At 40.6% G+C, this 125,536-nt stretch overlaps 6 protein-coding genes and 1 pseudogene across 12 annotated transcripts in view; 3 read left to right on the forward strand and 4 right to left on the reverse strand.

Annotated features, from left to right (window-relative positions):
* The window catches only part of tfb1m (transcription factor B1, mitochondrial), a 26,433-nt gene extending 16,410 nt beyond the window's left edge, over positions 1-10,023 (reverse strand). Inside the window, exons 1-6 of the mRNA XM_058398240.1 lie at positions 9,959-10,023; positions 8,972-9,104; positions 8,477-8,628; positions 7,616-7,724; positions 7,252-7,403; positions 4,527-4,646 (exon numbers count right to left, since the gene is read on the reverse strand). Of these exons, the coding sequence (XP_058254223.1) occupies positions 4,527-4,646; positions 7,252-7,403; positions 7,616-7,724; positions 8,477-8,628; positions 8,972-9,086 (648 nt within the window). The 5' untranslated portion in view covers positions 9,087-9,104; positions 9,959-10,023. The remainder of the gene's footprint in view (positions 1-4,526; positions 4,647-7,251; positions 7,404-7,615; positions 7,725-8,476; positions 8,629-8,971; positions 9,105-9,958) is intronic.
* Positions 10,024-10,612: 589 nt separating this feature from the next.
* LOC131358865 (zinc-binding protein A33-like) lies at positions 10,613-23,939 on the reverse strand (annotated as a pseudogene).
* A 5,317-nt stretch (positions 23,940-29,256) lies between these two features.
* LOC131358846 (zinc-binding protein A33-like) lies at positions 29,257-34,272 on the reverse strand. Its single transcript, XM_058398223.1, has 9 exons — positions 34,153-34,272; positions 33,235-33,320; positions 32,076-32,638; positions 31,876-31,971; positions 31,530-31,763; positions 31,300-31,438; positions 31,111-31,146; positions 30,835-31,016; positions 29,257-30,750 (listed from the first exon to the last, which is right to left on the reverse strand). Exons 2-9 carry the CDS (start codon positions 33,293-33,295, stop codon positions 30,478-30,480), a joined length of 1,584 nt encoding a protein of 527 aa, XP_058254206.1. The 5' UTR covers positions 33,296-33,320; positions 34,153-34,272; the 3' UTR covers positions 29,257-30,477.
* A 22,662-nt stretch (positions 34,273-56,934) lies between these two features.
* On the reverse strand, positions 56,935-64,893 carry LOC131358844 (zinc-binding protein A33-like). Of its 2 annotated transcripts, XM_058398219.1 has the most exons (9): positions 64,777-64,813; positions 63,078-63,243; positions 61,071-61,162; positions 60,067-60,623; positions 59,881-59,976; positions 59,543-59,776; positions 59,290-59,452; positions 59,064-59,090; positions 56,935-58,845 (listed from the first exon to the last, which is right to left on the reverse strand). In XM_058398219.1, the coding sequence occupies exons 2-9, from the start codon at positions 63,143-63,145 to the stop codon at positions 58,295-58,297; spliced, it is 1,788 nt and encodes a 595-aa protein (XP_058254202.1). In that variant the 5' UTR covers positions 63,146-63,243; positions 64,777-64,813; the 3' UTR covers positions 56,935-58,294. The 2 variants fall into 2 exon arrangements, with proteins under 2 accessions (XP_058254202.1, XP_058254203.1); XM_058398220.1 differs by lacking the exon at positions 63,078-63,243 and having other exon boundaries at positions 64,777-64,893.
* Positions 64,894-65,862: 969 nt separating this feature from the next.
* On the forward strand, positions 65,863-71,289 carry ptp4a2a (protein tyrosine phosphatase 4A2a). Its single transcript, XM_058398251.1, has 7 exons — positions 65,863-66,133; positions 67,388-67,461; positions 68,317-68,908; positions 69,033-69,125; positions 69,963-70,093; positions 70,316-70,390; positions 70,488-71,289. The coding sequence occupies exons 3-7, from the start codon at positions 68,813-68,815 to the stop codon at positions 70,597-70,599; spliced, it is 507 nt and encodes a 168-aa protein (XP_058254234.1). The 5' UTR covers positions 65,863-66,133; positions 67,388-67,461; positions 68,317-68,812; the 3' UTR covers positions 70,600-71,289.
* A 1,462-nt stretch (positions 71,290-72,751) lies between these two features.
* On the forward strand, positions 72,752-115,578 carry ppp1r13ba (protein phosphatase 1, regulatory subunit 13Ba). Of its 6 annotated transcripts, none has more exons than XM_058398194.1 (19): positions 72,752-73,108; positions 92,875-93,022; positions 93,140-93,250; positions 94,789-94,863; positions 95,919-95,986; positions 100,723-100,824; positions 103,355-103,529; positions 104,037-104,218; positions 105,007-105,147; positions 105,822-106,011; positions 106,591-106,692; positions 109,218-109,309; positions 110,280-110,709; positions 111,916-112,583; positions 112,937-113,074; positions 113,285-113,418; positions 113,502-113,668; positions 114,105-114,304; positions 115,131-115,578. In XM_058398194.1, the coding sequence occupies exons 1-19, from the start codon at positions 73,100-73,102 to the stop codon at positions 115,170-115,172; spliced, it is 3,174 nt and encodes a 1,057-aa protein (XP_058254177.1). In that variant the 5' UTR covers positions 72,752-73,099; the 3' UTR covers positions 115,173-115,578. The 6 variants fall into 6 exon arrangements, with proteins under 6 accessions (XP_058254177.1, XP_058254178.1, XP_058254173.1 ...); XM_058398190.1 differs by lacking the exon at positions 72,752-73,108 and adding an exon at positions 78,333-78,548; XM_058398193.1 differs by lacking the exons at positions 72,752-73,108; positions 106,591-106,692 and adding an exon at positions 78,333-78,548.
* A 1,611-nt stretch (positions 115,579-117,189) lies between these two features.
* sdsl (serine dehydratase-like) lies at positions 117,190-120,681 on the forward strand. Its single transcript, XM_058398241.1, has 8 exons — positions 117,190-117,325; positions 117,552-117,728; positions 118,495-118,534; positions 118,626-118,765; positions 118,866-118,954; positions 119,178-119,405; positions 119,734-119,858; positions 120,088-120,681. Exons 2-8 carry the CDS (start codon positions 117,576-117,578, stop codon positions 120,273-120,275), a joined length of 963 nt encoding a protein of 320 aa, XP_058254224.1. The 5' UTR covers positions 117,190-117,325; positions 117,552-117,575; the 3' UTR covers positions 120,276-120,681.
* Positions 120,682-125,536: the final 4,855 nt, after the last annotated feature.

Here is a 125,536-nt window from a genome sequence, read left to right on the forward strand (position 1 = left end):
AGTCTGGTGTGGATGAACTTGACTGGCCTGCACAGAGTCCTGACCTCAACCCGATAGAACACCTTTGGGATGAATTAGAGCGGAGACTGAGAGCCAGGCCTTCTCGTCCAACATCAGTGTGTGACCTCACAAATGCGCTTCTGGAAGAATGGTCAAAAATTCCCATAAACACACTCCTAAACCTTGTGGACAGCCTTCCCAGAAGAGTTGAAGCTGTTATAGCTGCAAAGGGTGGACCGACGTCATATTGAACCCTATGGATTAGGAATGGGATGTCACTTAAGTTCATATGCGAGTCAAAGCAGGTGAGCGAATACTTCTGGCAATATAGTGTATAAAGCACACAGAGCTCAAGAAGCAGTTTAAAGTGAGTGTCATTTCTACCGCCCTCTGCTGTCTGTGGGTTGAATTACAACCGGAATTAAACACCAGTGGTTCATCTCCTGCCCCCTAAACTAACCCTACTGCACAGACACAGGTTTAAGTCGCTATAATACAGTGGAATACTTCGTAAATCTGCATTTCACGCGCGTGCGCGCACTTTCACCGCCATGAAGGCCAAGCATTCGTCAGGACAAGCATGTGCTGCTGGCTGTCCACGCCTCGCTCTGCTGGCTGTCCACGCCTCACTCTGCTGCCTGATTGATAGCCATCATCATTCCACCATCTCCAGCCACTTTCTGTGTGTGTGTGGACCAGGGACACTGCTGCAGGGTCAAGTCACCAAGCGTATGTCCATCATGGCTCTGAAGCACCGCCGCTTGGACACAAAGCCACTGAAAAGCCTGAAGCTCTTCCAGGATTTGTGTGTGTGTGTGTGTGTGTGTGTGTGTGTGTGTGTGTGTGTGTGTGTGTGTGTGTGTGTGTGTGTGTGTGTGTGTACGACAGACAGGAATCTTTCTCCATACGCTGCAGTGCCCCCGGAGGAAAGACTCAACTCGACTAAACACGGCTTTATTAATATATTAAATTATTAAAACAGAATTACTAGATAATCAGGAATATCTGAGATCGGTGAGGATTAAAGCTGATATCATAATATCAAGATAAATCAGAACAGAAGATCAGAAGAAATAAAGAAAAAAATATGAAAAATATATATTAAATTTTCTGTTGAATAATTAAAATTAACTAATAAAATGTTTTAATAAATTTGTTTTTTACTAACGTTATATATAACTTATTATCCAGATCCGACTTTAACACACTTTATTTACAGCGCTTCTTTATTTCTGTCATCTCACTATATTTATACTTTTTTGATTCACAATTTTATTTTATTGCTGTTTATTTATTATTTTGCATTTTATCATCCATTTGTGTTTTCTCTGCTTTTTATTGTTGCATTTTTATTATTTGCCCATTTTACAGTTGTGCATGTTTTGCTTGAGCTGCACTGTAAACACACACACATTGATTACATCAATAACATTTATTAGATTTATTTTCTTTCAGTTTTCTCATTAATTTCCGTTTTATTTATATTCCCTTGTTTGAAAAAAATTAATCAATATTTATTTATTTAAGAACTGTATTGTTATTCCAATTCTAATATCGTATCATCTAAAACGATGATCAGTGCAGCCATAACGAGCAGCTGTTGTGTAAGCTGTGTGTGTGTGTGTGTGTGTTAAATGTCATGTATGATGATGTGTGTGTCTGTTAAATGTCAGGTAGGAGGGAGTGAGTGTGTGTGTGGGTTGAGTGTGTGGAGGCCTGTGGCGCTCTCTCTCTCTCTCTCTCTCTCTCTGTGTCTGTCTCTCTCTCTCTCTGTCTGTCCCTCCCGATGTGTCTGTCTGTCTCTCCCTTTCTCTCACACACACACACCTCAGCCCATCAGCATGTACAGCAGCCTTCAAGGACGAGCGAAGTCACTCAACGTGACAGAAGAAGGAGCCTCGAAGCAGTGAAAGACGACGGCCAGACTTAAAGCTCGTCACGTTAAAAACACGTCTCGCAGCACGTCTACATCGCTTCATTCCTGCGATTATAAATAAGCCTGCTGTGGAGCGGCTCTCGGATCGCCCGGCTCGTTCCTTCTGACCTTTTAGCACGGCGGTTTATTATTCAGCGTTTATTAACACACCCAAACTCCCAGTCTATTACACAATGCTGTGTTATTGTCTTTAAACAGTAGAGCAGCCTTTAATCCAGGAAGAACACAGGGTGTGTAGAATAAATAATCCACACAGAGAGGAAACACAAACGCTTCACAAATCCTATCACGGCTACACAGCCACCATGATCCGCTCCCGCTCGCTTCCAGCTACAACAATACGGCAGAACAATCGAGCCAGAGCAAGCCGCTGTTAACAAACAAAGAGGGAATTAATCACCTGTTAATGTGAAGCTTAAAAAAAAAAGAAAAAAAAAGGAGGTCACAGAGGTCAGACAGGCGATGCAGAATAAAATATCCATCTAAAATATTAACGATCATTTTAAACTGTTCTGGGACGTAAATAATCAGTGATTACATCAATAACATTTATTAGATTTATTTTCTTTCAGTTTTCTTATTGATTGCTGTTTTATTTATCTTTCCTTGTTTGAAAAAAAAAGATTTAATATTTATTTATTTAAGAACTATCATTATTGCAAATATCGTAATAATAATAATAATTAACAAACAATTATCAGTGTAGCCATAAAGAGTAGCTGTTGTGTAAACAGTGTGTGTGTGTAGGTTGCGTATGTGGGGGCCTGTGGCACTCTCTCTTCCTCTCTCTCTCCGTTTCTCTTTCTCGGCTTAAAACTCGGTTTAATCCGGATTAACATGATGTGTGTAAACATTACACCACAGTGCAGTGTGTTTGAAGAATCACTTTTTTTCTTTCATCACATTGCTCTATTTTCACTTTGGTTCCTCCATCACCCACAACACGATGTAGCGGCGCTTTAGTCCTTCTGTCTATCCAGCTCTCTCTCCCACCTCCTGTTCACTCTACTCAAACACACCAGCTTCTAAAGCTTTAACTGTCACACAAACACCATCATCAACACCATCACCTACATCGGATTGCATTCTGGGATTTTTGAGTCCAGAGTTTGCAGCAACATCTCCGTTACTGGATTTCATTAATATGACGTTGAATGTTGCTGGAAAATGAAGGAGTGAGAAAAGATGCTTTTTACGGTGGCCGAGAAGAGCAGAACAAAATAACAAATCATTAAATACAAAGAGAATTCAGACAGAGCGGAAAGGGTAGGAATAGTTTGCGAATGGAATTCTTCCCTCTGATTGGACGAGGCATCTGTCATTCAGGAAATACAGGAAGTATGAAATTGTGTATCTAATTTTATTTCTTGTACATGTGTGGAGTTCTGTCTTCACTTTAAACCATTTTAAATCTTTTAAAGAAAATAACAAATATATATTTATCTTTGTAAGAGAATGGAGTTCATTCAGCGCTACTGTGAGGAAGGACGTTCATATGGCGTGATGTTGGATATACTGATAGCGTATCATGGCGTAAAGATTAGTTTGCGATCTCTAAAAACACACCAAGAATGTTCGGAAGAGCAAACTATTCCAGATTAAAGGATGTAAGGAGCGCTATAAGAGCAGAGCTGTGTTCATACACACACCAATCCACTTTCTACTGCTGCAGATACTGAGTGACCGATGTCTCGTCCAATCAGAGGTCAGAATTCCATTCGCGAACTATACCTAGCTTTTCCGCTTCGTCTGAATTGTCACTGTGTTTTCTTCTCAGCCACTGTAGTTTTTACTTGTAGGAGCTAGCAGCAAAACCTGAGCATTAAATCTTATTAAACCCAAGCAGCATCGCTCGTGACATCACAGGATCACAAACTTCTCCCAGGAATAATAAATAATTAAACACAGAATTAAACATACATATACATTCACTAAATATTTCGGAATCAACATGTTTACTGTGTTTCAGAGTGAAGTCTCTCTCTAATTGATATTTATAAAAGAATAATTAGTCTCAGACTCTCAGCACCAGATTAAAACGCTGGATCTTGATGATACTAATTCATGAGTGTGAAATATTTTAGCTCTCAAAGCCAAATGAATCCATCCTGAATGGCTTTAGACGTCCAAAAAAATTCCATTACAAAGTGATCCTACTATAATTGGCACGTTACAATTAGAGCACAATTACAATTATGAGTGAAGCACTCCTGAGAGAGTCCGGGAGCAGCCCCGAGGCCACGCTCACAATAAAGTGTCATGAAATAATTATCAGCACCACGTAAGCGGCATTAAAGCTAAAAGAACATAAAAACCTCCGTCTCTCTCGGCTCAGATTAAATATTTACGGATGACAGGGAGAAGACGCTCAGGCGAGATTGAATTGTCGTCCTCTTACCCACAATCCTGCTGGGGCTCGGTATCAAACCGCTGCGGTTATGCAACTACCTGAGAGCCTGCGGGAAACCCGGCCTCTCTGAGTAAACCCTGCAGGAGTTACGCTCTGTGTGTGTGTGTGTGTGTGTGTGTGTGTGTGTGTGTGTGTGTGTGTGTGTAGTGAGGTGTGTTAAAGGACAGCAGAAAGACTCACGTCAGGTTTGGGGACGAACGCTCGGCCCGGGATGGTGAAGCAGTTCTTCACAGTGCTCAGGTACTGCGCCATGATGGACAGACGACTGCGCTGCCTGCTGCCGGTGCTCGCTGTTAATCTCTGGAACAGAAATAACAACAAACTGAAATGATTTCATCAGCAGAAATGGTTACGTTCAACAAATCACAAGACCAAGTGTATAGCGCTTTTAACAACGGACATTTATCTCTAACATTCATCCCTAATGAGAAGCCTGAGGCGAGGGTGGTGAGGAAAAAGTCCCCGAGGTGATCTGAGGAAGAAACCCTGAGAGGAACTTCATCCTCATTTGGGTGACACTGAACAGGAGATAATGTAAATGTTAATAATCATTATATTTCCTGATAGCTAAAGCGTATCATTAATTTAACGTTATTCCTCAGCACTGATGAGATCTGGATTCTGATTGGACAGAAAGTGGTGATTAGTTTTACTAAAACATTTGACAGTAGCGTAGCTGGACACCACAGGTTTATATGAACATGCTCCTTTTTAATACGTTACATTTCTATAGTAACAGCACGAACATTATGGAAGGAGTCTCCAGTGTTAAAACTGTAACCAGGTTTTCTTCTAAACGGGAATTTACGCTTCTTGGTAACATGACAAGCTGCAAATCTTTTCTTATTAATGTCAGGAGAGAGACTAAAGAGATGCTGATGAGGGAATGATACCGTTTACAGCTGCTATAACAAAAGTGATAACAGGAACTGTACCTAAAAACAGGTTAAAAAACACATTTAATTGTAATAACTGGGAATTCGCTGTAATAAAAGGGGAATAAAACACGTATAATCGACCTCAGTGTGGTTAATAACATCAATGAATATTTTCCCATCACAGCACTAAATCTGAAATGGTACGGTATCAGACCGCACTACTGCATTTCCTGGTACATGGATTCATATTTACGGTAAACACAGTATGAATCGGCTAAAGCCGAAACAGTGAACGCTTTGGAAAGAACATGCCTGATGGGTCTTTTGTCGCTTACAAATGGCCGACTCGAATGGCTCAGCACACTACGAAGGAAGTTTTTAGTGGGAACAAAATCAAAATGCTCCTGAATCGTACCGCTCCAGGCTTCTCCAGGAGGGTAAGGATGGGTCGTCAAAAGAAATGGTCATCAGTAAGTCTTGCAGGATTGAAGTTCCACACAAATCTTCAAAAACACCTTGACCGAAAACAAACTAGAACTAAGATTTCCCAGTAAGAAAAAACATGACAGAAACAAACGGTCAGAGGAAGTTAAATGGAGTTTTGGGAGAAAAACTGTCTGGTGATTCTGTTAGATCGAAGGCGATAACACACACCATCACGAGTTTAGAGTTTAAGACATGCGGCTTTATTCCGTGGTGCAAATTGAAGGATTAAAACATCTCTGATCAACCAACATATGAAATTCTAAGTAGGACAATTATGTTATTGTTGAGGTTAATGTTTATCAAGTCGGTTTATTCTAGTTTATTAAAAGTGTCTTAACCGTTTTAAACTTGCACGTTTTTCTTCCCCAATGTCGTAACAAAATAGGGCTTAATGTTGTCTCTCGTTACTGTCACATTATGTGTACCGTACCACGCTGAATCCCTACCACCACTAACCGTACGGTACCATGAGGGTCCGGTACCATCTCACCCTTACAGTACTAACTAGCTGTTTTACTCTTCATGTCACGACTGATAAACTGCCTGAAGATTGATGCAGTGATTTAATGATCCATGTTTCTGCTGGTTAAAATTAGATTCTGTTTTTTTTTTTGTGAGAATCGCTGATTATTTTCCTCGCACTGCACCACACACACGCTGAGTTATTCCTTAGATACAACACACATTTCTTCAGTCTGACAGATTCCTCATATGTATGTGTGTGTGTATGTGTGTGTGTGTGTGTGTGTGTGAGAGAGAGAGAGAGAGTGAAGCGTTTCCATATGGCCGCAGGCGAACAGGATCGAATTAGCTAATTAATTCGAGCAGTCCCGTGTAATTATCCTTAATTAGCTCATCCGATATATGCGACTTATCTGAATGCGAGAAAAAAATCCCTACAGATATTAAACTCCTGAGAGCTTCGGCGCCGATCTGCGTCTGTGCAGCTTCGGTACACAGAGCAGTGCAAAAGTTTGCACGCCCTCAGGACAAAACAAAGACTGTAATTTATAGCAGTTTAGTGTGTTTGGTTTCACAGACGTATTATTTCCACTTCATCACCACAGTAAGTTCACTAAACTCATGTGTTAGATCTGTGTCTTTATAGTAAAAGATATTCTGAGAAAAGATATCCGTTCCTCCTTTTATGAAGCATTTTTTACTTTATGCAGCTTTTAGTATAATCTGAGAATAACAAACAGTTCAGCACCAAATGGAAGGAAATACAATAATCTATTGCCTTTTAATGACATTAAACAAATAAATAAAACAAAGCGCACAGTATTCTGAGTGACATGTGGAGTGATGAAGAGGAGGAACAGAAGAGGTTTTATTCCTCTTATAACACAGCAACTCATTATTCATTACAGAAAGTCAGATCCCATCACCACCAGGCTGTTGCTATAGAAACGATGCTGCATTAATATGAACCTGTGACTCGTTAGAGCTGCTGTTATAGAGAACACCTATAGATACACCCGATGACCAATCCCACTCAAACAGCCCAGAGTTTATAGAGTACCACCAGCAGGAGTCCTCACCTCTGCCACTTCTTTCTGGAAGGTCAGCGTGAGTCTGGTGCGTCCGTACACGAAGGGTCCACTCCTGTCGGCCATCTCCTCCAACCATTTAATAATGAGTGGAGTGGAGACGCTGAAGGGGAGGTTCCCGATGATGTGAAGTTCAGGAGGCTCTAATACACACACACAGCGTCATTAACACATCAGCAATTTGAAGGAAAAGAGCCCGCTGCTTCCACCGACGATCACGTGGTCACTTAATCACTGCGGCTCTTTATGTTCATTCACTCACAAGCAGATCAATCTTTTTTTTCACTCTACTCTTAAACCCTAGCACTAGAAATATCAAACGCTGGACAGAAAAATGTTGATTTAAACGTCTCACCGTCTTCCCACACCTTCGCGATGTGCGCCGGGAACGCAGTGTTCATCCCGTACGCAAGAACATCACCGTGGACGATTCGGACTCGCCCAGGAGCCGCCTCGGATAGGAGCTGCTCAGACACACAACAGACACGACGGTCAGACAAAAAGCTGCACAACTTATGAGATTTCACTGACCATTAAATTAAATCGACTGACCGAACCTACAGCTGATTTAAATAACGTTCACTCGATTAAATCACTGCTTTCTACTGACACGTTAATTCTCTAGTGTGCTTTGCTCGAGTTCATGCTCGATTATAGTTTATTTTATGAACTCATGTTTATCATCAGCAATAGTAGTAGTAATTATTTATTAAAACAGATTTTAGCTTCGGTTTTCTAACAAGACAAATAAACAACTGAATCTAAAATTATGAACAACTCTCTTCAAACTTATTTACAATTTCTATTGTAATTATTTATTATTAATATTTTAGCTTACTTATTCTGACGCAAGCAGGCACCTCATAAAATATGTATTTTTTTTATGATAAGATTATTATGAATAATTTATTAATTTGCAGGATTTCTGTGTTGAAGCCCTGATCACGTCCCCGTTTCACTCAGCTGCATCTGTACATGGAAGGAGTGTGAGGTGACGAGTGATGAGTGTGATTAGTCGAGTAATTTAACCCTCATTAAGCAACAGGAGGAAAAAACAATCACCAAACAGCACATTTGTTGTACATGACATTGTGCCAGTACTTTATCCTTAGTGAAAACAGAACAATGATAAGTGTGAAGTTATTCAGACACTTATCCTAAACAACAAGTATTTCATGTCTAGGATGCAAACGTTTGCGCTCTGTAACACACAGACCTGTAATCCTGGTATAAAGCGAGAGTCCTTCTCCACAATCAGTAGATCGGCTACACCGGCGTTAAGGATGGATCTGGTGAGTCCTCCAGGCCCGGGTCCCACCTCACACACGCACGCGTTCCTCAGGTTCCCCGCCTGCCGGATGATTTTATCTACAACACCACGGTCAACATCAACGTTATGTCCACAACATGATCAGGAATAAAAGCACTGTGTGTGGTGTGGATGTAGTAAAATAATCAACACCTGGTGTGGTGTGATGAAGCAGGATCTTTAGAGCCTTTAACTCCTCTTACACCACGGTTTTTACAGTTTTTATCCATTTGTAGATACATTTAATGTCACTGACTATTTCTACATCTATTTCTTTCCTATCTCTTTCATAAAGTTAAGAAAATAAGAACACCTTCTGACCAATCAGAATCAAGCGTTCAACACTGCTGTGCTATAAACTCCACTAACGCACCGGGAGCAGGTACGCTCACTCCGTCTCACCTGTGAGCCTCAAGTCCAGGAGGAAGTTCTGTGACAGCTGCTTCTGAGCTCTCAGGTTATACAGTTTGATGATTTCACGGATGGTTGGTAGAGGAGGCAGACGAAAGGACGTCATTTTACCGGACGCTGCCAACTGCATGTAAACATAGAACACAGACTGTCATAAAGACTCTCGACGTCACGCCAGGGTTTTCATATAACTCAGAAACAGGAGACTGTACACAATTGACTCGTTAACTGAAGATCAGTTCAGCTTTCATGTTAAATATCGTGCATTTAAGAAACAAGAAATGAGACCAGTGCATCCTACATTCATTGTACTGCATTAAACAAACTGGATTAAAAAGTAATGTAGCTAGTGACAGTTCTAGCTCTAAATATCAGGGCAATTTTAAGGCTTCTTTTTGGCTTAATATGGAATTCTTGAACAATAAGAGCTGGAATAGCTCTTTTTTGTGTCCTTTTTGCCTGTAATCGCAGAAACATACATCTTTACTTTAAATAATCACCCATTCATGTTCTCTGACAATGACTGTAACGTTGACCTGACTGACCACAGCTTTTCTTATCCTTCTATAAATTGCTTTAAACTGCCCTTAATGTTGCCGTGAACACTGTACTAAAACACGGTCAACAGCGACATCTCGTGGTGGAAACAGCACGCTGCACTTTTGCAAAATACCGCTAATGACGCCAATCCGAATTTTCTGAAGAATTTTCAGGTTGTAAACGAATATAGTTAATTCTACTAAGTTAAGAATTAATTATTAATAACATAAAAATTATGAACATTAGCTCAATTAGCAAAACACGCCTAATTTATGTTTTGCTTCATAACTAACCATCACTCGCAGCAGATAAACAAGAGAGCGAGCTAAGCTACAAGGCTAAAGGATAAAATGTAAATAATAAATCGTGCTTAAATGCCATGGAAAAATCACAAAGGTATAAATTTAATTTAATAAACAGTTACAAACTGGAACTGACCTCCTCCAAACAGTCAAACACGTTGTCCTCTTGCTCCTCCCCAGCGAGGTGCTCTAAACTTCCGGTTGAACTTCCGCGTTGAGTACGGAACAGCGTCTTTCCACCAATGAAATACCGCAAATTACGGAATCAGCCAATCAGAGAGCTGACTGGGTGGAACTTCTTTACGCACTTTACTTAAATCCATTATTACTCATTTAACAGCACAACAGCTACATTTCGGTCTAATTTGTGAAATAAAAACAAAGAAATATTCAATCCAAGAAATGCCCGGAAGTGGTGAGATTTCTTGTTCATTTTAGTGAGTCGGATCATTTGACTCAGCTCACCAATAAGAGTCGACTCCCAAACGACTCATTAGCATTCTTTTTTGCGGTAGTAGGAGCAATTATTGATATTTTTGACCTGAAAGTGAACAATAGTTTGAATAAATCAATAAAACTCTCATAATCTAATTTATAAAAGACACTACTGTGCATTGTATTTCAGAAAATACATTTTAACAGTTCATTTTGTGTTAAGGCATAACAATAATGGCATGTAATCTCTGTTATATCTCAATATCTCTGGTTAAGTAAGGAATCAAATTTAGAGTTTTCCAAATATTAGAATTGTTTATTAATTCATCACATGTGATGTGATATGGCTCTGGATGTTCGCAGTCAAATCGCACAAACTCAACTCAAATTCTCCTGAATTTCTGCCACCAAAGGGACAGAGAAGGCAAACAACTTCCTCATTACCTGAGACACAAATGACCTCATTACATCAGTCATAATTTCTTCTAAAAGCAGGCTAGGTTAGTTAGTTAGTTAGTTAGTTAGTTAGTTAGTTAGTTAGTTAGTTAGGCCATACATTAAAAAGGTTGTTAGGATAATGCTGAGGTGTCAAATTGTAAATATAAATCTATTTCTAGAAAATAAAAGCTATTTATGGAATGCTTCTCTACCAAAAGATGAAATCCAGGTTTATTCCAAGCTGTTGTTCCTTCATGTTTTTCCCTGCACACATTTATACTCCAGATGCACTTTATATTCAGACATTAATATTCATGATCATAATGCATTCAGTGTTACAGTATTTACATACACTGATTTGTTGAAGTGAAATGTTCTTCAGTCTTTTTTACCTCCATCATTCAAGCAAGGACTGAAGTATGGATAGAGTTTCTCAGTGAAAGACTGACCAGTGAAAGAGTAGATATGAAACCTGGCCTCAACAACATAAAAGGAGACCAGACCCTCCTCATAATCCACACACTCCCACCTTCTGGGGCTTTTCTCTCAGGGAGAGCGAGACGCAGGCTTCATCACGAGCTGTGTACTGGTTCCCGTTCCTCAGAATCACGGTCCAGAATCCATCCTCAGGCTTAAATGAATCAATCTTTCCCTTCCTGTTAACAGACTCTCTGACCACTCCTAAATCCCACTTGGTCTTCTCACTGACCTGCACCTCATAGTAAAACCTCCCTGAGAAGAAACCCTGCTTTCCCAGGACTATGGTGTAATTAGTGAATCTTTTCGGGTTTTCTGGGAGATTCTGCTCTTTGCTTCTGCATGTGACTTGTTTTCCATCATTACACAGGACGAGATGGGGAGAAGCTGTGTCAGGATCCAGAGTCACATCCACTGAGAGGAAACACAAACAGAATTTAATGATTAATCAGCTAAATAATAATAATAATAATAATAATAATAATAATAATAATAATAATAATAATACATGCACAAATGAATTTTATTTAGCTGGTATTATGAAATTTAAAAATAACTTCTACTAAAGTATTATTAATTTAATATAATACAGGAACCAGAAACTGCAGTTTACCTGCATACTGCTGAATCCTCTTCAGTTCTGTGGAGACTAATCACAACACAACAGGACATTTATTAGACTTGAGGTATAAAGACAAAGGTATCAAATTCATTAAGACAAATATATTTCCACTCATCTACCAATAATCCAACATCAAACTTTCATACAGGTAATTTGTCTCTTTTAATGTTCCAGACTTCTCAGTTTCTCACCTGTTTCTCTCAACTTCTCATTCAGCGTCACACTGAGTTTCTCATTCAGAGTCTCCTGAAGCTGAGACAGAGCCGTCCTCAGAGTGTCCACACTCAGTTCAGTGTTAATGCTGATCTCAGTCCATTTGTCCATTTGACTTTCTATTACAAATGCAGTATTTTAATTCATTTATATTCTTTATAAGAAGAATCAGACACACATGAGCAAAATCTTTACCAAAACTTTTATTCAGGATTATTCTTCCTCAAACCCATGCACAGGAAAGGATAAAGTAAAAAACATCTGTCCAAAAGTCATACACATGATATTCAATATTCACAAACCAACAGCAAATCCAAAGGGCACTCACAAACAAGCATCAAACATGATCAGCAAAACAAAGTGTTAACATTTCATTAAAGCATCAGAAATTGAAAATTTTCCTAGCATGAGATTTCTGGTCAGTAGAATTAAACCCAGCAGTGTCCTGTATGATGTGCTTGGTGTCCATGGTCACTGGGTTCAGTGTAATTTTCTCACTGATTTCACGTTAAACCATTTTCTTTTCATCTGACACACATTCACACATTATTCACAGTTTCTGTATTGAGACTCCAGGTTTGAGGTTTTTTAAAATTTCTGTTATACTTGTAGCGTACTTCGTCTCGCACCACAAAGAAATTCCACAACACCACTGGCTTTGGTGGACTATGTCTGCAATTTATTAAAGACAGGACAAGGATCAACACAAATTGCAACACACCCTCAGTTCTGCAGTCTCTGCCTCGCTCATGACCAAAGTTGTTCTGAGCGGGGGGTGGGGCAATTAGGTAATTATGCAGGTGGAAGTGACATCACTGACACACAAAACTCAATGTATTATTTTAAAACAAAATGCAATTACCCACGATATCATAGCGAATAGAAATATGCACAAAGAAACAAAATAAAATATAATAAAAATAATTAATCAGTTCCTGTGGAGACCTTCTTAAAGTTTACTGGAATGGACACTTAACCCAAAACACTACACTCTCCCCTCTCAAATTTCAGTGAACTTTAAGAATCTCGGTGAGGCACTTTCTTTCTATTGGGAGTACCCAGACTAGAGTCATTCACACGAATAGCAAAGATGCTTTGATTGGCAGAAATATGCCCTCATACATATTCCCATACACTCCCACATCAAGTATTTCTCAACCCTATTAAAGCTCACTTAGTTTGTAATTCTGGTCAGTTATCAAAATCAGTTTGAAATTTGACTTCAAGGATCACTTTAATTCTATATGAAATTTGACAGAATTTTGAGCAACTCCGCAAGAGGATCCTTTTGCCCTGATTCAGTCAATATCATACTCATACACTCAAGCAGATGTCCAACAGGTTTCACTAGCCTTCCTGCCCTGGTTCTCACTGTCCCCTTCTTAGGTCTCAAAGCAGTATCTGCTACAGTAATTGTGCCTGGAGACTTCCTTTGTCGACTTTTACAGCTTGAGGCTTTGTTCTTAGAGCTTCTGAGCGGTCTGCTCATTGAACTAATATCATCTGACATGACTGATTCAACTTCGACACTCTGGTTGCTCGCAGATTCTAGGGGCCCTTCCTCATTGCTGTGGCACGACTGATCTAGATCTAATTCAGATTCACTGTTCTGGCCACCAAACTGCTCACTGTCTGAGTTCATCTGTCCTAATTCCTGTTCACACAAACCCTCGGTGTGTTCACTCCCTTTTCCAGTAGAAAAATCCTTACCCTTCGTCCAAATTGTACAGGCTGAATTTTCCGACTCCATGACAGGTTCTTTGGTCTTTTCCTCTACAGTACACTCTCCAGTATTCTGAGGTGCTTTTAGGTCAACACCTTGTAAAATCCATGCAGCAATTCTGCTGTTCCTTGATCCTCTTCCTGATGCGGAGAGAGATCTTTGACTTTGGTCTTCCCCTTCATATTTTCCCTTTGTTGACACTGTTGATAGGACTGTAGATTCAATTTCCGGCTCTTCTAATGGAGGGAAATTGACCGGGAGTAGCAAGTTACGGTGGACCACCTTACTGTTCTTCGTCGTGGGGTTCTCAACTCTGTAGATGGGCAGTGATGGATCTTTCCACGTTACTACATGAACAGCCGAATTCCATACATCTGCCAACTTTCCCTTTCCTCTTTCCTTTTTGTTCGCCAAGAGAACACGATCTCCAACCTCTAGAAGAGCACCCTTAGCTCTTTTGTTATACTGTTGTGTCTGCTTCCTCTGGGCATCAGTAATGTTGCCATTAGCAATATTCACAGCCTCTCTGAGATCTTTCTGAATAGCTTTTACATATTCGTCATAAGTCTGAACATCCTTATCTCTGAAAGCACTTCCAAACATGACATCTACAGGTAATCTTGGAATTCTCCCAAACATCAGGAAGAATGGTGCAAAGCCTGTTGTTTTATGGGCAGTACAATTGTAAGAAAACGTGAGTGTCTGAATCATTTGTGGCCACCTTTCCTTCGCTCGAGGAGGCAAAGAGCGGATCATATTGCCGAGAGTGTGATTAAATCTCTCAGTCTGCCCATTACCCATAGGATGGTATGGCGTGGTATGGGACTTATCAACACCAGACACCAGAAACTCAGCAATCAATTTGCTCTCGAAATTGGCACCTTTGTCGGAATGTATTGTGGGAAGCCATACACACAGAAAAAGTTATTCCACAATTTCTGAGCCACTACCTTAGCTGTTTGGTTGGGACAGGGGAATGCATGGGCTAATTTTGTGAAATGGTCTGTTATGACAAGCACATCAATACTCTCTCCATGCATTCCTTCCGCAGACCACAAGTCTATACATACAAGCTCAAGTGGTGTGCTTGTTCTGATGGACTCTATTGGAGCTCTGGCCTCAGGTTCCTGAGTCTTCCTGACCACACATCGTTTACAGTGTGCCACATACCTTTTGACATCTGTGTCCATACCAGACCAGAAAAACCTCTGGCGTACAAGATGAAGTGTTCTGCTTTGTCCCTGATGTCCTGCATTATCATGAGTTCCACTGAGAGCAACAGTTCTCAGTGAGCTTGGAAGTACAAGTTGATACCTGACCTTACCAACGCGATCTTTGGACCTGCGGTAGAGAACTCCACCTTTTACTTCCAGCTTTTCCCAGTGTTTCAGAAGTCGCATTACTGGCACAGTCTCATTATCCCTCTCCCTACGTGATGGTCTCCTTTTTCTTTCAACAAAGAACACAACACGGGACACTGTGGGATCCACTTTCTGCTTCAGCTGTATCTCTTCCATAGAGAAAACAGGAAGAGTACTAACACCCCCCTGGACAAAATTATTGTTCTGGGGTAGATGGACACTATGAACTGCGTTACTAGATTCCCAGTTTAGGCAGGACTCAAATACAGCTTTCACCCCTTCACTACATAGCAGATTTGGTTTTTCAACTTGGGAACCCTTCTCGCTTTTGCGCATTTGGTGGTGTACATTCACTGACAAACGGAACGTTTCCTGAATGGCCTGAGAGGTCACATGCTTAGCATCAGTCTCCAGAGCATCACAGACCTCTAATGTCCTGGCAAAGGGTCGACGACTTAAGAGGTCAGCAGGGACATTCTTGGTACCAGGTATGTATCTTAGGTCAAAATCAAAAGGAGACAGCTTAGACACCCATCTTTGCTCGCAAGCGTCCAACTTTGGCTTCGACATTATATATGTTAAAGGATTGTTATCTGTTAACACCGTGAAGTTAGTCCCCACCAGCCAATGGGCAAATTTATCACAGACCGCCCACTTTAGTGCATAAAACTCTAATCTGTGGGCAGGGTAACGGGACTGGGCTTTTGACAGGGTCTTGCTTGCAAAAGCAACTGGTCGAGGTTTCGTCTCACCTTCTGGGATCTGACTCAAGACTGCACCCAAACCATCCATAGATGCATCAGTGGACAAAAGGAAAGATCGCTTGAAGTCCGGGTGGGCAAGAACAATGGTGTGGGAAAGTGCATGCTTTATCCTTTCTACAGCTGTGTCACACTCTGCAGTCCAGTCTTCAGGACTAAGTTTGGAAACAAAGCGTGTTTGTTGTCCACGTTTCTTACTGACTCCCTGTCCAGCTGTCAGTTTAAACAATGGTTTTGCTAAAGTTGAGAGATCTTCAATGAAATGAGAATAGTAATTTGCCATACCAAGAAAAGACTTAACTTTGGTTGGTGACGGAGTTTTTCCATCTGGTTCCATTAAATCTGTGGATCTGATGTCATTGATTGCAGACACTTTCGCTGGGTCAGTTGCTATGCCACTCTCTGTTACAATATGACCCAAAAACTTGACAGTTTTCCTTAGGAAATAGCACTTCTTCTGTGCCAGTTTCAGGTTTTCAAGCCGAGAAAACACCATCTCGAGACGACTGAGCGCTTCCATCTCACTTTTGCCAAAGACAAGTAAATCATCTAGGTAACAGAGAAGTGAAAGGTAGTTCTGGTCTCCGAATATTGATGTCATCATCCGAGAGAATGTTGCTGGGCTGTTACATAACCCCTGGGCCATACGGTTATACTCATAGAGCCCTACCGGTGTTGTGCATGCCGTGTATTTACGATCATCCTCATGAATTGGGATGTTATAGAAGCCCGATGTTAAATCAATTTTCAAATGATACCATGCTCCTCCATCTCATCCAATGTTTGTCTCAATTTCTGGTAATGGGCTAGAGGAACCCTTCTGTAAGGCAAGCGAAAGGGCCTTTCATCTTTGAGTCGTATTCGGTGAACAGTGTTCTTCACTTTACCACAGTCTAATTTATCATGAGAGAAGATACTTTCATACTGTACTATGCGGTCAGCCAGCTCTCCCTTCCAGCAATCACTCACCTCACAGGAGTCAATGTCAATTTCTGTCAGTCCCAATTCTCTCAGTTTGATTCTGTAGTCAGTCTGTTGCCTACTTTCCTTGTTAAACTCATTAGTTTGCACAATATTTTGGGGAACACATATCTGCTGGTACTCTCCTCCCTTTTCTGTGAGATCTAGTTCCTCTAGTGCAAGGCACGGGTGCACATGAGCTATCTTAGTGTTGCGGCGCAAGACAATGGGGCAGTCAATCATGTTGATTACTCTCATAGGGATCCACTTATCGCCCCACAACGGGCAAACGGTATGAGCCACCATGACATTTCTTGGTGCAGAACGGGAAGTGGAGGGTTCCAGCATAACAGTACTTCCAATGGACAGAGGGACTTCTTCCTTTAAACTTCCCCAGACCAAGTGTTCATGTTGTGGCTCCAGTGTGACACACTGTCTCAACACTACAATGCCAACTCTTTGTGGTATCTTGTCTCCATGCCAGCGATCAACATTAGAAAGCATATTCAGAAGGGGCTCTTGACAATTCTCTCGAACTGGTTGAGAAAGGCTTTTCCAGTATCATTCAGTTTTTTTCATCTGCTGAGTCACGTGCCTGATGACATTTGATCCAACTATCATGTCATCCTTTTGGCCCGGAACAACTAGGAAGTTGATTGTCATTTTGCATTCGAGCATATCCACATTCAACTCATATGTGCACTTTGGTTTTGTTTTGTTCCCTCCACAACCGGTGAGTACTTTTTTGGTGGGTTTACTCGAATCTGTTCGGATCAAGCCCCTGTCCTTAAGTGTGCATTCAGCTGATTCACTCAATGTACAAGTAACTGATCCACTATCCACAAGAGCTAAAAGTTTCACTTTCCCTTCAACTAATGCTGGAGCATAGAACAGATCATCTTCATCATTAATTCTTTTGTAAGAGGCTTTTGAAATTGAACATGGAATCTTTTGTTGAATCGCATTTATTTCACTCGCACTCTTTCGACTCAGATGGTCACTAGTAGTTGTGTAAACATCCAATGGGTTTTCTGGGGACCTTGCTTGTCTGGGACCCACACTGTTCCCCTCACAGTGTAGGTTTTCTAGTTTAAATAATGCTCGGGCCCAGTGACTGCACTGGCTCTAGCTTGTTTCACTTGCTTTTTGTCAGGGCATTCGAAACCTCTGTGCCCTGTCTTGAAACACCTAAAACACAGTCCCTCTTTAAAACAGTGAGTCTTTGTTGTATGGTCTTGAGCCCTACATATCTTACACGGGGCTGCAGAGTTTACAGATACGACCTTGCACTCTTCAGCTGCCTGTTCTTGCCCCTTCTGTTTAACAAGGAACTGCTCTAGAAGGGAAGCTACTCGTCCAAGGAGAGCAGGGTCCAAGTTGCTTGCCTGACTACTGGTAGTGGGCTGCTGCTGTGTCATGCACCAGGCATTAGGAGAGGTTTCATCTACCTTTATCCCCCTATTCACTCTGGTGAACTGCTTGTCTCTGTGGTGGCTGTCAATTAATGCTTGGATTTCACGTGCATCCCAACTCTCCAGTGGTTTACTTCGAAGGGCTGTGTACAGACTAGGCTCTGGGCAATGCCTTACAAACATCATCATCGGTTAAAATTTGACAAATCAGGAGTCTGGGGCGTGGGCTGCTGGGCATGATCTACATAATCTCTCTGAGCATTCTGCCCTGCGGGTCTCAGGTTTGCCACAATTTGATTCCCAATTTCACTACCAAGTTGCTTCATTAAATCTGCCATCATTCGCCACTGATTCACTTGCTCGCCCCCTGGGGGGTTGCATGTTCTTTCTCCATTAGGCTCTGTTATGTCACTACTCATGCGAGGCAACGTTGCAGTGTTAGTTAAAGGACGTACAGGAGTGGCTACCATGTTTTGTTCTAGCATAGTGTTTAACTGGATCCCCCTCCCCGTTCCAGGAGAGAACCTCTTGAAACACCACTTCTTACACAAACAGGTGTCACATTTGTAGGATTAACATTTACATCTGACATGTGTTCTTGTGTGTCGTTGCATGTAAAACCATAAGTGTCCATGTTTGTCGCACTGCTTATCTACCCCAAAGTTCTCTGTTCTGGTGATGTTGATGGAGATGACTCTACCCGGCGATCTGCGATGGCTAATCTCTTGATCCGGGTCACGGCACCAATTTGTAGCGTACTTCGTCTCGCACCACAAAGAAATTCCACAACACCACTGGCTTTGGTGGACTATGTCTGCAATTTATTAAAGACAGGACAAGGATCAACACAAATTGCAACACACCCTCAGTTCTGCAGTCTCTGCCTCGCTCATGACCAAAGTTGTTCTGAGCGGGGGGTGGGGCAATTAGGTAATTATGCAGGTGGAAGTGACATCACTGACACACAAAACTCAATGTATTATTTTAAAACAAAATGCAATTACCCACGATATCATAGCGAATAGAAATATGCACAAAGAAACAAAATAAAATATAATAAAAATAATTAATCAATTCCTGTGGAGACCTTCTTAAAGTTTGCTGGAATGGACACTTAACCCAAAACACTACATACTGATCAATAATATATTTTTATTGGTTTTTATTGTTATAAACCTATTTAAAGTCTAAATAACTTCCATTTCTGAAGAAAAGTATTTTTATTCTTTTACAGTTTAGTCGTCATCTCATGCTTTTAGCTCTCTGAGACATTTGTGGAGTTTTGTTGGAGTCACTATATGCTAATGAACTGTGACATGCACACACTTGATTGAGGTGGGAATTTATCCAGTACTGTAGAGATGATCAGTGGTGCTGAGTTTTTACCTCCATCAGTCAAGCAAGGACTGAAGTATGGATAGAGTTTCTCAGTAAAAGAGTGACCAGTGAAAGAGTAGATATGAGACCTGGCCTCATCATCATAAAAGGAAACCAGACCCTCCTCATAATCCACAAACAGTCCCACTTTCGGTGGCTTTTCTCTCAAAAAGAGGGAAATATACGGATCATCATGGGCCTTATACTCATTCCCATTCCTTAAAGCCATGGTCCAGACTCCATCCTGAGGTTTAAATGTTTCAATCTTACTCTTCCTGTTAACAGACTCTCTGGCTACTCCTAAACGTCACTCAATCTTCCCGCTGACCTGCACCTCATAGTAAAACCTTCCTGAGGAGAAACTCTCCTTTCCCAGGACAACCAAATAATTAGTGAATCTTTTCGGGGTGTCTGGGAGATTCTGCTTTGTGTTTCCACATGTAACTTGTTTTCCACCATCAGACAGGATGAGAAAGGGAGAAGCTGTGTCAGGGTCCAGAATCACATCCACTGAGAGAAACACACAGTATGTGATGAGCAGGTAAATAACCGATAACATAGATATTAATAATAACAAATAATACAGTATATCATAAAAGTTATAGTTTAAAGACAGATGGAAATACGCTGTATGTAAATGGCCCTAAAATCATTCAGTGAAAAAAAACAAAAAGTGTGTATAGAGTTTATGGCTTTGAGGGAGAATGTAAAAATGTTATTCCTACTGCATGGAGATAACAGGAAGCTATATTGACAAAGGTTCTTTTTCTAACTTCACTCAGTGTTTCACTATAGGAATCGTTTTGGGCGTGACCAACTGTGGAAGCTCCTATGACACCATGTCTGTCTTCGACAGACAGGTCAACCTGTGACCAGGCTTACAGTATATTAGTCAGGTCGGCCCCTGCCAAGGTCATTCATGTTTTCTTCCCATGGGAGACTGCAGCAAGCTCTCTCAGCACATCCTGATTCGCTGATTTCGCTAAACTGTTCAACAGGCGGACCGTCATTGGAAACCGTCACCGGAAACCGTCACCGAACACAAGGTCATTTAGATCGGATTGTGTTTTAGTGACATCCTTAACAATTAGAATTGTGTCCGCGTCAAGGCAAGCTATTCTAATTGGCCTATTGGGTGTTAAATTACACCGATAGGTGACGTTAAGTCAACTAGAGGCTTTATGCATCAAGGCATGGCTTCAGAAGGTTTAATTACCTTAGACCAGCAGGCTTCATGTTGTGACGAGTCTGAGGTCTACATCGCTTCTCAGACATTATGTCGACGGCCATTACCCCCGCCAAAGGGAATGAGTGGAAAATTAGGGAGGTTGCATCCCGCCTGTGTCATTTCTCATGTGGAGCTATCATCTCAGGCAGGGACCCTCACCCCATGTGCATCATGTGTATGGGTCCTAAGCATGCTCAAACATTGCTGGCAGATCCAGAAAAATGTGCTCACTGTGCATCATTGCCGGTGAAAATATTAGAAAGGAGGCTGAGAGTGGCAGTGGCAAACAAGCCTGTCTGGTGCTGCCACACAACCTGTGGTGACTGACCACCTCCCGCAAGCTAGTATGGGCTGGTTGGACATGGTGGAAGCCAAATCCCCGGATATGCCTCCACTGTTTAAAGGCCTGCTTGGGCAGGAGGGAGGTGAACAGGGGGACGAGGAGGCAGAGAACTCTGATCTCCTCAATTTCAGCATGGACAATGAAGAGAGGAAGACAATTCCCTCTTCCCCATCCAACAGTCTAGGCCACCTAGCACGAACGACTTAGCCTTTCAAGTAGACAGCAACTTGCACGAGGTGTGTAAACGAGCCTTGGCGAAATTGGACCTGAAGATGCTGAAGGGCGGAGAGGGACCTTTATGATGGGAAAAGGTTGCCTTCCACTCAGCCTGCAGCGAGTAAACTCCTGCCTGCAGTGCCTGCTTGCATGAGGGAAATGTCTCGTTACTGGTCTAGCCCCTTTAGGAGCAAGCTCTCTACCAAGGGGAATTCCATGTTGGAGATTCAAGGGAGAGCTGGGGTTGGCCGAACCTCCAGCAGTAGAGCCTTCAGTGGCCTACCACCTCCATCCGAATCGTCGCTCTATTTCTGCCTTCTCTCAGAAGTTGAATTCATTATGTCCAGTACGGGCTCTTCATATGTATGTAGAAAGAACAGCAGGTTTCAGGACTCATGACTAGCTGTTTGTGTCTTGGGCTACTCCTCACAAGGGGAAGCTGTTGTCTCGCAGAGGCCTTCAACCTTCAAGGGCTTGAGAAACCACTCCACAAGGGGTATGGCTACATAATGGGCCTTACTCAGGGGAGTTTCAGTTATAGATATTTGTTCAGCAGCAAGTTGGGCTACTCCAACTTACTTTTGTTTGGTTTTATAGACTGGACGTCTGAACCATCCTTAGTACATGCAGTGCTGGGACCTGGTAGGTCTGTGTCCACTTAATTGTTATAGAGGTTAGAAAAAGAATGATGGGTTACTTAGAGTAAACCAGATAACAGAGTGATAACAGAGTGACCTACACTTCCCTCCTTCACTCTATAATCACTCTATAATGACCTTGGCAGGGGCCGATCTGACTAATATAAGGGGGGCAGAACCTGGTGACAGGTCGATCTGTCTGTTGAAGACAGATGTGGTGTCATAGGAGCTTCCCATAGTGAAACACCTCACTCTGTTGTCAAAGAACCCAGGTTTACATTAAGTAACCCATGATTTTTTAATAACAAGGGTCACTCTAAATCTTCTTTTATTAAATATGACTCTTACTTGGGTATTGATAATATAATGTAAATGTAGAATACAGGAACCAGAAACTGGAGATTACCTGCATGCTGCTGAATCCTCTTCAGGTCTGTGGAGACTAATTACAACAGAATAGGAGATTTATTACAGATAGTTATAATGTAGACCTGAAATCAGATTAAACTATAAAATCCATTCAAGTAAATATGCCTTCAATTATTGATTAATAAACCAATATGTAATGTTCATACAGCCTCTGACAATCTGTTACAGACTTCTCAGTTTCTCACCTGTTTCTCTCAACTTCTCTCAAGTCATTCAGAGTCTCCTGAAGCTGAGACAGGGCCGTCCTCAGAGCGTCCACACTCAGTTCAGTGTTAATGCTGATCTCAGTCCAGTTCTTGGTGTGTGGAGCGATGCGCAGTGACAGGTAACCCTACCTACGGGTAACTCTGATGTTCTGTGATCTTCTGCACTGTGGCTGAGTGATAGAGAGAGGAACACTGACCTGTAGGAGGTGGAGATGATCGTCAGTGAGTGAGAGCTGCTCCAGCTCAGCATCTCTCTTCTTCAGCTCCTCTATTTCCTGTTCCAGCTCTTTAATGAGTCCTTCAGCCTGCTTCTCTGCTGCTTTCTGCTTCTCCTCCACTACCTTCAGCAGCTCAGCCTGACTCCTCTCAATGGAGAGAATCAGAGTGGTGAAGACTTCAACACTGTCTGATTTCTCTTTCTCTGTGTTTCTCTAAAGAAAAGAATAATTTACCAAAAAGTGTATGAAAAAGAAATATGTATGAAAAATGTACAGAATGCAGCAGATATGAACTACATCATGTTTCACCCACTTTTCTGACCTCTACTGAGTGATTAATCTCCTGGATCTTCTTCAGCCGCTCCTGGATCATCTGCAGCAGCTCCAAGCTTTGTTTTTCACAGCTGCGCACAGAAATAGAAAATAAATAAACTAAAATAAAATAAACAAAGTTTGATTTTGATTTCAAATGTAGCATTTAAATATATTTGAATTCTTTCATTTTTAACACTGATGTTGGTGTCTCTCACCTTCCTCTGTCCACTCTCCTCCTCTAATGGAATAACTTTGTGATCTTTGTGTTCTCCTTCAGTGCAGAACTGACACACATACATCTGATCATCTTTACAGAACAACTCCAGAGGTCTCTCGTGCTTCTGGCATATGTAGTTCTCCAGGTTCTTCATTGCGTTTATTAGTTTGTGTTTCTTATATTTTGGAACATAATTATGAGGCTCTAAATGAGATGTGCAGAAAGTCACGCCACAATCCAGACAGGATTTTATGGCTTTTCGTTTTACACCAATGCAAATGTCACAAAGAATCTGAGGCCTTTCTTTTTGAAGTGATCTGCAACCTCTCTCAGTGTTATATTAATCTTGAGTTCAGGTCTCATGGTGAATTTCTCTTTACAGTATGGACAATGACAGTGTTGACTCGTATCCCAGCTTTGTGTAATGGAGCTCTTGCAGAAGTTGTGTCCACATGGAGTGCTGACGGGATCAGTGAACACTTCCAGTTTGAGTAAAGTATGTACAAGCAAAGCTGAGAGCTGAGCTGTTCAGAGCTGGAAGTGGGTGGGAATAATAATCTCTAAAATGTATTTGACAGTAATCAGAAATCTGCTTTATCTAGCTTTCATTAGCATAGTCACTCAAGCATGAACTGTGTAACTTACATTCAACCGCTGTATCCATGCTGTTCCATCTACTTCTTGACAAAGATTCAGCCATATCCTTTTCTTCTTCTTTTTTACCCTTTCAGCCAAAAATTGTTATTCAGTTCACATACTGCAACACATTATATGAATTAAAGTAAAAAGCACAGACTTTCAGACTTTCACTGAGCACTTAGTCAGTAACTATTGTATTATAGTTTCTCACTTCCTGGTGTTAGTAAGAATGCTGGAATGTGGCCCAGTAACATACTTGTAACAGACATAAGAACACAATTAGGTGTTTAAATTTATCTTAGTATATTTTTTCACTGAGCATGAAACTTCATTTCATTTATCTCTATTTTGAAACATTCATCTACAATGTCAGAGTCAGAGTCAGCTTTACTGTCAGTGCTGATGTTTGTACAGGACATACAGAGGATTGAAGTTACGTTTCACTCAGTCCTACATGCAGCTACAAGAAAAGTAATACAACAACTGAAAAATACTAGGAAGAAGGTGGAAACAAATATCTGTCTATCTATCCATTTATACATATCTCAATGTCAATCATCAGAATTATGGATGGTCATGTTTCCCATGGGACAGAACTACATCTTCACCTGGTGCTGTTCACTCAGTTTATTACTCAGAGTAATAAAAAATTAAATGAAGTACATACTTTAGTGTATTCTGTCAAAACAGCTTGTATTTATGCTCTTCTCTGGTCCACTGGATACACAGTAATTAAACACATCATTTGTTTTTAAAAGTCTTTCTGGTTGAGGTGAACATGCAGGCTGCTCTGGTTTGTAACAATTGAAGGCAGCTCCACATATTAACCATCGATTGTGTAATGGTATTGTGATAAACAACGAAAAAAAAGGAATTCACCTCAGCTGTTTTGGTAAATTATTAAATTTATATGTTAAATGTCCTACTATTACAATTACATCTGCTAACCTTGCTCCTACCTGTCAGAGGGAACCTTTGCCTGAATATTGACACTCCTGTTTTAGAGCTGTACACTTCCAGTTCTCTTACGGATATTTATAACCACGCTTAATATTGTTGCGAAGTATCCTCAGCCCACTCCATTACCAAGCCTTTGTATGTTGCTACTTCTTTGTATGTTTACTATTACTGCATTTTTGTGTGTGACCTTGCTTGCCTGTTTTGCTTCTCGTTTTTGCCTACTGCTTTGCCCTTTGAAATTTGTTTGCCTCTCTGTCTGCCTGTTTGGATATTTGAACTTATGCCTGTCTTTGACCCTGCTCTTGTTTTACAATTCCAATCAACCATCGCACCAAATGTGCATTCCTCCTTACACTGCTCACAGGAAAAGCTTTGGACTCGGTTACCACAGTCTAGGACAATGACACTCAGGTGAGAGAATCTTATGGTCACTTTACTCAATCACTCTATGATGTTTTCAAATACCCTGCAGGAGAGTGTGAAATCTCTGAACAAATACTCCAGCTCTGCCAGGGCTCTCTTACTGCTGCTGAATATGCTGTAACTTTCCACACTCTTGCCACTCAGAGTGGGTGGAATAATGTCGAGATATTTCAAGATGGACTAAACCCCTCTCTGCAAGCTGAACTGGCCTGTCACGCCCAGCACATAACTACACTGGTCTGCATCGACAATCTAATAAGGAACCAAGCACTGTGGCCCCTTAACAGAAAACCCCCAGTCACGTGTAGAGAATACTGTCACCATTACTGATTGAGTTTCTAATGTGGCCAAAATGGATACCAATGACTTTTAAAATTTCGGCAGTGGATAAGCAAGCCATTGGGGACGACCTCATCACTCACCTAACACTCCCACTCACCATGTAGATTGGACTCTTCCGCACTGAAAAAAATCACCCTGCTCACCAAACTACCCCCATCATGTCTGGGACTGCTGCATTGATCTGTTACCCAACACCACTCCTCCCAAGTATTTACCCATTGCCAGCCCCTGAAAAAAAAAAACAGATCTTCAGAGACCTCATAAACCAGTACATTATTGTCTACAGCGATGATAATTTCATCTAGACCTACTAAACCCATATATCACATGTGTGCTAAGTATTACAAGCATTACAGAAACAAAGCTTATTTGTTAAAGGAGTTTGAGTATGTGAGGTTCACTGGCACACAACCACATTCCTGGGATATGCCATCAACAAGGGGGTACAAATGGATACCAGCAAAATGAGTGCAGTAATGGACTGGCCCACACCCACCAGGATTAAGGAACTCCAATGATTCCTAGGCTTCACAAACTTTTACTGCCAATTCATTTGGGGCTACAGTGCAGTGGTCGCCCCACTTACAACTCCATTCAAAGGAAAGCCTCAAAAACTCCACTGGTCCAACACTGTACAATGAGCCTTTAAATCACTCAAAGAAAAATTCACAAATGCATCTTGCTCAACTGGAATCAACCAAGGCCTCCAACATTTGAACTGTTTCAACAACTTCCAAATGAGACATTACGATTAGAACAGTATACCTACAACTTAAGAAACAGGGATGATGCTTTTAGAAGAATATGGATGCCTCTTGTGGACCTCTGACCTTTTGGCCATTTTAGAAGTACTTAACAAAACGTATGACCATATTTAAAACTACAGCTCAACATACATGTGTTGTTTTTTTTGTTTTGGTTTTTTTCTTCTGTGTTGTTTTTCTTTCTCTGTCTTTTCTTTCTTTCTTTCTTTTTATTTTTTATTTATTTACTTTATTTATTTTTTCATTCCCATCTCTTTTATTTATGTACTTTTAGGTACTGTAATAAATCAATCAATAAACAAATAATCAATAAACAAATAATTGAAAAAAAAAAGAAGAAAAATTCACCATGGCCCTTGTCCTCCACCACCCTGACCAATCCATCCATTTCATCCTAGAAGTGGACGCTTCCTGCTGTGGGATTGGCACAGTACTGTCACAACATCATGGGGACCTGGGAAAGCTCCACCCCTATGCCTTAAACTATCTCCCTTAAACTTACCCCTGCAGAAACCAACTATGATGTCTGGAACCAGGAACTCTTTCTATAAAGGAGGCACTAGAGCAATGGAGACATTGGCTAAAGGGGGCCCTTCACTTGTTCCAGGTACTTATGGACCACAAAAACCTGGAATATATAAAAGGAGCTAAGATACTGAATACAAGCAAGCAAAATGGACACTTTTTTACCAGGCTTCATTTTACAGTTATGTATCTATCTGGCTCCCAAAATAGCAAGCCTAAAGCACTCTCCTGCCAGCATGACCCTGCCCAAGTGGAACCCAACCCAGAACCCTTACTACCACCCTTGATCATTTGTTGCCACCCCTCTGGTGGGACATTATGGAGGAAATTCAGCTGACTCAGCAGGATGAGGAAGTCCCCCCAGAATGCCCCTCTTCATGCCAATACCTCCCTACAACTCTCCTTCCAACGGACCATGGAATGGGTACATTCCACGCCCACTTCCAGACACCCAGGCATTCAAAGGACAATACAAATGGTTCTGGTGGCCCTCAGTTTTCAAGGATATCAAAACATATGTCAATGCCTGCTGCATCGGTGCCCAAGTCTGTACAGCCCCACAACTGCCATCTGGGCTCCTGGAACCTCTCCCAGTCCCACACAAACCATGGTCTCATGTTTCGGTTGACTTTGTTATCAACCTCCCAAGTGCCCATGGCTTGCAGTGGTCGACTGATTGTCTAAGGCCTGAAAACTTGTGGAAAATGGCCACTGCCCCATTTGAACATTTGTTCCAAAATTTTGGCATCCCTGAAGACATCGTCTCTGACAGAGGAGTGAATTCATCCCATGGGCCGAGTATGCCCAAAATTCCCTTAATCTCAATCACCACTGTTTCCTTGGTCAGGAGAACCGCTGAATGTCCCAATGGTGGAGGACTATTATTGGTAGAGCAGAGAAAGTTGGGAAAATGCCCACGTGCGCTTACAAAAAGCTGTACACAGGCAATGGACCCAGGATGACTGCAGACGGTACCCTCATCCCCTATACTGACTGGGACAAATAGTCTGGTAATTAACCAAAATTCTACGCCTAAGGCGTACATGTCATACATGTCATAAACTAAAAAGTCCCAGGTACGTCGACCTATTCAAGATCGTCCGAAAAATTAACTTACAGATTTGAACTGCCAGCCGACTATTGCATAGCACCGTCCTTCCATGTCTCCCTTCTATAACCCACCCATACAAATGACAACCCAGACAACCCCATCCGATTTACAATACCTAGTCGGCTGGGAAGGGTGCGGTCCTGAAGAGAGATCATTGGTAAGCGCATATGACATCCTTGACCCAGCCCTCACTTCCAAATTTCACTCCACCCACCCTGACTGACTTGGCCCCTAGACCCTGGGGTCAACCCAATAGAATACCTAGATGTGTTCCTAAAGGGAGGGATTCTGTTACAATTACACCTGCTAACCTTGTTCCTGCCCACCAAAGGGAACCTTCGCCCAAATATTGACATTCCGGTTTTACATTGGTACACTTCTGGTTCTCTTGCGGATATTTATATTGCTACCATGCTAAGTATTGTTGCAAAGTATCATTAGCCTGCTGCATTACCAAGCCTTGCATGTTGTTAACATTTTCTGCATTTTTGTGTATGACCTTGCTTGCCTGTTTTGCTTCTAGTTTTTGTCTACTGTTTTGCCCTTTAGATTTGTTTGCCTCTCATGCCTGCCGGTTTGGATATTTGAACTTTGTGCAATTCGGATATTTCATGCCTTGGTTTGTTTAATAAACAGAGTTGTTCCGCACATGGATCCTGCCTCCCAATCCTTACGTCTACTAATTAAACTTCACAGCAGGATTGTGTCACAACTCAAGAAATTCTTGACAAAATTCTGAATTAGTTCATGGAGGGAATAAGAAGACACTGAACATTCTGATTAAATAATGTGAGGAACTATAAAATATTTGTTAATAAAAAATGACTTTTATTAGTATGTGTATACAATTACATAAAAAAACTGCAGTGTACCTGCATACTGCTGAATCTTCTTCAGTTCTTTGGAGACTAATTACAACACAACAACATTTATTAAATGAAATATGGTTTTAAACTTAATTAGAAAGCTACAACAAAGCTACAAAAATTGTTTACACAAATGTGTTTTCACTCATCATCACCAACACTTGTTAAAGATATATTCATGATTAAGTTCTTGTAGTTATTAGTCTATTTGACTGTTAATCAAATTCTCAGTAAAACTGTCAACATTCAAATAATGAGCCTCATACTTGAGTGTTGGAATTATGGTGGGATAGGATCTGTGAAATGTATTTTATACTGAAATTTGTTAATTTCCCCAGCTGGAAATTCACATCTCAGATGGTTTGAAAATCTGCTGTAGAGAATAAATTAATCTGTTTATGCATTTGGCAACACTTTACAAGTAAATGATGTGATACAGTTTTGGCAGTTTATTGGGATAATATTGTTACTGCTACAGTGCTGTAGTTGTTTGTTGTTTATCACATTCTTATGTTGTTTATCTATATTTCTCTTAAAATCATCCTAAATACACTGAGGATTACTTGCTAGCAAAACCCAGTGATTTTAATTAAATTATTGAATAAACAGCAGGAGGGACTTAACACAGTCTGTAGAAGATTTTATTCTTATTTTATAATTTTACATCAATGTGCAAGTAATGTGAATGTGTAAATAATACACATCACACATGACACAGTCACACAGTTAAACAGGATTAATTGCTGCATTATATTGAAAAATCTTAAATGTACAACAGAGGTAACAGAACATTAACATATAAAACCCGGATGAAAAGACTACAGGCCAAATATGTTAACTAGCTATTCTTAAAAGTATTTTCATATAAGATGGTTTGGTTGTCAGAGGTGTCTAAGAAAATCTACCTATTAGCAATGCAAGAAAAATAGATCTAGCTAATTTTGCTTGCTAGTATTTGACTGGTTTTAAGTAGTGTAAGTTTGCTCTTTTTACCTCTAAACAGAAAAGACAAGAATGCTGCATAATAATTACCAACTCAATTTATGCATGAGGAGTGTCAGTGTTGTCTTTTTTTAAGTATGAATACTAAAATAGGCACTTAAGTATACAGTTAACTGGGAGAATTAATCATTTGTTCAAGCTGACAGGTACAGAAAGCTACTATTGTGTCTCTTTTCATGCAAATGAAGCAAACAACATGCAAATATAAATGCTTCCAAGAGAAATTATTGCTTGTTTATGTTTCTCTATTGAAAAGCTGAATTCTAGGTTTATTATACAGGTTTTCCCTTTTAATAGACATTCACATTATATTCCATATAAACTTAAAAGGATATTTAAAAATATGATCATTACTCATGTACTGATAGCTGATTTCCAAGATTACCACCAGAAATAAAAAATCTCATGCATTACTGATTTTGTGAAGTGAAATTTTACACACGAGAGATTATCAGTGGTGCTGAGTTTTGACCTTCATCAACTGAACAAGGATTGAAGCATGGATAGAGTTTCTCAGTAAAAGAGTGACCAGTGAAAGAGTAGATATGAAACCTGGCCTCAACATCATAAAAGGAGACCAGACCCTCCTCATAATCCACAAACACTCCCACTTTCTGGGGCTTTTCTCTCAAGAAGATGGAGACATATGGATCATCACGAGCCTGACACTCATTCCCATTTCTCAGAGCCATGGTCCAGAGTCCATCCTGAGGGTTAAAATTCTCAATCTTAGTCTTCCTGTTAACAGACTCTCTGACCACTCCTAAACGCCAATCAGTCTTCCCACTGACCTGCACCTCATAGTAAAATCTTCCTGAGAAGAAACCCTGCTTTCCCAGGACCATGGTGTAAAATCTGAATCTTTTTGGGTTTTCTGGAAGATACTGCTCTTTTTGTCTAAACATCACTTGTTTTCCTTCATCAGAAAGGATGAGAAAGCGATTAACTGTATCAGGATCCAGAGTCACATCCACTGAGAGAAACACACAGCATGTGATGAGCATGCAGGTGAATAATGAATCATCATCCAATGTACAATACAGATAAGTTATAAAACTGCAGTTTACCTGCATACTGCTGAATCTTCTTCAGTTCTTTAGAGACTAATTACAACAGAACAAGACATTTATTAATTTAAATATGTTTTTAATGTAAACTTGGAATTAGAAAGCTACAACAAAATCACTAATAAATAACATTACAAATTGTCTCTAATACAATATTTCTTTTCTAACAGACTTCACAGTTTCTCTCACCTGTTTCTTTCAGTTTCTCATTCAGAGTCTCCTGAAGCTGAGACAGGGCCGTCCTCAGAGTGTCCACACTCAGTTCAGTGTTAATGCTGATCTCAGGCCAGTTCTTGGTGTGTGGAGCGATGCACAGTGACGGGTAAACCTACAGTAGAACAGGAGAGAGGAGAAATGCCTCAGCTGATGTTCTGTGATCTTCTGCACTGTGGCTGAGTGATAGAGAGAGGAACACTGACCTGGAGGAGGTGGAGATGATCGTCAGTGAGTGAGAGCTGCTCCAGCTCAGCATCTCTCTTCTTCAGCTCCTCTATTTCCTGTTCCAGCTCTTTAATGAGTCCTTCAGCCTGCTTCTCTGCTGCTTTTTGCTTCTCATCCATCACCTTCAGCAGCTCAGCCTGACTCCTCCCAATGGAGCGAATCAGAGCGGTGAAGACTTCAACACTGTTTGATTTCTCTTTCTCTGTGTTTCTCTAAAAAAAGAACTTCTCACATTTACCAAAAAGTATCAAATGCTATGACATGAAATATGTATGAAAAATGTACAGAATGCAGCAGATATGAACTACATCATGTTTCACCCACTTTGCTGAGCTCTACTGAGTGATTAATCTCCTGGATCTTCTTTAATCGTTTCTGGATCATCTGCTGCAGCTCTGACTGTGTTTTTCCCAGATGACTCTGTGAACAAAACATGAATGACGTGATTTTCTATTAAAAACACAGTATCTTAATTAACTTATATTCTTCACAAGAATATTTAACACTCAGTCAGTGTCTCTCACCTTCCTCTGTCCACTCTCCTCCTCTAATGGAATAATGTTGTGACCTTTATGTTCTCCTTCAGTGCAGAACTGACACAGATGCATCTGATCATTTCTACAGAACAGCTCCAGAGGTCTCTCGTGCTTCTGGCATATGTATTTTTCCAGGTTCTTCACTGCATTTATTAGTTTGTGTTTCTTATAATTTGGAACACTATTATGAGGCTCTAAATGAGTCGTACAGAAAGTCACGCCACAATCCAGACAGGATTTTACAGCCTTCTGCTTCACACCAGTGCAGACATCACAGAGAACCTCCAAACTCTCAGGAGGCTCTTTGCTTCTATTCTTGAAGTGATCTGCAACCGCTTTTAGTTTTATATTAATCTTAAGTTCAGGTCGCATGATGAATTTCTCTTTACAATATGGACAATCAGAGTGTTGACTTGTATCCCAGCTTTGTGTAATGCAGCTCTTGCAGAAGTTGTGACCACATGGAGTGGTGACGGGATCAGTGAACACCTCCAGACAGATGGAACACTGTAACTGTTCTTCAGTCAGGAGACTGCTGGATTCATCTGCAACTGGTGGAGGGATTATGAATAAAAATGTATATATACATATATATATATATATATATATATATATATATATATATATATATATATATATATATATATATATATATATATATATATAAAGTTTCATAAAACAAATATTAAATAATATTTTGTATCCAGCTGAAAAGTGGGTTATAATTTAAGAAAAAGTGGACCATCTTTAATTTCTATTCTATATAGTCTGTACTTTAAAGTATAGGAGAGACATGTGTATTAGAGCTGTGTATCAGGACTGCCGTTCTTTTACTTTCTTAGAAGTAGAAGCAGGCAGTCAAATAGAATGGAGTAGGACTAAATGATATGATTGCTCAGCGCTGCATGACACACTTACTGTCTTTATGATCAGAATCTGCTTTATCCTGGTCTGAGTCCATGGGGTTTAAATTACTTATTTGTTTGTATTGTGGAAAACAGAAGTTTAATAAAAATACCACAAGTATGTTCAGACAAAAATAACTGTAGAATAATGATCCCTGAAAAGTATTTGATTTTATAATCAGAAATCTGCTTTATCTAGCTTTCACTAGCATATTCACTCAAGTACAAACTTTGTAACTTACAATGAACAGATCTATACATGGTGCTCCATCTGCTATGTCTTGGTTTCAGAGATTCAGCCATGTCCTTTTTTCTTCTTCGTTTTAACCTTTTATAAATAAATAAATCATTATTCAGTTCACATAGTACAACACATTATATTGTAAAAAGCAAAGACTTTCACTGAGCATTCTGACAGATCTCTATCATTAATTATAATATTATAGTTTCTCACTTCCTGGTGGTGTTAGTAAGACTGCTGGAATGTGGCCCAATTACATACTTGTAACAGACATGAAAACACAATGAAGTCTTTAAATTTATCTTAGTTAGTCTGTTCACTGAGAATGAAATTTAATTTTATTTAATTGAACCCTTTTATGAAACATTTCTCTACAAGGTCAATGTCAATCATCAGAATAATAGATGGTCATGTTTCCCTGGGGACAGAACTACATCATTTACACTTCTGGATTTTGGTAGATGCTCTTATCCAGAGCGACGTAAAAAAGTGCTTTGAAGCCTCTATCAGTAAATAAATTAACACTGGTTCAATAGGTGACAGACTTAGGCTACCATCAGCATAAAAACTGTGTTGGTAGTTTTGTTAATAACAACATATAACAAACAACATACAACAATACATAAAACAAATAAGAGCTAGTTAAAGTGTTTCAGTAAGAGGTAGGTCTTCATCCGTCGATGGCCAGTGACTCAGCTGTACAGACATCTAGGGGACGTTCATTCCACCACCTCGGTGGCAGAACAGAAAAGATTCTAGATGTATACCTACCTCTCTCCCTGAGAGATGGTTGGATCAGTCAAGCAGTGCTAGTAGATCTCCACCTGGTACTATTTAATCAGTTCATGGTAGAAAAAACAGCAAACCAGAACCTCACAGAAATGCTAAACAATCAAACAAGATTAAATGAAGTACATACTTTAGTGTTCTGTCAGAACCGCTCGTGTTTATGCTCTTCTCAGGTCCACTAGATACACAGTAATTAAACACATCATTTGTTTTTCTTTCTGGTTGAGGTGAACATTCAGGCTGCTCTAGTTTGTAACAATTGAAGGCGGCTCCACATATTAACCCTAGATTGTGTAATGGTACAGCGACAAACAGAAAGAAAAACGAATAATAATAAGAGAAACCTCAGATGTTTTGGTAAATTATTAAATTAATATGTTCAGTGAACTACTAACCAAACTTCACACCAGCATTGTGTCACAACTCAAGAAATTCTTGACAAAATTATGAATTATTTCATGGAGATAATAGGGAGATACTGAAGATGCTGAAATAATGTGAAGAACTTTAAAACATTTTGTTATTAAAAATACTTTTACTAGTATAAAATAACATACAGAACCTGCAGTGTACCTGCTTCTGCTGAATCCCCTTGGAATTAGAAAAGCTACATCAAAGCTACAAAATTTACACAAATTTCCTTTCATTCATGTTCATCATCACCAACACTTGTCAAAGATATATTTATGATTAAGGCCCCTGCCATTTAAACCCTTGTGTCATAGTCTCTGCCATGAGTGTTAATTTCTCTGAGAGGTAATTTTCCTTGAGGTATCAGAGTGGCAATTTCTTGGAGAGGTAACTTTTCTCAAGGTATCAGAGCAGTAATTTCTCTGAAAGGTAATTTTCCTAATCCATCTGAATTTCCTCAGTGTAGGATTAAGAGAAGTTTTATTGAGGTTCAGGCCAAGAGTTAGGACTCTTCCCCTTTTTCCTCAAAAATCTATTTTATTACTGGTTCCTCGCTGAACCATTAAACTAGCCCCGACGTGTGGGTCCCTCCCCCTCGTCTTCACAGTGTATTTTTGGCTGGCAATTCTCCTCACCAGGAGATTGTTTTCATCTCACCACCGAGTGTGTGCCAGAGCGGATCTCTGAACCATTTCTGTGCGCTCCTTGAAATATTGCTTCCTGGCCAAGCCACAGCTCTGGGCAAACATGAGCAGGCCCTGGCAGTTCAGGAAATTTCAGAATGACTGGGCAGATTCAGGCCCTGCTGCAGCCACAGGCAGCTTCTGGTACAAGCAATAACACAGAGAATAGCCCCCAATATGGCCTTCCAGAGCCAGGGACTTGCTTAGATGCGCTTGAGACTAGGTCTAGTTGGCTTATGCACTGGGCCTCTCTGAGGAGATAAAGGACAGGTGACCCTTCTGATGATTTGGAGGCCCTGTATAACCATTCTATCTGCCTGTATAACCACCTTCAAGAGCAGCAATTGGAGCGCCAGGCAAATAGGGCAATCTGACACAAGTGTGTCGATACACATGCATGTTTAGCTGCCCGTGGGTGCCCAGAATCAAGCGAGACTCCCCCAGACCCATTGGATTCATTCAGACCCACTGCCGTCGCAGGGCAAATGGGCAGTTGGGCCAGAGCCAGAGCAGCCACCCACACTAACTGTTAAAAGGGAGGTGCCATCCCAGATAGAGGGGCCTGGGTTGGTCCAGAATGCAACCCCTCACAATTCTGGCCTTTTCTGAATTGGCCGTTCTCCTTTTATAGGATGACAGACAGGTAGACAGGTAAACTTCCAGGTTCTTTTGACTCAGGGGCCGCAGGAAATTACATTCAAGAGGGGCTTAGCCCGCAGTCTAGATATTCCCCTGGGGCATCTCCCCCCAGGGGCAGGTTATTTTCTCTTTCTTCACCAAAGCATAAATCTATGGATGAATACATCCAAGAAGCTTTATATTTGGGACATATCCACCCATCCATATCACCAGCTGTTGCAGGCTTCTTTTTGTTAAAAAAAGGATGAGAGCCTGCATCCCTGTATTGATTACCATGGCCTAAATACAGTAACCCCAAATGATCACCCCCCCTGCCTCTGAGGAACTCTGCATTTGACCTCCTGCAGTGGGCCAGGATCATGTCTAAACTAGACCTACACAGTGCCTATAACTTGGTTCTCATCAGTACAATGTATGAGTGGAAGATTGCCTTCATCAGGGAATTATTAGCATATTGTGTTGCCCTTTAGTCTAATGAATGCTCCTGTGGTCTTTAAGTGCTTTATTAATGAGGCCCTACTCGAGACACTGAACCACTATGCATTCTCATATCTTGGTGACATTTTAATTTTTAGCAGCTCCCTAAAGGGGTCCTTCAGCTTCTTCTTTATAATAGCCGATAAATCAAGCTAGAGAAGTCGCAGTTTTATGTCAGCACTACCTCCTGCTTGGTGTTAGTTGTATCACATGACAGACTGAGTATGGACCCAGTTAAGACCAGGGCAGTCAGGGAATGGCCTCAGCCCATCTTGGTCCAGGCAGTCCAGTGAGGCACAGGGTGGCATTCGAGGCCCTAAAAGAGAAGCTTACTTCAGCCTCTGTGTTTCAGATGCATGACCCTGAAGCCCAGTTCATAGTGGAGGTTGACACTTCCAACATGTCCTATCCCAATTGTCAGGGCTTAAAAGGAGCTGCACCAGTGTGCATATTTCTCCCACCGATTGACTGCACCAGAGAGAAATTATGATGCAGGGGATCATGAGCTCCTGTCCATCAAATTGGCCTTGGAGGAGTGGAGGCATTGGCTTGGAGGGTCAAGCATCCCTACCTCATTCTCACAGACCACAATAACCTGACCTAAATCCAGTATGCCAAGCGGCTGTATCTGTGGCAGGCCAGGTGGTCCTTGTTCTTTACCTGGTTTGATTTCATCTTGTCCTTCTGGGTCAAAAAACATTAAGCCAGATGCCCTTTCTTGACAGTGGGACCTGCCAGCTGAGCACCCCAACCCATAATTCCATCTCCCAAAATAGTTGCACCTCTATGTTGGGGTTTGGAAGAAGTGGTCCACCAGGTACTCCAGCAGGTACCAAATCCAGGTGGTGGCCCACCAAGTAGACTCTATATCCCAAGGTCGGTTCAACCACAGGTTCTCTCCTGAGGCCACACCTCACCATTTTCTGGGCACCCTGGTGTCATCAGAACTTTGGAGTTTTTGTAGCATCAGTTCTGGTGGCCCACCATGGATCAAGATGTTTGGACCTATGTCGCAGCCTGCCAGACTTGTGGCTGAAAAAAGGACCCTTGAACATGTCCGCATGGCTTACTTTGACCCCTTCCTATACCATCTCGCCATGGTCACACCTTTCCTTGGAGTTTGTCATTGGCCTACCAGTGTCTCAGGGGATGGGTGTGATACTTGTGGTGGATTGGTTTTTTGAAGGACTGTAAATTTATTTCACTGCCCAAACTTCCCTCAGCCAAGGAGACTGTTGAGCTCCTCCAGCAGCATGTTGTAAGGATGCATGGTTCTCCAACTGATTTGGTCTCTAATGGAGGACCTCAATTTGCTAGTTGGTTCTGGAGGACCTTTTTCTGTCTAGTAGGTGCTATGGCTAGCCTGTGATCAGGGTTTCACCCAGAGTCAAATCATCAGACAGAAAGCCAAGATTTGGCTACTCTCCCCCTATGTTTGCTGAGCAGGAGGAGGAGGAGCTAGGAGTCCCATCAGCGGAATAAATGGTGGACCAGGGTTGCAGAGTCTGGCAGAAGGCCAGAAGGAGCACTCGTGAGCACTCGTGTGGCAAATCACAAGAGGCGCATGGCCCCCACATTATGCCCTGGCCAGAGGGTGTGGCTGGAAGCTAAGGATCTGCCCTTGTGTCTGGAGTCCAAGAAATTGCCACCTCAGTATGATGGGCATTTTGAAATCTTGCGGAGAATAAATTCCGTCCGGAGCCATTCCTAAGGGTGGGGGAACTGTAACATTGCGAGTGCCTTCTCAGGCAAATCCTCAGCTATATAGTGTATAGTATATATATATAGTATCTCAGTCCCTTTCGGTAATTAGCACTTACACATGGCACCTGTGCACATTGCTATTTAAACCCTAGTGTTTTTTCAGTCAGCATGAGGACATAGTCTGTGCCACGTATCACAGAGATAATTTCTCTGAGAGGTCATTTTTCTCGAGGTATTGAAGTGGCAATTTCTCTGAGAGGTAATTTTCCTAACCCACCTGATTTTCCCAGCATAATAGTTAGAGAAGTTTTATGCAGGTTCAGGCCAAGAGTTAGGACTTCCCCGGTTCTCTCAAAAATCTATTTTGTTACTGGTTCAGCGAGTGACATACCTCACTGGACCATTAAACTAGCCGTAACGAGTGGATCCCTCTCCCTCTTCTTCGTGATTTGTATTTTTGGCTGGCAATTCTCCTCATGTGGAGAGTATTTTCCATATCGCTGCCAATCACCGTCATCACACATATCCATTATTATTATTATTATTATTATTATTATTATCTTTTAGCTAGTTGCATTCCTCTTTGTCTGCTCCAGATTATTGCTCGTTACTCACTCCCACTCTGTACCGAACCCTTCCTTGTAACACATACATGAGTGTTGGGATTATGGTTAGATGAGATCTGTGAAATGTATTTTAGAGTTTACATATTATTAATTTTTTAGTTTCCCCAGCTGGAAATTCACACTTTAAAAGGTTTGAAAATCTGCTGTAGAGATCAAATTAATCTGTTTGACACATATTGACACACATTACATGGTAAAAAGCACAGACTTTCATTTGTGAAGACAGGGGTGTCAAGTGGGGGAAAATCAGACCCAAGTGCAGGGACAGATGTCAGACAGGGGTACAGAGGAGGGAAGGGGCTAAGGATGGGGTGGGGCAAACAAGTGAGAACAAAAAACATAAACAAAGACACATGGCACAGGGTATAAACCAAACCTCGTCTGGAAAACGCCTCCTCGTGTTCCAGCATGGAATTAATTAAGCCATTATTATCCTTGTTGGCATAAGATTAAATGCTAGTCTGTTTTTGCTTTCATTCACACTGTTTGATGTCACTACCTGCTGAAGTGTTTGCAACATTTGAAGGTGGTTCTACATCAGGGCTTCCAAGCCTTCAGGGGGCCCTAAGCAGAATTTTATTTGGGGGTCCTTCTGTGCCACCAATATGTCTAATTATTGTCAATCCTTGATTGTTCTCTCACTATAAATTTAACACACCCATGATCAGTTTTATTTGTTGTAACTGTGTTGCTTATATCTTACCAAATGTTTATCTTTCTTCGAATTTTAATTGTAACAGTAGCAAACCCACAAGAGTAGTCAGGTGTTAATTTGCACTTTAACATTCAAAGTCTTGCAGTACTCAGTGGCATACTTAATGTGGTGTTTTGAAAAGTAGCTAAATAAACCAGTAGACAATGCATTTACTTCAAACAAGTTAACCCACTTTAATTTCTTTTGGTTAGAAAAATTAGCATGTTAAATTGTGCAAAACGTGCAATGCAATCAATTACAAATAAAATAACTTAAGAATGCAGTATCTTTTTATATAAAAAATAAATCTAAATGGACAAAATGGACAATATTAAATTAAATAATTAAATAATAACATAAAATGAACTTCACATACCACCTCAATATTCCACTTTCTCCTTAGAATTTGTGTTTTCTGGCTTTTCTGGAGGCAAAATCGTTTATGATATCACTATAAGATATCTGACTGGCAATTTTGTTGTTAATACTGATTAGTGCAAGTCCACTCAGTCTTTCTTGAACCATTGAAGATCTCAAATAATTTTAATCAATTTGAGTTTAGAAAAGCTCTGCTCTGCAGACGCAACAGTCACATACAGAGTGCAGGCTATCCGGAGAGCTACCCAAAGATTTAGGTACAACTCACAGATCTCATTTTGAGAGAGGTAAGTGAGAAGCTCAAATGCTGTCATCTTCTCTTCGGGGAGTTCTGGAAGGCTCTCCATCTCTGTAGCAAGGGCACTCCCATCAACATCAGCCTCTTCTCCATAGGTCAGTTTGTCTCCAAGAATCTTACACTGGCCCTTTCTGTGTCTGTGCATCAAGCTGGCTGAAGCCGAGGAGCACTCCAAAGTTGTATTTAACTTCCCTCAGAGACTGAAAGCAGTCCTCCAAAGACTGGATGCAACAGTCTACCACAACATTAAAATATGATACCTCCAGTCTTTTCATTGCATCACTCTGTGGCTCATCAGGTGCCTCATAGGCAAAGTGCCTGTTTTCCTTCAGCACTGCCTCAGTGTTCATTTGTTCACAGATCTCTTTTGCTGAGACCTGTGCATCAATTGTCCTGCAGTTGTCCTGTAACTGTCTAAATTTTCTTCATTTTTCTTAATGAGTCCCACTGTAACATCAAGCTGCATGTTGGTTGATTGAAGGTGGTTGCTTGTGGTGTTAATTCTGGAGAGAATGTCATACCAGATGACACAGCAAATTGGAAATCCAAATGAGCCAATTTCTTCAGCAAGACAGTGGGCCTCAACTTTCACTGTGTAGTCTTTAGTCTGATCCCTGACCTCTAACAAAGCTTCTCTCACCTTGCTTGGTAGCATAAAGGTTCTTCTGCAAGATGGCCCATCTTTGAGGAGACGCTGAAAAGAGTCTGTAAAGTTTTTCCACGTTTCCAGAAAAACAAGTGGCATCCTTGGATGCTTTAGCAGCATCTGAAACCATTAAATTTAAGGTATGTGCTCCACAAGGCACATAAAAGCATGTGGATTTTTTGCCAACAGCCTAGCCTGCACGCATTTATTTCGCCCTTCATGTTTGCACCATTATCATAACATTGTCCTCTACAGTCCTGGAAAGGGATGTTCAATTCTTCAAGCCTTTTAAGAATTAGTGTGGACAAGTCTAGGCCTGTAGATTCAGGAGCTATGAGAAATCCCAAGAAGTGTTCCTTTATCTCTGTGTTTTGCCAAGACTTAAAGTGTGCACAACAACAGACATTTGTTCTTGGTGACTAACATCTTGGGTGCAATCCAATATTATGGAATAATATTTTGAATCTTTGATTTCTGCCACTTTCTGCCACCATTTTGGCCAGTATTTTGTCACTGACACAGCTTATCAGCTCATTTTGGATAGTTTTCCCCAAATATGTGATATGCTGTGCTCCACTGTCAATTCGTCTCATGTGATCTCTCAAAACAGGATCAAATTTAGCAATCAGTTCCGCTTCTTCAGAAAGTTCCCATTGTTTTCCTGATGTAATGTATCAACAGGTCCCCTGAGTGGCAGATTTCTTTCTGCTAAGGACTGAATAATATTGATTAAGTGTGTGAGAACATCTCTCCAACAATTCTTTTCTGCCTATTGTCGGAACCCAGAGCCCCTCTCTGGGTGGACACTTCAGGGTGGTCTTGGAGCCTTTTCAATTACCAATATTATCAAAATATTACAGTTCAGATAAAAAGAAATGCAGGAGAAACAAAGAAATAAAGAACTCCTCCAGGCTTGGATGAGAAAAAGCAACCGGTTTTATTTAGAAAAATATCACCACTAACTCTTAAAACCGAACACTTATAACGGTTACATGTAGCGCAAAACTCCATTTCCGCTTGACTGACGCCTACGTCAGGCTTCCACATCGGTGCATATATTTTAGCTTTACAGTCACTGGTATAGTTTTTTGGTGTTAATGTGTGTGGACCATTTATACTAAAGTACATTAGGGCTTGCATTTCATTACAGTGAGCATTAACGGGGTAGCCTTTAATAACCACGCTCTCACCATTAGTTAGGGTCAGATTTCGTACTTTAGGTATTTTGGTTTGTACTTCCATAGATAGGGAATATTGTGTGTTTATGTTATCTCCTAGGCTGTATGTGTTATCTCTCGGTGTATCTGTATATGCTAGTGTATAAGTCACGAAATAATTACGGTTATAGTGCAGGTCTGTGGACTTAAGTTCAATTCCATGCAGCAGTAGGCCTAATGCACATCTCATATGATTATGTACTATCACTTCTGCATGTGCCAAATCAAGGTGCGGTAACTGATTAGATGATGCTCGCGTGTCGTTCGTATACACTTGCTGTTTTACTCGCTTCATGTCTGTAGTAGTATTGTTCAGGGTAGGTGATTGGGTATTGTTCAGTGTTTCGTTGTAAGGGAGAGGCTTGTCTTTCTCCTTCACTCGAAAATCCACAGAAATCAATAACCCGAGAATCCCCACGTCACCACACTAGCCCCCATAATACAATAGTGGCCGCTTTGCTGCTTCATTATTATGGTGTAGCATTTACCTGTATTATGAATTTACTGAGGGGATGCTTTTATCCGGGCTCTGGTGTTTTGTGCTGGACCTTCTGTTACTGGGTCAGGCTTATCAGCATCACTGTCTTCACTTTCTGTGACTGGCCCAGGTTCTGTCCCTTTTGGCTTCTCCTCTAAGTCTTTCCCTGTGGCTCGACAACAATGATTAAGATGATACCAATACTCTTTACCTTCAACTTTGATGGCAGTTGACGTCGTAAGTATCACCTTATAAGGGCCTTCACGTTGTGGCTGCTTCCAGTGTTTACGTTTGAACACTCTGATGTACACGTAATCTCCCGGCTCCACCTGACGTGGCTGTTCCTCCACCGCAGTGCCATGTACAGCTTTGCCAACCTGTGAACACAAAGTTCTATGGATCTGGTTTAGATGTTTTGCATAACTTTTTTTTTAATCCCATGGATTTGCCAAACCATGGGATTACTTCTCTACACAGAAATTTTGCTACAGCTTTTGCATCATTTTTGGCTGTTGCTACTGCTTCAATCCATCTGCTAAACCGATCCACCACAACTAAGATATAATACTTACCCTCTTGTCATTCTGCCATATCAACAAAGTCCATTACTAAATGCCGAAATGGACCTCTAGGTTCAGGTATGTGGCTTATGGGAGCTGTAAAGTGTTTACGTACATTTCATACTGCACACAAATCACACTCACTCAATGCTTTATTTACCATACTTGCCAGATACAGTGACCACCAATTTTTCCGTATTGTTGTTATTACTTCTCTCTTGTTGCAATGATCTATACCATGTGCTTCTTTTATTAATGCAGGGAGGAGGGAGAGCGAGGCCACCAACAAGCCATCCGCACTCCTTCACACTCCATTGTGGGCATCTAGCATTGCCCCCCTTCTCCTCCACATCTCTAACTCCTCTGGACTCGCTGTATTTTGATTCTCTCTGACTGCATCTAGTGTCATTTCTCCTGATCCAGGATCAGGCTCACCAGGTTGCATCAAGGCCATTACAAATTCCTCTCCCAAAGCTGCTTTCTTTGCTGCGTTTTCAGCAGCAGTGTTTCCTTTGGTTATAAAAATACCATCAGACTTGTGAGCTCTGCACTTAACTACAGCCAGCTTCTTAGGTAATCTCATCACATGTAACAGTTCTGATATCGCTGGGCCGTGGGAAATTGCGCTTCCATCTTCCCTTTCAAAGCTTCTCTGTGCCCATATTGGCCCAAACATGTGACACACTCCAAATGCATATGCAGAATCAGTATATACATTACATGTCTTATCTGCTCCTAACTTACATGCTATGGTAAGACCTTTTATTTCTGCCAGTTGAGCTGAACACGGCTGAGGAACTGTTGCAGCACTAACCATTAAAATTCGCTTATGTCTGCATCATACTGTACTACTGCATATTGTTCATCATCACGTCCTATTGCCACACATTGATGAGATATTATTTCCGGTAATGTAACCCTTATTCCTGTAGGACCGCAGTGTATTTTTGCTCCTAGTTTACATAACACATCTCTTCCCAGGAGATTGGCAGGTGTGTCTGGTGAATAAAGTAATGGGGCTTGCACTGTAATTCCTTCTACTGTTATCCATTGTGGCTCTGTAAATCTCAAGGTTTGTATTTTTCCTGAGAAGCCCATGGTTTTGATTGCTTTGTGAGTGAGGGGGAGTTTAGAGCCTTCTTTCCCAATGCTGGTGAATGTTGCCCCTGTATCAACTAAAAATGGTACCTGTACATCATTACCAATTACTACCATAATTGTTGGTTCTTGTGCTGGATGCAGTGTGGTAGTGCATTGTACCAACTCCCCCTCAGGCCTCTCTGGGCCTCTTCATTGCCCCCCCTGATGCTGGGGGACCCATTGGGTTTCCCCCTGGGGACACTGGGGCCTGGCCCTGATTGCTTGGGGCTGTCCAGTTTCCCATCTGTTGTGGGAGTTCTCTTGGTCCTCCCGTCCACTGTCCATCCCAGTTTCCTCCTGGTGGGCCTCCCATCAGTGGCTGAGGCTCTCCTGTCCATTGTCCACCCTAATTTCCTGATGGGCCTCTTATCTGAGGTTGAGGTTCTCTTGGTCCCCCCATAGGGGTTCCCTGCATGCTGTATTGTACATAAGGACATTCTCATCTTATGTGTCCTGGATTATTACAGTTCCAGCATCCCCCTCCACGTCCTCCTGTTGTCCATGAATTTCGTTGTAATGGTTGTCTAAATCTTCCTCTGTTTTGACCTCTTCCAGGTCTCCAGCCTGATTGTTGTCGGGGATATTGGGGCCCAGCAGGATACCCCATGATGTTGGGAGGATTTTGATATATAACTGGAACTTGAGGCTGCATTGCTATTACACATTGAGGATTAACCGCTGGAGCTGGATTACTTGGTACTGCTTGAGTAGCTGTTGGGGTTACTATGACTGCAGCTTGTTTAGCAACATCTTCTTTCTTTTCTTTCTTTTTCCCTTGGCTTTCTTGCTTACTCCGTGTCAGTTCTCCCAGCTGCGCTTTGTCTAACTGTATTAGTAGATTGTCTGCTGCTTTCTTAGCTTCCTTTTCCCTTTTCCGATGCAGTTCAACATAGTGTATTATATTTGCTTCAAAGGTGGGAAATGCCATAGTATTTAGGCCCACCACAGTTTCCAGCTGTTCTTGGACTTCTCTTGGGAGTGCACGTTTCAGCATCAATTTAAATAGCGCTTGGCTTGCTGCTGTCTCATCCCACAGAGCACCCATCTCTTCTCTCCATATAGTTTGCAACTTTAATATGAACTGAGCCACACCTTCATCATTTTCCATCTTAATTTTCTCCACTTGTCCTGGATCTGCTTTTGTTGGATAAAATTCTCTCAGTGCATCCCTCCATCACATATACTGGGCAGCCGGCCTATCAGCCCTGTTATGTCCATAAATGTCCAGGGGATATAACTTACGTGTCCCCCTTTAACTAGTATGGGGCATTGTTTTGATAGAGATTCACCTTGCCCCTCTCGCTGCTCTTCAAAGTCATCAACCACAGCCCCTCCTTCTAGTTCATCATTACTCTCCTCTTCTCTTTCTTCTGCCTCGGGCCTTGATGTCGGTGGGTTTTGGGACTTTGAGTGTGTAGTTACCCCGTTAGCTTTTTCTTCTTGTCTTAGTTTCCTGGCTCTGCTGAATGCGGGAGATCTTGCTTCTAACTTTTCTCAACTCGTTTTGCTCTTTGTGACATCTTGGCTTGCTCATTTTTCAGTTGTAATACACTCAGGGCAGCCGTACTCTGGGCTTCTTTTACTTTCTTTAATTTTCTTAGTCCATCTGCATTATTCAGTTCAATGGTCTTTATCTTCTCTTCTAGGTGGTCAGTGTGTAGCCGTAACTCATTCACCCTATCCAGTGCAGATGTTGTCATAACCACCTGCTGCCTGTCTCTTTCTATTTGTTGTTGTTCATCCACTTTTTCCTCCTCACAGAGTGGTGTCATTTGTACATCTCCTTCTACATGCATCCATTTCGTATTCCCCTCTTTACTGAGGTTCTGTTCTCTTCTTCCTTGGATCTCTGAGTTCTCTGAATACGTAGCTGCTGCTGCCCCTCTCTTGTCAGTGTTTGGTCTCAACCTTTTCTTGACTTGTTCGGGTTGTGGGCTGTACGCACTGGACCCTCTTTCACCTTTGGACTCTGTAGTGAGTCCGTGCAGTGTTTGTTTAGCACCTTTAAGGAACTCTCCAGTATCATCTGGATGCAGTTGTGTTCTTGGCCCTCAAAACTGGCACTCAAATGCACAGATTCATGAATCGATGCGGTCAAGTACGCCCCCCTTCACAAATCCCCCAGTATATATACCTTCTAGCCCCGCTACCTAAACTTGCTGTGGTCAATTTTTTCTATGGAGTGTTTTGACGTTCACTAATTTTCCCCCTAAAAAACAGCCCCACCTTTCTGTGGCCTTCACGTATTAGTTGTTGATCTGTCTAAACTTCAGAACTTATTTAGCCCAAAAACACATTTATTTCATTACACCTTTAATTTATCACTTATAATTTAACCTACATAACCCACATGTTCCATATGTTTGTGTACTTGTTTGTTGTTCCTGTGTGGTTCATGGTGACTGCCTGGCAATTACTTAGAATCCTGAGGATTTTTACCATTATTTAAGGAAAGGGTGCTACCCTTATTTTACTTCAGTTTTCACTCGTTGCCTATGTGATAATGATAATATGGTAAAAGTAAAAGGGGTAAAATGGCTCTGTGATCTTAGTTTAGTTTGATTTACGTTGAGTTTATTTATTTATTTCTTTAGATTAGGATTAGCCAGTTTATTCTAATCTTCGTTTAATTTACTTTTCTAAAACACTACACTTCTCCATTGCTTCAAGCCCTTTAAGGTCTGTATTTTTCCATTACACTTACTTGGTGTGTTGTGTCCCTATGTTTACATTAACATCAGCCCCTGCAATAATATTTTGCTGGTGCAAAAATCTTCTCCAAACACACTTCCGTCTCGGTACCTGTTTTGTCTTACTTTTGCCACAAGGAATATTACCATTTTCCCACTTACCTCGGTAAGCTACTTCTTATTTGCATAGGTGGTGTAATATAATATCTGTACATTATATAAAGGTAATTTTAACTTTAATTTTTCTAAAATTAATGTTTGAGTCAGAGTCAGGTCAAATAAGACTGTTATGGTGTTCTCGCCCCTAAGCTCAAGAATTCTGAATTTTGTCAACATGTTTTTTCGGTCTCAGTGGAGCCAGCGCCATGATATGGTATGATATGCTAGCTTGTGCCCTTGTGTTGTTTATGCCAAAGCCAGAAAGTTCAATAATAATAACCCACTAATGATGACTCAGCCAGTTTTGCCCATCTCTATTTTTGTGGTTTTATATATTTTTTTTGTCCCCTATAACGAACCAACTGGTTCCTTACATGGTTTCACATCTAACAACCTACTCAGATTCTATGTCTATGTTTATGCTAATTTCATCTATTTATCATAAGTTATGCTTAATCATATGATGATTTTAAGGTAATATAACTATCAATATAACTAATCATTACCTACTCTCACTTTCATGAACAATGTTGCCTATCTAATTATCGTATCTAATCTACTGATTATCTGATTATCTAATAATCCTTTCAGTATTAAGCACCTGTCATAATCATTAGTCAACAGCTAAAGCTGTTTATATATGATCATCATATGATTAAGCATAACTTAGTGAGTTTAACGATTTTACCTTAATGATTAAACCTGAATCGGATCTGTCTTAAAGATTAAAGGAGAGAAATCAAATTTAGGTAATTTAACCTTCCCTTACTGATTAAAAATCAAATGTAACTAATGATTAGATGTATGACAAGTATAAGTTTCAGAATTTTCCCACACTATATATGGAAATTACATTAATGATTATAATTAAAAATATTAATCACAGGATATTCTACAGTAAACTGAGCGAACACAATGGCTACTATGCTACTAACTTACCTGCCACCTCCACTGAGGTTGAAACAGACATAGTAGAAACAGTAACAGTGGATAAAGGTGCTGGTGAATGCCCCTCACCTGCAGAGGATGGACCTGATGAAAATAATTAATAATATTAATAATAATTATTATTATTATTATTATAAAATTATAAAAAATATAATAATATAAAATAAAGTTAGCCATGTTAGGTGTCATACTAGAAGGTGATGTAACTGTCTGTCAAAAACAACCAAATGGAAAAAAAAAAATCACAAAAGGCATGATTTATCCATATAAACATATTAATCTGGGATTGCTGAAAACTCACCTGGTATCTCATCATCCACTGTAGTGCTGGCACATGGGGCAGGTGGTGTTGGTTATTGGTTAGTTGCTCCAAGATATTTCAACAGTGCTCCTAGAGAAGTTTCATAAGAGTATAGTTGATGGAACAGAATGTTATTTTAACATTAAAAAAGCTATTTCAACAATAACAAACAACGGTTATTAGCAACAAACTATATAACAAAGCAGCAAGCCATCTGTATACCTAAAACAACAACTCTTGAAATCCGATAGCATGTTAGAGAGTGCCTCATTCCAGTTGCTGTTGTTAGCACTGGGGGAGATGTAAATTCACTGTGAATTCCCTCGGTAGGTAGAAGGGTTGACACTTTACAATAATAAACTCTACCAGCGGAGAACGGTGTTTTCGAACAAGAGCATTTTGGCCCACAAACGCCCCTGCTGCTTGTGTCATGTTTTGTTCTGTTTATGCCATGTTTTAGATGTCGGTTTCGTTTCATGTTTTTGTTTTATACTACATCATGTTAAATTAGTCTACTCCATGTCTTGTGTTTATGTTAATAAAGCAGGGCTTATCTGAATCCTGCGTATGGGTCTACTCCATGGCGTGCGGATACAGTTGTTTTATTATTATTATTTAATATTGAATTTTGTATAACAACCATTGTCCATTGACGTAATATATATATATATATGACGTAAAACAAAACAAAAAAACCCCCACCAATCTGTCATTTCATGTACTCTTGGGGGCCCTCTGGTGGCCATGGGGCCTTAAGCAGCCGCTTGGTTCGCGTATACCTTGGGCCGGCTCTGTTCAATATATTTACTATGGACTGTCACTGCATGAAAAGAGCTGTATCCCGACAAACATGGGTATGGGAAATCCCCGCTAAACTTCATGTTTGCCAGATGTATGAGGCAGAGTGCTTGGAAAGGTAGCATGCAAAAGTAAATTCCGTGAAACAACCAGATACTTTATGTATGTGGATGTATACGGAATTGGTGAAAGTTTCTAGGAATCCTCACAGCTTGAGTGATGGCTGTGAGGTGTAAAAGCCTTTCGTATGTTAATGACTAGCAGGTAGAGGTGCGGTCTTTGTTATCATAGCCGAGTGGGGGTATTAGCCGTGGTGTGCCTTCTAGAGGTCAGCACATACTTCATTATTGTACATAAAAACTGGATAAAACACCCTGTCTGTACAAATGTATTTACTAAATACGTTTATTATTAATATAGTTTAACTGAAATTCAATAGACACGATTACCTTTTTTAATGTGTAAAAATTACTTTTTGTTATGTGTTCATGGATTATAGTAGTCGCAACAAACGTTGTTTCAGAATATCACAAAAAACGTTTATTGTAAAGGTTTACATTTACAGATAATGACAAAAAATAATGAAAATGCACAATAACAGTATAAACAAACAAGGTTTTGTAATTACATTGGCCTAAATCTCAACCACTGTGCATAGTGGAATTACGACTGAGACATTCTCTTTAGTGTGACCAAGTTCAGTCCATAACCTGAATATGTGCCTGGCTGTTCCAAGAAGTAGATTATGCATTGGGTCAATGACAACAAATCTTATGGCATCATAATACTTAAGGTGAAAAAGTTCAGACCACCTGGCACCATACTGAGCTTTCAGTCTTTTTTGGGCTGCCTTTGTGGTTGCCTTCTCTGTCATTTTAGCACACAGCTTGTGCTCCTCTGAAGTGCGAGGGACCCAAGATGAACGGTCAAAGCCAGAGACGTCTGTTTCCCCCCTCAAAGGATGTTTTCTTGAATGTTTTCAGACATTTGTTACATCCTATAGAACACAAACACAACAATGAATGGATGATGTATCTTAAAAACAGATGTACTTTTAAGTTTAAAACAAGAGATGTAATGGCACAATAGCAGAAAACTAACCTCTTAAAGCTCCATGGCCCACAAAGCCACCACACTTGCGTGAAGCTGGAATGTCTGATGAAAGGCACAGAAGAGCCGCTCTGTAGACTTGGCACCCCAAAAATGAAGAATCAAATATGGGAACTCCATCCCACAGCTCACGAAGCTTATCCACCAAAGGGTCAAGATAAGTGTTAATGTTGTTCTTCGGTTCTGTAGGTCCTGGTATAACTCCAACTAAAATTATGTTCTCCTCCTTGCTCCTCTCGTGGCAAATTCAAAATGGCCAGATATATGACCCCTACTGAATATGGGGAATTCTTGAAGGGTTGATACCAATCAACATTCATCATAAGAGCAAAATTGTTTGGCTCTGCTAAAAATGGCTGTCCATTTACATCTGTCCATCATAAATCTGTCCATCATAAACATCTGCCATAACAGAGTCAGGAATTCGTCTTTGTCTCCACTTCTCACACTTTTCCAAAAATCCAGGTCTTCTAATCAAAGTTTCCAAAGACTGAATTACTTTCTTATAACAATAGGTTTGTTTTGGGTAAAGACTTTCTGTGCCATTGAAATGTGTAACTTTGGTCATTAAGAGAGAGCCACATTTCTTTCTCAGGGCAGATGTCTTGTATGGATGCTTGTAATATGGAATATATCCACATATTTTACTGGTAGCTGAACCATTCCTGGAGATATGATAACACTCAGCAATTGTATATGTGGACTTACACTTGGGACAGATAGCATATTTGCAGAAGTTGTCTCTGTTAATATTGGTCAATTTCCTTAGAGAATGTAAAGTCTTGGGAATCATATCAGCAAAACTGGCACAAAAAATGGCACAGTGACAGACAAAACAAGAGAAACGAGAATTTATATGTTAAATCAACTGACTATCAAACTTCACGAGGATTGTGTTAAAACTCAAGAATTTAGAGCTCTCTACAAAATTTTGACTTGGAAGAGTGGGTTGTTGGTATTGATTATGATCATGATCATTTTAGTAATATTATAATTAAATGTGCATTGATGGAAGATCACTGAATAGGAAACAGATGCTGGATTTACAGTATAATATCAGGATGAAAATACAAAAGGATTAAAGATGATCAGGTGATGCTGAATTTTTACCTCTATCATTATTAGAAGAACTTGAGGCATTGATAAAGTTTCTCAGTGAAACACTGACCAGTGATCTTTGTGTAGATATGAGTCCTGGCCTCAACATCATAAAAGGAGACCAGATCCTCCTCGTAATTCACAAACACTCCCACTTTCTGGAGCTTTTCTCTCAGGGAGAGCGAGATATTAAATAAATAAATAACAGGGGGAGGAAATCAATCAAGAGCAATCAATCAAGATGTTAATGTACCATTAAAGCAACAGAAAATACTAGTATTTTACCAGTGGAGTCTTCTTACACAGCTCTCTACATTCTTTGCCACCACCCAGTGCACTGTACAAAAAAAATTGTAAAAAAACAGAAATATTCTGGCAGCTGGGGTGCCAATAACATTTTGTAAAATAACAGGAAAAAACTAACTTGTAAAATTACAGTAATCTACAGTAATTATTAAAATACGGTTATTGCTTAAATTTTACATGAGATATTGTGTATTTTTGTTTGGCTTTTAATGTTTAAAGAACAAAATTTCCTCGTGTAACAATGAGGTTAGCTATTGTCATGTCCAGGACCCCCGCCCTGTGCAGGGTTCGAACCCGGACTACCGTGGTGTTGCGTGCACGTGCCTGCACGCTGTGGACCCATACGCAGGATTCAGGGAAGCGCTGCTTTTATTACATAAAGACAAGACAGAGAGCAACTGACTTAACACTAGACATTGCATGGTGTAAAACTTAAACAAAAGACAAAACCTAAACAAGGCAAGACAAAACCTGACATAACACCACAGCACAGTTAACAATCACAGACAAAGACGTGACCACAAGGATCCCTATTTATAGGGAGAGACATTAGGGCTAATGGGATACAGGTGATCAGGAATGAGAACAATGGGAAGGGCGTAACACAAGACACACAAAGAAGCAGGCTTCCCAGATTCACCTGCCAGCGCCCTCTCTGGACCTGGCAGGGAACTGTCCAGCTATTCCTGACAACATTTCTGATCTTGTTTTGATTTCTACCTGTAGATGAAGGTGATGTTATTGCATGTAAAGAAGAAAATATCACTTTGCTTTCACTTATTAATCAAAACAACTCAACAAAAATGGGTATTTCAGCTGAGATGTAATAGCTAGTGTTTCCCCCATTGGCTGAAAATGTCCTCAATGAGGCATTTCTTGTAGCCATCTACCAGTTTCTGACATGGACTGGAAGAAAGTTTCCCCCACTCCTCAATGCAGAACTTTTTCAGCTGTGTGATGTTTGAGGGGTTTCTTGCATGCACAGTCCATTTCAAATCACCCCACAGGATCTCAATAGGATTTAGATCTGGACTTTGACTTGGCCATTCCTGGATTCTGCATGTTTTACTTTTCAGCCAGTCCAGGTGGATTTACTGGTATGTTTTGGGTCATGTTGCAAGGTTCAGTTCCGCTTTAGCTTAAATTTTTTGACAGATGGTCTTACATGTTCCTCAAGCAACTTCTGATACAATGTAGAATTCATAATGGATTCTATGATGGTGATCCGGCCAGGTCCTGCTAGAGCAAAGCATCCCCAAACCATAGCACTTCCACCTCCATGTTTCACAGTTGGTATGATGCTCATTTGTTGAAATACTGTATTTGGTTTATGCCAAACATGCCCTGTTATGGTCTGTTGTAGACTCATCTGTCTAAAGCATGTTATTTCAGAAGTCTTGGTCTTTGTCTCTGTGTTCTTTGGTTTCTTGCCCTCATGTTTTTTAGACAGCAAAAGTTTCCTTCTTGCACACCTCCCATAATAATTAAAGTGTAGTTTAATCTCTTTCTGATTGTAGATTCATCAAAGTCAAAAGTCAAAGTCAAAGAAGCTTTATTGTCACTTCAACCATATATAGCTGATGCAGTACACAGTGAAGTGAAACAACGTTCCTCCTAGACCAGAGGTGCTGCACAGAACACAGACAAAGTACAGTGACGCAGACAAACATAGAGCTATAACATAGAGCTAAAACTAAACTATACTTAAGGTGCAATAAAAACTAAACTATATTTAAGGTGCAAAAAATAAACTAGACGTACAACAGAAGTGCACAGGACGACAAGACAAGACAGTGTAGACAAACAACATGTAGACCGACTTTTGTGCAAATAACAGTGTATACAGTGACTGCAAATAAGAAATTGGCACTTTGTGCAATGACAGTATACACAGTGAGGGCAAATATGAAATTGACATATGTAAACAGGATTAATATAAAAAATGTAAAGTGAAATGTAAAGTGACATGTGCGTGCAAACAGGACAATTTAGTGTGTGTGTGTGTGTGTGTGTGTCTCTGTGTCCAGCACAGTTCAGTTTTTCTTGGAACACAGTTCTCAGCTTTTGTGCATGTGTGTTATGTATTTGTGTGTGTGAGTACGTGTCCAGCACAGTTCAGTTCTCCTGTTGAGGTCAGATCTTGGATGTGTGTGTGTCCAGTTCAGCTCAGTTCTCTGTTGAGATACCTGATTGCCTGAGGGAAGAACTGTTTAACAGTCTGGTTGTGCTGGCCTGAATGCTTCAGTAACTATTTCCGGATGGCAGAAGGGTGAATAGTGTGTGTGAGGGGTGTGTGGGGTCATCCACAATGCTGTTAGCTTTGCGGATGCAGCGTGTGGAGTAAATGTCTGTAATCGAGGGAAGAGAGACTCCTATGATCTCAGCTGTCCTCACTATCCGCTGAAGGGTCTTGCGATCCGAGACGGTGCAGTTCCCAAACCAGGCAGTGATGCAGCTGCTCAGGACGCTCTCGATGGTCCCTCTGTAGAGGGTGGTCAGGATGGGAGGTGGAAGATGAGCCTTCCTCAGCCTTTCGCAGGAAGTGGAGACGCTGCTGGGCTTTCCTGGTGATGGAGCTGGTGTTGAGTGACCAGATGAGGTTCTCTGCCAGGTGGACACCAAGGAATTTGGTGCTCTTGACGATCTCCACGATGGACCCATTAATGTTCAGTGGAGAATGGTCACTCTTTGTTCTCCTGAAGTCAACAACCATCTCTTTAGTCTTGTCAACATTCAGAGACAAGTTATTAACTTTACACCAGGCTGCTAGTTGTTGCACCTCCTCTCTATATGCTGACTCGTCGTTCTTGCTGATGAGATCCACCACAGTCGTGTCATTGGCGAACTTGATGATGTGGTTGGAGCTGTGCATTGCTGCACAGTCATGAGTCAGCAGAGTGAACAGCAGTGGACTGAGCACACAGCCCTGAGGAGCTCCAGTGCTCAGTGTGGTGGTGCTGGAGATGCTGTTCCCGATCCGGACTGACTGAGGTCTTCCAGTCAGGAAATCCAGGATCCAATTGCAGAGGGAGGTGCTGATGCCCAGCAGACCCAGCTTCTCCATCAGGTGCTGAGGAATGATCGTATTGAATGCTGAACTGAAGTCAATGAACAGCATTCGTTCATTCTAGTTCTAGTAGGTAAGTGTTTTTATTGTCCAGGTGTGTAAGGGCCAGATGGAGGGTTGTGCTGATGGCATCGTCTGTGGATCGATTTGGACGATACTCAAACTGCATGGGGTCGAGTGAAGGTGGCAGCAGGTTCTTAATGTGTCTCATGACGAGCCTCTCGAAGCACTTCATGATGATGGGTGTGAGTGCAACGGGATGGTAGTCATTAAGACAGGACACTGGAGACTTCTTCGGCACGGGGATGATGGTGGTTGACTTTAGGCACGATGGGACAACGGCGCTGCTCAGGGAGATGTTGAAGATGTCCGTGAAGACATCCACTAGCTGTTCCGCACATTCCCTGAGCACTCTGCCAGGAATGTTGTCTGGTCCAGGAGCTTTCCATGGGTTAACTCTGTGTAGAGTTTTCCTTATGTCAGCTGTGGTGAGACAGAGCACCTGGTCCTCTGAAGAAGGAATAGTCTTCCTCGCTGTCACGTCATTTCGTGCCTTGAACCAAGCCTTGCCACATGCGCTGAGTGTCGCCGCTGCTCTGGAAGTGGCCGTGAATTCTCTGGGAGTGTGCACGCTTTGCCTCTCTAATGGCTCGAGACAGTTTAGCCCGTGCTGTTCTTAGGGCGTCCTTGTCTCCAGTTCTGAAGTTCTGAAGGCAGAGTCTCTGGATCTTAGCAGCGCACACACCTTTGTGGTCATGCACTGTAGCAAAAGCTTGCTGTGCTACACAAACTGTAGCAAAAGCTTGCTGTGGGTCCCGTGATGATTTTTTTAGGGTTTTGGAGACATCTTTAAGCATCTGCAGTCTGCTCTTGGGGTGAATTTGCTTGGATGGTCTGACCTGGCCATGTTTGCAGTTGTTTTAAATGTTCTCAACTTCTAAATTATTTTCTGGATACTGGAATGGCTGATTACAAATTCATTTGAGATCTTTTTATATCCCTTACCATCAACAATCTTTTTACTGAAGGCCTCAGAGAGCTCTATGGATCTCACCATGGTGATACCTCTCACTTCATCAATTAATAGCAAACCAAACTAAATGTCTGAGGTTTAAAAAAGGCAAGCCTCCTTCAAAGTGCTTTGGAACAATGTTCTGATAATTTGCACCTGATGTGATACACCTGTCAGTCATTTTATCAATTTTAAGTACAAATAAATGTGGGGGTGTCCTAAAAATCCAAGAAATTGGATTTTTTAAATTTACATTTTACAGATCATTTAAAAAATACTTCTCTTTGGTTGTATTTGTTTTGTTATATTATTTGAATCTTTCAATATTGTTAAAATGAAGATCAAATACCCATATTTATAACTAAAACACAGACTTTCATGGGGTGTCTTAATTTTTTCACATGACTGTATATTTTTATAAGTTTTAAAAATCGCACACAGAAAACAAATATTAAATAACATTTTGTTGGTTATAATTTAAGAAAAAGTGGACCATCTTCTAACCTCGGAAGTGCAATTTTTAAGTATAGTCTGAACTATAAAGTATAGGAGAGAGATGTATTAGAGCTGTGTATCAGAAGTGACATTCTTTTACTTTCTTACAGGTGGAAGCAGGCAGTCAAATAGAATGGACTAGGACTAAATGATATGATTGCTCAGCACTGCATGACTAATTTACTGTCTTTATGATCAGAATCCACATCAGGTTACATATTTAACCTGGTTCCCTGAGATAGGAATGAGATGCTGTGTCACTTGCCACACCACATCCACTCGCACTGGATTCAGCTTGAGGCTTTGAGACCTCATATTGGCAAGCACAGCATCTCGATGACTGGCCGCCATGGCCTTCGACTGGGCCAGGATGAGCAAGTCGTCCAGGTAATTCAGTACAAGGATCCTGGAGATGCAGCAGCACCAAAAAAACACAATACTGGTATGCTTCACCCCCGAAGGCAAACCTGAGGAAGTTCCTGTGTTCTGGTAGAATACCTACATGAAAATAGGCATCTTTGATGTCTGGTGTCTGGTCCCTCTCTCACCCTCCTCTGTCCACTCTCCTACTCTCCTTACTGTTTTTATGATCAGTATCTGTTCATCCTGGTCTGAGTCGATGAGCTTATTTCTTTATACTGTGTTAATTGGAACTTCAAGCAAAATACCACAAGCATGTTCAAACAAAAATAACTCTGAGAACAGCTGGGATTGGTCAGAATCAGACGTGGGTGGGAATAGTTAACTCAGAAATTTGCTTTAACTAGCAGATCCACCTAAGCATGAACTTTGTAGGTTCATCCATGCTGCTCCATCTGCTATGTTCTATTTTTTCTTCTTTTTAACCTTTCCAGCAGTAAATCATTATTCACTTTACATATTGACAAACATTACATGGTAAAAAGCACAGAATTTCATTTGTGAAGACGGGGGGTGCTAAGTGGAGGAAAAATCAGACCCAAGTGCAGGGATAGATGTCAGACAGGGGTTTATTATAAAATAACAAAATGAACAGACACCAGAAAACATTAGGGCAGAACTAGGAACTAAAACCTAGAACAAGATACAAAACCAACGACATAAAATAAAGAACACAGAGTAACCAACAGCACACAATGACGAGGACTCGGCAAACAACACACACAGGACAACTGGTATAAACTGGGGAGGTAAGTAGTGAAACAAGAGGGAAAAGTGTGCAGAGGTGTGCTAAGTATTGGGCGGGGCAAACACGTGAGAACACAAAATATAAACAAAGACACATGGCACAGGGTATAAACAAACCTCTGCTGGAATGCCCCCTGTTGTTCCAGCACGGAATTAACCAAGCCATCCATGACGTTATTGAGTATTCTGAGAGTAATAAAATATATCATTTAGTCTGTTTTCCCCTTTATTCACACTGTTCGATGTCACTACCTGCTAAATTGTTTGTAACATTTGAAGGTGGTTCCACATATTTAGTCTGGACTGTATAATGGCACAGTGACAGACAAAACAAGAGAAACAAGAGAATATATATTTTAAATCAACGGATTATCAGACTTCAGTATATGAAATCATATGATTATGAATATTTTACATTAGATATAAAATGTTCTCATGAACAAGGAAAGAAGGCAATATTATAGGGTTTATAATAGGGTTATAATATATACAATACAATACAATTACAGTATAATAGGGTTTTTATCTAATGATCTATAACGATCATTTTAGCAATATTATAATTAAAAGTGCATTGATGGAAGTTCATTGAAAAGGAATCAAGTGCTGTATTTACAGCGTAATATCAGGATGAAAATACATAGTTCATAAAAGGATCAGAGATGATTGGGTGATGCTGAATTTTTCCCTCTATCATTCTTAGAAGAACTTGAGTTATGGATAAAGTTTCCCATTTTCCTACATTTTTTCACCACCCAGTTACCCAACCTGCATAACACACATGTTGGGATAGACTCTACACTTTATTCATAAATTAATTTTAAAATCTTCCTAAATAAGAAGTGGCTGATAAGAAATTTCAGAGATTGTATGTTCAGTAAATACAGTAACATGGGCTTTACAAAGACAAATTTGGTTTCATATTTTTAACAAAGATCCACAAAACTTAATACAGTAAAAATAGCAATTGTGAATTGTATGATTCAAATGAAGTGCAATTATTTTGAGTTTACACGAGTGAATAGCAAGAAAATCAGTGTTACTGAAACTTTTTTGAAAATCTTTTTTTTGTTTGGTTTGGCCAGAAAAATACCGACACAAGATAAAAAACTGATAAATGAGACACACTGCCTTTCATTCTGCCTTACTTCATCTAACTGAGGTGAGAATTTATTCAGTCTTCAACACATTAGAGATGATCAGAGGTGCTGAGTTTTTACCTCCATCATTCAAACAAGGACTGAAGTATGGATAGAGTTTCTCAGTGAAAGAGTGACCAGTGAAAGAGTAGATATGAAACCTGGCCTCAACATCATAAAAGGAGACCAGACCCTCCTCATAATCCACAAACACTCCCACCTTCTGGGGCTTTTCTCTCAGGGAGAGCGAGACACAGGGATCATCCCAAGCTGTGAACTTGTTCTTGTTCCTCAGAACCACGGTCCAGAATCCCTCCTGAGGGTTACATATCTTAATCTTTCCCTTCCTGTTAACAGACTCTCTGACCACTCCTAAATCCCACTCAGTCTTCCCACTGACCTGCACCTCATAGTAAAACCTCCCTGAGGAGAAACCCTGCTTTCCCAGGACTATGATATAATCAATGAATCTTTTCGGGGTGTCTGGGAGATTCTGCGTTGTGTCTCCACACGTCACTTGTTTTCCATCATCAGAAAGAATGAGAAAGGGATTAGCTGTATCAGGATCTAGAGTCACATCCACTGAGAGAAACACACAGCATGTGATGATTAATCAGCTAAATAATAATAACAAATAATCCAGTATAACACAGTAATTATCATTTATAAGCAGGTTTGTGAAAGATAAAATTGGCTTAAGTTAAAAGCTAATTTAGTAACAGGAATCACTTTAAATCTTCTTTTATTACAATGATTCAAGTATCAATATCAAGTATCAAGTATCAGAAACTGCAGTTTACCTGCATACTGCTGAATCCTCTTCAGTTCTGTGGAGACCAATCACAACAAAAATATTTATTAGATCAGATATGTTTTTTGTTTAAACTTGAAATCATATGATGCTATAAAATTCATTAACACAACTATGCCTTTATTCATTTATCAATAAACTAATAAAATAAATAGCAGATTTCATACAGCCCCTTACAAAATAATTCATTTGTTCCAGACTTCTCAGTTTCTCACCTGTTTCTCTCAACTTCTCATTCAGCGTCACACTGAGTTTCTCATTCAGAGTCTCCTGAAGCTGAGACAGGGCCGTCCTCAGAGTGTCCACACTCAGTTCAGTGTTAATGCTGATCTCAGTCCAGTTCTTGGTGTGTGGAGCGATGCACAGTGACGGGTAACCCTACAGTAGAACAGGAGAGAGGAGCAGCCCTCAGCTGATGTTCTGTGATCTTCTGCACTGTGGCTGAGTGATAGAGAGAGGAACACTGACCTGGAGGAGGTGGAGATGATCGTCAGTGAGTGAGAGCTGCTCCAGCTCAGCATCTCTCTTCTTCAGCTCCTCTATTTCCTGTTCCAGCTCTTTAATGAGTCCTTCAGCCTGCTTCTCTGCTGCTTTTTGCTTCTCATCCATCATCTCCAGCAGCTCAGCCTGACTCCTCTCAATGGAGCGAATCAGAGAGGTGAAGACTTCAACACTGTCTGATTTCTCTTTCTCTGTGTTTCTCTAAAAAAAGAAGAACACATATTTACCTAAAATGCTATGACATGAAATATGTATGAAAAATGTACAGAATGCAGCAGATATGAACTACATCATGTTTCACCCACTTTGTTGAGCTCTACTGAGTGATTAATCTCCTGGATCTTCTTCAGTCGTGTCTGGATCATCTGCTGCAGCTCTGACTGTGTTTTCACCAGCTGACTCTGTGCACAGAAATCAAAAACACACAACAGTTTATTTTCTAAATGTGAATTCATTTATATTTTTTATAAAACTATGTTGGTGTCTCTCACCTTCCTCTGTCCACTCTCCTCCTCTAATGGAATAACTTTGTGATCTTTATGTTCTCCTTCAGTGCAGAACTGACACACATACATCTGATCATCTTTACAGAACAACTCCAGAGGTCTCTCGTGCTTCTGGCATATGTAGTTCTCCAGGTTCTTCACTGCGTTTATTAGTTTGTGTTTCTTATATTTTGGAACATAATTATGAGGCTCTAAATGAGATGTGCAGAAAAGCACACCACAATCCAGACAGGATTTTATGGCTTTTCGTTTTACACCAATGCAAATGTCACAAAGAATCTGAGGCTTTTCTGAGACTGTTTTCTTCTTGAAGTGATCTGCAACCTCTCTCAGTGTTATATTAATCTTGAGTTCAGGTCTCATGATGAATTTCTCTTTACAATATGGACAATCAGAGTGTTGACTCGTATCCCAGCTTTGTGTAATGCAGCTCTTGCAGAAGTTGTGTCCACATGGAGTGGTGACGGGATCAGTGAACACTTCCAGACAGATGGAACACTGTAACTGTTCTTCAGTCAGGAGACTGCTGGATTCATCTGCAACTGGTCGAGGGATTATAAATAAATAAATAAATAAATAAATAAATAAGTTTAAATATGTTTATGTTAAAAATATTTTGTATGGGGGTTATAATTTAAGTAACAAGTGGACCATCTTTAAACCTCAGAATTGCACAGTACAGGAGAGAGATTTATTTTAAAGCTGTGTATCAGGATTGACGTTCTTTTACTTTCTTACAGGTGGAAGCAGACAGTGAAAAATAGAATGCCTTAATGTTCAGATTCTTCTTTATGTTATTGATGGGGTTTAAATTACTTATTTGTTTGTACTGTGGACAACAGCAGTTTAAGACAAAATACCACAAGTATGTTCAGACAAAAATAACTGTGGAATAATGATCCCTAAAAACTATTTGATTTAATAATCAGAAATCTGCTTTATCTAGCTTTTCCTAGCATATTCACTTAAGTACCAACTTTGTAACTTACTGTTAGCAGATGCATCCATGCATCTCCGTCTGCTATGTCCTGACTTCGAGAAAGGTTCAGCCATATCCTTTTCCCTCTTCTTCTTTTTTACCCTTTCAGCACAAATCATTATTCAGTTCACACTGTGCAAAACATTATGAGGTAAAAAGCACACTTTCACTGAGCATTCTGACAGTGTGACATCACTTTCTACGGCTGGTCACGAGAGGGAGCCCTCGCCTGAATTTTAATCCACTTCCGTCTTTCCACTCGGACATAAAAGAGCAACGCACACCAGGTATGACGCGAAGTATTGTCTCTGGTGGACTTACTAAGCGTTGTGTTTGTGCATTGTGGATTACCTTTTGTGGATTTACCCGGACTGTTTCTAGTTACGATTTTCTGCCTAGGGCTAGATTGGGCTTCCGTGGTGTGGGACGCGGATACCCAGATTCGCGCTTCGTTCACCTACTTCGCAAGAACAGTTAATGGAGTTGCGTCAGGGTTCTGATATGGCCGCTAACTACGCTATTAAGTTTCGCACCTTGGTGGCCCGGATGGAATGATACAGCACTGTGGGCCGTGTTTCGAGAAGGACTGTATCCCACTCTCCAGGCGGAAATGGTATGCCGTGAAGTGTAATCCTCCCTATCACAATACGTGTCCACAGCCATTCGATTGGACAACCTCCGCCGTCAACATCGAGCGGGTGCCCGCCAACACATCCCTGTGCATTCTATGGTGGAACCAACAAGCTCCAGAGAGAAGGATCCTGAACCCATGCAGCTCGGAAGGTCACGGGTGTCTGAACAAGAACGCCAGCGTCGGACACGCATACGGCTCTGTTTTTACTGTGGGAAATCTGGACATCATCGTCTCAGGTGGGAAGTTATTCGCTCTTATTTAGCTCCACGTTGCCTGTTACTTTGTGCTATGCTAATCAGAGTTTTTCTGTCTCAGCCATAGACAGTCAACCTATTGTAGGTTATTCGCCAAACTGTACTGCTGGAGTTATGAGTGGGATTATTTCACAGTGAAACCCTGGCTTTTACTTCTTCTCCCGCTAACCCTATTATACTTGGCTTCGGCAGCATGACCTTCAAATTTCATGGAATCATGGAGAGCTAGCACGTTGGTCCCTGCAGTGCGTTAATAAGTGCTTCCACAGCCTTCCTCCACGCCCATGCATGACCATTTCTGCGGAAAGTCATGACGATGTTACACCCACTCACATCCCTCGACACTATATAGACATCCACTAGGTTTTTAGTAAAGAGAAAGCCACCAGCCTCCCTGTGCATCGACCATGGGATTGTGCCATTGATCTCCTTCCCAACACCAAAGCCGCCCAAAGGTCAGATCTATCCTCTCTCCCTACCAGAATCTAAAGCCATGGATGATTACATTGAGGAAGCTCTCGCTGTGGGTCATTTTTGACCATCAACGTCTCCGGCGGCGGCAAGTTTCTTTTTTGTGGGAAAAAAAGGATGGGGGTCTTCGTCTGTGTATTGATTACCGGGGCCTTAATGCCGTCACGGTCTGCTATCCCTACCCACTTCCACTTGTACCCATGGCCTTGGAACAGCTAAGAGGGGCAAAATTCTTTACTAAGCTGGACTTACATAGTGCCTATAATCTGATCCGGATTCGGGAGGGTGATGAGTGGAAGACTGCCTTTCATACCACTCGCGGACACTATGAGTATTTAGTGATGCCCTTCAGACTAACTAACTTTGGCCCTCTCTGAGACAGGATATAGAGGATTATGTGAGGTCATGCCCGACGTGTGCCTAGGCTCGTGTCAACCGTCAGCTCCCAGAAGATTACTCGAACCTTTACCAGTCCCTCAACGGCCCTGGTCTCACCTTTCCGTGGATTTCCTGACAGACCTGCCCAGTTCTGAGGGATTCATTACCGTCTTAGTGATTATTGACCGATTTTTCAAGCTTATACCTCTGAAAGGGCTACCCACAGCTCTGCAGACAGCCAATGCCCTGTTTCAGCATGTGTTTTGTAATTTTGGTTTACCGGAGGAAATCGTGTCTGACAGAGGCCCTCAGTTTACTTCCAGGGTATGGCAGGCTTTCTGCGAACATCTGGGCATTGAGATGAACTTGAGTTCGGGCTATCACCCCCAATCCAACGGCCAGGCCGAACGCTTCAATCAGGAGATCGGCCGGTTCCTCAGGTCCTACTGCAGCAGGGAACAACAACGATAGAGTGAATTTCTACCATGGGCCGAGTACGCCCAGAACTCGTTAACCCACTCCTCCACAGGCCTGACCCAGTTCCAGTGTGAGTTGGGGTACCAGCCCCCTCTGTTCCCATGGTCCAGTGAACCCGCTGACGTCCCAGCAATGGCAGAGTGGTCTCGGCTTAGTCAGGAGGTTTGCGCCTACAGAGGGCTATCAGAGACGTCAGGCTGATCAGTGCCGACGCCCTCATCCTCCATATACAGTGGGGCAAAGTGTGTGGCTCTCCACCAGCAACCTAAAGCTCAAACTGTCATGCCGTGCTCTGTCCCAGGTTCATTGGACCTTTTAAAATCATCCGTCAGATCAACCCTGTCTGCTTTCGTCTCCAGCTCCCTACATATTACCGTATATGTCCCACCTTCCATGTGTCTCTTCTCAAGCCTGCACATTCTCGCTGTGGGGCCCCGCCTGCTTGCGAACCTCCTCCTCCTCTGGACGTTGATGGGTCTCCTGCCTATAAAGTTAGTGCTCTTTTGAACTCCAGACATGTCAGATCTCGTCTTCAGTACCTGGTGGACTGGGAGGGATATGGACCTGAGGAACGCTCCTGGGTGGATGCGGCTGACATTCTGGAACCGTTGCTTATGGAGGACTTCCACCGCTCTCACCTGGGTAGACCCGCTCCGTGCACTAGGGGGCGTCCACGTTGTAGATGCCCGAGAGAGGTTCCAAGAGTGGGGGGCTCTGTCACATCACCTCCTAGGGCTGGTCACATGAGGGAGGCCTTCGCCCGAATTTTAATCCACTTCTGTGTTTCCACTCAGACATAAAAGAGCAACATGCAGGTATGATGTGAAGTATTGTCTCTGGTGGACTTACTAAGCGTTGTGTTCATGCATTGTGGATTACCTTTTGTGGATTTACCCAGACTGTTTCTAGTTACAATTTTCTGCCCAGCCTCTGAAATTGCCTCTTATTGTTATTCTGACCCTGGACTGTTTCCTCTTTGGTGCCTTTTTGTCGTTGCCCTTTGGATTATCTGCCTTATTGTCTGATTTCCCGGTTTCAAACTTTCTGCCTGTCTTCGACTATGCCTTTAGCTTGCCCGCCTCTTCCCTGCTCATGGATCCGGCCACTTCTATTATTCTGATAATTGACAACCGCAACAGACAGCTCTCTATCATTAATTATAATATTATAGTGTCTCACTTCCTGGTGTTAGTAAAACTGCTGGAATGTGGCGCAAATACATACTTGTAACAGACATAAGAACATAAATTTATCTTAGCTGGCATGTTTGTTCACGGAGAATGAAATGTATTCCTATTCAATTTAACTCTTTTTTTAACCATTTCTCTACAAGGTCAATGTCAATCATCAGAATAATAGATGGTCAGGGCAGGGATAGAACTACATCTTCACCAGGTGCTGTTTATTCAGTACTTAACCACAGTCTCACAGAAATGAACTATCAAACAAGATTAAATAAAGTACTTAATTTAGTGTTCTCTGTTGAAATCGCTCATATTTACCTCTTCTGTCTTCCTGGTTGAGATGAACCTCCAAGCTGGTCTGCTTTCACTTTCACTTACACTGTGTGATGTCAATACACTGAAGGCGGTTCCACACATTAACCCTGGACTGGCACAGTGACAGACAAACAAATAAGAATTTACCTCAGATGTGTTGGTAAATTAACCAAATTTACATGTTAAATCAACTGCTAACCAAATTTCAACATTTAACAACACCAGGATTGTATCACAACTCATGAATTTGTAGCCGGAAAGATTTTCCCTGTTCTCAGAGCCACGGTCCAGAATCCATCCTGAGGTGTCTCCTTATTCCTGATAACAGACTCCCTTTCCCAGGATTATCAGATGATAAGTGAATCTCTTCAGGTTTTCTGAGAGTTTCTTTTTCGTGTTTCTCCACATGACTTGTTTTCATCATTGGACAATAATAATTAGTAATCATCTACTATATCACAATAATGATCATTTTGGAAAGCAGGTTTGTGCTGGTTTTGTTTAAATATATTCTTATGCAAATCCATGCAAAAACACACCAGTGAAGAAATAGTGAAAGCGTGTACACAGTTAATGTTGAGTGGGTTTATTAAAACTGCAGTTTATAAATTTCAAGGATTTGGAGACTTAAACTTAAAATTAATTGAACTATGTTCCTGATGATGTTTCCACTGATTCCAGCTGATTATTGTTTATAAACAATATAATTTATAGCTGGTAATAGATGATTTATTAATATAATGTTCATTTGTGATCCATCAGAGAGTAATGATTAAAATTATTACTAAACTTGCTAAAAGCCCACGAGCAAGGATTTTAACAAGATTTTTTTTTACTGTGTTGATTATAAGCTGAACATATTTGACAGGAGAAAATGCTTCGTAAAACAACAAAAATGCTTTATACATTTGTAAAAACAAATCTGAGGCGATGTCTGAAGGGGACGTGAGCGTTGCCATAGCAACTCGTGGTATTCCCTCGCAGAGCGACGAGGGTGCGTTTGAAATGAACTAATCCACGCAGTGCATTTTGGGTATTCATAGGTCGATCTCGTACATAATTTCTAGAAGACCTATATACATTACTGTATTAAAATGGTGCAGTAGATATTCTTAAGTAGGTTTTAAGACAGAATTACACACAGTGATTGAAATTTATGCACTATATCGTGGGCAGAGCAAAGTTTCAGACATGGTCAAGGAGGAGATAGTTACAAAGGGAATGTTCCAGTGTCCATTTGAGACGCACCCATCGCTGACGGAAAAAAACGAGCAACTAGGCAAAGCTAAAGCTAATCAACAACACTACGTCCATTAATCCGCCGGATTGTCTCTGTGTTCTGATGTGGCGTCGGTTCTTTGTAAGTAACGCATTTTAAAGTCACTTTCTATCGACAATACATAGCAAAACGGAACCTTCCAGAAGGCTCCACTGAGTTATAATGAACTATCAAATCATTTGTCGATTTAAATATTAACGTTAACGCCAGGTAGCTAGTGGCGCGTGCTAGCTAACTCCTTTTGTGAGCTTGTGACAAAATAATAGTTAGCATTTAGCTAACTGTAATATTCTACGATGGCTGTGTGCGTTATTGTTCTGAAGGAAATTTAATTTCTTAAAGAGAATGATTTGTGTGGCTAGGCTAAGCTAAGCTAAGCTAGGTTGAACAACATTTCCCTTGTTGTCATTGTAGCTAGTCTGTTAGCTATGTCGCTACATGACGCCGTTATATGAAGTGTTATCATACATGTCAGTAATATACTACATTTCCGTCGGTTATAAATAATAACAGTTGTAAATCGTCTCTTTATTTTAATCCAGTAAGTCTTTTTTGCCACAGCTGTCATTCTTTCATTAGCTTATCTTGAGGTATCTGACAGTTTATTGACACGTATAAGTTTTATATATATATATATATGTGTGTGTGTTAATGTTAACACATTCAAGTGGCCAAAGTAATTAAAAGTCGATGGCTTTATTATTCTCTCCTCAAACAGTAAAATGCCCTACAATAATGCTGATTCGTTCACGAATGAGTCGATTCTCTGAATCAGTTCTTTTAGGTGACACTGAATCGCATGTGTGAGCTGCGTAGCTCTTTTTGTCTGTCATCCCTCCCTTTCTTTCCCTTTTTCCTGTCTTTCTATCCTTTTTTTTCATTTTCTAATCAGCCTTTATTGTTTCTTTTTCTTCCCTCCATTCCTTCTTTTCTCATCATTCTTTTCCCATTCTCACCTTTCTTTTCTTTCCGTTCTTTCTACTCCTTGTCCATCCTTTCTAACTGTTCATAGTTCTTTCTCCATTTATTTTGCTTTCTTACCATTCTTCCTTCTTCACCTACTTCCTACCTAACATTTCTTCTTCTTTCGCTTCATTCCTTTCTTTCATTCCTTTCTCTTATTTCCTTTCTCTTCCTCTTCTTTTCCTTTTTACCTTTCTTTTTCCATCTCATCTTTTCTTTTTCCTTCCTGCTCTTTCCTCTAGTTAGTCCATCTTTCCCCCAGTAGCTTTCCTTCCTTCCTTCCCTATCTTTTCATCCCCTTTCTTTCTTAATTGCTGATTTCTGTTAATGCTTTTGTTTGTTTTTTGGGTTGTTTTTTTTTTTTTTTTGCAGATGTGGAGTAGAGACCGTGGCGAATGGTGAAGATATAATGCAGAGTTCTCAACATTTCATTCCATGCACTGAAAGTGAGTGTGATATCTTTCTGTGTGAATGTACACTACATTGCCAAAAGTTTTGGGACACCCCTCCAAATCATTGAATTCAAGGGTCGGGCCCTTAGTTCCAGTGAAAGGAACTCTTAATGCTTCAGCTTCATACCAAGACACTTTGGACAATTTCATGCTCTTTGTGGGAACAGTTTGGGGATGACCCCTTCCTGTTCCAACATGACTGCACACCAGTGACCAAAGCAAGGTCCATAAAGACATGGATGAGTGAGTTTGGTGTGGAGGAACTTGACTGGCCTGCACAGAGTCCTGACCTCAACCCCATAGAACACCTTTGGGATGAATTAGAGTGGAGACTGTGAGCCAGACCTTCTCGTCCAACATCAGTGTCTGACCTCACAAATGTGCTTCTAGAGGAACGGTCAAAAATTCCCATAAACACACTCCTAAACCTTGTGGAAAGCCTTCCCAGAAGAGTTGAAGCTGCAAAGGGCGGGACAACTCCATATTACATTCATGTGCATGTAAAGGCAGACGTCACAGTTTTGGTCTGGCTCACAGTCTCCGCTCTAATTCATCCCAAAGGTGTTCTATGGGGTTGAGGTCAGGACTCAAGTTCCTCCACACCAAACTCACTCATCCACGTCCTTATGATTTGGAGGAGTGTCCCAAAACTTTTGGCAATGTGAGTGTATGTCCAGTTTCATGTTGTTCATTCACTATTTTGAGCCAATTTGACAAATGTTAATTTATTTAATTTAATTCTCGATTTTATCTTTTATTTTATCTTTAGATTTTATGTTTTATGATGTTATCTCAATTTTTTTATGTTTTTACATTATCTGTTTTTTTTTCCCCTCTCTTCATATGTAGGCTGCACATTTATGGCGTTTGTGAGTGGAGATTTCTGCCAGGCACAGCACCTGGTCATTGTGGATAAGTGAAAATTTGGCGTGCCACATGAAGATTACGCCATACGTCTACTGTCCTACCTTGTGAGCTTTGGGGTCGAGGCTGTATTTGCCCAAAGTTCACGCGTATGAGTCGGTCTGAGACAACTGAGGCGCTGAAGAGCCATTTTTTTTTACACCCTTTCCTCAAGCGCCAAATGATCATCCCCTTTTTTCTCCTGAATGGGTTAAATATAATTTAAAAAAATATTTAAAAAATAGCCCCCTCTTTTGTTTTTAATTTTTTTATTGTGGAAATTCAAGAGTCTGTGTTTTATACATTAGTTATTTTTTATTTTTCTATATAGGAATATTTATTTAAATTTGAGTTTTGACCCAAAGTCATTGTAATCACACCGTGAAAGTTGTTATTATTATTATTTTCATTTCGTCAAACCAACATTCACCTACGTGTCAAGATGAATCGTCCTGCTCCTGTTGAAATCACCTATGAGTGTATGAGGTTTCTGATTACCCACAATCCCACCAATTCACAACTGCCCAAGTTTACTGAGGTGAGATCACTCGAATAGAAACGTCACAGTGTCCAGTTTGGGTCAAATGATCTTAAGGCTGCTTTCACACTTCCCCTATTAAAATAAAATACTAACAAGTCTTCAATTATCTGGATTGTTTTAGGAGCTGAAGAGTTTCGGGGTTCAGACGCTGGTTCGGGTTTGTGAGGCCACCTATGACAAAGCACCTGTGGAGAAGGAAGGCATTGAAGTTCTGGTAAGAATCTCATACACACTGCTAACATGGAAGTTTTGTACAGGTGCTGTTTATCTACTCTGATGTCCATGTGGGACCAAAACTGACCAACATCTGGACACAAGCTGAGCCAAAGGGATTTCTTTACTAGCAAATAATCAGGGCACATGGTAGCTTAGTGGTTAAGATGTTGGACTACTGATCAGAAGGTTGTTGAAAATCCCAGGTCCACCAAGCTGCCACTGCTGTGCCCACATTTATCCCTCAATTGCTCAGTTGAATATAATGAGATAAAATGTAAGTCACTCCAGGTAAGAGTGTCTGCCAAATGCCAGAAATGTAAATGTACAGGTGTGTGTATATGTTCACAATTTTTTCACTATTATATAATGACATGTACATTTTTTTATTTATAGTTACATTTAATGTTCATGAGTTTCTGTTCTCACTTACAACAGCTTTAAAATGTCCTTTCTTCACATCCTCATGAACATAATAATAATAATTTAAAAGACTCCTATGCTTTCACAGAATTTTTTTGGTTCAAATTTTGGTGGTCAAAGTCCTAGCTGCCACTACTGTGCCCACAATTATCTCTCAATTGCTCAGTTGTAAAATTAGATCTGGATCTGTAGTCGCTCTGATTAAGTACATAAATGTAAAATGTAAATGTTCTTTGAAACCATCTGACTAGACAGACAGACAGAGAGATAGATACTTTATTCATCCCAATGGGAATTCCAGCACTATCCACAAACATAGGTAATCAGGCATGCAATAAATACTAAAAATTTAGGGTAATAAAGATAATTGGGTTTAATGACAACTTTTTTTCTTCTATATATATATATATAAAAGGATTGGCCTTTTGACGACGGCTGCTCCCCCTCAGATCAAATCGTGGACGACTGGCTAAATCTTCTGAAATGTAAATTTAAAGATGAACCACGCAGCTGCATTGCAGTGCACTGTGTGGCAGGACTGGGTCGGTGAGTCCTCTCAGACTAATCACCAGCTGATGTTAAATATGTGTAATTACTTGTGGTGTAGTGCTGTTCTAATGTAACAGCTCTGTATATCGCCTGTGAGAAGCATTGCTGTGCTAATGTAACGACTAGGTCAAACCTGCCAACTAGTTATATCTCGCAGTAGAGCATAGCGTTTTTTTTTTCCCCCACTAACTCACTCGGATGTTGTATTCGTCTGTGCAGAGCTCCTGTGTTGGTGGCCATCGCATTAATCGAGTGCGGGATGATGTACGAGGACGCCGTTCAGTTCATCCGACAGTAAGCAACCACTTCCTGTGATAACGAAGCTCTAGGATATCTTAGTGTTCATTACTACAACATGCTTTTAAAGTGTAAACTTCTCACTTTGTTTCAGGAAGCGCCGTGGAGCCTTCAACTCCAAACAGCTCATGTACCTCGAGAAATACAAACCCAAGATGCGTCTGCGCTTCAAAGATGCCAATGGTCAAAACTGCTGTCTTCAGTAGAACCCAGAGCCAGAAGGATCATGAGAATAATATTATTATTATTATTATTATTATTATTATTATTATTATTATTATTATTATTGGAAAGCAATGTTTTTGGGATAGATGAATTTTTTTGACCTGTTACGGTGCCAAGCACACACAAGATTATTAGTGTCCAAATTACTGGCATAGGAGTTAAAAAAAAAAAAAAAAAAAGGCAGTCAAGTGGTTTATTAAGCATTTAAGGACACATGGGAAATATAGCACAAGCAAAATGCGTGCACAGTGTCTGAGTGAGCAAGTACAGACCAGTACAGTTCATATTGAGTGTCGTTCATGCTCCATTCTAAACAAATTACTGCAAATATCCACACACACACACACTGAGGTTTAGACTTCCACGCAAAAAGCCTGAGTGTGTCCTTTAGAGGAAATGTAGTTTCTAATCATGTTTTTTTTTTTAATGTCCTGAATCATTTCATCGATTTCAGTTGATGCTTGTGACGTAAAAGCTGTAATGTCAGTGAGGTTACATGAGCACAAAAATATCTGTAGTGCTACATACACAACTGTGATAAATACGCTAAGGTTCCAGGTTACACCTCCAGGAAGGACGGATATGTGCGAAAGCACTGAATCGTTTCCTGGATTATCTCTTGCTGCTGACTGATAGAGATATCAAAATAAAATAAAGGTGTAAATGATTTCTTTCTGCTCTCTCTCTCTGTGTTTCCTCTGACATGTTTTTCTTTCAACTGCAGAAATGACAGCAGATATGAGAACTAGTGTAATAGAAGTGCTTTTGAGGCTGTAGGAGGTGAAGCTATTCAAAATGGTGGATGATGAAAAGCTGTTGGGAAAACATGACATTCTGGAGCTGCGAGAGTGTCAATGACCTTTATTCCTCCTGCTTTCATAACATCGTCTGCACTGTCGATGCAACCTGAGATATTGTTAATGTTCTGTCTGTCACTGCTGAAGCGTCTCGGCGCTGGGAAACAGAATCCTTCCTTCTGATGAAACGGAGAGGAGAGTTAGGAAGCTGTTGTGTGTTAGAGCTCGGGTTTAGAGGACTGACCTGACCTGTCAGGGTCACGTTAAATTTAATCTGAAACATACATTTTAACATTCTAATACAAATTACAATAATAATAAGGTTACAGCTGAGCAGGTTACTGAAGGCTGAACTAGATGAACTGATTTAGGACTCCACACGGACACTGGTACTTTAAACTTCAGTTTTTATAAATCTGGACAGTCAGATTCCCATATTAATGGGTTTTTATGCATATATATATATATATATATATTTTTTTAAGGTACACTATATTGCCAAAAGTTTTGGGACACCCCTCCAAATCATTGAATTCAGGGGTTGGGCTCAGCCCCTTGGTTCCAGTGAAAGGAACTCTTCAGCTTCATACCAAGATATTTTGGGCAATTTCATGCTCTTTGTGGGAACAGTTTGGGGATGACCCCTTCCTGTTCCAACATGACTGCACACCAGTGACCAAAGCAAGGTCCATAAAGACATGGATGAGTGAGTTTGGTGTGGAGGAACTTGACCAGCCTGCACAGTGTCCTGACCTCAACCCCATAGAACACCTTTGGGATGAATTAGAGTGGAGACTGAGAGCCAGACCTTCTCGTCCAACATCAGTGTCTGACCTCAGAAACTAGAGGAAAGGTCAAATATTCCTATAAACACACTCCTAAACCTTGTGGAAAGCCTTCCCAGAAGAGTTGAAGCTGTTATAGCTGCAAAGGGCGGGACAACTCCATATTACATTCATGTTCATGGAAAGGCAGACGTCCCAGTTTTGGTCTGGCTCACAGTCTCCACTCTAATTCATCCCAAAGGTGTTCTATGGGGTTGAGGTCAGGACTCTGTGCAGGCCAGTCAAGTTCCTCCACACCAAACTCACTCATCCATGTCTTTATGGACCTTGCTTTGGTCACTGGTGTGCAGTCATGTTGGAACAGGAAGGGGTCATCCCCAAACTGTTCCCACAAAGAGCATGAAATTGTCCAAAATGTCTTGGTATGAAGCTGAAGCATTAAGAGTTCCTTTCACTGGAACTAAGGGGCCGAGCCCAACCCCTGAAATCAATGATTTGGAGGGGTGACCCAAAACTTTTGGCAATACAGTCTATCACTTTTATTTCTGAGAGTTAAATATTTACAAATGTTACTTCACTTGTTACATCACTGATATCACACATAACAACGTTTCTGGAATTTGCTTATAAAAAGCTTCAGTAATCATGAAAAAACTAGTCACGCCGCTGTTCCTGTGTACTGGCTGATTCGGTGTAGTTCTCCATGTTGGCCACCAGGCGGCGGTGTGTGGATGTTGTCGTGTGTAAACCCACCGCAGGTCGCACTGATCAGCTGAGCACTTCAACTCTGAGCCTCTAATAAATCACACTGAACCGGAGGATCTCTACACACACCGCTAGACACACTCAGATGCAGATATTTGTGTGTGAAGAGCAGCTCAGATCATCAGCCTGCCAGTATGATGCCGGTGAGTTGATCACACACACACACACACACACACACACACACACACACACACACACACACTGCTGTCTTTAGATTAAGGTGCTTCCTTTCCATCACTGGGAGAACATTGTAATATTGTTGAAGCTCCTCTCTGAAGCTCTTTCACTCACAGAGCAATAAAATGTTCAAAATGTACAAAATGCTCAATATTATATACTTATTTCATTTTTGGGGGGTTTTGGAGTGAATGGGTTCCTCATTTGAAGTGTTTAATATATTTCTCTACAGTTCAGTGCCAGTGTTTGGAAAAAATGTGCTTCTTATTTTCAATTTTTTTTTAAAAAAGAAAAATGTAATTGAACTGTAGGTGTAAACAGAACAATCCAAGAAAAGATTCAGTTTAAAGGAATAAAAAAACATTTTGTTTACATGTGAATTAGTGTAATGTAAAATTTTCTTAGGTCTTTTTTACACACTTCACTTTGCATGTAAATGTTTCACTCACAATTCACTTATTTAAATTGTTTAAGTTACAAAAATAATTTAAATCTTTTATTTTAAGTGAAATTATGTATGAAAGATAAAACACACTGCCATCTGAAGCCTTCTCCATCTTAATACCAGTTCATTTAAATGTATATATTTTTTATTTGTTTGCTTACTAACTAATATACTCTTAGACTTAAGAATAGATTTAAACAATTTAAATTATTTTCCTTTATTATTATTATTATTATTATTATTATTATTATTCACACTTCACGTTATTTGCTGATTTTTGGCCATGTCACGACATTTTTCTAGAAAGATCTCATCTTTATAATATTTACAGTTTGATAGTTTAACTCATTAAAATAAGACAATTTTTTTTCACGACATTTTCACTCAGACTTCAGGAACAATTTGTGTTTTTTCATTCAGACGTATCAGTATTCTGTGTTTACAAAACCTGTTGTGGATATTTTTGTCATCTGGTGTTGTAATGGACAGAGCGGGTCGTTTCGTCCCCGGTGGTTCTGGAGGGCGTCGGCTCTCTGAGGCGGGGTCGCTTTCTGAATTCCTGAATTCTTACACATTGCTGCTACACACCAGCAGACCGACTGGCTGTTACTGCTTACATTTCAGTTACTGAAGAATTGTTAAAGCCTAACTTGGGGCAAAAGGCCAGAGGATCTGTCATTAGAAGACAACAGGAGGTTAAACGATCTGTCATGCGTCCATCCCTCTCTGGATATTCCGGCTCACCTGGTCTGACCTCCTGACTCCTCGTCCACACCCATAAAATTCTTACCACATTTTATATCTTTGAAAATGCACATCAGGAACATCCTCTGGAATAAAGTTAAAAGCTGCAGATTGAGATTGTCAGACGCGAAATGCATAAAAATGTCCAAAATTTGAAATCAAACACAACAAATACACAAGGACGAGGAACTTCTGCTGCTGTATCTGCTGTATTCAATACAAAAGGTTCATCCAGTCAGGTCCACCTCAAACCTGTGGAGCAGGACAGATGATCACACACTGTCTCTCCGTGAGGGTGTAGTGATAAAGTGAAATCAAACTTGTCACTTCATCAAAAAAGAGATTTTTAAACAGTTAAATCTGACAGCAGAAAAGACTTAGTTAAGATAAGTGACATATTCAGATTCTTTTATGCCAAAATATTACCAGTAATTATTATTTTCATCCTTTCTCATCAGTTTTAAAGCCTAGTGCCGGATCAGCAGCTTCCTCTTGGCCGACTTGATGGTTGTTTTGCTCTGAGAGAGACTATGAGAGAGATTATGAACCATTTTATTAATTATGAAGCTCCTGGGTTTAAGCGGTCGGCTGCGTCTCTGCTGATCTCATTAATTTATCACTAACTAATAATAAATGGACATGGAGCCAGGACACTGCTGCTCAGTTAGCTTGGCTTCAGTTACATGATGAGGAACACAGGGTTCAGAAATCCCACAATCCCACAGGCTACAGCTTCTGAACAGTGGGTTTAAGTTACAACCTTCAGTGAGTTTAAACTCATCAGAAATCCTACTGAATACTGAATCCTGCTAATCAAACCCAACGACTGCACGCTCCGTCATCTGGACTGCAATCAACACTCAGGGTTCCTCATGACCTCCGAAGCCTCTGAGCTGTAAATGAGGGTAAATCCAGACCAGGAGCGCTAGCTTCAGTTTGGAGAAGCGTTGTATGCATGACTGAGATGCCTGAGAAGGTCTGTAGGGTTTGCAGTGTGTCTTGGTGTTTGTTTGTGAAATCACTAAACACAGTGAGGTATTTGTGCGCTAAGTGCTAAAACGTTACGCTGCAGGCGGCTCACATCTGCTGCAGATCTGCACGGCCTTCTACGTCATCCTCATCCTCATACAGAGCGTAAGAACACACTCGCGTGTCAGATCTCAGAATTTACAGTCGTTATGTGGAATCAGATTTCCCTTCGAATTTTATTTATTTTTTCAGTTTTCAGTAGGTTATGCTATTAATATTAAAAACATGTAGCTAAGATGGTTGTGTAGCAGCTGGAAATGTTTAGGAAGGTCACCAGTATTTATAATGTATAATGGTGTACACATCGTTAATGGTGTCATTAATTACTTCAGATTTACTTTTCAGTGTATTTCATTAACACAACATTAATGTTGAATGTGAACCAACACATTAAACATCTCCTTCATCTTCTGCAGAAAAAACTCATAGTGCGAAACAAATAAGTAAAAATAAATAGATAAATGAATGAATGAATAAATAAAGGAATAAAAAAAATGAATAAATAAATGAATAAATAAATGGATGAATAAATGAAAAATAGATAGATAGATAGATAGATAGATAGATAGATAGATAGATAGATAGATAGATAAAATATCTATAAAATAAATAGAAAAAAAGAATAAATAAATAAACAAACAAACAAACAAACAAACAAACAAACAAACAAACAAACCTGTCTCCTGTAGTGTTAACAAAATGACACAAATGATCAAATCATCATTATTCAGAAAAACTTTTGGAAAAAATCCATACAAACTGGTGAATAAATAACTTGCTCATTCTATTTAATCCTTAAAGCTTCCCCTGCTTTAGCTAAGATCCACGAAATCTTCTGAAGAAACTGCTGAGGAACCTTTTCTTTCAGCTTGAACTTCTTCATCGACTCCCTGTAAAACCCTCCTTCCTGCTCCGTCCATCCTGATCTCCCATTCCGGCTGAAATCCGAACAGTCTCTCCCTCACTTCCCATCCTGGAAAAAGAAAAGTGTCAGCGCAGTTAAAAGCTCAGAAGATGAAGGGCGCTGTTTACTGTAATTCATCACACTTAAGCACTGCGCTGGAAAGGGAAACATGCGTGTTTCCACGGAGCTGACCGTTACCATGGACACCGTCTTAAAGTTCAACACGGGAAGGACGGGACAGTAAATCAGGCGAATGTTCACCATGTTCCCGGTTTGGCTGCAGATTTCAGGAACAAACATCTCAGGATCGGATTCGTAATTCTTCTGTTAGAACATATGAGAAAGAAAGAAAAGCTGTAAAAACACACACTGATACGCGACACATCGTGGTTTTGGGGTTCCTCTGGTCTGTGATTAGATCTTTCTCCAGGCTTCCGGAAAGACCATTGTCCTCTAGTCTCTTTGGAGCTGCTAAGTTGAGGAGAAATGCTGGTTATTTTTTAATAAGACCAGAGCTAACAGAAAAATTAAGCTACACACACACACACACACACACCAGAGACTCCAGTGAACTGCATCTCTGCTGCATTTTTCTGAGATCGATTCTTCTTCATATACACAGTGAAGTGGAGAGTTTGTCTACAATCCATCAGACAGTAAAAAGGTACTGCAGGTAGGAGCTGAAGATTATGAAGTGAGGAGGAACTCTAGACACATTGGACCACACACACACACACACACACATACTCATATTCACACACATATTCACACACACACACACACACACACACACACACAAAATATATATACACCCCCCCCACACACACACAGACACACAAAATATATATATATACCCCCCCCACACACGTACTCACACACACACACTCACATACACAGACACACACACGCACACATATACACACTCACATACACAAACACACACACTCACATACACACACACACACTCAGACACACAATCTTCTGGTTTTTGCACAGAACTGAAAAACTCTCAACTCAGATAAACAAACAAACAAACTAATAAATAAATAACTGGCCCATGTAGTGAATATGACATTATTCAACTCAAGCCACAAATTAGTAACTTAATATTAAAATAGCCGCAACTTCATGATGTTTGTCGACGTTTTTAACAATGCTTGTGTTTAATAAACATCACTCATCTGGATGAATCTCGAGTCTCTTCCTGTGAGACTCATCCCCAGATTTGCAGTGCATTCTGGGAAAGCGGGAAACGTCATGATCTATCTGTATGGTCTGATGCCACACAGAGCAAGCCAAGACCAGCCAACATCTTTGGGTCTCTGGCTGAGACGGTGTGTGTGTGTGTGTGTGTGTGTGTATGTGTGTGTGTGTGTGTGTGTTTTTAGAGACACAGATGAATGAAGTGTGCTGAAGTCTGAGCTGCTTCCTGCCAGAGGCCTGCTCGTGTTTTCAGATTTATTAGTGTGAGGCTTGGCGCTCGGGCACACGCTTACCTCCTTCTTTGGAATCTGCAAACCTGAGTGTGGAACAGAGGGAGAAAGACGAGAGCAACCGAACATGAGAGAGAGAGAGAGAGAGAGAGAAGTGCTGCCATTTTTGTCTTGGCTTCTGTGTCTGTTATGTCGTGTCACTCGTTCCTCTTTCCTGATAAATTCAATGGGAAGTGAGACGTCGTGTGCATCAGTGGATCTGATATCAGCACCGTGTCTGTTTACTGTCACCAGGCGCCTCTTATCTGTCACTAACACCTCCTGTGGTCCCGGGGAATGTCATTCCTGAGGGAGAAAGGTAATTTAGACACCACGTGTTCCCAAAACAACCCCGTGTATCCTTATCCACTCCGTCTTAATGCCCCTGGAGTTAGCCCAACTGATCGCACATAAACAAGTCGTCCACCACAAATCCACGCCGTCTCCTCGTCCGCTATCTCCATAACACACTTAACGAGAGGGAAGAGTCCAGGCATTGACGCCACACACCACCCCCTAAATTTCCCCTCCCCTCCCATGTACCCTGGCCACCCTCCTACCCCTGTTACCCCTCTCCTCCTCAACCCTCAACCTCACACGCTCCCACAGACTGAACATTGAAGGTAAACGGCAGCTTGTGCTTTCTCCTGCCTCCCCTCCGGGACTCCATGAAACGTTTTTGGAATTTGTTCGTCCGCAGCCTGGTGGATGTTTCCAAGGCCAGACTGTGGCTCCAGAAGAGAATCCAAAAGAAGGAGGACAAGTCAGAACACCATGGCAACAACACAACAGGACACCGGGATTCGGATAAGGTGAAGGGTTGAAGGGATGTAGGGAGGGATGAGTGGAGACCGGACAAGAAGACGGACACCACGTTTCGGATTTTGGTGCTTAAAATAGCCGGCCTTGTCTGACACAGCCGGGGTGTAGCAGGTTGACCTCTCTGACCTTGTGTTTACGGTGGTGCTGAAAGTGAATGGCGAGAGCATTTCAAAAATTTGGAGTATTTATGAAGGAAGTGTGTTGAGAAATGTCCAGTGCAGATTAGTGCAACACGCCCTACACATGCGAGGCGAGTTGGGGATATCAGATACTCCTGCATTATCATAAGGAACAAAATGATCAGAAAGTTCAATCTTTTTTACATTTAAAAAATTGTGAAACAACCTGAAAGTGATCAAAACGTGAATTTCTTTATGAGAAAATGTTTTAATTTAACTAAAAGCACAATATTAATATTTATGAATTACAGTAATATTTGGAAAACATGATAAAATAATCATTCATGAATTCTGTTTTCTATGTAAACGTGAATATAGAGATTTAAAAAGGCACCCAGAGATTAAGGGGGAAATCTATCCTGCTGGTATTTTTCAGGCTTTGTAAGAAATCCTGGGGATCCTCTAGCAGTGTTTTCCGTGTGTGTGATCAGTTACTCGAGTCTTAATCACGGCTTTAAATCCACCCTGTAAACGTCTTGGAATGTAACCATGACAACAAGCATGAATAACGGCTTTGACTAGTTACCCTCTCGGGTTAAAATGAAAACAATTCAAATAAACAAGAATTCACAAAGAAATAATGTTTTATTTACATTTCCGGCATTTATCCAGAGTGACTTACATAACCTCATTTTATACCACTGAGGGTTAAGGGCCTTGCTCAGGGGCCCAGCAGTGGACCTGGGATTCGAACTCACAACCTTCATCATCTTCATCATCTTCAGTGGCTGGACGATCAGAGGTCCAACCACTTAGCTAGTGTATGGTCTACAGCATGATGACGTGTTTTAATTAGATGAATAAGTGATGAATGAGACTGAGCGTTTTGGTAAGTTGAGCTTGAGCTTGTTTTTAATTCACAGAATCAAACCTCTGTTCTTAAATGAAGTTTGGAAAGATGCCTCGCGTCATGATTTACCTGAAAATTCTTTACCTCAATTGAGCTTGAGGTTGGTATTTCTGTTTTTTGATTTTTATCTGTTTTTTGATATATATATATATATATATGAATATTTTTCCACTTTATTTTTTTTATGGCAAATTCTGCTTGACACACACACACACACACACACACACACTTGTTTACATCCCCTTTAATCGGATTATTTTAGCTCAGCGCTTTAATCCAACTCTTACAGAATCTTGATCTGGACTCGTCCGTCTGCAGCAATGCTTTACACATGAGGAAAAAAATCAGAAAAATGTGTATATTTGTAGTTGTGTAGATGTGTAGTTGTGTGAAGATTGTGTAGATGTGTATATGTGTAGTTGTGTAGATGTGTATATGTGTAGATGTGTAGTTGTGTAGATGTGTAGTTGTGTAGATGTGTATATGTGTAGATGTGTAGTTGTGTGAAGATTGTGTATATGTGTAGATGTGTAGTTGGGTAGATGTGTAGTTGTGTAGATGTGAAGAAGTGTAGTTGTGTAGATGTGTAGTTGTGTAGATGTGTGAAGATTGTGTATATGTGTAGTTGTGTATGTGTATATGTGTAGTTGTGTAGATGTGTGAAGATTGTGTATATGTGTAGACGTGTATATGTGTAGTTGTGTAGATGTGTGAAGATTGTGTAGATGTGTAGATGTGTGAAGATTGTGTATATGTGTAGTTGTGTAGCTGTGTGAAGATTGTGTATATGTGTAGATGTGTGAAGATTGTGTATATGTGTAGTTGTGTAGATGTGTGAAGATTGTGTATATGTGTAGACGTGTATATGTGTAGTTGTGTAGATGTGTGAAGATTGTGTAGATGTGTAGTTGTGTAGATGTGTGAAGATTGTGTAGATGTGTAGTTGTGTAGATGTGTAGTTGTGTAGATGTGCAGTTGTGTAGATGTGAAGATGTGTATATGTGCAGTTGTGTAGATGTGTATATGTGTAGTTGTGTATGTGTAGTTGTGTAGATGTGTATATGTGTAGTTGTGTAGATGTGTTGTGTAGATGTGTGGATATGTAAATGTGTAGTTGTGTAGATGTGTGAAGATTGTGTATATGTGTAGATGTGTATATGTGTAGTTGTGTAGATGTGTAGTTGTGTAGATGTGTGAAGATTGTGTAGATGTGTAGATGTGTATATGTGTAGTTGTGTAGATGTGTGGATATGTAAATGTGTATATGTGCAGTTGTGTAGATGTGTAGTTGTGTATATGTGCAGTTGTGTATATGTGTAGTTGTGTATGTGTAGTTGTGTAGATGTGTATATGTGCAGTTGTGTATATGTGTAGATGTGTAGTTGTGTAGATGTGTAGTTGTGTAGATGTGTGGATATGTAAATGTGTATATGTGCAGTTGTGTAGATGTGTATATGTGTAGTTGTGTATGTGTAGTTGTGTAGATGTGTATATGTGTATATGTGTAGTTGTGTAGATGTGTAGATGTGTAGTTGTGTAGATGTGTAGTTGTGTAGATGTGTATATGTGTAGATGTGTAGTTGTGTGAAGATTGTGTATATGTGTAGATGTGTAGTTGGGTAGATGTGTAGTTGTGTAGATGTGTAGTTGTGTAGATGTGTGAAGATTGTGTATATGTGTAGATGTGTATATGTGTAGTTGTGTAGATGTGTAGTTGTGTAGATGTGAAGTGTAGTTGTGTAGATGTGTGAAGATTGTGTATATGTGTAGATGTGTATATGTGTAGTTGTGTAGATGTGTGGATATGTAAATGTGTATATGTGCAGTTGTGTAGATGTGTAGTTGTGTATATGTGCAGTTGTGTAGATGTGTAGTTGTGTATATGTGCAGTTGTGTAGATGTGTATATGTGCAGTTGTGTATATGTGTATATGTGCAGTTGTGTATATGTGTAGATGTGTAGTTGTGTAGATGTGTAGTTGTGTAGATGTGTGGATATGTAAATGTGTATATGTGCGGTTGTGTAGATGTGTAGTTGTGTATATGTGCAGTTGTGTAAATGTGTATATGTGCGGTTGTGTAGATGTGTAGTTGTGTAGATGTGTAGTTGTGTAGATGTGTAGTTGTGTATATGTGTAGTTGTGTAGATGTGTAGTTGTGTAGATGTGTAGTTGTGTAGATGTGTGAAGATTGTGTATATGTGTAGACGTGTATATGTGTAGTTGTGTAGATGTGCAGTTGTGTAGATGTGAAGAAGTGTAGTTGTGTAGATGTGTAGTTGTGTAGATGTGTAGATGTGTAGTTGTGTATATGTGTAGTTGTGTATATGTGTAGTTGTGTATGTGTAGTTGTGTAGATGTGTATATGTGCAGTTGTGTATATGTGTAGATGTGTAGTTGTGTAGATGTGTAGTTGTGTAGATGTGTGGATATGTAAATGTGTATATGTGCAGTTGTGTAGATGTGTATATGTGTAGTTGTGTATGTGTAGTTGTGTAGATGTGTATATGTGTATATGTGTAGTTGTGTAGATGTGTAGTTGTGTAGATGTGTAGTTGTGTAGATGTGTATATGTGTAGATGTGTAGTTGTGTGAAGATTGTGTATATGTGTAGATGTGTAGTTGGGTAGATGTGTAGTTGTGTAGATGTGTAGTTGTGTAGATGTGTGAAGATTGTGTATATGTGTAGATGTGTGAAGATTGTGTATATGTGTAGACGTGTATATGTGTAGTTGTGTAGATGTGTAGTTGTGTAGATGTGAAGTGTAGTTGTGTAGATGTGTGAAGATTGTGTATATGTGTAGATGTGTATATGTGTAGTTGTGTAGATGTGTGGATATGTAAATGTGTATATGTGCAGTTGTGTAGATGTGTAGTTGTGTATATGTGCAGTTGTGTAGATGTGTAGTTGTGTATATGTGCAGTTGTGTAGATGTGTATATGTGCAGTTGTGTATATGTGTATATGTGCAGTTGTGTATATGTGTAGATGTGTAGTTGTGTAGATGTGTAGTTGTGTAGATGTGTGGATATGTAAATGTGTATATGTGCGGTTGTGTAGATGTGTAGTTGTGTATATGTGCAGTTGTGTAAATGTGTATATGTGCGGTTGTGTAGATGTGTAGTTGTGTATATGTGTAGTTGTGTATATGTGTAGTTGTGTAGATGTGTAGTTGTGTAGATGTGTAGTTGTGTAGATGTGTAGTTGTGTAGATGTGTGAAGATTGTGTATATGTGTAGACGTGTATATGTGTAGTTGTGTAGATGTGCAGTTGTGTTGATGTGAAGAAGTGTAGTTGTGTAGATGTGTAGTTGTGTAGATGTGTAGTTGTGTAGATGTGTAGATGTGTAGTTGTGTATATGTGTAGTTGTGTAGATGTGTAGTTGTGTATATGTGTATATGTGCAGTTGTGTAGATGTGTAGTTGTGTATATGTGTAGTTGTGTAGATATGTAGTTGTGTAGACGTGAAGAAGTGTAGTTGTGTATATGTGTAGTTGTGTAGATGTGTATATGTGTAGATGTGTAGTTGTGTAGATGTGTAGTTGTGTAGATGTGTATATGTGTAGATGTGTAGTTGTGTGAAGATTGTGTATATGTGTAGATGTGTAGTTGGGTAGATGTGTAGTTGTGTAGATGTGAAGAAGTGTAGTTGTGTAGATGTGTAGTTGTGTAGATGTGTGAAGATTGTGTATATGTGTAGTTGTGTATGTGTATATGTGTAGTTGTGTAGATGTGTGAAGATTGTGTATATGTGTAGACGTGTATATGTGTAGTTGTGTAGATGTGTGAAGATTGTGTAGATGTGTAGATGTGTGAAGATTGTGTATATGTGTAGTTGTGTAGATGTGTGAAGATTGTGTATATGTGTAGATGTGTGAAGATTGTGTATATGTGTAGTTGTGTAGATGTGTGAAGATTGTGTATATGTGTAGACGTGTATATGTGTAGTTGTGTAGATGTGTGAAGATTGTGTAGATGTGTAGTTGTGTAGATGTGTGAAGATTGTGTAGATGTGTAGTTGTGTAGATGTGTAGTTGTGTAGATGTGCAGTTGTGTAGATGTGAAGATGTGTATATGTGCAGTTGTGTAGATGTGTATATGTGTAGTTGTGTATGTGTAGTTGTGTAGATGTGTATATGTGTAGTTGTGTAGATGTGTTGTGTAGATGTGTGGATATGTAAATGTGTAGTTGTGTAGATGTGTGAAGATTGTGTATATGTGTAGATGTGTATATGTGTAGTTGTGTAGATGTGTAGTTGTGTAGATGTGTGAAGATTGTGTAGATGTGTAGATGTGTATATGTGTAGTTGTGTAGATGTGTGGATATGTAAATGTGTATATGTGCAGTTGTGTAGATGTGTAGTTGTGTATATGTGCAGTTGTGTATATGTGTAGTTGTGTATGTGTAGTTGTGTAGATGTGTATATGTGCAGTTGTGTATATGTGTAGATGTGTAGTTGTGTAGATGTGTAGTTGTGTAGATGTGTGGATATGTAAATGTGTATATGTGCAGTTGTGTAGATGTGTATATGTGTAGTTGTGTATGTGTAGTTGTGTAGATGTGTATATGTGTATATGTGTAGTTGTGTAGATGTGTAGATGTGTAGTTGTGTAGATGTGTAGTTGTGTAGATGTGTATATGTGTAGATGTGTAGTTGTGTGAAGATTGTGTATATGTGTAGATGTGTAGTTGGGTAGATGTGTAGTTGTGTAGATGTGTAGTTGTGTAGATGTGTGAAGATTGTGTATATGTGTAGATGTGTATATGTGTAGTTGTGTAGATGTGTAGTTGTGTAGATGTGAAGTGTAGTTGTGTAGATGTGTGAAGATTGTGTATATGTGTAGATGTGTATATGTGTAGTTGTGTAGATGTGTGGATATGTAAATGTGTATATGTGCAGTTGTGTAGATGTGTAGTTGTGTATATGTGCAGTTGTGTAGATGTGTAGTTGTGTATATGTGCAGTTGTGTAGATGTGTATATGTGCAGTTGTGTATATGTGTATATGTGCAGTTGTGTATATGTGTAGATGTGTAGTTGTGTAGATGTGTAGTTGTGTAGATGTGTGGATATGTAAATGTGTATATGTGCGGTTGTGTAGATGTGTAGTTGTGTATATGTGCAGTTGTGTAAATGTGTATATGTGCGGTTGTGTAGATGTGTAGTTGTGTAGATGTGTAGTTGTGTAGATGTGTAGTTGTGTAGATGTGTAGTTGTGTATATGTGTAGTTGTGTAGATGTGTAGTTGTGTAGATGTGTAGTTGTGTAGATGTGTGAAGATTGTGTATATGTGTAGACGTGTATATGTGTAGTTGTGTAGATGTGCAGTTGTGTAGATGTGAAGAAGTGTAGTTGTGTAGATGTGTAGTTGTGTAGATGTGTAGATGTGTAGTTGTGTATATGTGTAGTTGTGTATATGTGTAGTTGTGTATGTGTAGTTGTGTAGATGTGCAGTTGTGCAGTTGTGTAGATGTGTAGATGTGTAGTTGTGTAGATGTGTAGTTGTGTAGATGTGTGGATATGTAAATGTGTATATGTGCAGTTGTGTAGATGTGTATATGTGTAGTTGTGTATGTGTAGTTGTGTAGATGTGTATATGTGTATATGTGTAGTTGTGTAGATGTGTAGTTGTGTAGATGTGTAGTTGTGTAGATGTGTATATGTGTAGATGTGTAGTTGTGTGAAGATTGTGTATATGTGTAGATGTGTAGTTGGGTAGATGTGTAGTTGTGTAGATGTGTAGTTGTGTAGATGTGTGAAGATTGTGTATATGTGTAGATGTGTGAAGATTGTGTATATGTGTAGACGTGTATATGTGTAGTTGTGTAGATGTGTAGTTGTGTAGATGTGAAGTGTAGTTGTGTAGATGTGTGAAGATTGTGTATATGTGTAGATGTGTATATGTGTAGTTGTGTAGATGTGTGGATATGTAAATGTGTATATGTGCAGTTGTGTAGATGTGTAGTTGTGTATATGTGCAGTTGTGTAGATGTGTAGTTGTGTATATGTGCAGTTGTGTAGATGTGTATATGTGCAGTTGTGTATATGTGTATATGTGCAGTTGTGTATATGTGTAGATGTGTAGTTGTGTAGATGTGTAGTTGTGTAGATGTGTGGATATGTAAATGTGTATATGTGCGGTTGTGTAGATGTGTAGTTGTGTATATGTGCAGTTGTGTAAATGTGTATATGTGCGGTTGTGTAGATGTGTAGTTGTGTAGATGTGTAGTTGTGTATATGTGTAGTTGTGTAGATGTGTAGTTGTGTAGATGTGTAGTTGTGTAGATGTGTAGTTGTGTAGATGTGTGAAGATTGTGTATATGTGTAGACGTGTATATGTGTAGTTGTGTAGATGTGCAGTTGTGTTGATGTGAAGAAGTGTAGTTGTGTAGATGTGTAGTTGTGTAGATGTGTAGTTGTGTAGATGTGTAGATGTGTAGTTGTGTATATGTGTAGTTGTGTAGATGTGTAGTTGTGTATATGTGTATATGTGCAGTTGTGTAGATGTGTAGTTGTGTATATGTGTAGTTGTGTAGATATGTAGTTGTGTAGACGTGAAGAAGTGTAGTTGTGTATATGTGTAGATGTGTAGTTGTGTAGATGTGTAGTTGTGCAGTTGTGTAGATGTGTATATATGTAGATGTGTAGTTGTGTAGATGTGTAGTTGTGTAGATGTGTAGTTGTGTAGTTATGTAGATGTGTAGTTGTGTAGATGTGTAGTTGTGTAGATGTGTGAAGATTGTGTATATGTGTAGATGTGTGAAGATTGTGTATATGTGTAGATGTGTGAAGATTGTGTATGTGTGTAGACGTGTATATGTGTAGTTGTGTAGTTGTGTAGATGTGTATATGTGTAGATGTGTATGTGTAGTTGTGTAGATGTGCAGTTGTGTAGATGTGTGAAGATTGTGTATATGTGTAGATGTGTATATGTGTAGTTGTGTAGATGTGTGGATATGTAAATGTGTATATGTGTAGATGTGTATGTGTAGTTGTGTAGTTGTGTAGTTGTGTAGATGTGTATATGTGTAGTTGTGTAGATGTGTATATGTGTAGTTGTGTAGATGTGTAGTTGTATAGATGTGTATATGTGTAGATGTGCAGTTGTGTATATGTGTAGATGTGTAGTTGTGTATATGTGTAGTTGTGTAGATGTGTATATGTGTAGTTGTGTAGATGTGTATATGTGTAGTTGTGTAGATGTGTTGTGTAGATGTGTATATGTGTAGATGTGTAGTTGTGTAGATGTGTAGTTGTGTAGATGTGTATATGTGTAGATGTGTAGTTGTGTAGATGTGTAGTTGTAGTTGTATAGATGTGTATATGTGTAGTTGTGTAGATGTGTTGTGTATATGTGTAGATGTGTAGTTGTGTATATGTGTATATGTGTAGATGTGTAGTTGTGTAGATGTGCAGTTGTGTAGATGTGCAGTTGTGTAGATGTGTATATGTGTAGATGTGTAGTTGTGTAGATGTGTATATGTGTAGATGTGTAGTTGTGTAGATGTGTATATGTGTAGATGTGCAGTTGTGTAGATGTGTATATGTGTAGATGTGTAGATGTGTAGATGTGCAGTTGTGTAGATGTGTATATGTGTAGATGTGTATGTGTAGTTGTGTAGATGTGTATATGTGTAGATGTGTATGTGTAGTTGTGTATATGTGTAGATGTGTAGTTGTGTAGATGTGTATATGTGTAGTTGTGTAGATGTGTAGTTGTATAGATGTGTATATGTGTAGATGTGCAGTTGTGTATATGTGTAGTTGTGTATATGTGTAGTTGTGTATATGTGTAGATGTGTAGATGTGTATATGTGTAGTTGTGTAGATGTGTATGTGTAGTTGTGTAGATGTGTTGTGTAGATGTGTATATGTGTAGATGTGTAGTTGTGTAGATGTGTAGTTGTGTAGATGTGTAGTTGTGTAGATGTGTATATGTGTAGTTGTGTAGATGTGTTGTGTAGATGTGTATATGTGTAGATGTGTAGTTGTGTAGATGTGTATATGTGTAGTTGTGTAGATGTGTATATGTGTAGTTGTGTAGATGTGCAGTTGTGTATATGTGTAGATGTGCAGTTGTGTATATGTGTAGATGTGCAGTTGTGTAGATGTGTATATGTGTAGATGTGTATATGTGTAGATGTGTAGTTGTGTAGATGTGCAGTTGTGTAGATGTGCAGTTGTGTAGATGTGTATATGTGTAGATGTGTAGTTGTGTATGTGTATATGTGTAGTTGTGTAGATGTGCAGTTGTGTAGATGTGTATATGTGTAGATGTGCAGTTGTGTAGATGTGTAGTTGTGTAGATGTGTATATGTGTAGTTGTGTAGATGTGCAGTTGTGTAGATGTGTATATGTGTAGATGTGTAGTTGTGTAGATGTGTATATGTGTAGATGTGCAGTTGTGTAGATGTGTATATGTGTAGATGTGTAGATGTGTATATGTGTAGATGTGTAGATGTGTAGATGTGTAGTTGTGTAGATGTGTAGTTGTGTAGATGTGTATATGTGTAGTTGTGTAGATGTGCAGTTGTGTAGATGTGTATATGTGTAGATGTGTAGTTGTGTAGATGTGTATATGTGTAGATGTGCAGTTGTGTAGATGTGTATATGTGTAGATGTGTAGATGTGTATATGTGTAGATGTGCAGTTGTGTAGATGTGCAGTTGTGTAGATGTGTAGATGTGTAGTTGTGTAGATGTGCAGTTGTGTAGATGTGCAGTTGTGTAGATGTGTAGATGTGTAGATGTGTAGATGTGTAGATGTGTATATGTGTAGTTGTGTAGATGTGTATATGTGTAGATGTGTAGATGTGTAGATGTGTATATGTGTAGATGTGTATATGTGTAGTTGTGTATGTGTAGTTGTGTAGATGTGTATATGTGCAGTTGTGTAGATGTGTAGATGTGTAGTTGTGTAGATGTGTAGTTGTGTAGTTGTGTAGATGTGTGGATATGTAAATGTGTATATGTGCAGTTGTGTAGATGTGTATATGTGTAGTTGTGTATGTGTAGTTGTGTAGATGTGTATATGTGTAGTTGTGTATATGTGTAGTTGTGTAGATGTGTAGTTGTGTAGATGTGTAGTTGTGTAGATGTGTATATGTGTAGATGTGTAGTTGTGTGAAGATTGTGTATATGTGTAGATGTGTAGTTGGGTAGATGTGTAGTTGTGTAGATGTGTAGTTGTGTAGATGTGTGAAGATTGTGTATATGTGTAGATGTGTGAAGATTGTGTATATGTGTAGACGTGTATATGTGTAGTTGTGTAGATGTGTAGTTGTGTAGATGTGAAGTGTAGTTGTGTAGATGTGTGAAGATTGTGTATATGTGTAGATGTGTATATGTGTAGTTGTGTAGATGTGTGGATATGTAAATGTGTATATGTGCAGTTGTGTAGATGTGTAGTTGTGTATATGTGCAGTTGTGTAGATGTGTAGTTGTGTATATGTGCAGTTGTGTAGATGTGTATATGTGCAGTTGTGTATATGTGTATATGTGCAGTTGTGTATATGTGTAGATGTGTAGTTGTGTAGATGTGTAGTTGTGTAGATGTGTGGATATGTAAATGTGTATATGTGCGGTTGTGTAGATGTGTAGTTGTGTATTTGTGCAGTTGTGTAGATGTGTAGTTGTGTAGATGTGTAGTTGTGTATATGTGTAGTTGTGTAGATGTGTAGTTGTGTAGATGTGTAGTTGTGTATATGTGTAGTTGTGTAGATGTGTGAAGATTGTGTATATGTGTAGACGTGTATATGTGTAGTTGTGTAGATGTGCAGTTGTGTAGATGTGAAGAAGTGTAGTTGTGTAGATGTGTAGTTGTGTAGATGTGTAGATGTGTAGTTGTGTATATGTGTAGTTGTGTAGATATGTGTAGTTGTGTATATGTGTATATGTGTAGTTGTGTAGATATGTAGTTGTGTAGACGTGAAGAAGTGTAGTTGTGTATATGTGTAGATGTGTAGTTGTGTAGATGTGTAGTTGTGCAGTTGTGTAGATGTGTATATATGTAGATGTGCAGTTGTGTAGATGTGTATATGTGTAGATGTGTATATGTGTAGATGTGTAGATGTGTAGATGTGTAGTTGTGTAGATGTGTAGATGTGTAGATGTGTAGTTGTGTAGATGTGTATATGTGTAGTTGTGTAGATGTGTATATGTGTAGATGTGTATATGTGTAGTTGTGTAGATGTGTAGATGTGTAGTTGTGTAGATGTGTATATGTGTAGATGTGTAGTTGTGTTGTGTAGATGTGTATATGTGTAGATGTGTATATGTGTAGATGTGTAGTTGTGTTGTGTAGATGTGTATATGTGTAGATGTGTATATGTGTAGATGTGTAGTTGTGTAGATGTGTATATGTGTAGATGTGTAGTTGTGTATATGTGTAGTTGTGTAGATGTGTATATGTGTAGATGTGCAGTTGTGTAGATGTGTAGATGTGTAGTTGTGTAGATGTGTAGTTGTGTAGATGTGTATGTGTAGTTGTGTAGATGTGTTGTGTAGATGTGTAGTTGTGTAGATGTGTATATGTGTAGTTGTGTAGATGTGTAGTTGTGTAGATGTGTATGTGTAGTTGTGTAGATGTGTTGTGTAGATGTGTAGTTGTGTAGATGTGTATATGTGTAGATGTGTAATTGTGTAGATGTGCAGTTGTGTAGTTGTGTAGATGTGTATATGTGTAGATGTGCAGTTGTGTAGATGTGTAGTTGTGTAGATGTGTAGTTGTGTAGATGTGTATATGTGTAGATGTGCAGTTGTGTAGATGTGTAGTTGTGTAGATGTGTATATGTGTAGATGTGTATATGTGTAGATGTGTAGTTGTGTAGATGTGCAGTTGTGTAGTTGTGTAGATGTGTAGATGTGTATATGTGTAGATGTGTATATGTGTAGATGTGTAGTTGTGTAGATGTGTATATGTGTAGATGTGTAGATGTGTAGATGTGTAGTTGTGTAGATGTGTAGATGTGTATATGTGTAGATGTGCAGTTGTGTAGATGTGTAGTTGTGTAGATGTGTATATGTGTAGATGTGCAGTTGTGTAGATGTGTAGTTGTGTAGATGTGTATATGTGTAGATGTGTAGTTGTGTAGATGTGCAGTTGTGTAGTTGTGTAGATGTGTAGATGTGTATATGTGTAGATGTGCAGTTGTGTAGATGTGTAGTTGTGTAGATGTGTATATGTGTAGATGTGCAGTTGTGTAGATGTGTAGTTGTGTAGATGTGTAGATGTGTAGTTGTGTAGATGTGTATATGTGTAGATGTGTATATGTGTAGATGTGTAGTTGTGTAGATGTGCAGTTGTGTAGTTGTGTAGATGTGCAGTTGTGTAGTTGTGTAGATGTGTAGATGTGTATATGTGTAGATGTGCAGTTGTGTAGATGTGTAGTTGTGTAGATGTGTATATGTGTAGATGTGTAGTTGTGTAGATGTGTAGTTGTGTAGATGTGCAGTTGTGTAGATGTAACTGATGTATGCTGGATTGATGTGTTTATGTTTGGGGGACTGAATGTGTTTAAGGACAAAAGTTTGAAAATGGCTGTGAGATTTATTCCAAAGCCTCTCCGGGACTCTGGCTTTATCCCGCAAGCTGCACCCTCTGTGTGTGTGTGTGTGTGTGTGTGTGTGTGTGTGTGTGTATGTGTGTGTGTGTGTGTGTGTGTGAAGCCTTTTTGTGCAGGACCCCAGCAGAGATCTTAAAAAGGGCCTGAGTTGGGGGTTGTTATGTAACTGTGTGTAAATGTAAGATAGTGGTTCTTCACAGTGCCCTGAATCAGCTCTGGGAGTGGAGCTGGTTTAATTCATCAGCTTGTGCTTCATCGTGCGTTCCTCTTCCACTCGCAGTGGGAAAGGAAGAGGCATGATGATATTTCAGTGAAGTTAAAGATCCCTCACTGAATCTGAACCACATTACTGTAGTGTGGTTTATTATCTTTTGTATACAAAGTGCATGTTGAACAGTGTTGTGTAGGCAGCAGCAGCAGAATGTGTGTGAGATGGATTTTCACACTTGGCCTGAACAGTTAGTGATTTTTCAGGAAGGAGGTTTTCACACCAAATAATAGCGCAAATACAATTTGTGATAAATGGGAGACAATAGATGCATCAGTTTCCTCTCCATATCTATCAACCTGCTTCTTGTTCAAACCATCACATGCTTTTCTCTGCTTGTGAGAATCGGTGAAACAGGAAGTCACATGACGTGTTTAACAAATCTCCAGCCTCACTACTCAACTCACTTTCTCATCTAATCACTTTCCTAGAGCTTTGACACTCTTATTGTAAAAGAATGTCAACATCGGACAAGATGGACATATAGCTGTATACACTATAAGAGCAAAAATATGTGCACCCCTGTATGTAGAAAACTCTTATAATCAGCTGATGTTGGATTGTGGCTGTGTTCATTCAGCAACCAGAGCATTATTGAGATCAGATGCTGGGAAGTCGAGGATGATTGAGACAGCTGGATTTGTCAACAAGGGTTCATTACAAAGTGCCAGACAATCTCTTGACTTCATTTTTCTTTTACTGATTTTAAATCATTATACATAAGTAAAATCGAAGTACACTGATCAGGTACAACACTCTGAGCGGTGACGGGTGAAGACAATAAGACTGAGTATCTCCTCATCATGGCCCCTGTTAGTGGGTGGGATATATTAGGCAGTAAGTCAACATTTTGTCCTCAAAGTTGATGTTAGAAGCAGGAAAAATGGACAAGTGTGAGGATTTGAGTGAGTTTGATGAAGGGCCAAATTGTGATGTCTAGATCACTGGATCAGAGCATCTCCAAAACTGCAGCTCTTGTGGGGTGTTCCCGGTCTGCAATGGTCAGTATGCATCAAAAGTGGTCCAAGGAAGGAACAGTGGTGAACCGGAGACAGGGTCATGGGCAGTTAAAGCTCATTGATGCACGTGGGGAGAGAAGGCTGGCCCGTGTGATCCGATCCAACAGACGAGCTACTGTTGCTCAAACTGCTGAAGAAGTTAATGCTAGTTCTGATAGAAAGGGGTCAGAATACACAGTGCAGGACGGGTCAGGGCTGTTTTGGCAGCAAAAGGGGGACCAAGACAATATTGGCAGGTGGTCATAATGTTATGCCTGATTGGTGTATATTTCATCTGATCTGATTCTTCTGGTACAAACGAACTCTGGGTTTCTGTGTTGATAGCAAGCAGGTTTGGATACAAAACCAATGACAGAAACTGAAAATTATAATCAGCAGAATATTATCATATTATCAGGGATTGTGTTCTAATTCTCAGTCCTGTCTTTTCTCCCTCAGATCTTCATCCCCGTGTTTCTGAGCTCCAGCAAGCAGGTTCTCACTAAGGTTCCCATCAGTGCTGAGACACAGTGTAAAGATGTGGTGGAGTTCTGCAGGGAGGCCGGAGAGAGCGGCTGCCGTCTCGTACAGGTCTGCAGAGGAAAAGGTTCGTACTCACACTTTTTCAACAATTAAGACATATTGTATAGACAATATTGTAGCAGATTAGACTGATACTGATTAGATTATGAAAGGTGAAGGTGTCTGATGTTTGTGGCTGCAGAGAAACTGATACCCTCAGATCACCTGATGGTGGACTACCTACAGAAATGGGGTCAGAGGAGGCAGGAGGTGAAGTTTTACCTGCGACACGAGAACGAGCGCAGCAGCAAGGGTGAGTAACAGACACACACACACACACACACCTGCTCTAGATAAACATTACACCCCATGTGGGAAAATTCAATCTGCTTGGCTTTGCACAATCTGTCTGTGTGTGTGTGTGTTACACTTTTGTGCTCTTACCACAGATTCCCTGATTTAATAAGATCCTAAGTAAAGAAACAGATTGGTGTGTGCAGGATGATAAATAGTGTGTGCACTAAGTGTTTGTATTCTGAGAGATTTATAGAGAATAACTCTGGGAAGGGAAGGCGACATTCACACGAGGTTTCTGTGCTCAGAGCTCGTCGTTCATAATAATGCCGATTATTCCGATTCTCTAACAGATATCAGGACAAGTAAAAAACTGAAACTGAAATGTGAAGGTGGTGAGATGCTTAGAAATGTTTAAAATCCAAAAAGACGTTTAACCAGAATCATATTATGAAGCATATGTGAAAAATAAAGTACAGTTTGTAATTAAATACTGTGCTGTAAATATCTCATCGAAACACTATTTTTTAAGATTATTGCAGTCATCATCGATATTTTTTGTCGTCAAATAGCACAAACCTGCTTGTCGAATTCAATAGCTGCTCTTCAGTCGTAGTAAGTTCCACAGTCTCTGTTTCGTAAGTGTATTTCAGGCTCAGGAGAAACACACTACAGGTAGAGTATTTATATTAGTATATTAGTAAATGTAGATGTGTGTGTATATATATATATATATATATATATATATATATATATAAATACACCGACCAGCCATAACACTGTGAGCAGTGATCTCCTCATCAATCATGGCACCTGTTAGTGGGTGGGATATATTAGGCAGCAAGTGAACATTTTGTCCTCAAAGTTGATGTTAGAAGCAGGAAAAATGGACAAGCGTAAGGATTTGAGCGAGTTTGATGAAGGGCCAAATTGTGATGTCTAGACCACTGGATCAGAGCATCTCCAAAACTGCAGCTCTTGTGGGATGTTCCCGATCTGCAGTGGTCAGTGTCTATCAAAAGTGGTCCAAGGAAGGAACAGTGGTGAACCAGAGACAGGGTCATGGCAGCAAAAGGGGGACCAACACAATATTAGACAGGTGGTCATAATGTTATGCCTGATCAGTGTACATATGTATACATTTTCAATTTTATATTTTTATGTGTGTGTGTTATATCTTGTAACTGCCTAAGCTGCTATTTCCCTCATAGGATCAATAAAGTTATCTATCTATCTATCTATCTATCTATCTATCTATCTATCTATCTATCTATCTATCTATCTATCTATCTATCTATCTATCTATCTATCTACGTCACACCCTGTGTAGGAGTAATCTCATGAGGATGTAATAATAGACATTTCTTGGCTTTGACATTTGCTGGATTCTTGTCTGAGTTCAGTGTTTAGACTGCGACTCTGTCCTATTTGGAGAGGAGCCTATTTTCCATCACACATGTGTGTGGCTCTTGAAGTTGCATAACTAATCACATTTGTGTGTGTGTGTGTGTGATTTGTCTTGTCACCGCTGGCCTGACCCATCCCTTTCCACTCGAGGTGGATGTTCGAAGCACGCGCTCGTCACTTCCCCTCATCTCACATGGAAGCTCATTGAGAGAGATGGAACGATAAGTGAGTGAGAGAGAGAGAGAGAGAGAGAGACTGAGACTGAGACTGAGACTCTGTACTCAGGCTGAGTCATGTGATATGATATTGATATTGTGATAAATGAGTCTTAATACACACTGTTACTCAACAAACATGCATTTTATGATGCATAATGTGTACTGTGTGTGTGTGTGTGTGTATGTGTGTGTGTGTGTTTTCATCTCAGTCAAATGTCCAAATGATAAAATGACATAAAAGATTAATGACAATAAAAAACTACAGAAATGATTTCAGATCATACGCTCAGTGTGTTTATTTCTTATTAAAGATGAAAGATTATTTAAAGCTACTTTGGGTAAGAATTGGGAATCTCGCCTTCTCTGGTAGAAATGATGCAGGTAACTTATCATATCATTACTGTACACGTGCTGTATTACTGTCACTAAAGCTAGCTGACTAAAACTAGCTAACTAAAACTTGCTGATGAAAACTAGCTAACTAAAACCAGCTGACTAAACCTAGCTGATTATAACTAGCTAACTAAAACTAACTGATTAAAACTAGCTAACTAAAACTCTCTGACTATGACTGACTAAACCTAGCTAACTAAAACTAGGTGATTAAACTAACTGACTAAACCTAGCTAACTAAAACTAACTGATTAAAACTAGCTAACTAAAACTAGATGATTAAACTAACTGACTAAATCTAGCTAACTAAAACTAACTGATTAAAACTAGCTAACTAAAACTAGTTAACTAAAACTAGATGATTAAACTAACTGACTAAAACTAGCTGATAAAAACTAGCTGACTAAAACGAGCTGATTAATACTAGCTGATTAAAACTAGCTGCCTAGCCAAATCACCAGGTCTTGTAGGAGAATGAAGACTGCTCTCAGTTTCCTGGAGGTTTGGACTGTATTATTGTGAGGTGTACATTTTCCACACATTGTTTTTATTTTTATGTGTTTGATTTTTGATCTAATTCTCTCTCATAATTCATTTTAATTCAGATGATCTCCTGCTCACTTCAGAGTGAACTTAAAGACGAGAATAATTTTATCTTGTGTCCTTTAGGAAGACGGACATCAGAGCAGCTGAGCAGAAGGATGAAGGGGAGGATGGACAGATTCGGTATGAACAGGGTACGTACATACACGCTGCAGCTTCCTGTTGATTCGGACCTTCTGTTTATGTTTTAATGCAAATGACCGTAAAGTCTGTGCTCTATATCATCTGTTCATCTCACCGGTGAGATCTTTAACTAAACTGGCAGTTTGACTGACACTCCAGACGACTAGTCACAATTCTCTTGCTTTCTTCACTGAGTTTCCTTTGGGTTTGGGTTCCTCTGTTTAAACCCCGCATTTCTGCTCTAGTATTGTCTAGACATAAACTTCTCCACCCAGAGCTCTCCAGAATCCATGAGAGGTGCCTCGTGTGTTTTTTCGAGACAGCTGCAGGACATGAAGTGAAGTCTTAAAGTTTATTTGGTGCAGAGTTACTGCTTCATGTTCTGTTGTAGTGAGTGTAAACAGGGAATATGAAGCTATTTGGAAAGTAGCCTATATATATATATATATATATATATGTTAATGTTCAGAGTGTGAGTGTGGTGTTTGGACACGTATGAGTTATGATAGAGGAGCTGCAGGGAGAAAACGTCAGCGATGGAAGCCATAAACACGCTGAGAATAAAAAACCACCTCAGCATGATTACGGCTTTGATTGACTCGGCAGGATGGTAAACGGCTTCCTCCCACCGTCGCCTCCACACGCTGTACAGCTCTCTTATAGATCTGTCTTTATTTTCTCTCCAGGACATAAACCGCCCCGATCGGATCATAAATCACGTCCTGTGGGCCTGCAACGTTTACATACAGGGCACTGTATTTTGTTTGTGTTCATGAGGAGAAAATACAGCTGCTGTTTGGTTCAGTATTGGATATCTGTTGTATGCTGTATCATGCTTTGAAGGTACATGACTCATTAGTCGGCATCTTAACCAAATAACTAGCTAAAGGTAATTATCTGTACTGATTAGTAAAGCATAAACTAGCTACAGGAAGTGTGTTTAATAAGCTAGTAAACTGAACCTCTGAAGAACAGTTCCATATGATGTGTTTGTCTTATTAATGAATTAATGTTTAGGATAATGCTGATTTTGGTAAAAGATTTAAACACAGCCTCTCTCTTTAGTGTTATCCAAAGCCCCGCCACTGAAGGAGTGCTTCCTAAATACTAGCACAAGATGGGAGTCATTTTAATATGTTAAGTTGTCTTAATTTTTCACATAAATGTTACTGCTCATTGAAATTCTTTCTTCACATATCTCATCCTTGGGGGTTAGGATCAGAGCGCGGGGTCAGCCATGATGCAGCGCTCCTGGAGCAGGGTGGGTTGGGGCCCTTGCTCAAGGGCCCAATAATGGCTTCCGGTCAATGATCCAGAGCCTTAACCACTTGAGTTACCACTGCCCCCCTGAAGTTGTTTCTATAGAAACAGCTCACACACAGGGACTTAATTACGTGGATTTATCACATGGTGATATGACGAGTCTCCAGTGTCAGATCTTTGCAAGTATCAGTAAGTATTATGAAATATTCAGGACAGAGGAGTTTACTCTGTAAGCTGCTTTTTGTCTAATAAACTGTGCGAGAAAGAGAATGAAGAGAGACTGGTGACCGTTTATAGCTGATATAACGTAAGCCACAACAGGAACTAACTTCTTCCTTTGAACTATAAAGTAAAATAGATTAATAATTGTAGTAGTCACAAAATTCTGTGTAAAAACTTATTATTTTAGCAACATTTCTTAAATTAAATAGTGAAGTAGAATCAGTCGCTAGGCTAAAAAAAATGAGTTGCATTATCTGTGAGGTTGTGTGTTAATGACTTCTGAAGGTCACTAAGAGAAAGTTTTTGGATAGCTTCAGAAACTGAGCCTTAATTACTTTCTGATTAGAAATGATTAGACAATGAAATTCCAATTAAAGTGATGAGCTGTGGATTTGAAGGAGTTTCCATATTCGATCAGGAAACAGATCTCACACGTGCTGTTTTCCGTGTCCCAGATGTCGAGGGATGTTATGACCCGTTTCCTTGTCGATAAGAGGTGGCGTAATAAAATCCTGCGCTATGTGGAGACTCTTACGCATGTGACTCGATAAAGCTTTGCCTTTAAGTGCGAGACAGCTGTGGCGCTGTGGTGCAGCGTGAGGGGGGTGCTGCAGAGAACAGAGCGTGTGTGTGTGAGAGAGAGAGTAGGAGAGTGTTTGTGTGTGAGAGAGAGAGAGAGAGAGAGGGAGAAGTGCTTGCGGGTCAGATGTGCTCTGAGAAGGAAAAAACTTGCGCAGTGGAAGTGCTGATCTGATAAAGGAGCCATATTTTCACTCCTCATCATAAACAACAGGCCGTGACGTGACAGCGTTAAAGTGTTACTTCAACTCACAGAGATTCTACACTGTACTGCAGGACCTGCGCTCTCTCTCTCTCTCACACACGCACACACACACACACACACGTCTCAAGCGGGATAAGACTCACCTGTGAGGCAGTCAGGATGGAGTGGAAGCACATCGAAGCCGTGCAGGAATTCACAGCTGAAGGACAATGCAGTAAAATCGAGGTGCGATCGTGTCTGATAAGCTGGGACGCTGCCCAGGTAAAAACCCTGCAGGGCTCCTCACTGCTCGCTGTGTGTGTGTGTGTGTGTGAGAGAGAGAGAGAGAGAGAGAGAGAGAGAGGGTCAGGCACTAACCACTGTTACATCTGCATCAGTAGACTGGGACTTCCTCGGGGATGTTGATCTGAAAGACAGTTTTAAATTCAGAGTGTTTCAGAGTTCGGGACGTGGCATCAGATAAATTTGGTGATGGAGTGATGAATGATTTACTTATGAATCACTTCTTCCCTGGATGGATGTCTGGATAGATAGATAGATAGATAGATAGATAGATAGATAGATAGATAGATAGATAGATAGATAGATAGATAGATAGATAGATAGAATCCTGTTATTCTGAATTCAGATCTACTCTGAGGGATGATGAATGGATGGATTGATGGATGGAGGTGGGTAAACAGATGGATAAGGGAAAAGATGATAACTAGTTGTTTAGGTGGGAGGATGGATGGGCAGGTGGCCGAATGGATGGATGTTAGATGGACAGAATGCTATGTGGATGGATATGTGGGCAGACAGAGAGATGGATGGATGGTGCCGAGATGGGGTGGAGGGGTGGATGAATGGTATATGGATGGAGGGGTTTGGGTAGATGAATGGTGCGATGGATGGAATAAATGGAGGGGGAGAGGAGTGTGTGGATGGATAAATGAAAGTGTGGATAAATGAATAGATGGATGGATGGATAGATGGATGGATGCATGAACTGGATGAATTGAGAGATTGATGGATTGATAGATAGATGGATGGATGGATGGATGAAGTGTGGGTGGATTGATAGATGGATGGATTGGTAATAGAAGGTGGGTGCATGAATGGATGCATGGAAATTGCTAGATGGATGAATGGATGGACAGATGAGTGGATAGCAGATGTATGAAAGAGTGTATGGATGTATAGATTATGGATGGAGGACAAATATCCAATGTAGCTTTCAGTCTCTTGGTTATCTTTAGCTTAGTAGTTAGAAAAAGTTTTACTTACTAGTTAACGTTCACTCACTAAGTTAGCTTTCACTGGCAAAGTTAGATTTTTCTCTCTATGTTGGTTTGCACTTGCTAAGCTTTCAGGCACATGGTTAACTTTTACATGTTACTGCACCTTCTACTATCTACAGCAGGTTAGTTAGCATTGATTCAATAGGTTAGCTTCCACTAGCTAGGAAATGTTTTGTTTTCTTGTCGTCTTTCACCTGCTAGGTTAGACTTTACTCTCTAGATTAGCTTGAATTTGGATGAAAAGTTTTTGTTTTGCTAGTTAGCACTCCATAGTTGTTTAGACTTTATTCACTGATTTAGCTTTCAGCTACCAGGTTAGCGTTCACTTTCTTTTAATCTTACTCTGTGTTAGTTACTGTGTGATTGGGGAGGGTGCAGATTTTACCTACCTGAGATTAGCCCCGCCCACTTATATAATATAAAAATAATAATAATAATAAATTAAAAATATTATAAAAATAAATAAATAAATAAAATAATAATAATAATAATAATAATAATAATAATTATTATTATTATTATGTACATTTGGCCAGTGTGTAGTGTTGAATAAAAAGCTTTTTTTAATTAATATATTATAAATAAATATAAATTAGTCACTAGCATCTGTTTAAACGACTCCTTAATGATTTCCACGTTCACTCTGAGACACGGTTAATGCAGTTCCTTTTCTAAAGCCCTGACTCAGATCCGCTGCACGCCATTCCGATTCATCATTTAGTAAACGAGTGTTCAGTGAGGCGTTTCGGAGAATTGGGACGGAGCCAGTGAGTGTTAAATGCGCCAGAGTGACCCATACTGCGGATGTGCAGGACCGCAATTTCACTTCTGATTATGATGAAAGGTGTGTGTGTGTGTGTGTAAGAGAACATGTACACAAGCAGGACTTCCTTTTCCCTCTCTCCAGGCTTTTCCTTGTGACTCTGCAGACTCTCGATGTTTCACACTCACATCTGCACTGCAGCACAGCAGCAGCAGAGACTAACGTGACAGATGCAATGAATATTGTACTGACTTTATTTTTAGGGCACTTAGTAAGTAGCCTCTAGTGTAGGGAACGTCATGTAGAGGTCATTAAACATTACTGATTAAAAAAAAAATTAAGAGTAATTTTGTTTTATGTCCGAATACAAACCTGCTTTTGAATGATGTGTATATTTTGCAACTGAAATGTGTGTGTGTGTGTGTGTGTGGGCAGATGGGGACGCCACATGTGGAGCTGACCCTGTCTGAGCTTCAGGAGATGGCTGTACGTCAGCAGCAGCAGATCGAAGCTCAGCAACAGATGCTCATGGAAAAGGTATGCACCTTTACACTCCTCACTGCTGCTTCTGTCTCATCTGACACACACACACGTCTGAACATCATTCTGCTGTGTGCGTGTGTGTGTTTGTGTGTGTCCGAGACGGTGGTGAGTCCACACTTCCTCACTTACACACTGTTAATGTAATTATTGAATAAAGCTGCATGAATAAGATGAGAACATGTCAGAAATTGAAGTGCTTGGTGGTGTGTGTGTGTGTGTGTGTGTGTGTGTGTTGTAAGAAGCCGTGTTTAACTCAGACAGACATGCACATGTGGGAATTCGGATACGCACACACCCGGACATGTGATACGAGGACGCTGTCTCAGCTGTCTTCAGATCAGGATTCGTCCAGTCAGCTTTGTGGGCAAAATGTTTTTCTAAGAGAGTGGAGAATTCCACAAGGTTTTTGGAAACGTTCCTTTGAAATCCTGACCAACGCTGAGATATTTACTGAAGATCGGTCAGCTGTATGCATGCTGCAAATCTCTCACTGTAACACATCCCAGTCGTGCTGTAAGGGATGTTTGAAGACATTCTGTAGGTCTTCCTCACGCCATTACACCATCCTCACCAGCCCCAACACTGCACAAGTCAGAGCCACAGGTTCATGCTGTTGATATTCAGAGCAAGAGATGTTTCGCTGGTCTTTAGCTGTCCAGTTTCCCAGTGTCTCTTCCCAGTGTAGTGTCTGGTCCCAGTTCCTCACTGACATGAGAGGAACCTGATGTGGATTTCTGAGCTTGTAGCCCCAGCATGTTGTGTTCTAAGATGATTCTTTGCTGTGAGCCATTCAGTCATGATGTCCTGAGGAATTCTCTGGTGCGGGTCTGCAGATGGGAATCTAAGAGAAGCGGTTCTGTTTGTAAACAGAGAGTGTTTTAGAAATCTGAGAGTTTTTCTTTTCTCCTGAACGTCACTCTGACACTGTGTCATGAGTCAAGACTGACGTTAGTGTGTGTGTAAGTGTACACACAGGGTTGAGGTCAGTGTGTGTGTGTGTTTGTGTGTGTCATGCAGGGTTTAGGTCACTGTGTGTGTGTGTGTGTCATGCAGGGTTTAGGTCAGTGTGTGTGTGTGTCATGCAGGGTTTAGGTCACTGTGTGTGTGTGTGTGTGTGTCATGCAGGGTTTAGGTCAGTGTGTGTGTGTGTGTCATGCAGGGTTTAGGTCAGTGTGTGTGTGTGTTTTGAGCTCTGAGTCTCAAACAACAGCAGGAAGGGGACTTGCTCCATGGCCACAGGAAATGACATCAGCACAAAGCTGCAGCTGCCAGGAAATAGCAGAATGAAAAGTGTGTGAATGAAATGTCCTGAAGTTTGAGGAAAGTAGGAGGAGGAGGAGGAAGAGGGAGAGGAGGAGATCATATGAGCTTAGATTCATCGCAGAACTCCAGCAGTCAGTCTCCAGAACGTTCATGGACACCATTTGTTTACGCTTTAAAGAATTTATCGATCACCAGGTAAACAAACACGATTATTTGACATTATATAGATCTATATTAGCCTACATGATGAGTTTTTATAAATTTATATTGTGTAACTTTTTATGTGTAAAACTGTTAATGGAGTAATCTCATAACGCTTAACACCTTACAAATATTTTACAATTATTAATGAGACATGATGAACATAGTAACTGATATTTACCTGAAAAAACAGATCTCCAGCTGCCATGTTTGAGGTTTTTCACTTCAGCTAGCTGCAAATCTCAGGAACTAAAAAGCTGAAATGTCTGATCCATCGTCTCGTGTTCAGGTTTTGATCTCAAACCCAAATGTCTTCAGTTTATAACAAAAAAACCTGGCCTTGCTGTTCCAATACTTTCAGAGGACACCGTAGTTATTTGTTTATGGTGAAAGGTGCCAATACTTTTGGAATTCTGCAGAACACAAAGCTTCACAATGATCCTTTCACTGAAGGATGATGGAGTCTTGTTTGTGAAACGTATTTATTCAAAATTCTATTAGTTTTTTAATACCTACGGAGAAAAATGCCTTGGTTGTGGAGCTGACAGCGAGAGATATCTGGTATTAATGACTGTGTGTGTGTGTGTGTGTGTGTGTGTGTGCTCATTACGAATCCGTATCGCTGCATTAGTGTGCATGTTTAAGTTGCAAGCCGCAGTAGCAACCCCGTGGTAATATAAATGGCTTTGTTCATTTTCTAATGCTTGTGTGTATGTGTGTGTGTGTGTGTGTGTGTGTGTGTGTGTGTCATTGCATTGTGTCAGTTTATTCTAGAGAAGGCTAGTTTGTAGGCTGAGTCAGCAAAAACATTCTCTCGGCTTTATTCTCTTTCTCTCTCTCACACACACACACACACACACACACACCACACACAGTGCCTGTTTTTATCTTTTTTCATTATGTGTATTTTTCATTGAGATTGACAGACAAGTAGGCCACACCCCCTTCACTGGTTTGATCATACATAAAGGCCATGCCTCTTTTAATCAACTGTTATATAACTGTTGTATTGTTTTGATGGAAGGTTCTAGGCTTTGTGTGTGTGTGTGTGTGTGTACAGGAGCAGCGTTTGCGCTATTTGAAGCAGCAGGATCATCATCAGGGCCCGGCTACGCCCGAATCAGAGAAACTACAGAGGTTGAGGGAGAGAGTGGAGAGTCAGGAGGCCAAGCTGAAGAAAATCCGTGCCATGAGGGGGCAGGTGGACTACAGCAAACTGATCAACGGAAACCTGTGTATGATCACGACACGTCATTCTACACAAATAAAAACCTCCCACTCTCTGGGAGCCGCAATCTTGGAATCGCTTTTTTTCCACAGTGCAGTTTGGTATCACTCCGCCCCCTCAGACCACGCTTCCTGAAGTTAGGGGATAAAGCTGTAGGAAAAACCAGGAAGTGATGCTGATGATAATAATTTGTCAATCATCAGAATCACTTCTCATATCAAGCTTTAAGCCACGCCCCCTTCCTGGGTCTAGACTAAGTGCTGAGAAAGAGAAGTGATGTAGTTGTGACTGATTGTTGTGAGAAACCTTCTTAGCAAGGCTGTTTGACATTCTGAACAAATTATGCACTTGCACATTTAGTGCACAATGGTAAATTGGTAGCCATACTCGCTAGCTTAATTAGCTTTGTACAAAAGCAAACACTTTACACAACAAACATGTCCTGCTGATTGATTACATTTAGGTGTAAAACTTTCTGATGTGTGTGTGTGTGTGTTCGTGTGTGTGTGTGTAGCGGCAGAGATCGAGCATGTAAGCAGTTTGTTTCAGGAGAAACAGGTGGAGCTGCAGCAGGCTGTGATGAAGGTGGAGCAGCTCACACAGCAGCTGGAGGAACTGAGAAACAAACGCATTACAGAGTCACAGCCTGTAGGGGGCAGCGCCCTGGAGCTCCACAAACTCTACCAGGAGCTGCAGGTACACACGCGCACACACACACACAGGGGTGTGGCTTCAGTATCTGTCAGATCCAGTGAAGGAGGTGTGGCCTCTGTATTCGATCTTTTATTACTAAGTAAGGAGACGTATCCTCTGTGTCTGTCCATCTCATTGAAGAAGGCGTGGCCTCAGTGTTTGTTCATCTCAGAAAAGAAGGTGTGGCCTCAGTGATTGTTCATCCCAGAAAAGGAGCCATGGCCTCACTGATTGTTTATCTCAGAGAAGGAGGCGTGGCCTCAGTGTCTGTCCATCTCATTGAAGGAGGCATGGCCTCAATTTTGGTTAATCTCAGAAAAGGAGGCGTGGCCTAAGTGATTGTTCATCTCAGAGAGGGAGGCATGGCCTCTGTGTCTGCTAAACACATTGAAGAGGCGTGGCCTCTGTCAGGTTGTGTGAAGAGGCATGTCTTCTGCATCTGTCAGAGCAAGAAAAAGGGGTGTGGCTTCATTTTTTTTTCAATCCTAGCTTAGGATGTATGGCCTCAGTGTCTTCTAGTCCCAGTAGAGTGGGTGTGGCCACTGTACATGTCAGACACCTCTCTCTTTCAGCAAAGCTAATACAGTTTTTTTTTTAATGAAATAATCTTATTCGTCTAAATAAAGGTGAATTAAAATCGAGTTATTAAATATGAAATACAAAATTAACCAGTTTCAGTCAGACAGAAGCACAGTGTTTTCAGTGACTGTGTGTGTTTAAACTCTTGAATCCACAGCACATTGACTGGTGTGTGTGTGTGTGTGTGTGTGTGTGTGTATTTGGCCCCTCAGATGAGGAACAAGCTGAATCAGGAGCAGAACACTAAACTCCAGCAGCACAAAGACATGCTGAACAAACGCAACCTGGAGGTGAGCATGATGGACCGACGCATCGAGGAGCTGAGAGAGCGCCTCCACAGGAAGAAAGCTGAGGTGTGTGTTTCAGTGTGTAAAAACCTAACAGACACTCTGTCTCATCTTCATCTGTCAGGAAGCCCTTTAGCTCTGATCTGACTTTTAAATCACCGTCCCTGACTCAGTGCTGGACCGCAACCATGACAATAATCCTAAACAATGATTTGTGATTGGAGTTCTTTGATAAAAAAATAACTTTTAAAAATAATTTTGCATCATCACACCACATCACTCATTATTTTACTATAACAGCACAACACACACACACACACACACACAGTTTTATTGCTTACACAGTTATTATGGATCCAAATGGAAATCAAATTCACTGTTATATTATTAAACACACACACACAGATGGAGAGGAGCAGCTGTCATGTTCAGGGTGTGTCGTTACTTAGGGTGTGGAAATAAAATAGGATTTCTGGCATCTCTCTCTCTCTCTCACACACACACACACACAATTTTAATATACTTCTGAGGACTTTCTCAAACTCAAAAAAACACACCAGCAATAAAAATAATAATAATAATAATAATAATAATAATAATAATAATAATAATAATAATAATAATAATAATAATAATTCATTAATACATAATAATTAAATAAATAAGTTGACCCACCCTCTCTCTCCCCCCTCTTTCCCTCTCTCTCCCCCCCCCTCCCCCCTTCTCTCTCTCCTTCACAGTTAGGACGGATGAGCGCTCCCTCGTCCCCTCAGTCTGTTCCCATCACCTCTGGCCGCGTCGCTGCAGTGTTTCCCTACATCCAAGTTCCCACAGTGAACGGGAGGCAGGATGGAGGCTACCCTTTGACCCCTGACACGCTTAAACCACACCCACTTCCTACCCAAATCAGCCACACTCGATCCAGATCAGGTGAGTCTCTTTCTTTGAATGGTTTGATTCTGACATCCTGACAGTTGCCATGACGACGAACCGTACACATCTTTCACAACTTTTATTTTACTACAGTTTGTGCAGAACCTACATACTGGTCAGACTGGGAATTTTATCATGATATCAGATCAACGGATCCTTTCATTTATTCTGTGTAATTTTTCTACGAGATCGCTTCAACTTTTTAACTTGCTCTTAAGTGAAAGTTGAGACAGAAAATTCCTCTCCATCTTCTCCTCCTCCACCATCACCTTTACACATGGATTTCATGCTTGAATTCATCCCTTTTCCCTGTTTTTTTCTGCCTAACACACATTTTCTGTTGTATCCTGTCATGTCTTTCCTTCTCCACTCCCTCTGTTTGTTTCCCCTGTCCGTCGTCGACGTGTGTGTGTGTGTGTGTCTGTGGGGTTTGTTGGTGGATTGGTGTTTGTGTGTGTGTGTGTGTGTCTGTGGGGTTTGTTGGTGGATTGGTGTTTGTGTGTGTGTGTGTGTGTGTGTGTCTGTGGGGTTTGTTGGTGGATCGGTGTTTGTGTGTGTGTGTGTGTGGCGTCTCAGACGACGATAGAGTGAGGAAGCCTGCGAGGCCGTGGAAAGTCTCAGACCTTGACATCGTAATGAACCGTGAGGTGACCCTTGACCCCAGAGACCATCCCACCCGTGAGTTTACAGCTGTGGTAGTCGGTGAAACAAAGGATTTATTTATTTTTAAAATATGTGTTTTTTATGGCAATCAAGAAATAATCCGAATTTATAACACCAGAGGGAATAAGGTTTAGTTAAAGGATTTAATTCACAATTTTGTTCTTTCTATGAAATAAAACAGCACATATGGTCCTCAGACTGGCTGCTGAGGGAGCTTATGGTCCTCAGATTGGTTGTAGAAGGAGCTTGTGGACCTCCATGTGGTTGTAGAAGGAGCTTGTGGACCTCAGATTGGTTGTAGAAGGAGCTTGTGGACCTCAGATTGGTTGAAGAAGGAGCTTGTGGACCTCAGATTGGATGTAGAAGGAGCTTGTGGACCTTCATGTGGTTGTAGAAGGAGCTTGCAGATCTCAGATTGGATGTAGAAGGAGCCTGTGGACCTCAGATTGGATGTAGAAGGAGCTTGTGGACCTTCATGTGGTTGTAGAAGGAGCTTGCGGATCTCAGATTGGTTGTAGAAGGAGCTTGTGGACTTCAGATTGGATGGAGAAGGAGCTTGTGGACCTCAGATTGGTTGAGGAAGGAGCTTGTGGACCTCAGATTGGACGTAGAAGGAGCTTGTGGACCTCAGATTGGATGGAGAAGGAGCTTGTGGACCTCAGATTGGTTGAGGAAGGAGCTTGTGGACCTCAGATTGGACGTAGAAGGAGCTTGTGGACCTCAGATTGGTTGTAGAAGGAGCTTGTGGTCCACAGATTGGTTGGAGAAGGAGCTTGTGGACGTCAGATTGATTATAGAAGGAGCTTTTGGACCTCCAATTGGTTGTAGAAGGAGCTTTTGGATCTCAGATTGGTTGTAGAAGGAGCTTGTGGTCCACAGATTGGTTGTAGAAGGAGCTTGTGGACCTCAGATTGGATGTAGAAGGAGCTTGTGGACCTAACGACAGCTTCAGAAGAAATTTGTGGTTTTCAAACTAGCTGTTAAAGAAGCTTGTGGTCCTTATAACGGCTGAGAAGGAGGAGATTATGGTCATAATGTTGGCAGAAGGAGATGGTCATACTCAATATGACAGTTGGCCTCAGGTTGGTGGAAAAAGAAGCCTTTAGGCTTCAGGATGGCAGAAGCAACATGTGGCTTTCAGGATCACAGGTGTACGAGGCTGTGCAGTTCTGCCTGGCAGGAGGAGCAGACTGTAGAGTATCTACTGGTCCTCGGGACAGGTTCTTGGTCAGTGAGGTAGTGAGAGAGGTCAGCGATTAAACAGGTGGTGCAGAATATCAGCTGTGTGGGAATGGTGATGTAGTAAAAATGGAACAGTTTCCAAAGTTTCCAGAGAAACACAAAGTTTCTGAGAAAGTTCCTGCTTCAGCAATTGTGGAACTTTCCAGCTGACTGACTGGACTTCAGTTCAAACATCAGACTGGCCAAATGCACTTGGACTGAAAGCAGAATGTCTGTATTTATTACAACATCAGAGGAACTAAACTAAACTAAAATCCTCCCAACAAAAACAACCACTGTGACACAGTTTCACCTCCTGCATCTCTCAGAAGAACAGCAGATGAAGGACATTTGTCTGAAACATCCTTGTTCTCAGGAAACTTTATGTTCTACAGACTACTACATTGGCTATCAGTAGTGAAGTACGCTATATTTATTATACACCTGTACACCTGCACAAGGACAAGATACGGCTCTGGGTTTAAAATATGAACAGAAGAACACAGTGGCCTACTTCTACAATAAGAAGAGAAGGTGTTTCTGTACTATCATGATAAACGACTGAAGGTCTTTTGCTTTCCTGTAGTCCTTGAAACAGATGATTATATTACTGAGGATTTTTCACACTGATTCAGTTCCAGATTCAGAAGAAACGAAGCGTCACAAACGTCTCCCTTTTTAGCTGTACACGTGTGAGGTGGAGTGTGTGTACGTTAGACTGAGTGTGGAAACCCGCCGTGTGTTAATCAGCACACAGTCTGTACACAGGGTTTGTGTGAGTCTGAGCTGGAGGAAAGTTCAGAAGGTCACAGACTTCACTGGAGGCTGCAGCTGCTGTTATGTAACTCAGTTTATTTTTCTGGGAGGCCGCGAGCAGTTTACAACAAATTACATCACTGAATTAAACCTACAGCTACCTCTCAGTCCTCGAAGTCACAGCTGGAGGTGTTTAACCTTTCCTGTTTCCTCTGGCAAACAAATATTTTTTCTCAGACTAGTAGTCTAAAACGGTTCTTCTGTAAAGAATATGTGCTGAGAACAGGATGTGTATCACAGAGATGACTGGAGAGACGATACCGGGTCAGTGGGGAAGTGTCACTATTTGTCAACACACACACACACACTCACACAGAGCACCATTGTAATCTCTTTAGCCTGATCTGAGAAGAGGACGCTCCACAAATACACCCCGCACCAAGCCGTGATTAGTGGAATCTTAAGCGTCAAGTGTTTAGTCTTCGCTGTGTTATGTCTCTGAACATTTTTACCCTTTCTTTTTATACCTCACTCCTCACCTCTCGCTCCATCCATCTTTATAGCAAACGATGCAAATTGGAACATGGCCTCACTCAAAGCCCCGGACTGGAAGGACACGAGCCAGAACCTGGGCAAAATGGCTGCCGGTGAAAAGGTGAGACGTTGAACTCTGTATGACTTGAGTTATGGAGTTACACTTAATTCTTTAATTATTCCTGTTAATAATCCTTAGCATATATCTTAGTATATATGATAAAGTATATCACCTATAATATTATAATAGAGTAGAGCAATTAAACGTTCATTTTAATCTACTGTTTAATTTTTTTTTTTTAACTTAAACGTAAAGAATTCATGCGGGACGATTCCTTAAGAAATTCATACATTTTATATTATTTTTGAAATGATATAAATTATTATTTAGCAGTTATTTAGCATTGATTTTTGCTATACATTAATTATTTGAATTCCTTTTATTTAACATTATTTTTATTTAATATTATCTTATTAACTTACTGATATTTATTTATTTGTTTTGTAAATTTAGAATTTAAAGCACAAGTTTCACAGTTAGTATATGAATTCCTTTTATTTAACATTATTTTATTTTATTTTTATTTTATCTATCTATCTATCTATCTATCTATCTATCTATCTATCTATCTATCTATCTATCTATCTATCTATCTATCTATCTATCTGTTTACTATTATTTGCTTATTTGCTTGTTTGTTTGAAATTTAGAATGTAAAGCATAAGTATCAGAATTAATTGCATACCGTTAAGCTAATTAACCACAAAGATATCATTTTATGAATCGAACTTAATTAAAGACTTGATTAAAGTGTATTCTGAGATAAAAAAAAAAGAGTCGTAATTAAAGGCACTTAATAAATATGGGTTAAAAACAGTAATGAAATCTATCTTTGTGGCTAGTTACATTTAAAAATTACAATCTTAAAATCCAAAATAAATATTTTTACATGATAATTATTGGTCGTAAAACTGAGCTAATTACCCACAGAGTTTTATAAACAATCTTTTTTCATGTATGAGCTGACTGTGATTAAATAATGATACAGTAGATTACATACTCATGTCTAACCCTGTCTGCTCCACTACAGGGATCTTCTAAAGTCCTGGGCACTATAACCACCCTGTCCAAACATCCGCCCCCCATCTACGGCACGTACCCCAGCGTGGGGCATCACTCCACCGTCTGTGCCACGAACTCTCTGCCCCGCTCGGCACCAGGCACGCTGTCCTGGCACAGATCCTCGGGTTCCTCATCACAGCAGATCCAGCAGAGGATCACCGTCCCCCCGAGCCCCACGCTTTCAGCCGGCTCGCCCATCTTACCCCCGAGCGAGAGAAGTAACGACGCCCCTCTGGCTGCAGCGGTTCGACCGTTTTATTCGGACCGGGGGTCACGACCCCAGTCTCCTCGCAAAGGTCCTGCTACCATGAACTCCAGCTCCATCTATCACGTGTACCTGCAGCAGCCAACAGCCAAAAAACCCCAAAGCAGCAGCACCAGAGCTGCAGTCAAAGCAGGTAAGTGTAAAAAAATAATTATATACAATTATAGTGCATGCAGTTAGCAAATAATTCACATTTATTTCTGTTATAACATTAATAAATCAACTCAATTAATTACTAGACAACCATGAATATTAAATATATACAATATTTATGTCAGACGATTGTTTACAACAATCAACATTCATAACAAAATCTGTTTATTCCAATTGTTTGTTTAAATAAAAAAAAAATTCTTGTTTTTTTTTGTTATAAAAAGCTTCAAATGTAAATGTGCTCCTTACTCACTTTTATTGATTATTAGTCTTTTAATGCCAAAAAAAAACAATTAAAAATCTAAAGTCTAAGATAGATAGCCAGCCAGCCAGCCAGACAGACAGACAGACAGACAGACAGACAGACAGACAGACAGATAGATAGATAGATAGAGTACTGAATCTCTGAACTGACTTCCGTGTGTACTCGGGTATTTAAATAGCACGCTGCGCTTTGTTTCCTGCGAAGTATCGTTCTCTCAGAGTTACATACCAAGCGTTGCTACATTGTTGCCTTGACTGATTCATGTATGATCCTTGCCTGTTCCCGTTTGACCAAGAGTTTCGGTTTGTGTTTTGGTTTTGGATTCGATAGTGTTTTGTTTTCCGGTTTTCGACCCTTTTGCCTTTCCATATCGACTTACGTTTCTTGCCTGCCGTTTTGTAGTAATAAAGATCTGCATACACCATCATGCTACACCTGCTTCGAGTGCGTCCTTACAATAGATAGACAGATAGATAGATAGATAGATAGATAGATAGATAGATAGATAGATAGATAGATAGATAGATAGACAGACAGACAGACAGACAGACAGACAGATAGACTTCAGGTAAACATATGAATGTGGAATTTTAATGCACTTTAATGAATAAAAATGAATTAGCGACTCTTACTAAACTCAGCATTTAATGTAACTCTAAATGGATAAAAAGTACAATGTCTTTCTTCAGTTAATGAAAAATATTAAGCAGTGGAAGATTGCTGTGGTTTTAGAGAATAAAACACTTGCTATTACAGAAAAACTCCCAAGTGATCAAGTAAATCAGCTTCATCACACCATGCTACTGTTGATTAGTTCTCTATAACAGAATCCCACCCAGTGCTTTATTTCTGAAGTAATCTCCATTATTTTCTTTAACAGAAGGTTTATTTTCTTTCCATCACTTCCTTTTATGTCTTCAGTGTATGGAAAGCCGTTGCTGCCGAGCTCGGTCTCCTCGTCTCCTGTTCCGTTCCAGCATCAGACCTCCAGAGACGATTCGGAGCGTGAGTCTGAACCTGAGATTACCCACAATCCTCAGTCCAGCGTGGAGAACATCCCTCGGCCCCTGAGCCCCACTAAACTCACGCCGGCTCACTCGCCCCTGCGCTACCAGAGCGACATCGACCTGGAGGTGCTGAGGAGGAAGCTCGCCAATGCTCCTCGTCCTCTTAAAAAGCGGAGCTCCATCACCGAGCCTGAGGGCCCCAACGGCCCCAACATCCAGAAACTTCTCTACCAACGCTTCAACACGCTCGCCGGAGGCATGGAAACGGTCACACCATTCTTCCAGCCAGACACTGCCATTAATTTAGCAGGCGATGTTGATTCTGTGAATGGAAATGTAAAGGAAGCGACTGTAACAGCTGCCGTGGCACCGACGCCGGCGCCTGTTACAGAGCCCGCGTCCGCACCGTCGCCATCACCCACATCCGACGCTAACGAGAATCAAACACCTAATCATACGGAAACTCCTGAGATCACAGACACCACGGATCCTAAAGAAGGTCCAGAGGACAGTCATAACAACAACCAGGATGAAGACATAGAGTCTGCGCAGGCGGAGAAAGAAGACATGGAGCAGAACATGGTGAGTGTTTCCTCATGGACGTTACGGGAATTGTGTAGCTATCGGTACACAGATTCTAGGTGCTTTTACATATGCAGTCTATTTGAACAGAACATTAGTGTGTTCTCCTCGTTAGTGTGGTTCTGTGTGTAGTGTGATAGAATGATAATTCTATCCGTGTATTTCGGAATAAATGAAAGTTTTATGTGAATGTTTTCAGCCCTTCATGACCCTCAGATAACTCATTTTATAACGTGTAAGAGAAGTCATTTCTCTCTAATTCAGACTAACATGAGAAAGTTAAAAGAGAGAATGTTACCAAGCTGATTTTTCATTCTTTCATTTTCATGTTCTTGTTTCTGATCTAATGATAGGTGAAGAGGACAAACCTGAAGAAGCCCGGCTCTGAGAGGACGGGTCACGGCCTCCGGGTGAAGTTTAACCCGCTAGCGCTGCTTCTGGACGCGTCTCTGGAGGGCGAGTTTGACCTGGTGCAGAGGATCATATATGAGGTACAACACAGACTGAAAATACAAACATTAATACTCCTAGGAATAATGATACTAAAATATTAAAACGATAAGTGATGCTTTGTTATGGACCTGAAAATAAGAGCTGTGGTTGTGGTGTTCTAGTGACACTTCAGGCTGGTCACAGTAACTGCGCTTCATCACATCCCCACAATAAGCGCTTTATTTCTTTATTATTGTTTTTTTTTTCAGGTGGAAAACCCCAGCACTCCGAACGATGAAGGCATCACACCGCTCCACAACGCCGTGTGTGCTGGTCATTACCACATCGTGAAGTTCCTGCTGGATTTTGGCGTGAACATCAACGCAGCAGACAGCGACGGATGGTACAAACAACGTATTACACAATAATAACTTATTAGAGGAAATTAAAACGGATTAATGAAGGAATCTCTGTTGCGTGTAACAGGACGCCGCTGCACTGCGCCGCCTCGTGTAACAGCGTGCATTTGTGTAAGCTCCTGGTGGAGTCTGGGGCGGCCATCTTCGCCACCACCATCAGCGACGTGGAGACGGCGGCCGATAAGTGCGAGGAGATGGAGAACGGCTACGTGCAGTGCTCACAGTTTCTCTACGGTGAGAGGAACGAGGATTTTACACGGGAGATTCTCTGAATCTGTTTTAGTCAGGTTTATTATCACTGTAATTAGGGTTCCTGATTTCTCACTCACATCTTAAGGGAATTTCCTGAAATGTTCTGAAATTTTAAATTAATTGTGATGCCACATAATTTATCAGATAAATCAAATATACCAAGCTGGTGAGGTAAAAGAATAAAATAAAACAGGTGGGAGCATTGACTGTGTATTATAATAAACATACGTGTGAAATATCTTAATCTGATATATCTGCCTTCCCACAGAGTCCCAGGAGATAAACATTCAGTTAAAACAATCTTAAAACTGAAATAGAGACAAATATGAGTCTCATAAAAAAATGTGAATGAAATGGATTGAATAATCAGAAGGAAGGAGTGAGGAGTCAAGCTGTTCTCCCTCTGTTTCTCTCTCAGGTGTGCAGGAGAAGTTGGGGGTGATGAATAAGGGGACGGTTTATGCTCTGTGGGATTACGAAGCTCAGAGTCCAGACGAGCTCTCGTTCCGTGATGGACAAGCTTTAACGGTGCTGAAGCGCAGAGACGAGAGTGAGACTGAGTGGTGGTGGGCCAGACTTAATGACAAGGAGGGCTACGTTCCCCGAAATCTGCTTGGGGTAAGCATGAAAACTCCACCTATAAATAAATATTTCATATAAAACTTCACTGAGACTGACAGACACAAAGGCCACACCCCTTTCACTGTGACTGACACAAAGGCCGCACCTTCTTCACTGGACTCAACATAGAGACCACGCCTCCTTCACTGCGACTTAACACACATGCATACCTCTTTCACTGGACCTGGCACAAAGACTATGCCCCCTTCAATTTGACTGACACACAGGCCACACCTCCTTCACTGGACTTGACATAGAGACCACACCTCCTTCACTTTCACTGAAACATAGGCCACACCTCCTTCACTTCGACTGACACATAGGCCACAACCTCTCCACTAGACCTGGCACAAAGACCACAGGTCCTTCACTTTGACTGGCACAATGGCCACACCTCCTTCACTGCGACTGAACAGACGTGCACACACAGGCCACTCCGCCTTCACTGTGACTGACGCATAGGCCACACCTCCTTCACTGGACTTGACATAGAGACCACACCTCCTTGACTTTCACTGAAACATAGGCCACACCTCTTTCACTTCAACTGACACATAGACCACACCCCCTTCACTAGACCTGCCACAAAGACCACGCCTCCTTCACTTTGACTGACACATAGGCCACACCTCCTTCACTGGACCTGACACATAGGCCACACCTCTTTCACTGTGACTAACACATAGGCCACGTCCCTTCACTGTGACTGACACAAAGGCCACACCTCCTTGACTATAACTGATTCTGTATCTGTTGCTCTACTGAGGATCTACTGAGGATACTTAGAATCAATCGTTATTTATTTTCTCTGTTTTTTGTGCAGTTGTACCCAAGGATTAAACCCCGTCAGCGCTCCCTGGCATAGCGCCCCCTGATGGACAGGAGCCCCAGCTGAACATTTTGCCCCATTTCCATCGTTTAGTGCCACCGAGATAAGAAGAGGGTGTGGCAGCTAGGACCTGACACTGAAGCTTGGATTTATTCATCTGCCAGAAGAGATTTGGAGAACAGCACTCCGTTTTCAGCCTGCAAAACGGATCTTATCTTTTTTTTGTAAAAAATCCTGCTCTCTTTCACCCAGAAGTCTGTCAGGTGAAAACGCACCAGTTTTCCTGTTTCCTTTCATACTGGTGTGTGTTTGTGGAACATGAAAGTGATGACACTGAGACAGCTGAGGAAGACAAAGAAAAGGACAGGCCGCGGTCTGCTGAGCAGCTGATTCAACGAAAGTAAGGAAGGAAGGAAGGAGCTTGAAAGTGTAGAGAGAGACACTGAAATATGAGTGCAGAGGAAATGTTGGAGTTTGTGTGTGAAGCGGTGGTGCAGTAGGAGATGGGAAATGTATGTTAAATAAGCAACGGTGGGAGGAAAGTCATAAAAAATGGTAAAAGTCTGTGTTTTTCCATTCAGGAGGAAATGATAAAATCTGTACACATCTGTATTTATACATTAACACCAAATGAACACGGAGAGCAGAGACGCGTTTGGTGTTGAAACGTTTGCTTGGTTAAATTTGTGTTGGAGCCGCGAGGGTAACGAGGCTAGAGCCTCCAGTTTAGCATATCACACTCTCACCACAACATTCACTGTTCAGTTTCATAGAATAGCAGAACAAGTCCTTCACATAGGCTTTGAAGCTCAACTGGTGGCCTTGTAGCTCAAGTGAAAAATAATGGAAGCAAACCAGAGACACGTGACTGCGTCTCAGCCGTTCGTCTACGTTTGATGTTAATAAAATGTCATTTAGCCTAAAGTGTTTTGTATGTTGTATCGCTCTCCTCCTTGTTTTTAAAAGCTCTTTATAACACAGACGAGATGAAATGCTTTAAGGGTTCTGGTGAAAGGGTGATGTATTCGGGAGCTAACAATAAAAACGATAATAATAATAATAATAGTAATAATAATAATAATAATAATAATGCAGTATAACACACCTGAATGTGAATCTGAGTTTTTGCGACTCCATTCATGCCACATGCCGTGTAAATGTGCACAATAAAGACATTCTCACGTTGGGAAACATCAGAACGACTTCCTTGTTCATATTCTGTAATATAATGATATTATTGTTGTTATTATTTTATTAGTAGTATCTGGAGCACTCTTTTGGAACCATGTATGAATATGAAGAAATATATATAAATGGAATTAAAGGAAGTGGACAGAGTTAGACTTTTACACTCAAGTTTGGAGTTTAATCCATCTCATGCTCTACATAACACTTTATAAAGGCCACACCTTCTTCACTGCAACTGAACACACAGGCCACACCTCCTTCACTGTGACTTACTCATAGGCCACACCTCCTTCACTGGACCTGATACATAGGCCACACCTCCTTCATTGGACCTGACACAGAGGCCACACCTCCTTTACTGGACCTGACACACAGCCACACCTCCTTCATTAGACCTGACACAGAGGCCACACCTCACAGGACTTGACATAGAGACCACACCGCCTTTACAGTCACTGACACAAAGGCCACACCTCAATTTGACTGCCACATAGGCCAGCACCTCCTTTACTGGACCTGACACACAGGCCACACCTCCTTCACTGTGACTGAATAAACATGCACACAGGTCACACCCCCTTCACTGTACCTGACACACAGGCCACACCTCCTTCACTGTGACTGAATAAACATGCACACACAGGTCACACCCCCTTCACTGTACCTGACAAACAGGCCACACCTCCTTCACCATAATTGATTCTGCATCTAATGCTTTACTGAGGATATTAGAATCAATCGTTATACATCGACACAAAGATTTTTGTATAAGCAATTATTAGATCAAAGACAAGAAATCTTTAACTTAAAAGAACAAACAAAAAAACACTGACTGCACCTTTAATGTCAGCATTAATAGTGCACCTCTTATTGCTGATCATGCATTTGCTATGGTAATCAGTTAGTCACACAACCTTTGGACCTTCAGAGATCAGGCTGTGATATTACATCTCTCTGTGAGCTGCAGGTTTTTACTCTGATTGCACTGCACCTGTTTGAAGGTAGGCAGGAAAACTCTTTCCTTAAGATCTTAAATCTAACAAAGCAACACTGCACTTGGTGTTGAGGAGAAACACAGTGTAGAACATCAGACATTTGACTAGCACCATGCATAATAGCTGCATGTAAAATCTGAACCAGTTCAACCAGCACAGTCCAGTATAAGCCTGAATGAAAACAGTTTGGATCTGCAGGGTATGTTCCCTCAAGCGTTTTTTTCTTTTGCAGAGACATTGTCTATTTCTCATCATCATGTCGGAGGTGCAGGGATTTCACATCAACTCTCCTCTCACTGAGAGCATTAACATGTCGAAGCGGCTCGGTTCTCCCGTTTATCTGAAGATGGAAAGCGTGCAACCTTCCGGTTCGTTTAAAATCAGAGGGATCGGACACCTGATTCAGCAGGTGAGCAAAAATCAACACCCCCTGCACGTGCAGAAGCGTTAATTAATACACGGTGAATTACTCATTATTTAGCCAAACAGACGCGTGTAACAACGTCACTGATTGTTTGTTAGATTTTTAATACAATTAACGAAATGTAGAAACTATTTTTTCCCTGCATATTTTTTGTAGTCCATTTTGTTTTTCTGTATAAAGTCAAACAACACGGAAGTCACACTGCACCTAGACCAATCAGATACCGCGGTCTCATCCGGGTAATCCGCTGACGCAGCACTTACCCAACTGTTTAGACGGCCAAAGACAACGAATGTTAACTATTAATTTATATTTTAGAATAAAAAATACTGAATAAAAATATATAGAAGAATAGAATAAAATAATAGAATAAAAAATACTTCAAATTTGTTTGAAGGTTTTGGAATTTTTTAAGGCGGTCACCGGGCTGGACAGCGGGTGTTCATGGGAAATGGAGTTTTTACAGACCTGTGGTGGAACGAGTGGAAAAAGATGGATGGATAGATAGATAGATACTTTATTCATCCCAAAGGGAAATTCACAAGTATTTAAGTTTTATTCTAAAAGTTATTTTTAACAAATTATTAAACATGGTGGACATCATGTATAATGTAGGTGTTGTTAAGAAAGCATAAATCGCCAGATATGTTATGAAAACGTTATGTAAATTAAATATTTTTAAATGTAAGTTTTTTCCTCCTAGTATTAAAATATATATAATGACAAAACAAAAAACTTTGTCCTTTTTCAGCTTGCAGGTTCAGATTCAAACGGTGTAGTCTGTTCTTCAGGTAGGTTCATTGCATCCCATTCATTGGATTTAATATAAATCAGCATTTATGTTATTTCATGTTGAGTTCTTGCTATAAATGCTGAGGTCAGGTGGAAACGCAGGCTTGGCTACGGCGTACGCAGCACGCAGGCTCAACATCCCGGCCACCATCATAGTGCCTTCGTCCTCACCCAAGCTGGTGGTGGAGAAACTGCAGGACCGTGGCGCCAAAGTGCATGTCGTGGGGAAGGTGAGGAACCTAGCAGGTGATTAAATGTCCTAATAGAGTCTCTATAAGAGACACAGCCCACATTTACAGGGTTCTCTTCTCCTGTACGGGATGTGAGCAGGTGTGGGATGAAGCAAACGCTGAGGCTCTTCGTCTGGCTGAAAGCGAAAAGCTCACCTTGGTGCCACCGTTTGACCATCCTCTGATCTGGTGAGGTGTTCTCTGAAACTGTTCTAAATCTGTACTAAATCTGACTATATGATCATCAGTATAATAAATAGGGTCTTTGTGAATGCTGTTGAAAAAATGTTTCTACAACAACAAATGTGCATAGCCCGATTCTGAATACAAGGAACCTGCATTAGCATAACTTTTGAAGTCTTAGATGCTGGTCATTTTGAGCATGGTAATTAAGAAAACTGCATTTTTCCAGGAAAGGTCATTCCAGTCTGGTCCACGAGCTGAAGGCGGCTCTGCCGTGCGAGCCGGGTGCTGTGGTTCTGTCCGTCGGAGGCGGAGGACTTTTCTGCGGAGTCGTCCAGGGCCTGGATGAAGTCGGCTGGGGTCACGTCCCAATCCTCTGTATGGAGACAGTGGGAGCGGATTGTCTTAATGCAGCCATAAAAGCTGGACGTTTAGTAACCTTACCAGACATTACGAGGTAAAAACCTACTGTAGGTGAAGCTGAGTGTTAAATTAGTTAGCTAATAGCTGTTGGTTCATGCTAGCCAGAATGTATTATCCAAATAGCTGTTACATCTGATAATTAGTTAGATTTTAGCCGTTGATTTTAGTTTCTTAGGAAAACAAAAACAAAGATATCACGTGATAATGTGAAAACCTAGTGGTCATTTAAGCGTATACTAGCTGGATATGTTAGCTAGCTTCTTCCTCCCAGTCTGGGGCTTCAGATCGAGGGTCTAGGAAACTACTCTCTGCTGCACTTTTGAATGTCTAAATTTTTTGTGTTGAATTATTTAATGTATTAGCGAGGCCAAATGTTTAGGAGCGAAGACGGCGTGCAGACAAGCATTCGAGTACAGCAAAAGACCCAACGTCATCTCCGAGCTAGTGACCGATCGACAGGCTCTACAGGCAGTGGAGCTCTTTCTTGGTAATATGTGTGTTTATTTACACTAAAATAATCTGTGTATTTTGTGTTGTTTTCCAACTAATCAAATATAGGACTAGCAAATAGCTACTTTACTATTGCTACCTTTAATAGTAAAAAAATTGTAACCCTAGGAATCAAAATCAGTTTAGTTTGTGTTAGCTTCAATCCTCAAAATCAGACAAATGATCATTTTCTGAACTCTTTTATATCTGTGTTTGCACATGTGAAGATGAAGAGCGTGTGTTAGTGGAATTAGCGTGTGCAGCCTCGTTAGCCGCAGTGTACAGCAACGTGATACAGCGACTGCAGGACGAAGGTCGTCTGCACAAACCACTCGGCCCGCTGGTTGTCATCGTGTGCGGAGGAAGCAGCGTTAACCTCGCTCAGCTGCAGCACCTGCGCAGCGTCTGCAAATGAACACATTTCCTTAATAAATAACCTCACACATGGTAGCACAGTAACACACACACACACACACACACACATACACACACACACACACACACACACACACTGCAGGACTACATTTCCCATGATACTCAGTGCTTCAGGGTCTCATATCACAAAAAAATATATTCTCTAATGATTTCCATCAGAATCCTAAAGGTTTCCATGAGAAAATGTTTAAACGGAATATGAAGAAAATATGAAGAAAAAATACCACTCAAGCGGTTAAAGTCTGAAAACGTTGTTGCTAGGCAACTATGAAGAGAGGTATTGAGCTGAACTTTTTAGCTAGCTAACAAATCACTGTTATAATGATGTTATAAAGACACAGCGATTTTGGGAACAAAACAAAATGAATAAAAATATTTACCTCAAATGTGTTATTTAATTAGTAAGAAGAGATTCCCTATGGTTACAAATTACACTTTTGTTACACTACGCTAACCCAACTGACTTTCAGCGGTTCTGACATACCGCTATATATAATTGTTAAAATGCTTGTTAATATGGCACAAGACGGAAACAAGACAAAACTATCAATAATATCAATATTTAACTCAGAAATGATGGTTAATTCTTAAGAAAAATCTCCACGTAACTCGAACTATTTTTTATTCCCCACGGCGACCAGCAGATGGCGCTGCTGCAATATTAATACTGCATTACTGATTCAAATCACGCGAATAGTTTTTGTCCTTCATTAATCATTAATTTAAGCAATGTTATGGATTGAATAAATTAAACCAATTAAATGATTCTAATTAAAAAAATGAACTTGTTCAGTGTACCTAATATAATAAATTACTCCATAAAATGCTTAATCTCTCTCTCTCTCTCTCTCTCTTGTTCCCTCTTTTTAATTTTGAAAATAAAATAATAAATAAATAACCCAGATAATTAATTATGTTAGCTAAATCACTCTAGCCAAAAGTGAGTCTTGAAATGAGATCTTCAATAGCATGTCTCTGATGAAGCCATGACACCAAGCATAAAGAATGTTCTAACGCTATAAGTTTTACTGAAACAATGACACCGTTACACAGCTAACACACAGGGTGTAATGTGTTTTATCATCCCTTCTGCTCTCAGGCTGTAAGAACACACGCCATTTAGGTCTTGAATAATGGGGCCTTGCTGAAGAATTATGATTAGAGTGCAGGCGTTTGTGTTCTTTGTTTCTGAGCAGGGATAAACGAGAGGGAGAGAGCTAGTGCTTAGCGCTTAGCTCATCTATTGATTCATGGCTGTCAGTTTTGTTCTATAAACACTTTCATCCAGCTGGGAGGGAGGAGGTTAATGTTTTGCTTTTTGCCAATGGCAACAGACAAATCCTGCATGTGCCAGATCCAATTAGCGCAGTCAGGAGCGGGGCGGCGTGAGGGCGAGGATGTGCCGTGAGTCATGTGTTAATCTACAGGAACTTTGTCTGAACTCCTCGTGGAGCAGTTTGCTTCGAGCTGGGTTTTTTTTTTTCCTCCTCTGAGGTTTAATCCAACGCCTGAGCTTCTAACACGTTCCTCCATTAGAGCTCAGACCGATAACACAAACCAGACCGGCACTCTTTAAATATTTATTCAGCTCTGATACCACCGGGGGCCAAAACTTTTAGAAGTGCTGTACATTAAACAGACTCCCTGTATCTGCGTTTCATTATCATCTGTAACCTGCTATTCGGGAAAGGTGACGGAAACAATCTTTCAGACTCAGAACGCAGCCCAAAGTGTTGAAATCCGAAGCTGGTTGAATTAAGTGTTCAGCGAGAGAGCCAGTGGTCTGGATTGTGTTGTGTATGATGATTCTCACATCCCGTTAAAGTTGGAGCCAGAAGCATAAAACTGGAGCGAGGCATGACATCATCACCATGCAGTGTGTGAATCGGGGCAGGAGGTGTGTAAATCTGACTGAACGAGGATTGAGGACGCGATCCACATTCCTGGATGCTGCATTTGGCTAAAACTCGTAACTCGTAGCTCGTTTAACAAAAAATAAAATCTTACTTCACCGGTCTCATTTAGGTTCTAGTTCAGATCAGTCAACATCGAATCGCTACCTGAGTGTACTAAATCTCTGACATCAGGAATTCCTGATCACTCATGCTAGCTGGCTAGCAATTGCTAGCAAAACAGGAGCTTTCATCAAGGCTTCATGTTATTTGCTCACTTTCTGAACTCTGGATTACTTGTGAATACTTTGTTGTTGGTTATGAGCTTCTCGGGCATTTGGAAAAGAGAAAAGTCTATTCTGAGCAGAAACTCGCTGAAGTGCTGTGAGGAAACGTGGTTATTTGTGTCACAACCACGACACAGAGGACTGAACAGAGTTGATGTTTAACCGTGTGAAGGTCATCTCCTGCTTTCCGCTCCTTATCTGTTTTGGGGGACAAGCGGCATGAATGCAGGATGATATTATTCACTCCCACTGTTTTTATTCAGCGTGGGAAAATGGTTTGGACATGTCCAGAGGAGGGAGAGTGAGTATATCGGTAGGAGAATGTTGGACATGGAGCTGCCAGGGTGGAGGCAAAGAGGAAGGCCAAAGAGGAGGAATATGGATGGAATAAATGTAGATATGAAGCTAGTGGGTGCAAGTGTTGAGGATGCAGATGATAGGGATGGGTGGAGGGAGATGATTCACTGTGGAGACCCCTGAAGGGAAAAGCAGAAAGAAGAAGAAGAAGACTGTTTTCATTCAGCGCTGGCTTCTTATCTGACACACTTTTCATTAATCACCCAAACACTGCAGCTTGAGCTTCTGGTGTCTACTGTTTCTGATGTTCAGCCCAACTTCAGCCATGATGTTGAAGGAGTCTCGCTTGTGGTTTTGATAACATGCAACTAAAATGGTGTCGTTTCACCTCAGTGCCTGCTTCCTTCCAGAATATTTACTTCTCTCTGAAAACCCTGTTTCAGTATGCAAAGAATGTGTGCTTAGCTCCGCCCCTTTTCTTCGTTTAACACGGTCACTTTTACTTTTCCCCAATATTTGCTTATTAAACTGATATGATTGCAGACATAATGATCACTGAAATGTTTTAGAAAAAATATTACATCCCTGTGTGTTATATATCAGAGAAGTAAGTACTTGTTTAAAAAAAAAAGAAAAAAAGGTATGGCTAAATGTTGACGCAGAGTGGGCGGGGCTAAAACTTGCACATGCTTTATTCTCACCAATCATGAGGCTGATATTTATCATTCCACCCACAGATAATTTCTTAAAAGTTTCAACAACTATCTCAAGAGGCATTACAAGCATCTGAGCCGGAGTGCTGTCAATCAAACATGCTCCTTAGTATATTTGGCCACGCCCATTGTGCCAGATTTCAGATCAGTCTGATCTTTGACCTCATCTGCTGTTTAATCTCGCATGCTTAGCATAACACTCATGTTTGGCATTATTCACATATTTCAAATGCTGTATATGGAACAGATAAAGCAGTCAGGGAAGCTGAAGCCAGGTGAAAATAGACACTAAACATTCAGTCACCTGAAAGTACTTCATACTTATCACATTCAGAAATATAGCTTTATTATTATTTCATTATTAAAATTGAAACATTAATAATTACTTAACGTTATCTATCTAAATGAGCTCACATTAAATGGATTGTAGGTAAGGGGGCACAAACTTCTGCACTGAACTGTATCTCCTGGTGTTTTTAGCGTGTGTGGTGTGTGTATTCGTCCAAATAGATAGGGTGTGTGTGAGAGAGAAAGAGAGAGAGAGAGAGAGAGAGAGAGATAGAGAGAGAGACAGAGAAAAAGACAGAGAGAGAGATGGAGAAAAAGACAGAGAGAAAGAGATAGAGAGAGCGAGACAGACAGAGAGAGACAGGGTAATTAGAGATCTGAGATCAAACACCTCTCTCACATTTGTATTTGCCTTTGTGGAATGTTCTGGATGCCAGGAGGAGACAGTGAAACTGCTGTCACTCTCAGCTGATACCAGACACTCGTTAATAACAGCTCAGAGACACAGTTATTACACAGAGTTTTGCTGTTTATAACAAAGAGGGGTTTGGTTTTGTTGTCCATTAGTCCTAGGGCATGGCCTTTCTATCCATTAACCCTAGTAAAGGAAAGAGGTGTGGCCTCTGTATCTTAATACTATTTATGAAAAGGAGGTGTGGCTTCTGGATCTGTCAGTACTAATGAAGGAAGGAAGGAGGTGTGGCTTCTGTATCTGTCAGTACTGATGTTAGGAAGGAGGCATGGCTTCTGTATCTGTCAGTACTGATGAAGGAAGGAGGTGTGGCTTCTGTATCTGTCAGTACTAATGGAGGAAGGAGGTATGGCTTCTGTATCTGTCAGTACTGATGTTAGGAAGGAGGCGTGGCTTCTGTATCTGTCAGTACTGATGAAGGAAGGAGGTGTGGCTTCTGTATCTGTCAGTACTGATGTTAGGAAGGAGGCATGGCTTATGTATCTGTCAGTACTGATGAAGGAAGGAGGTGTGGCTTCTGGATCTGTCAGTACTGATGAAGGAAGGAGGTGTGGCTTCTGGATCTGTCAGTACTGATGTTAGGAAGGAGGCGTGGCTTCTGTATCTGTCAGTACTGATGTTAGGAAGGAGGTGTGGCTTCTGGATCTGTCAGTACTGATGTTAGGAAGGAGGCATGGCTTATGTATCTGTCAGTACTGATGAAGGAAGGAGGTGTGGCTTCTGGATCTGTCAGTACTGATGAAGAAAGGAGGCGTGGCTTCTCTATCTGTCAGTTCTGATGAAGAAAGGAGGCGTGGCTTCTGTATCCAATAGTTCCAATGAATGTGTTAATGAACGTGTTAATTGTTAATTGTAGCCTTATTCTAGCCTTAAAAAAAACAAAAAAAACATTACATGCATATACACAAAATAATTTCCTTACAGTTAATTTCCTAAAAGAGCTTTGTTGTTCCTGCATATTTAATCATTTGTATCAGTAGATAAATAAATAAAGTTTTGTATATTTTTTGTTTTGTGTTTTTATCTGTTCTGTCTGTCAACAATCTGCTGAGGGTTCCAGATTATTTTTTGTTTGTTTTGTGTTACACACAGTACATTCAGAAATAGAACTTTGTGTGTGTGTGTGTGTGTGTGTGAGAGAGAGGGAGAGAGAGAGAGAGATTGAGATGTGTCTTCCTTTGCATGTTACCAGGAAGTACAGGTCAGATCGACTGGTCAGAAACACTGACACTGTGCTTACAGTAAACATCCATCCAGACTAAAGGCGCATTTGAATGTGTGTGTGTGTGTGG

The sequence above is a fragment of the Hemibagrus wyckioides genome, linkage group LG09 (genome assembly GCF_019097595.1).
Source record: "Hemibagrus wyckioides isolate EC202008001 linkage group LG09, SWU_Hwy_1.0, whole genome shotgun sequence".
NCBI lineage: Eukaryota > Metazoa > Chordata > Actinopteri > Siluriformes > Bagridae > Hemibagrus > Hemibagrus wyckioides.

Excerpts from the sequence above, each read along its gene's own strand:
- ptp4a2a (XM_058398251.1), top strand. The coding sequence starts at position 68,813 with ATGAATCGTCCTGCTCCTGTTGAAATCACCTATGAGTGTATGAGGTTT. Across the intron at positions 68,909-69,032 it reads AACTGCCCAAGTTTACTGAG|GAGCTGAAGAGTTTCGGGGT; the intron begins GTGAGATCACTC and ends GGATTGTTTTAG. Across the intron at positions 70,094-70,315 it reads TGTGTGGCAGGACTGGGTCG|AGCTCCTGTGTTGGTGGCCA; the intron begins GTGAGTCCTCTC and ends TCGTCTGTGCAG.
- LOC131358846 (XM_058398223.1), bottom strand. The coding sequence starts at position 33,295 with ATGGCTGAATCTCTGAAACCAAGACATAGCAGATGGAGCACCATGTAT. Across the intron at positions 32,639-33,234 it reads CATGTATAGATCTGTTCATT|TTGCAGATGAATCCAGCAGT; the intron begins GTAAGTTACAAA and ends TCCCTCCACCAG. Across the intron at positions 31,972-32,075 it reads AGGAGAGTGGACAGAGGAAG|AGTCATCTGGGAAAAACACA; the intron begins GTGAGAGACACT and ends TTTTGTTCACAG.
- sdsl (XM_058398241.1), top strand. The coding sequence starts at position 117,576 with ATGTCGGAGGTGCAGGGATTTCACATCAACTCTCCTCTCACTGAGAGC. Across the intron at positions 118,535-118,625 it reads CGGTGTAGTCTGTTCTTCAG|GTGGAAACGCAGGCTTGGCT; the intron begins GTAGGTTCATTG and ends TGCTGAGGTCAG. Across the intron at positions 118,955-119,177 it reads TTTGACCATCCTCTGATCTG|GAAAGGTCATTCCAGTCTGG; the intron begins GTGAGGTGTTCT and ends GCATTTTTCCAG.
- LOC131358844 (XM_058398219.1), bottom strand. The coding sequence starts at position 63,145 with ATGTTCGCAGAAAGCCTGCCATACCCTGGAAGTAAACTGAGGGCCTCT. Across the intron at positions 59,777-59,880 it reads ACTCAGTAGAGCTCAACAAA|AGAAACACAGAGAAAGAGAA; the intron begins GTGGGTGAAACA and ends TTCTTTTTTTAG. Across the intron at positions 59,453-59,542 it reads ATCATCTCCACCTCCTCCAG|GGTTACCCGTCACTGTGCAT; the intron begins GTCAGTGTTCCT and ends GTTCTACTGTAG.
- ppp1r13ba (XM_058398190.1), top strand. The coding sequence starts at position 78,405 with ATGAAACGTTTTTGGAATTTGTTCGTCCGCAGCCTGGTGGATGTTTCC. Across the intron at positions 104,219-105,006 it reads AACTCTACCAGGAGCTGCAG|ATGAGGAACAAGCTGAATCA; the intron begins GTACACACGCGC and ends TTGGCCCCTCAG. Across the intron at positions 109,310-110,279 it reads AAATGGCTGCCGGTGAAAAG|GGATCTTCTAAAGTCCTGGG; the intron begins GTGAGACGTTGA and ends GCTCCACTACAG.